This window comes from Cavia porcellus, unplaced genomic scaffold (assembly GCF_034190915.1).
Source record: "Cavia porcellus strain 051 isolate PalLab524CR breed Dunkin Hartley unplaced genomic scaffold, mCavPor4.1 scaffold_9, whole genome shotgun sequence".
Classification (NCBI taxonomy): domain Eukaryota; kingdom Metazoa; phylum Chordata; class Mammalia; order Rodentia; family Caviidae; genus Cavia; species Cavia porcellus.
The window spans coordinates 17348146-17492324 of NW_026947492.1; the positions used below are offsets into that span (position 1 = coordinate 17348146).

At 36.0% G+C, this 144179-nt stretch overlaps 3 protein-coding genes and 5 pseudogenes across 3 annotated transcripts; 4 read left to right on the forward strand and 4 right to left on the reverse strand.

The window, feature by feature from the left end:
- Positions 1 to 3522: 3522 nt before the first annotated feature.
- On the reverse strand, positions 3523 to 4448 carry LOC100728994 (olfactory receptor 8B8-like; annotated as a pseudogene).
- A 6746-nt stretch (positions 4449 to 11194) lies between these two features.
- LOC100718039 (olfactory receptor 8B8-like) lies at positions 11195 to 12136 on the reverse strand. The gene has a single exon (XM_003472595.4). It carries the CDS (start codon positions 12125 to 12127, stop codon positions 11195 to 11197), a length of 933 nt encoding a protein of 310 aa, XP_003472643.3. The 5' UTR covers positions 12128 to 12136.
- A 14060-nt stretch (positions 12137 to 26196) lies between these two features.
- Positions 26197 to 27107, forward strand: LOC100717753 (olfactory receptor 8B3-like; annotated as a pseudogene).
- Positions 27108 to 32188: 5081 nt separating this feature from the next.
- Positions 32189 to 51651, forward strand: LOC100717477 (olfactory receptor 8B3-like; annotated as a pseudogene).
- Positions 51652 to 56225: 4574 nt separating this feature from the next.
- LOC100717201 (olfactory receptor 8B8-like) lies at positions 56226 to 57170 on the reverse strand. Its single transcript, XM_013155414.2, has one exon. It carries the CDS (start codon positions 57168 to 57170, stop codon positions 56226 to 56228), a length of 945 nt encoding a protein of 314 aa, XP_013010868.2.
- A 6885-nt stretch (positions 57171 to 64055) lies between these two features.
- On the reverse strand, positions 64056 to 65041 carry LOC100716927 (olfactory receptor 8B3-like; annotated as a pseudogene).
- Positions 65042 to 87711: 22670 nt separating this feature from the next.
- On the forward strand, positions 87712 to 88665 carry LOC100716652 (olfactory receptor 8B3-like; annotated as a pseudogene).
- A 6924-nt stretch (positions 88666 to 95589) lies between these two features.
- On the forward strand, positions 95590 to 99206 carry LOC100716378 (olfactory receptor 8G50-like). Its single transcript, XM_003472593.4, has 2 exons — positions 95590 to 96519; positions 99171 to 99206. The coding sequence occupies exons 1-2, from the start codon at positions 95590 to 95592 to the stop codon at positions 99204 to 99206; spliced, it is 966 nt and encodes a 321-aa protein (XP_003472641.3).
- Positions 99207 to 144179: the final 44973 nt, after the last annotated feature.

The window sequence follows — 144179 nt, forward strand, 5'->3', positions numbered from 1 at the left end:
CAGAGGGCCTCTAACACCAGCACTCTGACAGCATGAGGCAGGCGATCTCACATCTGATTCTAAGTAAGGCCAGAGCAAATTGTTGACTTAATAAAACCCTATTTAAAAAATAACAAGTCTTAGGTATGGGATGCGCTCAGCGTGAAGGCCCTGGTTCACTTTGTAGCACCAGTAAAAATAAAATGAAAAAGTGTGGTTTATTAAATTTTCAGGCTTTTAACTATTATGATGAATAAAGAAGCAAACTCATTTTTCAAATAACTTTATTAAGACTCCTATCATTCTATTACTAAACTATTTCACTCTAGGAATAAAATTAATTGAGATGATTTTTATTTGGGGCATATTTAGTTTGCTAATATATTAAGCAATTTCATATCTACCATTATAACACTAATATCCTCAAATTTTACTTGTCTGGGTTTATTTTCAAAAAATGTTCATATAATATCATTGTTTGATGGACATAATAAGTTCTATTATTCTATGAAATGGAAGGATAAATATAATTAGAAATAGTACATTACATATCTCACAATACAACAGAGAAATTTTAAAAAATCATAAAATTTTAATTTAATAGATGTATTAATTACACTGAGTTGATCACTATCTTAAAATACATAAATCAAAATTCTACATTTTGTACCTTATAAATGTGTACAAACAGTATGTGGAAACCATAAAATAAAATGTAATAATAAAAAAAAATTAAAGAAAGTTCTTAGTATAAGCAAAAGAAACATTTTGCTCTCAGAAAGTGAAGTACACAGATTCCTCTTTGGGTTTAGTCTCTGGGAAACTGACTAGAGGAAGAATTTTCATCCTTTGACAGCTATGAGGCTCATTCTGTAAAACTATCTGAGTCAAACTGGCTTATGTGGCAAAAGATTTTTTTAACCCTGTGTTTATTTTGTTGAATGGGTGGCATTTAAAAGAAGCCTTAAAGTTCTGCTTCTATTGTAAATTTTATTTTCCCATAAATATTTCCATTATATGTTTGATTTTGGATTTATGCCTTAAAGTCAATCATAACATCCTCCTCACTGTTAATTTCTAGAGTACCTATTGTTATGTATTTACCTAAATTAAAGATTTCTACTTTTATACTATTTATATTCATCTATATTTCTTGTTTGGGCTATTTTTCTAATTCACAAATTTTACACGTTTCTACTTTTGTAATGTAAGCAATTAAGGTTCTTATTGCTATCTAAGCTCCTCTGGTGAATCTTAGATTTCTATATGGAAAATATCAACTATTTTCCATCTTTAGTCCATAATTTATTTATAAACATTCCTATAATTTTAAGTTTCTAAATATAGACCATGGTATTTAAATCTGTAACTTCTAATATAATTCAATTTCTAGTAGAAGATGCATTCTACAGTATTGACCTTGAAATATTTGTGCAATGATTTGGGCCCAGTACATGGACATTAAGATGATGTATTCTTCAGAATAATTTTGTTTTTTTAATAAACAATCCAGAATACTGTACATATTTAGTAATAAAGTTTGTTACCTGTGCCTTTAGGTCTTTAAATTTTTAGTTACATCTTTGGATGTGAAAAAGGTTGATAAAGGAATTTTCAAATCACCCACAAAAGGGTAAATATAAAAATAATAGTTTTAAAATCTACGTAATGTTCGGAATACAAAGCCCTAAATCAGCAGTCACCCAAACAACGAACTTATAATAACTTCTCGTATTTTTGGTTTTTTGGTTTTTTTTGTTTTAAAGGGAAAAAAAGAAAAAAAATCAAACAACAAATAACAAGAATAACAATAACAAAAAATGAAAAATAGGATTTCAAAGCAAGATTATAGGAATTTAACCATAGTTTTATAATAATTTTTAATTTTTTTTTACAGTCTAGACAAGTGATTCCTGTTCACAGGTCATTCTACTGAGTAGAATCTAGATGGAAATTGGGAGGAGGTTTTGACTTAAATATTTCAAGAGTCATTCTGACATGCATGCAGGCTGTGAATTATTGATCCAGAAAAACTTTACCTCTTTACAACTGAAAAACAATTCTCACAAGTTTCAAAAATAGATAAACACCAAGAAGACTCCAGCTCAACCTATTTTACAAGATCTCAGCCTGTGGATCAGTAAGGGATAGGACACAGAAGTAGTGCAAACCCAGGTCAATACTCAGAGCAGATTAAGTCCCAAGAAAGTCAGAGAAAATTTTCCAATTCCCTTTGAAGTAGATAATGCTATGTTTTTCATCCTCAGGATGATGCTGCTGCTCCAAATATGTTCGACAACTTTTATTAATTCACACAATTAGCACATCTTTCATTAGTTTCAAAAGCCAAGCAAGATAGGTTTTCTTTATATAATACATTTCTTGAAATGGATTTCTTCGCATTTTCTTCTAATGAAGCAAACAGGATCAGATTGCAATATAACTGTCACATTTATTAAGCATTTTCTTTGCCAAGGCTTGATATCATGCTATGGATAAGAGAAATAGCACAGCAGAGAAGCACATTCTACCCAGAGACTAGTGCGGGACACATTTGAGGAAGGAATGCTAATGCACTGGGAGCTGTGTCTAATGTGTAAGTGTGGAATGCCATAGGAACGTACCCGGAGTATTCTGAATCTGCCTTTCAGTGTTGAAAGGCTTTCCAGAAGCTGTGATAACTTCATACCTGCAGGATGGACAGGTCAAGCAGGCCAAACAAGCAGAGATGATGGCATGGTCAGCTAAAGAGTTGCTGTGTACACAACGTTGAATGTAGCAGCTGAATCTGAATCTGCTCATACAAGGCAGGTTCACAGGAGGCATAATCACTGCACTGGGTCATACTAGAAGGAACACGGAGAGAGAAAGTTCTAGGGGTTCCCTGTGATCGGGGCACTGGGTGCTAGGGAAAAGTGTGAGTGTTAATAAATAAGAAGAGTAATGAAGGGAGACCCCATCTGAGGATTTAGCAATTAGGTAAGTGATCCTGCTTTCACTGTGATGGTGACCTTGGAAAAGGATGGAATTTCCTGCTATAATAAAGGTTAATTTCACACGTTAAATCCAGGTGCCTATGGAGCATTTAACTGTAGATATAAGCAATGAAATACACAGGTCCAAAGTTCAAATGTGAACTCTGGATCTATCTGAGAAGGAATTCCTTACATAATCAGTATATATTAGTCTACAATAAAATAGTTAATCTATTTTTTAAATGTATGGAAATTGTCTCTAAAATGTAAGTAGAAAAAATTGGAAGAGTTCAGGAGGAAAGTAAGAAAGGAAAGAATGAGGTAATAAATTTTGCAATTATAAGGCCTTTGAGCTACACACTGTAATTTGTGCTGAATTAGTTCATTATAAACCCTATGAAATAATGAGATGTCTTTGTTTTTCAAGGGTTTCAATCCAGGCTTTCTGATCCCAGTGCTCTTTTAGTTACTCCTCTTTTTTTCTCTATGAGAAAATTCCATGTTGAATGTGAGAGAAAGGACTGTTAAAAGGGAAACCTGTATTCCTGCATAATAAGTAATACTGCTTTCAGATGGAAGATATTTTCCTCCTGAAGGATTTTGTCAAGGCCACCTTGACCTCCCTATTCCTGCAGCTGTAGATGAGATTGTACCACAATGGTGTAAAACACAGTTGTCACTTTCCCCTCGTGCATAGACAGGACTGAGGAAGGATGAAGATACATAAATTCCTCCATCCAAAGAAAACAGAAACAATGATTATATGTGAACTACAAGTGCTAAAGGCTTTAAACCTTCCTTCAACAGAATGGACGCGAAGAATGCTGCGGAAGATGAATGTGTAAGAGACAATGACAGTAAGACTGGGCACATCCACATCAAAGCCTACGACAATGAGCACCACCGGTTCATTGGCCTGAGTGCTAGTGCAAGAAAGCTCCAGCAGGGGAAGGATGTCACACATGTAGTGATTGATGGTGTTGGCCTCACAGAAAGTCAACCTAGTCATGCACCCTGTGTGGGCCCAGGCACCAGCAAACACTCCCAAATACACAACCACAGCCAGCAGGGAGCAGACCCGAGGGGACATGGTCACTGAGTATAGCAGGGGCTTGCAAATGGCCACATATCGGTCATAGGCCATGACTGTCAATACATAGCATTCTGCACTGACAAAGAAGCAGTAGAACAAGAGCTGAGTCATGCGTCCTCCACAGGAAATGGTGTTTATCTTCGAAACAAAATTTACCAGTAGTTTTGGGGTAATAACAGAAGAGTACAGAGATTAATAAAGGATAAATTGAAGAGGAAGTGATACATGGGAGTATGAAGGTGGGAATTTCATCTGATCAGAGTGAATAAGGCCAGGTTTCCTGCCACAGTGACCATATAAATTCCTAGGAATAGAAAGAAGAAAGGGAGCTTTGTCCCTGAGTATTCTGTTAAACCCACCAGGATAAACTCAGTGACAACAGTCGTGTTTCCAATGGCCATTCACTTCAGGCAGAATCTGCAGCACAAGAGAGTGGAGTTATATTTGATGCAGAACCCAAATTTGCCATGCAGTGCTCTGCCCATTTCCTTCTGGATCCCAGAAGCCCAGAGACTCCACAAAGTTTTATTTTATTTTCTAGAAAGCTCCATCTGGCTCTGCCTGTATGAGGAAAGCAGGTGCATGGGAGAGAGAAGCACAGCGTAACCACGAGGGGGCGGTGTGTAAAGAGGGGAGACGGTGCAGATACTTGGCCTCAGCTGTGGCTAACCGCTCCTCCAGTTTGTTCTTGTTAATCTTCACTCACTACACTCTGGCTTCCCTGAGCTGGAAATTGGGTGCTATGCAGGCCGCATGCCATGAGCACTATGTCCACTGCAGACTTCAGGAAACAGACGCGATGTTCTTTAACTCCCAAAGATGCATAGCAAGAGTCAGTAAGTCACCGTGGGAACCTGTGTGTCCTTCATAGAAAACTTGCTACAGAGCAGAAAGATTGAAGGCCCTGAAAATTCTGTCTGCTCAGCGGTTTTTCTTACATCTACTTTCTTCCCACACAAACCTTGTTATTATCTGCAACTCGGGGGGTTGAGAAAATCAGAAAAGGTCACAGGGCATAAACACATGAAGACTCAGTGCTCACCCTTCTTATGCCAGCGGCTTCTGAACTGTTCTTGTGGTATCTGTGCTACTTTTTCCCAAAGAGAAATAGCTCTGCGGCTGCAGAACATAATAATTCTGAACTGAAGCCTCCTCCTCTTTGTGTGAGGAACAGCTCACTACACTCATAAATCAGCCTTTGAGTTGCTCTGAGAGTTAAAGACCATGATTTTTAATCAGGAGTTTCCCAGTTGTGATAATTAAACTACAAAACAAAGCCCAAGGAAGATTTTTTTCTCTCAATTAATAGCAAGTGCCATTTTGTAGATCATTTTATTCTAAGCATCAAGTACTCTGGGAATTAATTCTGAATCTTTCTCAGAAATCTCTCCACAATTAAAATCTTCCAGACAAAATGGATTTTAAACAAATGTTTATACAGCAATGAAGATGATTTTACACTGGTATTTGTAGATTCAGATTTCAGCTCAGAAACTGCACATCCTCCAGGGTGCATGAAATAGAAAACTTACTCTATGTTCTTCTTTCTCCATGTGCTTCTTTGATTTGTACAGCCAGTTGCTAACATAGGTAATGTAGTATAAGATATATTTTAAAATGTTACAGATTTGGATATATCCTCAAACATATGCAATTTTATGTTTTAACATCTATCAGTACATGATACATAGGGCTTTACACAGTTGATCACAAGTTTCTTCCTTTTAACTTTTTCAGTAGTATTTCCTTTTCTTAATCAGCTGTACAAACCCATCTCTAGCCAGTATTCATGTGTATATTCTAGAATGTATATGCCCATAGTTTCCTAGTTACTCATATAATCAAGTACATTTCTGAGGCTTCACACTTGATATACAAAGTACACATTTTTATCTCTTTATGTTGTCATTTAAAAATAATTTATTGAGGTATCTCCCACATCCTGGTTTATGGATATATCATAATACATGCAAGTACTCCACATCAATGGAATAACTATTTTCCAGGTTTTTAATCACCAAAAGCAAAACTAAAATTATCATTACTAAATATATATCTTGATATGCCAATTTATTTCCATGTCATCTTTCATTTACTATCACGTAGTTTCTACAAAAACTGTAACCACATCACCACAAGCAGGGTGTGAAATCACCTTTCTCTCTCCCAGCACACCCACCAGTAATCACGGTAGTGCTTTTTAAGTGTGACAGCCCGGTAGTGCTACGCATTGCTCTTCCTTTAAAGCATTTCCCTGTCTAGTACACAGCTGAGGAATCTTGTCATAAATTTGTAAAGCTTTTTAATTGTTTTTCTATAACTGGCTTATCTATGTCTTTTCCTCATTTCTGTAGCATTGTTCTCTCTCCCTTTTTTTTTTTGTTCCATGAGAGGATATGCTGGACACTACTTTTGTGGTTGTCATTTATCGTTAATATTTAAACTACATTTTTCTTTCATTCTCAATCCAATGAAATGTGTAATGTTTCATTTGTTTAGGGAAAAATGTAAAACCTTTTGCAGTGAAAATATCACAGCAATGTGTATACCTCTTCTCTAACATAACTTTGCATAACTACAAAGCCTTCAGGAATAAATTTTGGCATCATCTGTAACCACGTACAGTTTATGGCCACGACAAGGGAGATCCAGGGATCATCTTTTAAGTCTCAAAGTTTGTTTTCAGTCTCCTGCACTCCATTTAACCCAGAGAAGAAGCTCGGGTCACAGAAGTCTGCAGGCATGTTGCATCTTGGCAGTGCTCTGTCCCAGTCCCCACTGCAGCCGACCTGTCCCCTGCATTGCTCCCATTCACCATAGCAGCCTTTACACTTTTCAGACATGCAAGTTACCCATAATATCTGTCACCAAAGATACCTCTCCAGATGTCTGCTGTAAATATCTCCTTCTGATGAATTAGGGACCATGTGTGTTTTATCTTCATATTTCTGATATATAACTAATCCTGACACAAACTTCATTATCTCCTTTCGTTTGCTTCCCAGAGACAGTGGGGCTGGACTGGAACTGCTCTAAGGTTGGTCCTCAAAATACAAATTCAGTGGGGTTGACTATGAAACATTTTATTTGAGGATTTGTCTTCTGAACTAATGTTTCAATATTGTATTCTTGTTTTAATATGAGAACATTCGGCGATGAGAATCATAAATTCATGAACACACACATGCACTGATTCATTCCTAATTCATGACATAGATCTCCTGTATGCTCATAATGGGAGACATCACCTCAAGAGAAGAAAGAGAAGACTAGTGGAGTTGATTTTCTTTCAGGTTTTCTGCTCAGGATGCTCTTCATTTTGACACACTTGTGTATCTGAGGAAAGTCTATCCTTATTAGAAGATTTTAAATGTGGATACTGATTGGCCTTAATAGCACACATTAAAATATTATTTATACTTCTACTTCAAAGCTGATTAGCTCAAAAAGCTGAAATTTAAAAATGACCATGAGAAACATTTTTTGGTAAAGAGTAGATACCGCTAATTTGGGATTTGTTTAAATAAATCTATACTAAGACCTCTGCTTTTCAACTTACTACCTAATTTCTATAGTATTTATGAATATCTGTCCATGTGACTATAATAATTCATATTTTAAAGGGAGGATTCTCTCTTCATACATATATATATGAATATACGTATATTTTATAAACTTTTAATAAACATAGACAGTGAACTGATTACCACAGTAAAGCAAATTAATGTATTCTTCTCTTCACACATTTACTTTTTCTGCATATGTGAAAGCATCTAATTGTCTTTTGTAGTGATTTTTTTGAAAAAAATATTAAGCATAAAATTAATATTAATGAGTTAACCACTTCCTCCTCACGGTATCAAAATATCCAACACTCACAATTTAAAGGTAGAATGATTTAGTTTTCCTTTTTCGGTGATTCAGAAAGGTCTGATGGGGAAAACTTTTTAAAGCACAGCAGCCAGAGAGCAGACAGTGAGGGAGGAGTGCTAGAGAACATACAAGATATCCTCCAAGTCACCCTCCAGTGACCTGTCTCTTCCACATCTTCCATCTAGGGTCACCTCCTTCCTGACACCACACCCGGCTTGGTTTCATGAGTGGATTAATTCATTAGCAAGCATAGCACCTGCATCACCCAATCACCTTCCAGAAACCAACTCCCTGAACACATGAGCATGTTGGGGACATTCTAGATTTTAAACACAGAAAATATACATGACAGCCATAGAATTAGTCAACCTAAACATAACCACAAGCTTGAACCCTGCATCTACTTTTAGATCTGCAGTTCCCTACAACTACCTTCATCAACATCAAAGATATCATTATACACTGTGTCTGTGTGTTTAACGATTCAAATATTCCATATATAAATGAGATTATGAATTATATCTCTTTGTGTGCCGTGCTTATTACCCCTCATATATTTTCCTCCATATGAGTTTCTTTGAAAGGCTAAGAAATATTCCAGTGTTTGCGTGTATACCAACACACTGCTTTATCCATTCACTTGCCAAAGGACACTCAACTGACTCTGTATCTGACTGTGACTAATGAATATGAAAGGGCAGGCACCTAAGAGGAATTAACATCAGTGTTTGTGGAAGAAGTTAAGATTCTTGGTCAAGTGTTAATTCTCAATTAAATTTAGTTAACTTCATGTAATTTTTAAATAATGGTTGCATTAATCGATGTTTTCAACCAAGAGCGTACAAAGCTTCCTTTCCTGTATACCTTTGTTAAAAATGTCTCTGTCTTTTTGATTAATGACCATGCCAGCTGGTGTGTGGTGACGTTTCACCATGATTTTCACTTGAATTTTCCACATGGAACTACAACTAGAATATCCCAGAACCTTTTTTCAGATCTTTACTAAGAAGAACTTTTTTCCCTCAAAATTCCAAACTGTCACATTAACATAGAAATATTCTTTCAGAGTACATTCAGGCAAATCCCATGACTCCCAATTTAACTGTCAGCTATGACAACCCCAGATCTTTTATATGTTCTACATTATTTCTTTAGTGCCAGTCACCTAATAAACAGTAACAACCAAAACCTGTGGATAATTCTGTGTAGTGTATGTAAACAGCCAGACTTAGCTTCCTTTTGAAGCTATCCAAACAGATAACTAGAGCTTAGCTTAGTGGCTAAGTCAGCTATTTATTTTTAAAGTTCTACTGCCTTCAACTTTTTAAAAAGTGCATTTAAAATGACTTAATTTTAAAAGAAATCTACCTTTTATGAAAATAAAATAGGCGTCCTTTGTATTTTGAGATTCTTCAGATGAAAGATCAGGATTCCTGTTTGGTGCAGACCTGACCACATGAGTAGTAAAGAAATGCACGAGGAGTAGCCCAGCTCTGCGATGCCTGCAAAGGCTCCAACTGACACTCGTGCTAATCATAAGTGATGACAAACCTTTTATATATAAACTGTTATATATAAGAATAATTTGCTGAGAATAATCACAGTGTTGATTTTTAAGTCATCAGGGAAGAAATTCTTAAAATAAGAATATAGCAGTCCTGTGCATTTAAATATAAACAAGTCAATAAAGCATATATTCTGAATATAAAAATACCCAAATATGGAATAGAAAACAGAAAAATGTGAAAATGGCATGCATTTTTACAGTTCATTGGAAAATATTTAAATTATCATTTGTGACATCAGGCTAAGAATTTTAGTCACTTTTTTGTTGTTTTCTCATGACGAAAATCATCTACCACTCTGCTTAAAGGCTTAAACTCCATACAGAAATAACATATGAAAGTCAGATGTGATTTACTTATTCCCTGATCCTCCTGCCCTGTAAGATGAACTTTCTTTAAAATAAAATAACACAAACTTGTATCAGAACCAGAAAAAATTATGACTTTATATTGCTAGCTTCTTCCACAGAACAGAGAATAACAGCCTCCATGTTCCTACTTGTTTGCTCTTGTATTCAAAAGATTTATCAAAATTCAATAAATGACTTTATAAATTACAGCACTCTACAAAACACACTCAGAGTAAAATGCTGTTGAAATTTTCATTGGCATTCTCCACACAGAAATATCTTTCTAACTGTCCATTCTTTAAAAACCAGTCTGAGTTCTGTTCTCTTTAAAGTCAGTAATCTCTCAAGTAAAAGACTTTGAAAGTCAATTCTAACTTTTTTCCAGACTACTCTGTTCCAAATTTGAGGTACTTGCCTCTCAGCTACCCTAAGCTGAAAGGTATTCTCTTTCACAACAAAATGATCTATTACATTATTTTCTTGATCAACAACAACAACAACAACAATAATAATAATATAACAGTAACCCTTAGACAATGTTGTGCGTTCTCCTAGAACAGCATCTACTTTCAAAGCATAGTCACTTTCTTATATTTCATATTTAATTAAATAGTCTGAGAACATGAAATTGAAAGTATTCCAGAAAAACTGACAGGCTTGAAATTGGAGGAATAGTGGTCTAGTTCAGGCTTTTTGTTTAAAGAGCTGTAGCACTGCTGAGTACTTTATTGACCTCTTCCAATGTAGGTATCTCACCTACAAAAAATCCATGTGCTGACAATCTAGTATTTGTGATTTCAACTGTATGGAATACACACAAGTCGATGAGTAAAAGCTTTATTGTGTTAATAGCTGTAACATGGTAGAATTGGATAGATTATGCAGTATGCATTGGATAGATTTTGCAGTGATATTTATGTCTGTGAAACATCCCATTAGGAAAACACACATTGCCCAGTGGAGGATGGGAAGCACAGAGTGGAGACAAATCACCTGATTCCTGCTTTGTTGTACGTTGCATAGGAACGGTCCTACACTAATGATGTAATGTCCAGCCAGATTTCCTTTATTAATTCATATGAAGAAACATCCATTATTTTTGAGGTAAAGATCATAGTGACAATGAAAAAAGGAAAGGAAGAAAATTATTTTGCTAACATGATTTGTAAACAGGAAAGATGGCAGAGGAGAAATTGTGGAACTGGCAAGGGAAGAAATAAAACCCACTGTAACAATTTAGAAAATAAAGCAAGGTTCAAATTTCCTCCTACAGATAAAAATGAAATATAAGAAAACTGCCAGTAAATTATTTTAAGTAAGAATAATACATTCACAAATTCACAGACATACTGATTTTGATCAAAACTTTCCCTTCCTCAACGTTTTTATCAGGGCAATTTTAACATCTTTATTCCTTAAACTATAGATTAAAGGGTTCATCATAGGAAACACAATAGTATAGAAAACAGAAGAGATTTTTCCCTCATCCATAGACCCAGCAGAGGATGGTTTGAGATACATGAATGCACCTGATCCAAAGAACAGAGAAACTGCAACTATGTGGGAGCTGCAGGTGCTGAAGGCTTTGGACCTGCCCCCTGTGGACCTTAGCTGAAAGATGTTACAGAGGATGAAACCATAAGAGACAAAGATGGTAACACTGGGCACAATGATGTTGATCCCCACCACAATGAAAGCCTCTAATTCATTGATGTAAGTGCTGGTGCAGGAGAGCTCAAACAGAGGGAAAATATCACAGAGATAGTGGTTGATGCCATTTGCGTCACAGAAGGTCAGCCTCAGCATGCATCCCGTGTGGGCCATGGCACCAGAAAACGCCATCAGGTAAGAGCCAAGCATAAGGCTGAGACACACTCTGGGGGACATGGCCGTGTTATACAGAAGTGGGTTACAGATGGCCGCATAGCGGTCATAGGCCATTGAGGTCAGCATGTAACATTCAGAAATGACAAAGAAACTGAAAAAGAACAACTGAGCCATGCACCCTCTGTAAGAGATAACATTCTTTTCTGATAAGAAGTTCATTAACATTTTGGGTGTAATCACAGAAGAATAACAGAGATCAATAAAGGACAAGTTGAAGAGGAAAAAGTACATGGGCGTGTGCAGATGTGAGTTCAGCCCAATTAGAGTTATCAAACCCAAATTCCCCAACACAGTTACCATGTACATCACTAGGAACAGGAAGAAGAGGGGAAGTTGGAGATCAGCCTCATCTGTCAATCCCATCAGAACAAATTCACTCACCAAAGAGCCATTTTCTGGAGCCATTCTTCTCTGAGACAGCCTGCGAGCAGAGCAAAAGCAGGTTCCATCAGACATCATCTAACTTGTCCAAGGATATGTGAGGAAAGTCTGGAAATAACAAACCTGCCCATAAATGACTCACGTTTAGTGTCACCATGATAGGAGCAACACGGTCTTCTTCTTAGAGCCTAAACATCTAATCATAGTGAAGAGCATTACCAACTTAGCCAGGGAGCTGAGGCCAGCACTGCTACAAGGAAACATGATTGCAGAGAAATCAAGCAAGGTGGGAGAAAAGTACTAGGTCATATAAGTATATAATTGCCTTCCTCTCATATTATCATTTCTTTTCTTGCCTGGAACCTTGCTTTACAAAAAGAATTGGAGGCAGAGGCCTTTCCTCTTCATGTTGATCTTTAAAGCCAGTTAGGTTCTGATGAGGTTGGAATCATGAACAGTTTCTACTCTAAAACAAAAGAATCAGACTCTACAAATCGTTTATTTACTGCCCCCAGTCACAGGGAAACTTCTTGAAAAATGAGAGATATGGTTATGAACAAAGAAGCTATTCGTAAAATTACTGCACCCCTAGGTCCACTAATCCTCTGAACACTCTTTGTTACCCTCAAAGACATTCTTCTACTAGTTTAGCTTGAGTCTTCAGTTGTGTATAATCAAAAAATGACATATTTTAAAGCCTGGGACTTTATCTCAAAGTATGACCTTATTATGCTAAGGATACAAAACAAGACACTGGCAGAAATAATTCTGACTCTTTCCTACATGTAAAAATATAATATTGCTACATTTAAATAAACAAAGAGTAGGATGTTTGTGCCATTGGCTAGTGGAGGAAAAAATCTGGAGAGGTTGACCAAAGAATAAATTACTCAATTATTCAAGATAATAAAGCTTTGGAGATCTATTTTGCAACATGTTTACAGTAGTTAACAGTACTACAAAGGGTGATTACAATTAGAAGAGAAAATCTTAGATCTCCTCTTACTATGGGCATATGCATACAGAGCAGACACACACAAGGGTGAAAGTAGAAACAGTGGATGTGTTAATCATACTCTTTGTCCAGATCATTTTATAATCTTTAGATCAGCACTTTAATTTATATACATCTAAGTATAAGTGCTAGTAATTTCTGAGGGAGGTGTTAAAATGGAAGGCATTAATACCAATAGATTTCAAAACTTACCCTCCTTAAGAGAGGAAAGTTTAATCTTTCTTGATTTTTACCCCTGTGGCATGCAAAGGACAAATCAGGTTCTCAGGCTTTGTTTGCTTCAATTTCAGGAGGATGCAGGACAGACTAATTTTTCATATTTCCTGGAAATCTTCCTGAAAGGATGGCAATAATTAATAATGAGAAGTATTTCTCCTATAAAACATCAGTCTTGAAGAAAAATAAACAGCTTTTCTTATCATATTTTCTACTGCGCACAAAGCCAGAAGGTTTAACATGAATTTAATGACATAATACGACTGGCTCCAAGCAAGGAGGATGCTTCTGAGTCTCGGGAGAACAGACCTCAACATAGGAAAGAAATGAAAGGATTGTGTTTACTCTTAGCCATGGTCTGTTTTAAGTCTTTGGAGACTCAGTTCTTCACTCAGGTTTTCTCTTCTCTTTAGGGATTGTGCATCCTCCATTTCCCAAAAACCTTGATCTCTTAAGGGAACTTTATTGTTTGTGTTCTTCTCTCTTTATTCCCACATCTCTAACAGTAATTATCCCTGGAGTGTATGTCCTAATGCCCATGTTTGTTTATCTGAAAGTTTTCAAGGACTATAGTAATTCCCTGCATTCCATCCCTGTGATAACTCCAATGTACCTTTTAATGCGTGGCATGTGCACTAGAGTTTTAACCTCTAAACACTGACTGGCAGCGTCTACCTGAAAATCCTGCTGAGGAAAATGGTGATGAAGTCAGCGATTTGCAAACTTCTCACAGAAAAAAAGATTTGTGTGTGAATTCTGCTCCAAATTACCTCATTGAAGCATTTGGAAAAATTGCTTAGTAAATCTGTACTATATATTCACATTCATAGAACCATGATGGCTTAAATAACACTGAATTGTTGTTCACTGGATGATTTCATTTTATGAGGGGCTGGGGAATTTATCTCAGCAGCACAAGTACCTGCCTAGCAAGTGCAAGGTCATGAGTTCAATTCTTGGGACGACCCCCCAACCCCTACCCCCCCCCAAAATGAGAAAGAGTCAAAATAATAGGTAAATAGTCCACTGTCAACTGCTATGGCTTGTGTCTAGATGCCTCCACAAAGTCTCATGGCATTTCAGTAGAGTGGAAGAGTTTGGTTGCCCTTTTCCCAGTACTCTGTCCAGAGGATCCCGGCTTTGTTATTGTCACTGTTTACTGATATTCTCCTGTTGCCATTTGTTTCAGCTCTAGATCAGGAACACAAAAGGTAAAAAGAAAATATAAGGATCTCATTGCTGTATCATCTTTTGTTTCTTCAGATTCCTGAGAGATTTACCTTTTATACTTTTTAGAGCCTTTTCATCTTTGTTTTATATATAGGTTCCAGGGTTTTTAGTTGTATGTAAACGAGAAATATTCAATTTACTCTGTATTCTCAGAGGTGAATTTCCTTGCATATTGCTTCTTCTTTTATTTGAAAAAGATAAAATACAGAAATAAAAAGACAACAGTTTCAAATCAGACTAATAGGAAAGTAACTGTAATTAATACGTTGCATATAACTATCTTCACAGTAGTTACTGAGAGTATAAGATGTGGGTATTAAACGTCCAAACAATATTATCACAAACTTTCTTATTAATGAGCTGAGGGAGAGTAGGTGACATTGTTTCTATTTATATCCATTTTTAGAGCGTTACCTTAGAAGTCTGGATATCATTTGGAAAATGGAATCGCATGTTATTGCTTTATTTATGCTAACAGCAACTCTGCAAAGGAGTGTCTTTTAGGCGGGAGATGAATACAAAGAGAAATTAAGCAAATGATTCCACAGTTGTACAACCCAGTATGTGTTAGAATGAACTTAATTAGATTACTCCCTCACCATTTCACTTGAATGTGTCTTCTTCACCAGTCTTTCCAATTTTCAAGATAAGTACAGCTTTGGAATCTGCCCAATCCCTATCTTGTAAAAGACAGTTAGTTTTTAGCATTACTTTAGATGATCTGGTTCAATTGACTGTTCTCTTCAACCTGACTGCCATGTATACTGATAGTGAGTTCCCAAAGACTGAAGGCTATAAGACATGCCAATAGGAACTGTCAGCTGGGAGTCTTAGTTCTTCTTGAACAGAGTGATCTTTGGTGTTGTGTTTAGCTCTTTGATAAGATCATCAGTTCTGTAACTGTTATATGATAAAGCACCTGTTAACAAATATAAAAAATTGCAAGGAAGGAAGAAAAACTTTATTACTTAAGTCAGTAAGTTAAATGTTGTAAGTTGTTTTCAATATTTGGATTGAAAAAGAGCTTCAGAACTGACAGATTCAGTCTTCTGAAATTTGTTTAAGAGTTTTAATGAATTTGTCTCAGGAATGAATGGGGATTCTGGTCCCTAGCTTGTTGACCCTTTCTAAAAATGACCAAATTTAAAGGGAAATATCAGAAGGCACAGGCTCTGTAACCGTGCTTTGTATATAACACTAAGAATAAGCTTTCCCTAAAGAAACTCCTGTTGTAATCTTAAGAAGAAATTCAATAAGGAGGGGAAAAGACCTGCCCTGAATCCATTCTGGGAGGAACAGCTTCCCCATATCTGTGTCTTTAATATGATTTTCAACGAACTGCCTTCATTAACCTCTGGCATCACATCAACTCAACACTGTTAACAATATATCAGTCAGTGTGTTCTTCTTTGCTATGAACTCACAATTAAATCAGAATGCCCAGTAGTTTTAAGAATGATCTTATGAAGCAGAAATAGGTTTTATTAAATCTCAACACTTGCTTATACATCTTTTATTATTATGTATTGTCGTGGAAGTTCACATGATACAATCCTGTGGAGACTGCAGTGTAAAGCATTCATGTAATTGTTTTTTGCAGAGTGAGCTTAACTGACTTCTCTTTTATGATACATCACTATTTTGAAAAATAACTGATGGACAAACTGTGGTGATTCAGGCTAGGGTATTTTCTCAAATGAATTCATGAAGCCTGTCATGTCAAGAAAATAAGTGATAGAAAACACAGCCAATGATAAAATTTTGAACTTTCATGCATAAATTAGAAATTCTTATCTTTCACCACTAGCTATGCAGCTTCTCAGTGGATAAAATTTTCACATGATGTTATTGGTAACATTAACAAATAGGAGCTTTATACATTGTAAATTAAAGGCATAACCATTTTGAAGTTCTGCAAAATTCAAGTGAACCAATATATTTTTTTTTTTTGGTCTTTTTCATTTTTATTGGTACCAGGGATCGAACTCACGACTGCCTGCTTGCAAGGGAAATGCTTATGCTGCAGAGCTAAATCCCCAGCCCCAAGTGAACCAATATTTTACAAATAATCAGTGAATTATTTTTGATCATATTGGTGAAAGATCTGTTCAGATAGTAAGACCTACCAATGGACTTTAAAGTGAGAGGAGGAAAGTTTCATGGCTATATTTCAGATTCTAATCTGTAGGTAATTTTGGTTTTTGGCACTGGGGATTGAGTGAACCATGATGCCTTTGCAATGAACTACATCCTGGACTATGTATGCCTACATCTATATCTGTATCTATATTTATATCTATATATTTTTATTGTTATTTTTAAACAGGTTCTCACTGAATTATCACAGTGTCCAGGCTGGTCTCCAAGGTACAGTGTTGTGCCTGAGCCTTCAGAGTGCCTGTTTAAAAATCATGCACTACCACACCCAGCTTGCAACAGTCTTTGGGTCTCTTATTTTTCATTTAACTATGGAGGCAACTTTTGTGTACATAGTTTAATCAAAATAACATATCACAAACAATGAAATACAAATCCAGGTAAGAAAATACACTTGTCTTCTATTAAACCAGAAACTTTAATTAACACATTTGCAAAGCAAACAAAAGCAACTCTTCTCACTAAAGTTTCAGCATGACTTATAAAATAATTGTTTTTCACAGTATATTATTTGATATTAATGTATTGATATACTATATATTATTTTATGCTTATTTGTTTTATTTTGTATTTTGCTTTTTTTTCCTTTTAGTTTATTTTTGGAAATAGAGTCTTTCTTTGCAGTACAGGCTGGCACCAAACTTGCAGAGATCTTCCTGTCTCAGCCTTCTGAGTCCTAGGATTACAGGTATGCAGGACCATGACTGTCCACTGCTACATTTAAAATAAATATTTTAAAATTTTTATTACAATTTTGGAGAGACAGAAATGTAGCTCAATCAAACCTAGAGAAACTAGCTCTTAGAAGTTTCTCATTTATTTCTTGGACATAAAGGGATCCTGAAACTAAAAGACTGAGTTATTACTTCAGATCATCATTCTACTTATTTTTTCTACTCAATAAAAAAAATGATGAATAGAGCAACAAGCTTTTAGGATTTTTCAATTTCATATTTCTACTTACTTGTGCCAGGGAAGGGATCATTCATTCTAGGACCAAGTGGTATCTGCTTCTGCTGGATGTGATTCCCTCAAAAATTCTGCCTGGAGGCCTACAAAACTAGGCTTGAATCAAACCAAATAGGGGGAGGGTGTTACCATAGATACCTAGACTCATTTTCATCTTTTGGTATGATTTTTCTAGCTTCTTGCTCTGAAATTATTAAGTATCTTAACTCAACAAGAAGTTATTTAGCATCACCAAGTGGATCTGACAGGGTTTCAAATAGGATCAAAGCATATTGCAAAGAAAAACATGCAACAACAAATCTATTCTTGGTCACAGGTATGATTCTAAGTGCTATTCTCCTGATATTTAAAAATTAATATCCTGTGTTAGAATAGTTTCCATTTATCAAAGGAGAACAGGGAGGCTTAGGGAATATATGTGCCTTGAGCATTATCCTCAGTAACTGTAGAGCTGGGAGGAGCACACAGGTGTATTTGATGTAAATCTCTTGCTTCTGAATTGTTCCTTTGAAGGATGAATATTAAAAATGTTTCACAGAGTGAGACTCCCTTGAACAGAGGGTAGGAAAAGATTTTGTAAGAGAGAAATCCTAACACTGAGCTGGACATTAAGGAAAATGAGGTCTTCAGTTTACAGAGGGATCTTAGATGTGTTCAGGAAGCACATTGTGCTGTCTGCATGGGGAAAGGCCACACCTCTAAGCCTTTTGGAATATTGTGATTTGAGATCAGAAAGGTACAGAGAGGAATCCAAGGAAATCCCTAAAGGCATGTTGATGGTTTTGGTCTAACTGGGAGCTCAAGGGCTGTAACTCTTACTCCAAAGGAATTCCTAGTGATTTCATTGGCAGAAGGTCAGAACTTCTGCCAAATTGGCAGCAGAGTGTTTGTTGTGTGGGGTTCTATTTTGACAAATACTGGGCATGACTTCTTAATGTGAAGCCGAATCTGGAGACTGTGATCCTCTACAGAAAGGAGCTCCCTGCCAACTGTCAAAGCAAGTTCTCAGAGACAAGCCTTCTCTCAGCCCCGTCCTCACTCTCTCCCATCTTCCTTCACATGATGGGTTTTAGTCTACTGAAATGTCCTTGAATGTTTGCAGAAAGTTTGGTTTTTAATCAAGTGAAGTCTCCAGCTTCACTGGTACTGACAGAACTGAGAAGCAGTAATTGCTGAGCATCTACCTGCAGACTCTCAGACTTTCTTCTCTACAGTCCTGGAATGTGACAAACTCCTTTGGGAAGTTCTGGCAGATTGTGGAGTGAGAAGTAACTGTTTTTCTAATATGCCGGTGTGCACAAATGACTTTCCCATGATGGAAACCCTGTCCTGTTTCCCACATGTTGTTGAGCTAACTTGTCATAGTAAAATATCTATTATAGCACTCTTAAAAAACAAAATGAATTCTTTAAAAACTAAAAAGCTAGATAAGAAGTTGCATCTGCTAATCTTTGTGGAAGTGAGGTAAGTGTCCTGGTTTGTATCTGGATCACCTCCCCAAAGTCTCAGGCAGTCATGGGTGGGGATTTTTGGAGGTGGCTGGATCCTGGCTGTGTGACACTAGATTGGCCCAGTGATTTGCTTAGCATAGTTCTGAGGGTGGATGATGGATTCACTGAAGAGGGGAGACCCAATCTCGGTGTGGGTTGTAGCTCTCAGTTTGCTTGTGGCCTAAATAGAGTGAAAAGGGAAAGAAGGATCATGGTGACTCATAACAGGGAGAACATCAGCGTCATTTCTGATGGGAGAACAACCCTTGCTTCAACATACATTATTGGCAGTGCAACAGCCCAGGCCACAACCGACTTACGAGAGGCAGGACCAATGGTAGCATTTTACATTACCAGTCATGGGAGGGCAGAACTGTCACACACAATTGCTTACATCCATCACACAGCTTCTACCAGAAAGATATACCACTGTCCCAAACTCAATGCCCAGATTTCAATATTTTTTTAATTAAATTAACTTCAAGACTCACAAGGTAACATCAAAAACCAAAATGCCCATCAACCCCTGAATGAATGAAAAAAGTGGTATTTTTATACAATAGAATATTATTCAGCTATAAAAAGGGATGATCTTGAGTCTTTTATAGGTGAATGGAGGCAAATTGAGATTATCCTCACAAGTGAAATAAATCAAACTCACATTTGTAAATACCATATGGTCCCTCTAGGGTAAAAAATAAATAATAAAAAACTGAACAAGTAATAAGATAAAAAATGTATAATACATATTGTAATTATAAAAGGAAAAGAAAGTATATGAAATGAAAGAACTACTTGTAAGTATAAACATATAATGTTGCCTAATTTTTAAGCCCTGTTGAAATCCTACTGGAGTCTGTGAGTAGTCACCCACCTCACTCTTCTGCTGTCCCTGTTGTTCATATTGTGATGTTTTGTCCTTGTCTCTGCTCTCAAGCTGTGATTACTCACAGTGCCCTCCACTAGCAGACTATGATGCCCCATGATGGGCACCAGTTATCAGTGTCCTGTCCCAGGACCACTGGTCTCCAGTTCAGGGAATAATGACAGAGTAAAACACAGACAAGAGGTGTATTTAAGTTACAAGGGAACCATAGTGGTCACACCTCAATGACAAGCTGAGATCTGGAGGCACGATGCCTTTGTGTCTTATTAGGTGCACTGCTTGATTGGGGGGTGCTGGTGGCTTCAGAGAGCAGTGGAGGTGACCTGCTGTTTCCTTCAAGATTCAGGAATTGAGGGACATTGTGTTTTTGGGAAAGCGCAGAGGAACAGATCACGGTTAACTGGTGTTTGTCTACTAACTGGTACTTAGCTAAAAGGAGTTTGCACAAGTCGAGTCCTCAGCCACCTTGTTGTCCTGCTTTGCTGCACCAGAACTCCACACACTGCTAGTGTCAGCTCTGGTGGAGGCCTGAACATTCATCTGTCCTTAGACCACCCGTGGATCTCACCAGAAGTGAGGCCGGCCTAGGACAGACTCTCAATTTATTTTGGGGTCAGTTTTTTCATATTAATTATTGCCTAACATGTACCATCTCAAGTTGGTCTTCAGTGGGAGTGTTTGAAATCTACCACAACTGGAGAAAAAAAAAGTGAAGGGGGTGCCTAACTTTTTTGCCTTACATATAAGGTACGCATTTCTGTCCAGCTTTATTCTGAAATCTTGGGTGCTCCCAATTTCTTGTAGTTAACCATCTTTAATTCTTAGAAGCATAGTACTTTCTGATTAGAAAGGAAAATAATTACATATTAATATTACACTAAGAAATGCAATGGCATACACTTGTAGTTTCAGCTATAGAGGAGGCTGAAGCAGGAGGATCACTGGGTCCAAGAGTTTGGTATCAACCTGGACAGCACAGAGAGGCTCTGTATCATAAATAACAAGGCTCAGAATAAGATCTTTTATATTTTTCTTCTTTCCTCCCTTTCCTTTTCTCTTTCTCTCTCACCTGGCTCCTTCCCTTATCCCATCTCAGAGCTGGAGACAAATACTGTTACTTGGTGTTCAGTACTGAGTGCACTTTTAAAATTGTGCTCTCCATGCCTGTCCCTAACAATAATCTGTCCAGTTCTATATGCTAAAAATGTTACATAATGTGTTTACATAATGTGTGCATTCCGTGCCTGTGCTTTTACATCTTCATTCTTTACACAAAATATGGGTTTTTAAACGTTCATTCATACCAAAAACTGCAGGTCTTCGTTAATTTTAAGACCCAGAAGCCAAGGCCTGCATAGATAGCTGCCTCTGAGGTCATCTGACACTTAGCTGAGGTTCGATTCCCTGCCTTTTCCACCTGCTTCCTCTACCACTTCTTGTTCATTTGCTAGGGTTTCTTGACTCTTTTAGTTTTTTGAAGCCCAGGCATCTTTATTAAGACCAGACCATATTGATCTGTCTGCTTTACCACAGCCGCACACCTGTGAAATAACTCAGTAAGCTACAGACGCTGGTCCGACCCTTCTCAAGGTGCAGTCACTGGGAGCTGCCTTACATTTACTCAGCAGATGTTTACAAGTGGTGGTTGGGATCCCAGTCCCCAGGCCAGATATATGGAATTGCATTTTCTCTTTCTTTTCATTGTCTGGTACTTGGAGTTTGAATTTTCTCATTTTATCGCAAACACATACATTCAAATTTAAAATACCTGAGCTAGAGTTTTTGGGTATTTGTCGCAGATTAGTTCAGTGTGACATAACCTTTCAGATCTAAATTTCATTTAGTCATGTGTCTGTTTTTATTTTCTGCATCCTTGTGAAAATTTATTGCTCATACAGCTATTTGAGTTAAATTTTCTCTGTCATTGACAAAGTCAAACTCATTGGACCTAGAGATTCCGAATGAGAAAAGATGCTGTTGTGCAGTTGGTGAGAATCATGCTCAGTTCACGTGCTTGGTTATAAATGAATTAGGGCAATGGGATCATCGTGCAAAGAAAACAAGGAAGAATAGGAGGAAGATTTGCAAGGTGAGGACAGCTTGGAGTCCTTCTATGTTGATTCCATATTTGTCCTGCGGACACTGGCAGCATGGGATGTGAAAATGACCTTCATCCTGAGCTGTGGCTTGGGACTTGACATAAATTGCTCTTGCAATGTGATTCAATATAATGGGACCTTCGGGGGAGCACTTCATGCTCTTGCATTACCTAAGCAAAATACTCCGTATTTCATAGAAAATACAGGTATTAATCACCAGAGACTTCACCATTGCTGTGACTGAGGAATTTGGTCTTGTGGGACACGTTTCACATTTATCTTCAGGGACTTTTTGTCCCTTTGCAATTTGGGGAAATTTGAGAATAGAAACTGGAACTAATTTTAGTGGTTGTAGGACTTGTTATTAGCTCAAGTATCAAATCTATATTTTAAGGTTTTCAAAACCATTTTCCTTCGCTTTTTATTTTTCCTGTATCTTCGCTCATGGAGGTTACCAAGCCTATTGATTAAATACCCATGGTAATGATATTTGAATGATTTTCCATCCTCTGTCCTTTCTCCTGAGCTTCACTTAGCATTATGTACACATCTCCCTATTGGCTTAGATGCTTATTCAAAATGGAATGTATAAATTTCACTAATATTTTTAGTTTTCCTGAGTTTTCTCTGAAGTAGCACACAAGGCAGTAATCTGGGCTTTTCATGACCTATTTCTATTTGCTTTGTGATACATTTTCCTGAATCTCCCCTGGATAGACTTTCTGCATATGACTTTCTCAGAGCCACTCACCACACCAATATTAATTCACAGAAGATTCAATTCTCTCCAAAATAATGAATAAAAAACCTTATGTGGCTTCCAATATTCTCCCACAGGGCAGTCCTGGGCATTTGTGTACTTCCTACACTGCACTGATCCAAGCCTATTCCTGGGCCTTGTGTATGCTGCTGATGAGAGACATTAAACGTATCCTAGAGGATGCACACGTTCCCCGTGATTTTAATGATGAGGAAACTTACACTGTATAGTTATTTTTTCAAAGGAGGTCAGTAATTCTCACACAGCTTGCCCTCAGACTGCATCTGAGAGTATAGCAGTGTCCCCTACATGTTTTACTAAGTTCTTTTGTTCCATATTTTTTTTTTACCTAAAAATAGAAGTATTGTCACAGTAAGCTTTCATTAGTGGAACAGAGGGAGTTTGTACTTTCTAGTATACGTTATAGAAAAAAATGAGAAAATGCTCTTCATTCATTCCCCTTTATAACATCATTGAGCATCTGCTCCACATGTCATTTATTGCATATTTTATTTAAAAAAGGAGATAAAGATAAAAGAGGACATAAAACAACACAGATCAGAATCAGACAATTTAGGCAACATAATGTTTGCCACAAGAAAACCTGACGTAACAGTAGTTACCATAGTGACTCTTTCCTTGAAATATTTGAATATATGTTGATATACTATAGCATCAAACATAAAAAGACAGTGTAAAACCATTCAGGGAATGAAAGTAGTACAGTGTATTTAGAACCACCTAACAGAAAACGAACAATGGTTTCTACATTATCCCCTTGTCTATAAAATTTTTTATACTGTCACATACAATAAAATCCAATAAGATAAAACATGATAAAATCAATGGAGATGGAGAAACAAAAGCTTGATGGGACTTCAAAACAAGCTGATGTTAAATTAGCGCTAGCAATAATAATGTCTTGTTTTCTTCAAAATAACTGTTCGTACCATCACAGACAATAAAATCAAAAAATCCAAAATAAAAACATTTCAATTAATGAATGACAACATTATAAGGCATCAAAACAATATGATGGGGAATCATGGTTACCACATACTTTTATATATTCTTACCATTTCTTACACTATGGAAACTATTCAGTATGTATGCATGTGAATTTGATTTATTTCACTTATGAGTATGACCTCAAGGTGTGTCCATTTATTTATAAATATCTCAATGTGATCATTCTTTACAGCTGAATAGTACTCCATTGTACAAAAATACCACAATGTTTTTTATCCTTTCCTCAGTTGATGGACACTTAGGTTGTTTCAAAGATTTGACTATTACAAATTGTGCTGCTATAAACCTGGGTGCAAATATGTCACTGTGTTATGATGTTTTCACTTCTTCTGGGAATACACTTAGAAGTGGAGTAGCTCCAAGAAATGGGAATTCCAATCCGAGCTTTTGAGACATCTCCAGACTAATATACACAATTGTTGCACCAGTCTACACTCCCACCAACACTGCAGGAGAGTTCCTTTTCCCCACAGCCTCTCTAGCATTTTTTATTGGTAGTCTTCTTGATCCTGGCCATTCTTTCAGGAGGGAGATGGAATCTCAGTGTGGTATTAATTTGTATTTCTCTAATCAGTAATGATGATGAACATTTTTTCATGTATTTATTTTGCATTTGTATTTCTTCATCTGAGAAGTGTATATTCATCTCAGGTGCCCATTTTTGGATTGGATCTTTGAATTTTGGGGATCTGACCTTTTTTTTTAATTCTTTGTGTGTTTTAGACAGAAGTCTTTGTTTAAGAGACAGCTCACTAAGATTTTTCCCAGCTTGTGTGTTTTCTTTTCACTAAACTGGAGATTTCCTTGGACATGCAGAAATTGTTTAATAACACCTGATCCCAGTCATTAATTCTGGGAAGTAGCTCCCATGAGGTTTGATTCCTGTTCATTAATTCTCTACCTACCCTTATGACTTCAAGGTTTTTACCCAATTTGTCTTCCAATATATTTAGTGTGTCTGTTATAATATTCAGATCTTTGATCCATTTAGATTTTTAATTTAGTACATGGTGATAGGCATAGGTCTAGTTTTACTTTTTGGCAGTCATTTATTGCTCTTGTAGATACAGAAAAAGTAATGAAGAAAATATACAAACACCTGGTGTCATGGAGCTTAGATTCAAATTAAGTGTACACATCCAGAGAGAAGACACAGATGCAAACAAACAATTGTGTCATATATCAGCTAGTGATGATTAATAATGATGATCTATTATGAATAGAAGACAAGGTTTATTTACTGATTGGAGATGTTCTTATTTGGTAGTTAATCAAAGTATATGTAAAGTGGTATAAATTTGATAAAACAATGTCATTGTCGTTAGTTAGCTGGCCAATACAGCCCAACTAATTTCTTTCAGCTGATCTCTTGAGAAAAAAATCATGAAACATAAGGCTTCCAATATTGAATCATTAATTAGCTGGTGAACACAGCACAGGTAATTTCATTTAGCTGATCTCTTGAGAAAATACCTGGAAATATAAGACTTCCAGTATAGAATCAGGTTCCTAGGTTTTCTTCGCTCATAAAAACCTCTTTGGTCTTGCTAGAAGGTGGCTCTTTTGTGACTGGTACACGCTACTTACCACGCCTTTCACTAAACAGGTTGTTTTGAGCAAATCCATGCCCAGAAATCATGATCAATAACTCATGGCTTCTCACCTCACAGCCTGGGGAACTCAGGGCTGTGTTCTGGCTCTCTCAGTCAAACTATGTCGTGAGCAACAGCAATCATGACAAATTAAATATCTTTATCCTGCACCGTGTAACACTCATTAAAGCTACTTAGCTCTCTGAGAAGAGAGGAGGAGAATGAAGGCCTCCCCTGAAGCCATGGCAGCAAAGGGTGAGTGTTGAATTTTATCTCTTCTTCTATTCTTCTTGCAGACTTTATCTGCTGTGTTCAGTGAACCCATGAACTGCCTCAATCTTGTGTGCTGAGATCGTCACTGACTGGGGTGTAAAAAGGACCACTGAGGCAGAAGTGGTCTAGGGCCAACACTGTTCCTGTTTCCTGAAATGCCTCCTTCCGAAATCGCCTCCTACAGTCTAGCTAATATTCATCTTTACTCACTCCTTCTGTCTAGTTCTACAGTGGAGAAAACGAGGGCATAGAGAAGGATGGGCTCGAGCTCACACTCCTATTCCCTGAATCAGCTCTCATTAAAATGGAATTGGTTTGGGAGCTGCCCCATTTTAGTGTCACTGGGTGCTTCTTCTCTTGTTCTCAAAGAAATATTCCTCAGAAGAATGGCTTCGCACAATGGCTCTTCAGTGACCGGGTTTGTCCTGCTGGGTTTAACACATCAGCCAGAGCTCCAGATGCCTCTCTTCCTCCTCTTCTTGGGAATCTATGTGGTCTCCATGCTGGGGAACCTGGGCTTGACTGTTCTCATAGGTCTGAATCCTCACCTGCACACTCCCATGTACTACTTTCTCTTCCACCTCTCCTTCATCGATCCCTGCTACTCCTCAGTCATAACTCCTAGAATGCTGATGAGTTTCATGAATCAAAAAATTATCCCTTATGCTGAGTGCATGGCTCAGCTCTTTTTCTTTGCTTTCTTTGCAATAGATGAGTGTTATATATTGACATCCATGGCCTCTGACAGGTATGTGGCCATCTGTAAGCCCCTGCTTTATAAGGTCATCATGTCTCATCGGATGTGCCAGTGGGCTTTGTGGGAGCCATGGCCCACCTAGTGTGTATGCTGAGACTCACCTTCTGTGACAGCAATGTCATCAATCATTATGTGTGTGACATCCCTCCTCTCCTGAGGCTCTCCTGCTCGAGTACCTCCATCAATGAGGCAGTGGTGTTCATTGTGGTGGGTGTCAATGTTATAGGCCCCAGTCTTACCATCCTTATTTGTTATAATTTGATTCTATCCAATATTTTCTCTATCCATTCTAGAAAAGGCAGGTCCAAAGCCTTCCACACTTGCGGCTCTCACATCATTGCTGTTTCTCTTTTCTTTGGAGCATCAGCATTCATGTGCCTTATGTCTTCTCCTGCTGAGGCTCTAGGTCAAGATAAAATATCCTCCATTTTTTATACCATTATGGGACCAATGATGAATCCTTTCATCTATAGTTTAACGAACAAGGATGTCCATATTGCACTGAAAAAAGATTTTAAAGAAAAGGTCTAGTACATAAATAGAAACCATTTTTGCTATCTATATCATATTAATTAGCACTGATGTTATATAAAACTATGGTGAGAATGGCAAATAATCAAAATATGAAAATTATTTAAAATATTGAAAATTGAAGACTTACATAAATCCTTTCACAAATCTAAGTAATACAGGTAAGATAATATTTATTCTTTTAAATAGGAGTAAAGTGATGGTTCAGTATGTCATTCTCCTGCTTAGTAAGGTTATTAAGTGGAAATGTGGTACATAATAATAAATCTAGAAATGGTTATTATGAAACTTAAAAGAATTCACATCTGAAATTACTGTGCCACTGTATTTTCTTGTACTTTAGTTTGGTAATTTAATTTTTATTTGGTAAATCTCTGTTGACTGTTTAAATAACATTAGTTTTCAGAGAGTACTTTGATTTTCAACAACACACTCTAATTTTTGTTCATACTTTAGTCTCTAATGTGTAATGTAAAGAGAGGCTGAAGATTTTTCTCTGATTATAGTTCCTAAGGTCAGGAAGGTAAAATATTTAGAGCAGACAGGACAAAGGGAAGCTGCCTTATATGCAGCTTTTAGACTTCAGCCAGGAATGTGGGTGTAAAGTTGGGCTATGTCTTCTTTAGTAAGCAGCTTGCTATAAATGTTAAAGAACTATGCACACTGGAATTTGACTGGTTCTTCAAGCATACTCTATAATCTTAATTCAACACCTTCAGCTCAGTAGCTAGCTCTTTAAATTTTCACTCTCATTTTGTCCTAGAGTTTTGTGTAATACAAATAGTTTGGTTTACCTGGTCACCAAATATAGGCTGAGGATTCTGTTTTAGACATTAAAATATTCAGGTTCTCTTTTCTGTGTAAAACTGTAGTAGTGGTGAAGACAAAATACATGTCTGCTACCTCAAAGCCTTAATTGTCTACACTTAGGTAGTGATAGAGTTTAGGTGGATAGGTGGAAGAAAGAAATAATGAACAAACAATAAAGCATAAATGCACACATCCAAAATTTATGCAGTCTTAATTTAAGGTGATTATACAGAGAGTAACTGTATTTCATAACAGATGATAATGGACTTCCTTGAGATGGTTGGGATGGGAGCTGAGATCTAACCAATGTTAAGAAGTCTGCCTCACTGAGAAGTGAGGCAGAGCAAAGAATTAGCACAGAGCTTAAGAGGAAGTAATGATGTTGATGAAAAAGGACACAGAAGATGTCAGTATTTGTGATGTAGCAAAAGGATGAGAATTGGATTAGTTTGGTTAATAGGAAAAGAATTAGGAAACAAGTGTAAGTATCAGGGCTTTAGAGGGGAAAAGAATGAATGACATTGAAACAACAAACAGCACTGAAAAGTTATCCCTGGAAGCCAGAGTGTTCTTTTCTCTCCTTTATTTTGAAGCTTTGTTTCCATTTCATCTATTAATTGAAATAGGTTAAGGGTTCCACAAGCAATTTGTAATGAAACCTATGCTTCAGCAGGCCTCAAATAAAATCATAATACCTTATCTTGCAAGAAAGATTGTTTTTGTGGTCCTAATTTTGTATGCCTAGAAAAGATGAAACTGTAGAATCTCAACTGAACCAGGTAGAGAAGAATGTGAGTGTCCCCTTGATCTTGACTTTGGAATGTGGAATGACTCCTGAAACTAGAACCATATATTTGGTTTTGATTTTAGACTCTAAAATTCTGTATGTATGTTCTTTCCACATTGGCTTTAGATATCAAATACCAAAATTTCTGTGGTGTACATTAAGTGAAATGATACAGATTTTTCAATTTTTATTTAATTCATTTATCTAAAATTTGTAACAGATTAATTATAAGATATATATTTCTTTCCATGTAACTTTCCTGAACTCAATATTTGCCATTATCTGGTTTTACAAGGAAAGAGATTTAATATAGGGCGTATAATTTATAAGAATATTTTATGATATTCACCTAAAGAGTCAAATACAGAAGACTGAGAGAGATCTGTCCGTGCACTAGAGACCCAAAGACTGCAGCTGACATTCTGGATCCCATGGCAATGTCCTGCAGGAGTCCAGCTGAAGACCTAGACCCATATCAGTGTCCTCGATGATTCCAGCTAAAGACCTAGAGTCCATGACAGTGTCTCACAGAATCCCATATCAAGGACCTGCACTGGAAAGGCACAAGGGTTAGTGGTGGAAGCTGGAAAGTTTGCACTGGTGGGATGAAGACTACATCACCAGGCTGAGATACCCTCACTGGAGCCAGGAAGCAACACTTAGGAAAGGACCAGAGCATACCCCAAAGAATACCACGGTCATCCTCAGCTACAGATAGGACACACGCTCCTCAAAGATGGGAATAGCTGAGTTCATGTCAGGAAGACCAGCATGACTGGCTTCTCCAGGAAAATCAACAGCACACCATCTTCCTTACCAGTTTTCTAGTTATGCTCTTGACAACAATCCTCACACCAAGAACCGTGCTGATTCAGTTCAGGTGTGTTACAAGTTGACAACTGCTTAATCCATCAGAGTGTTTACCTAATATTTAATGTCATCTCACAATTGTTGGCCTGATATTAGTCATGATACATTTGTCATAGCTTATGACTGTTCAAACTGGATCGTGCCTGCTGATATCACTGTGTTTGCAAAGCGGTCAGGAGAATTCATGGCAACATATGAATAGAGTTAATTAGCTTAACGTTATATGTTACTATCCAAGATTCTTTTTTATTAAGATTCTTGTATGTGTGTGTGTCTGTATTTTTATATGTTTAGTCTTTAATTCATATCCAAATAGTTATCTTTAATTCTATAAATCCTTTATCAGTTCAAGTATAATATAGCACTGACATCTATACAGAAAAATATAGAATAAAGAACTGAGGGCATATATTTTTTAAAAATTCAGGAAATGTATTGCTAAAATGATTGCTTTTTTTTGAAATTCTGTATTATTTCTACACTTTTTTATTTTTCTTTTTTCCACTTAATAAAAAAAGATTATAGATAAATTGATTGATTGTTTGTAAAAATACTTTATATTCTATGAAAGAAAGTGCTCTATAAGTTAGTGGAGTTTGGTCATATATCATTCTTGAGATCCATAGAAAGTAATGGCTTACAAATTCAAAGCCACATATCTGAAGGTGGGTAAATTGTTCGATCCTTATGTGATGGTTTGTAGATTTTCTATGAAAATGCACTTATGTATATAATAGAAATTCTAAATATCAAATGACTATCTGATTAACCCATGGTCAGCAGGGATTTTCCTTTTTTGGTAATAAACACTATGTCTTTTCTCACCAGTGATGGCATCAGTATATCTAGGAGATTCACTGTTTTCTTCACCATGTCTGATCAGTAGTAGTTGTTACAATTTAATAGGGTTCCTGTGAACTCATGTATAGGTGCTTAATTTCCTAATGCCTGCTACTGGAGTTTTTAAAATGATGATTACATCATCACTGTTAGGGTGGGCACTAATCCAGCAGAACTGATACTCAATAAGAAGAGGAAATGTGTGCTAATAGCCAGGACACAGATGCACAGAGGAAAGACCTACTACACAGCACAAAGTTAGCCTTAAAGAAGTCCAAGGAGAGAAGCACCGGAAAGCAACCAAGGCTGCTGTCACACACTTCACAGACTTCCAGTTCCAGAGATGTAAGAGGATAAATTTCTCATGTTTATCCCTTCTCATCTGTGGTATTTTGTTATGGGAGGACCATAACAATGGTGAATGAAAACTTTTGGTGTTGCAAACATAGTAACAACAACAAAATGACAAAACAAGCAAAACTGTAATGTAAAAACTCAAATTCTCAAACTTTGGAAGTTTTGAAGGGTTATATGAGGATTATTATTTTCTTAACTGCAGCATAACAGCTCTACATATTTACAAAGAACACTGTGGTGTTTGACAAACTCAAACTAACAGGCAAGTGGAGGGGCACAAACTAAACCTGAGATCAGAGTTTATCTGAGCCCAAAGAAGGAGGAGCTTCAGGGAAAACCACAGATTTATTTTACAGACACAGCCTCTGCTGTTCTGAATCATTCAGACACAAAAGATAAATATTTAAGCAGGACCACAAAAACCACAATAAACAATGATAATTGGTAAAAGAAGAATTCAAAAGTCTGATCTCAAGTCACATGGCCCTGGAAGTCAACCAAGCCAATACTATCCTAGTTAAGTGTAGTAGCTCAAGATGTACTTGCTAAGAGGTGTTTGAAAAAGGATATAAGGCAGAGGGGAAGCACTAATTTCTCTTAGGATTAGGTGCACATTAGTTCCAATGTGAATAAATCTCCTGCCCAAGAGGAGGGGGACACTCTCTTTGTTTCCTTGAAAGAGAAAGTACTCCAACATTTGATCTTTTGAACTTGAATCAGTGGGTTTAGGTTGAAACAAAAGGACATAGAAAAACGTGTTTAGACTCTATGTCTTTCTCCTTCTCTGTGTCTGTCTCTCTCTGTTCCTTCAATGTCATGTTGATTAACTTATGCTTGATTTAAGGTGAGTTCTTTTTTTTAAAAAAATTATTTAAGGAGAAAAAGAAAAAGTGTTTAAATTACACAGAATTTCAAAAAATATATACAGTACAAAATGACCGGTTTATAGATTACATATTGTCATTTTAGAAATAGTTGTTCAAATTACAAAATTAAAGCATACAAAGTCAACATTCAAACAGTGAGACTGCAAACAGTTCTGTTCAATGATCCACAAAAACTCAGGAATATGCATATCTATCTTATACACTTATATATACACGCAGTTATATCTTTAAGAGCACTTTCTTTTCCTCTCTATTTTACAATGACAGTTATACATTTTGGGTTTTATTACTCCCAATGTTCTTATTACTTTTTTTGAATAGAATAAAACCAAATGTGAAATAATAAAACAGAGTCAGTCAAATCAAAACGATGGACATAGTACATAATGTAAAAACAGAATATAAGGGGATGGGGATTTAGCTCAGCACCTGCCTTGCAAGCAGGCGGTCATGAGTTCGATCCCTGGTAACGATAAAAATGAAAAAAGAAAAAAAAAAAAAGAATATAGTAATCAACAGTGGTTACCATAATGCCTCTTGCTACCTTAAAAGGAATTGCCTATATCTTCAGGTATAATGTAATTGAACAAAACAGTAAAGAACAAAACCAATAAAACCAAAACTTTGCAGACATTACAGGACTTCAAAAGAAGATAATAGTCAAACCAGAATGAGCATCATAGTGAATCTTATTGCCTTCAAAGTAGTTGCCTATATCCTCAAACTTGATACTATCAAGCAAAACAGAATAAAGTAATAACAGTCAAAACAAGATGGTGAGAACAATACAGGGCCTCAAATCAAGTTAATAGGAAAACCAACAAGTACTGTAATATACCCTGCTATGTTTTAATTTTTCCCTTAATGAAATAAATAAATAAAATTTTAAAAAGCCACAGATTGAGATAAAAGAGGACATAACAACATTACAATACAGGTCAGAACAGAACAACATATGAATTTCACCACTAGATAACCCAACTTAATAGTAGTTACCATAGTGTCTCTTCCCTTGAAATATTTGAGTATAACTTCATATACTATAGTATCAACCATATCATGACAGTGTGAAACCATTCAAGAGGAAGACAGTATTACAGAGTATTTAAAACCACCTAACAGAAAACAAACAACGGTTTCTGTATTATCTCTTTGCCTATAAAAATTTTTGTTATACTATCACATATAAAATCCAATAAGATACAACATGATAAAACCAATGGAGACAGAAGAACAGTTTGATGGAACTTCAAAACAAGATGACATTAAATAAGTACTAGCTATTATGATGTCTTGTTTTCTTCAAAATAGTTGTTCATATCATCAGAGACAATAAAATCAAACAGCCCAGAACAAAACAATTCCAATTAATGAGTGAAAACTTTATAAGGCTTCAAAACCATATAATGGGGAATAATGATTACCACATACTTTTATGTATTTATATAATTTCTTACACTAGGGAAACTGTTCAGTATTCATACACGTGAGTTTGATTTATTTCACTTATGAGTATGGTCTCAAGCTGCACTCATTTATTTATAAATATCACAATGTGATCATTCTTTATAGCTGAGTAGTACTCCATTGTATAAAAGCACCACAACTTTTTTATGCATTCCTCAGTTGATGGACACTTATGTTGTTTCCAAGATCTGTCTATTACAATTTGTGCTGCTATAAACATGGGTGCAAATATATCACTGTGGTAGGATGCTTTCAGTTCTTCTAGGAATATGCCTACTGGTGGAATAGCTAGAACAAATGGGACATCCAATCCTAGCTTTTTGAGAAATATCCAGACTGACCTCCACAATGGCTACACCAGCCTACACTCCCACCAACAGGGCAGGAGAGTTCCTTTTTCCCCACAGCCTCTCCAGCATTTGTTTTTGATGGTTTTATTGATCCTGGTCATTCTTTCAGGAGTGAGATGAAATCACCATGTGGTTTCAATTTGAATTTATCTAATGAGTAATGATGATGAACATTTTTTCATGCATTTATTGGCCATTTGTATTTCATCATCTGAGAATTGTGTATTCATCTCAGATGCCCATTTTTGGACTGGATCTTTCCTATTTCAGATGGAGTAGAAGAAATGTGTAGAAACACACTGAGCTACGATTAATCATAAATATCAGGGTCCCTTATAAATCACAGAAGTCCCCTATAATTGTCAACTCAATAGCTGAGTTTGTGGATTCTTTCAGTAAGGCATCTAGCAGCTGTGCAGACTACAGGGACCACTTTCTAGGAAGCAGAGTGGCAGAATGTGGTGCAGCTCTGCCATAGGGAATTTTCAAAGGCTGGCTATCTAGAGAAACTGAGGTGTCTGGTAGAATAATGGAAACGTTAATAGGAACCACAAGGGGAAGGTCAGGAGAGTGAGAGGGAGACTTGCTAGCACTATTTGCACTGTATAAGCTCACGAACTAGTTATATCTAAGCCACTTCATCTCTTTATCTTCTAGAGAGGACAGATGGATGTTTATCATATTTAGCTAATTAGAGAAAATAGCCAGAAATTAAAGTGTTAAAGGGGAGGATGTGGTAATATTTACAGATAACATTAACAAAAAAAAAAAAAAAAAAAAAAGAACAGTCTTGTAGATTCTTCCAATTCGTTCACTATGAAGGAGAGTTTGGAGGCACACAGCTGAATCCTCTGTTTAAAATTTCTTTTATCTTCTCAGATTTTTGACAATGAGGAAGATATTGGAAAATAACTCCTTAGAGTGCGGTGGGTCCTGTGCAGGGCTACAACAACCTCCCCATTCCTGGCTGTGCTTGGTGGACTCTCGAGTTCTAAGCAAGCAGGCTGGTACCATCAGTTCCAGAGGCTGGCTTGAGCCAGCCTGCCCCACATCCAGTGACTCTTTCTCAATCCTGGGAACTGGGTGGGCAGAGTCCCAGGATCTGAGGGCCTAGAAGAGGATTTCCAACAGATCCTGGGGAAGCCTTTAAATGGCACTTAAAACACTTAAAATACAGAAATATAGGAAAACAACAAAATGAAAGATCAAATTACAACCTCAAACCTCAGCTCATCCTAAGAAACATTAGGAACAATGTACATAGAAAAAAATATATGCCACATACTTGAAATATTGGATATAAAGCAACTGAAATAACATAGCAACTCCAGGAAGCTTTAAAGAAATTCAACCTAGAAATAATCTCCCAGGTAGAAGAAGAAAAAATAAAAGAAATGCAGGAGATGCTGTACATATCTAAAGAAAACACAGTTAAAAATTTAGAAGAACTAAACAAGAAAAATCCCTGGAAGAGCAATATAAGACACAAAGAGAACACATGAAGCAGATGCAAAGAGATATACAGGAAATCAAAAATTCCACTGAAAACTGTAAAAACTGCCGCAATTAAAGTGAAGATAGAATTTCAGACCTGAAGACAAGATTGCAGATAGTGAACAGGAAAGATAAGATCTTCTAAAATTAAAAGGAAACAGTAAATAACAATTCAACAACTGCAAGATGACACAAAGAAAAAACAACATATGATTGATAGGGAATAATGAAAAAGAAGGGGACAACATAAAAGATGTCAAGTGGATATTTAGAGAAGTAATAGCTGAAAATTTCCTAAACATGAGAATGGAAACTGACCTCAGCATCAGTGAAGCATTTGGAATTCCAAATAGCCATAATCAAAATAAAACTACCCCCAGATATATATTATTCATCATCCCAGAAACCCAACATAAGAATAGAATATTAAAAGTTGTCAAAGAGAAAAGACAGATCACTTATAAAGGAAAACATATCAGAAACACAGCAGACTTCTCAGCACAAGCAATAAAGTCAAGAAGAGCATGGAATGAAGTATTTCAGATCCTAAATGAAAATTATTCCCAACCTAGACTGATGTACCCTGCTGTCCTTCAAAATCAATGGGAACATGAGGTGCTTTCTTGACAAAGAACAGCTGGAGAACTTCATGATCACCAAATGAATCCTGCAAAGCATGCTGAAAGGCAGTTTAGATGCACTTAGGAAAAAACCACTAAGCAAAGCAGACAAACAGAACAGAAGGATAAAGATGCAACAGCAGAAAGATAAATATAACAGTTATAACTTGTTATTGTAACATGGTCACAATGCATGAATTAAAAAAAAAAAGATTGGCAAAATGGATCAAGAAACAAAATCCAAACATATGCTATCTACAAGAAACCCATCTAACCCAAAAGGATGCTCACAGACTGAAAGTCAAAAGATGGAACACAATACTTCATGCAACAGGAACCCAAATAAAAGGGGGGAGGAGTAGCTATTCTGTTTGCAGACAATGTGAACTTTGAACCAATAATGATAAAAACAGATAAAGAAGGTCACTACAAACTGGTTAGGGGAAAATTTCAAGAGGAAGAGATAAATATCTTAAATACATATGCACCAAATTCCAGACACCCAGTTATATAAAACAAGTATTAACAGAAATGAAAAACCAAATTAGCATTAACACAATTATAAATGTAGACATTAACATACCATTGACACCAAGGGACAGTTCAATCAGACAGAAAATCAGCAAAGAAATAACAGAATGGAATCACACCTGTGAACAAATGGACTTAATAGATATATAAAGAGTGTTCCAAGCAACAACATCAGAATGCACATTCTTCTTAGCAGTACATGGGTCACTCTCTAAAATAGATCATATATTAGTTCACAGAACTTGTTTAAATAAATGCAAAAGAGTTCAAATTATCTCTTGCATGTTATCAGATCATAGCGCTATGGAATTAGAAATTAATGATAAAAATACTGCAAAAATCCCACCAGCACATGGAAAGTGAAAACACACTCTTGAGTAATCAGTGAATAACAAGGGAGATTAAAGAAGAAATTAAACAATATCTACAAGCAAACAAAATTACAAATACAACTTACTGGAATCTGTGGAAAGCAATGAAAGCCACCCTTAGAGGAAAATTTATTGCACTGAGTTCTCACAATAGGAAAACAGAATGAATACAAATAAATAACCTCAAACATCTAGAAAAAGAAGAGCAGGTCAAGGCCAAAGCCAATAGAAGACTAAGAAAATAATTCAAAGAATCAATGAATAAAAGAGTTGGTTCTTTGAAAGAATAAATAAAGTTGAAAAACCCCTAGTCAGCCTTATTTTAAAAAGGGGAAGAAAAAGCTCAAATTCATGCAATAGGAAATGAAAAACATGAAGTCACTACATACTCTATAGAAATACAGAAGATCATCAACATCTATTTCTAAAAACCTCTACTCTCAAAGGTTTGATAATACAGAAGAAATAGATAAATTCCTAGAAATGAAGTACCAAAGCTAGGTCAAGAAGATGTAAAACTGCTGAATAACCCAATTTCTATTAATGGAATTGAAAATGTAAGTAAGTCTTTTTTTTTTTTTTTTTTTTGTCTTTTTCCTTTTTATCAGTACTGGGGATCTAACTCGTGACTGCCTGCTTTCAAGGCAGGCACTTATACCGCTGAGCTATACTGTGATTTGAGCAACTATTTCCAAGATGATAATATGTAATCTATTAACAGGTGATTTCTTACTGTTGTTGTTTTTTTTTTTTTTTGTAGTTCTGTATTATATGTAACTTTACACTGCTTTGTTTTGTTTTGTGTTTTTCTCTTTTTCCTCTTAAATAAAAAAAAAAAAGAAAGAAATATAAAAAAAATAAATCCCCAGCCCCGAAAATGTAAGTAAGTCTTTATCTACAAAGAAGAGCCCAGGCCCAGAGGGATTCACTGCAGAACTCTACAAGAAATACAAAAAAGAGTTAAGGCTGACACACCTCAAATACTTCAATGAAACTGAAAAGGAAAAAATCCTTCCTAAATCATATCTGGAAGTAAATATTACTTTAGTACCAAAACCTGAGAACAACCCAACTAAAAAATACAACTGTAGACCAATATCCCTAATGAACACAGATGCAAAAATCCTCAAAAATATTGGCAAATAGGATGCAGCAAATCATCAAGAAGATTATATACCATGACCAACTGGGACTTATCTCAGACATGTAGGGATGCTTCATCATACCTAAGTCAATAAATACAATACCCCATATCAATAAAGCCAAAAGTCAGAATCACATGATCATTTCTGTAAATAGCTAGTACTAATATAATATCATCTTGTTTTGAAGTTCCATCAAACTGTTCTTCTGTCTCCATTTGTTTTATCATGTTGTATCTTATTGGATTTTATTATATGTGATAGTATAAACAAAAATTTTTATAGGCAACAAGATAATACAGAAACCGTTGTCTGTTTTCTGTTAGCTACTTTTAAATACTCTGTAATACTGTCTTCCTCTTGAATGGTTTCACACTGTCATGATATGATTGATACTATAGTATATGAAGTTATACTCAAATATTTCAAGGGAAGAGACACTATGGTAACTACTATTAAGTTGGGTTATCTAGTGGTGAAACATTATATTACTTATATTGTTCTGTTCTGACCTGTATTGTAATGTTGTTATGTCCTCTTTTATCTCAATTTCCCCCTTTTTAAAATTTATTTATTTATTTAAGGGAAAAATTAAAATAGCAGGATATGTTAAAGTTCTTTTTGGTTTTCCTATTAACTTGATTTGAGGCCCTATATTGCTCTCACCATCTTGTTTTGATTAATTTTACTTTATTCTATTTTGTTTGATAGTATCAAGTTTGAGGATATAGGCAACTACTTTAAAGGCAATAAGATTCACTATGATGCCCATTCTGGTTTGACTATTATCTTCTTTTGAAGTTCTGTAATGTCTGCAATGTTTTGGTTTTATTGGTTTTGTTCTTTACTGTTTTATTCAATTGTATTATACCTGATGATATAGGCAACTCTTTTTAAGGTATCAAGAGGCATCATGGTAACCATTGTTGATTACCTTGTATTCTGTTTTTACATCATGTATTACGTCCATCCTTTGTTTTGACTGACTCTGCTTTTTTTTGTCACATTTGGTTTTATTCTCTTCCAAAAAAAACAATAATAAGAACTTTGGGAGTGTTAAAACTCAAAATGTGTAATTTTTATTGTAAAAAAACTGAGGAAAAGAAAGCGCTCTAAATGATACAACTGCAAGTGTGTTTAGGTGTGTAAGATAAATGTCCATACTACTAAGTTTTTTTGGATCATTGAGCACAATTGTTTGCAGTGTCACTGTTTGAATGTCCACATTGTATACTTTAATTTTGTAACTTAAACATGTATTTCTAAGCTGACAATATGTAATCTTATTAACTAGTGATTTCTTACAGAAGAGACCAAGAAAGCTCATTCCATCTGCTGCTTCCCCTCCCCTTCTCCCTTCAAATCTAACTAGGTTAAGTTTTAACTTCCTAAAGACCATAAAACAAAGGCCTAAGGTAATAGCTCCTGACAACCCAGGTCTTCCCTACCCGGTAGCCCCGTCACAAATTGTGTTAATTGCATCAGATTTTATTAGATTGTACATTCTTCACAAAAATAGCTTCGTTTATATCATAGCAATACCTGTCACTTGGCCTTATTGTAAATGTGGGTCTTCCTTTTCCTCTAGGCAAAGGATTGATATGTTAATCAATGCTCTCCTCTGTAAAGAGTTGTAAAATCTTACTTAATTGATATGCTAACCATTGTTGCCCTCTACAAATAGAACAGTTGTGGTGCTAAAGTAAGGTAACTAAGGTTGTTAATTGCTGTTAGACTTTTCTATTCAGGAGGCCTTGTGGGGCCAGTTTCGAAACTATGTGCAGCCCCACCCCCATAGGACCCAGTGTTTCCTGGCCATTTGAGATAAACAGGCTGTTTTCTCAGCCATGGGACAAATGCCCATTCCTAAGAAGTGCCACCCCTTCTCTGAAGACAACCCCCTCGCCCCACAAAGAAATCCAATCCCTTAAGGACAGCTCACAATCAGCCCAGCTCTAATCACTATGATTGGCTTCTGTAACAACGCTTGCTTGCTTTGCGGTTTTAGGCCTTAAAAGACACAGCCCTGCTGGAGTACAGGGATCTCTGTTCCCACCTGTTTGGAGGACCCCGTGCACACGGAAAATAAAACCCCTTTGTTCTTACATGAGAGCTGAGTCCTTAGGGTCTTCTTTGTGACACCGGTCCTACATTACTGTTCATTTTTGTGAAATTCTGTATTACTTGTACCCTTTTATTATTTTTTTTCTTTAAATAAAATTAAAAAAAAAAAAGAAAATGACTCCTTAGTCAGTGAGTTTTTTTTTTTTTTTTTTAATTTTTTTTTGTCTTTTTCTTTTTTATGGGTACCAGGAATCGAACTCAGGACTGCAACACTTGCAAGAAAGGCACTTATGCCGCTGAGCTAAATCCCCAGCCCCAGTGAGTTTCTTCTTCCTGGACTAACAGATCACCCAGAGCTCCAGACACCCCTGTTTTACCTGTTTCTGATGATTTACTTTATCAAGCTGGCAGGCAACTTAGGATTCATTGCTCTGTTTGCTCTCAGGTCTCACCTCCACACCCCCAATTAGTATTTTCTCTTCAACCTCTAATCCATGGATCTCTGTTACTCTTCTGTTTTCATTCCCCAAATGCTGATGAGTTTTGTTTCAAAGAAGAATGGCATCTCCTATGCAGGGTGCATGACTCAGCTGTTTTTCTTTCTCTTCTTCATCATCTCTGAGTGCTACATGTTGACCGCAATGGTCTATGATCGCTATGTGCCCATCTGTCACCCACTGCTATATAAGGTTACCATGTCCCAGATGGTGTGTTTTGGGCTATCTCTTACTGCCTATTGAAAGGGTTTTGGCCTGGCCGGATACTGTAGCTGGTAAAGCCAAGGAGCTCCTATCTCCCCCACCCTTAGGAACTGCCTCTGGTGCCAAAAAAAGACCAATGGGCTACCTGTGTATCCTTAATGCCCCCTTAGGTTCCACCCCAGGCCAAGGCTACTTATGTGCCTCACTCCATGTGTTCCACTGAGAGATTGCTGGCCCTGGGTTGGAGATGCCACGCCCCAGGGGGTCAGGGGTGTCTCTCCCATCATTCCCAAAATAAAGGTTATTTATATTTTAAACTTCTTATCTTTTTAGCCGCTGCCAGACCTCCTCCTCCCCCCCACCCCCCACAGTTCTATCACCTCTGCAATGGGCTTTGCTGGAGCCAATGCTCACACAGGCTGCATGCTTTGCCTGAACTTCTGCAGGGCCAGTGTCATCAACCATTACTTGTGTGACATCCTACCCCTCCTCCAACTCTCTTGCACCAGAACCTAGGTCAATGAGGTAGTAGTGCTCATTGTGGTAGGTGTGAATATCACAGTCCCCAGTGTCGCCATCCTATTGTCTTATATGTTCATCATCACAAACATTCTTCACATCAAATCTATACAGGGAACATTCAAAGTTTTCAGTAACTGCAACTCTCACATCATTGCTATTTCTCTGTTTTTTGGGTCAGGAGCATTTATGGATCTTAAATATTCTTCTCCTGGATCCTACTCTAGAAAAAAAGACCTTCGTTATATTTGTATTTTTCCATAATACCTGTAATGTGGCCTTACTGTATATGTGTTTACCTTCCACCTTCCCCCTCCCCCCTTGTCCCTTGTCACTCTGGGTGACCTAATTGATATGTTAATCAATGCTCTCCTCTGTAAAGAATTGCAAATTCCTGGGACACTCTCTGTCTTCTCCTAAGGGAAACAAAGGTCTTCCTCATTCTTTGGCTGATCAAGGAATTTCTCATTTCCTGATCCACAACCCATGACCTTTACTTTGTGAGCTGTGAGAGGGACTAGAGGGGCTGCAAGTGTGGAGGAAGGATACGCACAACTTTTCCAATCTCCAACTACACTGTGTCGCTGGGCCCAGGGTAAAATAAATCAGCACAACTTTTTAAAATATGTTTTTGCCTCATTTTTAAAACTTGAGCTAGGGTGCTCTTTTGCAGATTACAAGAGATCTATGGATCAGGGAAAATTTTCTACTGTATTCTCCACTGATGTCGTACCCATCCTCAATCCTCTGAATTACACTTTGAGAAACAAAGATATAAACATTGCTTTGAAGAATGCCATGATTAAAATTCAAAGAAGATTCTTATCAAAAGCATTAATAAAGTAAGTAAGTTGAAGGACATTAAAATTTGCTGTGTGTTCCTGAATAGAATTTGTTCATATTAACATGACGTCTACAGATAATATTAATATAGTCTAGTATATTTTTGTTATCTCTGAAAGGGTTGTTGACCCAGACTGGACACTGTAGCCAGAAAAAGCCTCAGCTGGAATTAGGGAGCTCCTGTCTCCCCCGCCCTTTGAGATTTACCTGTAACTCTATAACCCCCCACTCTATGGAATCTGCCCCTGGCGACAAACCTGTGCCAATGAAATACCTGTGCATCTCTAATGGCCTTAGGGCACTGCTGTAAGCTTAGGCTACTTATATTCCCCCATGCCACGTGTCTGCCTGAGACAGATCTCCAGATTTCAGCGGCCAGTATGCCAGTCCTCTCTCTCCGTGTTCCCAGAATAAAGGCCTCTTTTGATTTATACTCCTCATCTTTTGGGAATATTTTTCATCTTTTGGAAATAATCCTATCAATCTCATCTCTAGTAATTATCTTCTCTCAATTATTGATTGTGTATATCAGGAACTTTTCACAATGTTTGTGAATAACAAAAGGAATATTTAAGCCATGTGTACACTGTAGTTTTTAATTTTTCTTTTATACTTTTGCCCTCCTGTATACTCTTAATTTTAAAACTTACAATTTTTGTATATAAAACACTGAAATTTCAGCTTTTGCACATATCTCTCATATCATTGTCCGTATTATTACTGGTGTATGCAGTAGAACTGATGTAAAGCAAAATCATGCCTCTCAAATCCTGTGCATTTTTATGTCTTTTCTACTGATTTGTTCACTATCATTTTGTTCCCTTTGGCTAATGACAAAAAAATTATTGCATGTTTCCTTTTCTGAGAACCTCTAGTCTCTATTATTGAAGAGAATACAATGTAACTTATTTTTCCCAAAGACACTACCAGAGAATAATTCTTAAGAAATCATATGCTTACTCCTACTATGGTGGTTCATATTACAAAACTTGCCTTCATTTCTATCTTGGATGTTGTCAAATATTTTTATAAAATCCCATACTTCTTACTATACTTACTTTTGTCACTAATGCAAAAACCCTGTGTGTTGTCAGTAAAACTATGTTACTCAATCTTTTACTGATATGATGAAGTTTATGAAAAATAAATGCACATGAATAATAACAAGCTTATTCCTAGGAACATTTTGTGAACTTACATAGACTTTATACCATAAAAATCTATAAGCTACCTTAACATAGAGGCTGTTGCATGTAATTTCTATTCCTTTCAATGTGTATATCCCATCTCTATATTCAGAAATTTAGAAATATATGTATGCATATAAGCCTTGTTGAGTAGGACTGTCCTATTTAACATCACTGCCAGTTATTTACTATTATACAAACATTATTAATAAAAAGTATAAATAATAACATCAATAATCCATCAGAAAACTGGGAGGTTAATTTGTGGTTTGAAGGTGGACTATGGCAGACTTGAGGATAATTAGCTGCAAGGAGCCCAGTTATCAAAACCCTTCAGCTGACACTACTTTGGGTGTACTGTAATGTTTACACTGGAGTGCCCAAGTCAGTGACTGAGCTTGCTGGGTGGACCTTAACAGATTGTGCCAGTTTCTGTCTAACAAGGTCTATTCTGATAGGGAATGTTTCCTTAGAGACTTCTCATTGTGATGAAGATGTTTTAAAACTGCACCACACTCAGAGCTTTTCCTAATCATTCTACTTCCCTCTTCAGGTGTCAGACCTTCATCCTGGTCTGAGATCTTCATCATCAGTTCCCACCCCTTCACACTATATTCTGCAAAGGATGTGTCACAATAAACGCTTTACAAGTCTAATCATTTCCTGGATTGTCCTTCTCAGGGAATGTTAAATGAGGTATTAGGTTTATATTAAGTGCTTTTTCAACTAGGATTGTGCAGCAGTAATGAACAATGTGATGCAGAGGAAGAGAAAAGACACTCCAGTCATGCCAAGACAGGCACCCTTGCATCACTGCCCCAAAGACTGGTGATTGCTGTGTCCATGGGTTTATCCTGTTATCCTTTGGATCCACACAGAAATCCTCCCATCTCAAAGTTTAGCAATGGAAGAGAAGCAGAGAGGGATTGCAGAGTGAGAGGGAGTGACCTGGTAGGCTCATCTGAACTGGGATAGAATCAGTGGACACAAGCAACTGCAGGGATTGTCATTTAGGGACAGAGGCAGGGATCAAGAAGATCCCTTTGGTGATTAACCAAAATCTGAGTACATATGAAGTCACACTACCTTGCCAACTCTGATAAAATTGAAAATAGAGGCCAAAAGCCTCCAGCTAGCCACGCACTCAAAACTGCAACTGAAACCAAAAAAGTACATCCAGAAAAGACAGCTTCAGTGATTCCACTCTACCACCCAGGAGAAAAACAAGGCAATAGATGTCTCAGAGAACTATTTACTACCTCAAAGCTGATCCCACAGGCACTGCAGTAGGAAAATTACAACAGCAAATGCTTAAAATATCTGAAGAGATCAAAAAAGAAATAAACAAATGAATCATAAGCTAATTCCTAAACTCATTCAGATGAATGCTTAGCAAGCTCAAAGAGCTGACAAATAAAGCAAGAATTACATAGTAAAGTGTTCAAGGAACTTAAGAAGGACACAAGCAGAAAGGTGACTGAATTAAACAATCTGATGCAAGACAAGAATGATCATTGAAGAACTAGGGATTATGAAGAAAAATGAAGTAGAAATTCACTATATAAAGAATTATCTTGAAAGTGTAGGCACCAGAAATGATCAGTATGAGAAGATAAGCAAGAAAGCAAGATTGAAATTGGAGACCATGGACTCAGTATTATTGACTGGAGCTAGAAAAACTGTCTTTCCACATGCTTCAGACTGTGTCTTCAAAGAGTAACTCAGAGAAAGAACTAGAAGGCTTAGACAGTGTGGTAGACAGTGTGCCAGGTATTTGTGAGGCACTGGGTCCAATTCTCACCACTCTGAAGAAAGGAGGAAAAAAAAAAAGAATTAAAGACGTGGTTCCATTGCAGTAAAGAACTTATAACATTTAGAAGAAATTAAAAGTCCACGACATATAAATAAATTAACACTGTTTAATATGTATACTAATTATGAATAAATTAGTGATAATATATATTATGTATAATGCATAAATTTTATGTGTAAGGAAATGACCTTGTATTTTATATACAGATATAGCATAATACATATATGTATATATGGTCAGCTTAAATTTTAAGATATATGTTTAATGAAATACATAATATGTTTGCTTTATGTGAAAGTATGATTTTGACTAATATTCACTTTCTCAGTGTAATACATATATATAATACATGTGATGTACATACATACACAATTTATCACTTCATGTTCAATTGGAAGGCAAGGCAATATGATGGCTAGTGAATATTTCTGGAACATTTAAGAAATAAATTTGGATATTTGCCTCATCATATAAAATTAATTCAAGTAAAATATAGACCTAAACACAAGGCATATTGACACTGATAACAGAAAGCACAAAACACACCTTTGTGTTTGGCATGGGCAATGCTTTCCCAGGGATGAAACTTAAAGCACAAGTGTCAAAGGAGAAAAGGATTAAATAATGTAGTCTTTACAAAAATTTAGAACTTTGTAGGTTAGAATGGCTTCACAAAAACAGCACAGAGAGACAGCTCAAAGGGGCAGCATGTAGAATTCAGAAACGGGCCAAATGTATTGATTTCAAAAACAAATTAAAGCCACTGACACAATTCTCAACCAAACGATTAAAACTGATTCATCACTGTACTTATCCTAAGGTAACATCACACAGGGTGCACACATATCAAACCACCATGTTTTACCCCATAAATATGCACGATTTTTATGACTTATGTACCTATAAAAATAAAATATTGAAAAAGACATGAAATAAAATAAAATGATCACATCAGAACACAATAACATACAAAATGTATTTTTCATATTAAAGGACAGTTCACCAGGTGAGAATCAAACAACATGGTTTGCATATGGGGCTGGAGACACCAGAAAGAATCCTATGTGGTGTGTGGAGAATGAACTGGAGAGAAGAATTGAGTGAGAGATGACATGGGAAAAAGGTAGAGAAGCCTGACACACTCACTGAATCAGGTACCGGTAAAATATGCCCTAGAGATTATGGGGGGTAGAGTCATGAGTTTCTGTTGAAGTCCCTAAAACTGTCAAGAGAATAAATATATGTTTGAAATTTGTGTTCAGAGTAGTGCTTTTGTGCCAGTCCATGGGCCAAGCAGAACACTTGAGAGACCCATCTGTCAGGATGGAGAGTCAGCAGGGAGAAGAAAGACGCTCGGGGAAAGGTTCACTTCTAACCAGCTTGGAAATGAAAGGTAATTTATTTATACCAGGGACACAGATGTTAAAATCTCTGCAAAGCAAATATGTCATCACCCTGCTTGGCCACTGTGAGGATGGGAACTCTATTCTTACTGTGTTCCTTAAGCAACGTGAAATAAAATAATAACATTAAAATGACCACGGTGCCTAAAGCAAACAAAGGGCAGCACAGGCTGCAGTTGGGCACTGCTGACACCAGCAGCACCGCCTGCACCACAGGGCCCTGGGCATACTGCTCAGGTGCTGCACCAATGCTGTGCCCCAAGTGTGTCCCAGAATCTACTAATGGGTGACTTCAAGGCAGTAAAAATGACTTGATGCCTTTCAACGGGTGAACCACCATGCCAGGAGGCCTGGGAAGTGTGGCCACAGTGGGTTCTTGGGGACTTTGACTCCCGAGCATTTGTAGCACTGTGGTAAGAGCCTTTTTGTAGTGATCTCACACCTTCATACTACCACGTGTGACAACATCTAGAAGAATTCAGTTGTTCCCTTTCTCCTTTTGATGCACGTCACATGGGGTGTTATAGCTCTATTCCTTTTGTTTCATATTCATGATTCATATAAGAACTAGTCTCCTGTAGAAAGCCCTTCTGTTCAGTACACTCTACACACTTGTCTGAGGGGTTTGGATATATTCAGAGACATGATGATCTCAGAAAACAGGAAAGACTTAAAAAGCATTGAGGATTGCACTTGAAGATCACATGGAAATTACCACAGTACTAGTCTGAGGTTGGAGCTTTCGCTTGACCTTAATGTTTCATTACCTTTTTCTATGGAGCCATGGAATTCTTTCTGTATGTCACCAGGCACATTTGACTGTGTGTTGCCTCTCCTGACAATCTGAGTGCAGTTATTAAGAAAGTGCAAACTGTTCCTGACTTCAATCTGCATTCAACTTCCTAATGGCGATTATTTTCTGTAAGGATGAATAGAGAGGAGTGAATATAATCAATGCAGTACTTGAAGGTAGTTGCAAAAAGTAGATACAAACAATCTTCGTCTGTCCTAATTCCTCAGTACGGAAGGCTTTAAATAATATATAGATAGAATTTTAAAAATTTGGTTAAATTTTCATTTTGAATATATTTCAAAATGATGTCTGCATAGAAGCATACAGCAAGTCCTGATCCAAACCAGTGACCTAACACTGCCCACCACCAATCCTTAAGAACCTCAATTAATACTACCTTTGTCGGTAAGGATAGAGAGAGTCCCAAAAATGCAGAAATAGTGCTACTGTATGATCCAGTTATCTCACTTCCAGATACATATCCAAAGGGGACAAAAAGATTTTTAACTGGAAAACTATGAACGAAGCACATTATTTCTCTACAAATGGAAATTTCCCCCTCACTTTAAAAACGACATTGAATACAAAAGAGGACCAGACTCTTCATGATCTCTTTCATTTGGATTCAGAGACAATTTTTGTTGTTCTCAATGAGTTTTTAGTGTAGAATCTATGTGACTTAAAGAACCGTGGTAAGATGTTTTTTGAAATTTGGAATAAACAGAAATATATAAAGAAGCAAAGTGTTACAGAATTTGTTATGGCTCTGGCAAATCCCTGTGAAATTTCTAGATTCCACATGGCTTTTTCTACCCGTAATTGTGAATATCGCACATTCACTAGTGGTACTCATGACTGAAATGTGCCAAAAGCTTCCATTCATGTTGCTTTACTGAACCTTGCAAACAGTTGCTTTTCTGTGTTCCCGTGGGCCACATTGGCAAGGATGGCTGACTCTGACTCGGTGAACAGAAATTACCACTAGGAAGGTAGTTGATGTTCAGAGGCTCCGCACAGTCTCTGGCTCAATAGATCTGGAATTTTGCTTTTCTGACTGGTCCCCAAGTACTGCTGAATATGCAAGCCTGGTCACCCCATTATGAGAAGCAAAGCCTCTGACACACAGAGACAACACTGCAGGCAGTAGGAACCTAAGGAGTGCACAGTACCCACTATTCTACATACTGCGGTGGGGTTCCTGAGTGAATTGAGGAGATGTTTTGCCAGTGTTTTACCCAGCACTGTGAAGCTCAAAAATCACTCCCATGAGCTTGGATTTATTATGTCTCAAAGAGCCTGGGGAGAACCTTAATGACAGGGTTGGCCTAGAGCGTGAAGCTTTGATAGACAGTACCACAAAATTCTGTTCTGTTAAAAATGTTTCACCATATAGTAATTAGATGTTTTGTAATCATAAGGCTGGAAATACTGAAGTACTGTGAGGATGTAGAGAAACTGGGCCTCCCAAACATTACAAGCGTGAAATTTAAAACTGTGTAACTTCATTGGGAAAAAAAGTCTGTCACTTCCTCAAAAACTTAAAAAAATTTAGAATATGATCAAGCAATTCTGTCTCCCCCAACAAAATTTAAAACATTTCCAACAAAAAATATATCTATTTCAAAAAAAGTCTGTTTTGTATAGAAATATTCATTGTGACATCATGTGTAATGGATAATATAAAAAGTAATCCAGTGTTCGTTTATCAATTAACACATAAGCAAAATTTGGTGTATTCATACACTGAAATATTATTCAGTCTTAAAAATGAAGTATTTGTATGTCTTCTAACACAAAAGAAGCTTAAAAACATGCTACATGTTACAAGGCAATCACAAAAAAGTACCTATTTTATGATCCCATTTGTAGTGAATTTCCACAATAGTCAAATCCGTACAAATGGAAGGATTAGTGTCCACCTGGGACTGTAAATGATTGGAGTTGAAATAAAAAATTGGCTGCAATTAAGCACAGATCTTCCTGGGTAATGGTGACAGTGTTATGAAATTATTTAATGGTGATGGCTTAAAAATTCTACAACCATTATAATTGTCATCCTACTGTATAGTCTCAGGATAATGCATCAAATAAGCCAATTTTCTTAATTCAAACAAGGTAAAACAATATATTAATAAAAGAACAAAGTGAGGGAAGAAAAACCATGATCATCTCCATAGACAGAACAATGTGTGCGGCAAAATTCACACATTTCCATGACAAAGCAATGAGAAAAATAAGAATATAAGGAAGTTGGATACATGTAATTAAAACAAATCTTTTGGAGAAGAGCTAGGTCAAATACAATTTCAAGTTTTACTGTTTGAAAGGAGCTCCATGCTGATTTCAACAATGCCTTTACCACTTTACAATCTCACTAAATATACTGAAAGGTTCTCTTCTCTACAGCTTCTCCAACAATTGTTGCTATTTCATTTCTTGATTACAGCCTTTCTTCCTGGAGAAAGGTGAAATCTGAGTATTGTTTTAATTTGTATTTCTGATAAAATAGGCAGAGATGATGAATACTGTCCGTGAATTTATTGGCTATTTCTACTTCTTATTCTTAGAAGTGCCTATTATTTCATTTGCCCATTTTTTATTAGGTCTTTCATTTTAGGAATTTAACTTTGTTCCTTACAAATCCTACACATTAGGTCTCTGTCTGAATAATAGCAGTTAATTTTTTTCCCATTTGGTAAGATATTTCTTGACTCTGTTGGTTGTTTACACTGCTGTGCAGAAATTTTTAATTTCAAATAATCCAGTTCTTAATTCCAACTTGTATTGCTTGTTCAAATGGGATTCTGTCTAGAAAGCCCCTTCAACACTTTTACCTGTTTTCATTTCCAACAGATTGTTTCCATTTTAACAATTAGCTTTAGCTTTTATACCCATTTTGGTTTTATTTCAGTACATGATAAGAACTATAGGTCTACATTTAATCTTGTGCATATGAATAACCAATTTTCCCCTCACTATTTGTGCTACAGTGCTCTTTTTCTTCCATGTATGTTTTTGGCATCTTTATCAATGATCAGGTAACTGAGTTGCTTCTGCATCCTGTATTGTGTAATACTGATGCACACTGGGTTTTTTGGGGGGTGGATAGTCAATTGCTTGCTATTGTTTATTGTTTCTCTCATTTCTTTTGTTGCTTTCTTTTTTCTTTTTTCTTTTGCCAATAACATATTGCTTTATAACTATAGCTTTGTAGTATAATTGAAGTCAGGAATTGTGATCCCAGATCTTGTTCCTCAGGATCATTTTTGCTGTTCTGGTTTCACGTGAATTAGGGATTGTAGAACAGTTTTTTTTGTTGTTGTTGTTCTCTGGGCAATGGTATTTGCATTTTGAAGGCAACTACATTACATCTGTAGATAAATTACATGAATACAGCAATGTGGTCAATATTGCATCTGCCAACTCAGCAACAGGGACTAGCATTGTATTTCCTGATGTCTTCTTTGACCTCTTTTTTGAAGGTACTACAGTTTGGTTAATGGAAGTCCTTCTCTTCTATGGTAACATTAATTGTTAAGTATTTTAATGTTTCTTATACACAGCATTGTACTCTTAATTTCACTTTTAGTGAGTTCATAATTTGTGTACATGAATTCTAATGACTTTTCTGGCTTGATTTTGTATCCCGTTATACTACTAAATTTGGTTATGAATTCTAGGAGTGTTTTGGTGAAATTCTTTGGGTCTTCTAAGTATCATTCTGTGTCATCTGCAAATAATAATTTGACCTCTTTCTTATATATACTACTCTTATTTCTTTCTCCTTCTTGATTTCCTTGGATAACATTTGTAGAATTATGTTGGAAGAGTGATGATAATATGCATCCTTCTCCTCCTGATTTTATCAGAAAAGCTATCAGTTTCCTTTATTTGATATGATATTGGCTATTGGTGTTTATGAAAACATGCAAGGGGAATTTATTAGGTAGATTTATAAGATCAGAGGCAGGATAGTCCACAATAGACAACTGAACACTTGATGGTCTCCTATAGAACTAGGGATGAATTCTATATATATGATGGTAAAGGGCTCTGGTATACCCTGACCCATCTGGATTACTCCATATATTTTTTGTGCTTATATTCTCATAGTTGAGAGTTCACACTGAGGAAATAATCTTAGATGCATGGCTTTATTTTCAGTCTCTGTTTATGGATCAGTATATACCTTACTTAAAGCTGAGCTCCAATAAAAGGTTTGTGAACTTGATACTGAAAAATTCACCATAAAGGCCAATTTAAAGGTTTATAAATTACTCAGAATTCTCTCTATTTTAAAGTGGGCATATAAAAACCACTCTGCTGATCTATGAATAGAATATGCCAGAATCTTCTCTTTGTCCCATTGTGTATGTGACTCTATCCGTATTTCTTTCTCAAACCTGATACAGTTTAAATCAGCAACTGACATCTCTTTGCATCATAGTTTCCCCACCTAAATAGAAGCTCATCGTCATATGCATCCAGCACACAAAAATACAAAGAACATATGCAAAGGGCACACCTCAGGTCTGAAATGTAACCTTTGTTTCTGGAACTGTCCTGTGCCACGTTACAGGGAGAAAGACGGGGACAGTGCGTGTTCTGGAGGAGGAATTGTGTAGCAACAACCTCTGCCTCAGTGAGCTGCTCGTATGGGTGCCTCTCAAATGTGGCTTATATGGGATTCAGTAAGAAGTTGAATGTAAGAATTTACTGCTGACCATGAGACTGAAGATAGGAATCATGATGATACAGGCCACTCCTATCTGTTTCCACTTATTATATAGGCCATTACAATTATGAATACATTCACACATCCTGAATAAGGTAATAGAGCTATGAAATGTGATCTACAAAGGATACATTCTTAATGTTTTACTTATGTGAGTATTTGACTCTTATTTATGCTTTTAGGCACTGTTTCTTCACAAAAGTCATTGTTCACATCACACTAGTTTTTTAAAAATACCTAATTTTTTCACAATAAAGAAAGGGTAGATTTAGAGCCAAAATGCCTAGTCACAGTGTCCACTCAACCACTTCCAACTGTGATCTGGAGTAGACCAAAGACATCTGTGAGCATCAGACCCATCGTCTACAACATGAGGGTGATGATTCCCTCCACTGCTGCCCTTCCAGTTCTTCCTGAGGAGCACGGAGACTGATGGAGGGGCAGTGCACAAAGCACTGCTGCTCTGAGCAAGTGTGACCCTGTGAACGTCTGTGCCTTGATGTCTGGGGTAGATTTTCTGATTTGTGCCTGAGAGAGACATTGAACCTTGCAGGTGATTCCAGCAGCCTCCCACACCCTGAGAAATGTAGAATTTCTGCCTCAGAAGTAGTATTTCCCAACAATGAGATTTTAATGTAGAAAGATAACTATTTGGTACAACATGGACCTAATAATAAACTTCATCTTATGCTCACCTGAACTAAGCAAGAAATGTATCACCTGTGCTAGAATATAGAAAAATTCCTCATCAGCTCTTGTAATCAAATCTTACGAGTCAGACAAGACATTTTCAGAATTCTTTCAAAGAGTGTGCAATTCTATGGGAGCAGTGTGAAGAGAGGTGCAAAGTGAAGACCAATGAAAACTGGAGCTTAAGGAAGTGCAGGGACATAGAAACCCAGCCCTGCTGCTGAGGGCTTCTGTCAGCTTTAACCAGGGTACACTCTGATTATGTTCACTGCTAGCTGACCCTGAACCAACCATCACAACCTGCTTAGGGAAAGTTTACATTAAGCTAATTCAACTGCAATGAACAATGTTCATTCTGGAAAATTTATTTTCAAATTTCTCTCAGAAAATGAATATCTCCCTAATGAATTAGAAATATTTATTTTGAAGTATGCAGACTTCGGTGAATCCTAAAGCTTGCATTTTAAATGTAAAATTTTAATATCATTATACTTTCTTTTTGTTTTCACTTCATTTGAAACATAAACCTTTAAACATTGTATATAAAGCTGCTGTCTGTTATTTTTCTCTTATTGTTATGTCAACATACCTGAAGCCCAAAATTAAGGAAGCAAAAAATTACTTCATTTACAGTAGTTAGAGGTTTTTGTCCATAATCAGCTGGCTCCAAGGCAGGCTGGAAGATGGCAGAGGAGCAACAGTTCATGGTGGCAGAAGGCACAAATTGCATGAAAGGAAAAGCCAACCTGTCTCCCTCCCTTCTGGTGTATGCAGGCGAGGCGTCTAGGGCTGGTGTAGCGGTAACACCACCACTGCAGCAATACACAATGAATCGCTCACACACTCTAGACTCAGCTGACTCTGAAAAGCCCTTCCCTTGTTCTCATGAGGCTTTGAGAGCACGTCCAGACACAAACAATAACAGCTTTTGCTGAGCAAAAACTATCAATGAAATTGTTTCTTTTCCACCTTTAATTGCAATGTTTTTATGTCTTTTTGAACATTATTTGTCTCCACAAAAAGTGTTAAAGACTTTTGGTTTTGGAAATGGAAAAAATTTTTGTTGTACTTTGAGGCTTTTCAAATGAATGTTAAGTGATCCAGTTTATTCTATTCCTTGGACTACTTCAACTAGTGATACAACACATGACAAAATGAATGAATCTCAAGACATCTAAAGAGGATTATAAATAACAAAGAACTTCTTATTTAGAAGGATTTCTCATTCAATAAGAGAATTGTTTTTTTTTTTTAAAGAAGAAATAAATTAAAAACATCAAAAGCAAACTAGATCAACTCTTTTACATAAGTAGAACTCTAGTGATTGACAATCAAGCAAATTGATACTGGGGTGAGAGGGTGCAACATGAGTGTATGAGACAGACCATAAGTCAGTGATTTAAAAAGGCTCAACATCTATGGATGTAACTCAGCAGCACAAGTACCTACCTGGCAAGCGTGAGGTCACGAGTTCAATATCTAGTACTCCCAAAGCATAGATATATAGATATACATACCTATATATCTACGTATCGATATATCTATATATCCATATATCCATATATCTATATCTATATCTATATCTATATCTGTATCTATATCTATATCTGCATGTATTTGTGGCTGCACATGTAGCTCAGTGGCTCAGCAGCTCAGCACTTGCCTAAAGTGAGAGACTGTTGTAATTAATTAATAAATAGAAGAGTTCAGCATCTGAAAATAAATGAGCAATGAAACATTTATGATGAATTTCACAATAGGTACATATGAAGTTAAGACTGGCAAAATAGTGCACAGTATAGTTATTTTAGAAAACAAAGTGTCCTTTGGTTAAGAGTTAAGATTTAAGTAGTTTTTTTACAATCATCAATATTATCTGCTTTCTCAGGGGGTAAATAATATATTGTATATTAGAAATCAAGTAATTATTTGATTTAGTCACAAAAATTTTCTTTCAAATTATCATTGCTCTCCTGTCATGTTATATTTCACAGTCTAAAAGTCAATATGAGAATATCATGAAGAAGGAATAAAATTGGCATTATTTAATTCTTCTCAGAAATTTTCACATTCTGATTTAACATCTTTTGTTTAAAAAAATTATACATAATTATTAAAAATAGTAGGATATTAACACTAGTTAATGTATTGCACATTGTTAACTAAGAAATAGGTTACACTATTTAGGCATAAAAATGATCAAACAAACAGTGAAAACACAACTGTTTTAAAAATTTACATTAAATATACTACTGATTTAACATTTTTAATAACACATAATTTAAGCCTCCACCTACAAAGACAAACTTGTGACCCCCATCAGTTTTGTAATTCCTCAACTTGGAGAAAACTGTCATAGCTATTGTACAAGCTTTAATTTTCCATCTTTTTTCTTTCCGAATCCCCACCTTCTGTTTGTTACCACACTCAGTTTCTCCTCTGAGCTTGCCCTTCTTTCTCTTCCCCATTTCCCATAGAAGTGCTCATGTGTTTTTCACATGCATTCCTCCAAATTTACTAATGTACAGCCATTGTAGATTACACGACTCACCATAGCATTCTCATAGGTAAGTGTATTGTAGTAATCTGCAGGACAAATAGGTATTCACACAGAAATTCAGCTTTTACATCCTGAATTACCATCCCTTCATACAACCTTCTACTAAAAAACTGTGGGTCTTTTGGGGGCTGGATTAAGAATATGTTGCTGGGAACCTTTTTCGTACACATTCTTAAATTTAAAATTCTTGAAAAGATTTCAAATTCTTCTTTAAGATTTTATACCACACTGAGTTCTCCACTTGAGCAATTGTCGGATTCTCTCCTCAATAGACTTTTGCTCTCCCAGCAAATATAAACAAAATTGTTTTCTGTAACAACAGCAAGAATACACTTGGCACAAATTTATGTAACATTTTAAAACAAAGCACAGCCAACTTTAAAAACAGAAATATTTTTCATGTTTAACGAAATGTATTTCATAAAATGAGAAAAGTGCATCAAAGCATCAGGAGACTTAAAATAAGCAGAATGCTTGCTTGTTTTATGCCTTTCATTAAAAATTAGCAAGTATTTGCATAAATCATTCAACTTTCTGAGCTTCAGTATATGGTCAATGCACTGCATACGTATCGGTCCCTACTAAAAGGTAGGTTTTGAAGAAAGTATACCTGAACGTTATGAGGAAAGAAGACGAATGCATAGGGTTTGCAGCTGCTGAATGTGCTGGTGTGACTGTTCCTCAGGCCCAATATGTGTGCAGCACTGGCATGTGAAGGAGGTGATGTTTCCTGCCCCATGCAGGATGGGAAGACAGGAGTAGAGCAGACACAACTCATTTGTTTCCAAAAAATAAAAGAAGAGAAAGAAAAGAAACATATCCCCAGAATGGTACAATAATATCCCAGCATTTATTTGGTAATTTGAAGAAATTTTTAGTTTTCCCTAATAAAAAATTTCATGATCACAATGAGAAAAACCTAGATGAAGGTTTTCTAAACTTATTATTAAATAGGAAAAATGATGGCAAGATTTAAAAAATGTATCTGATGAGAAAAATCACTATTCATAAAAATTAGGAAAAATAGGACATTCAACTGTTATCACAGTAAGAAACAATAGGAAAAGATACTCCCCCTTCTTTTATTAAAATAGACTCCATTTCTTCCTGTTTCACAGCATTATACATTGCATGCTTTATTTACACTTTTGGTTTCTAACACAAAGGAAACAATGTGATACTTACACACATGATAGATGTGATCATTCTATATATCCACATTGCATGAACAAACAATAAACTTTTAAAAAGACTCCATGGCATATAATCAAATGCATATATTATTTAAATTACTGAACAAAACTTTCTTTTGCTCAAGGATTTCCTCAGTGCCAGTTTCACATCTTTGTTCCTCAAGCTATAGACTAAGGGGTTCATCATGGGAACCACGTTGGTGTAAAAGACAGAAGAGATTTTCCCCTGATCCATAGATCCTGTGGAAGATGGCTTCAGATACATGAATGCACCTGACCCAAAGAACAGAGCAACAGCGATTATGTGGGAGCTGCAGGTGCTGAGGGCCTTGGACCTGCCCTCGGCAGAGCTGATATGGAAGACGCTGTGGAGGATGAAACCATAAGAGATGAAGATGGTGACACTGGGCACAATGATGTTGATCCCCACCACAATGAGAACTTCCAACTCATTGATGTAGGTGCTGGTGCAGGAGAGCTGCATCACAGGGAGGATTTCACAGAAATAATGGTTAATGGTTTTTGCGTCGCAGAAGGTCAGCCTCAGCATGCATCCCGTGTTGGCCATGGCACCAGAAAACGCCATCAGGTAGGAGCCAAGCATAAGGCTGAGACACACTCTGGGGGACATGGCCATGTTGTACAGAAGTGGATTACAGATGGCCACATAACGGTCATAAGCCATTACCATCAACACATAGCACTCAGAAATAACAAAAAAGCTGTAAAAATAGAGCTGGGTCATGCACCCTATATAGGAAATAACATTCTTCTCTAATGTGAAGCTCATGAGCATTTTGGGTGTAAACACAGAAGCATAACAGAGATCAATGAAGGACAAGTTGAAGAGGAAAAAGTACATAGGAGTGTGAAGATGTGAGTCCAGCCTAATTAGAGTTACCAGTCCCAAATTTCCGAGAGCAGTGGTCACATACATTAGTAAAAACAGAAAGAACAGTGGGAGCTGGAGATCTGGCCGGTTTGTCAATCCCATCAGAATGAAATCAGTCACAAAAGAGACATTTTCCAGAGCCATTCTTTTGTAGCAGAATCTGTGGACACAGGCAATTGGGGTTACATTAAAGGGCAGACAACTTTGTTTCTACTGCATTATTTCTTCCCACTAGAATAGAATACACCAACAAAGTCTACGTTTCCCCAAACTAGAAACTTGGAATTGATATTTATCATGACCAGATTCTCACAGAAGCATCCACTTACCAGTGTTTCTGAGCTATAAAAAAACTGAGTTTTATCACTCAGTGACAAAGTAAAGGTCAGTGATGCTGTATTCAAACGGGACTGCTAAAAATGAAGCGTTTATAAAAAAGACTGCAGAACATTAGACTTCTCTTCTTTTCATACTGTCTTCTCTCAGCTGTCCACTCTCTAACCCTTAAACTGCAAGCAGAAGTCTTAGCAACCAGGTCCTGGTCTTTAAGGCAGGTTAGACTCCCTTGTAGTGTAAAATGAAGCATCAAGTCTAAGCAGAAGTGAGGAACCAGAGCCCAGGAGTGGCGAGTCACTAATCAAGTCCTAAAATGAAAGCCCTAAATCTCTCAGAGCAGAGAGAGTTCTGTCCTTGAATACTGAACACTCTGCCCAATACCATGTGCATATTGTCAACTCTGCAAAGTTTCTGAGCAGTTTCTGCTCCTTCTCTGAACGAATTCCTCTACTAACTCTACTTGAGTCTCAGAAATGCTCACAATGGGAAGAAAACCACACTAACTTAGATCCCTGAGCTGCCTTCTAAAAGGAAGACATTAATAATCACAGAAATTACAAACTCACCCTCCTTAGACCTGAAAAATTGGTTTTTGTTTATCCTTGCTTCCTTGTTCCACAGGTCTGAAATGAAAATTTTGTACTTTTAGGATTTGGTTCCTTAGATACTGAGAAGAGGCAGCGTAGACTGAATTTCCATATTGGCCTGGAAGTTTTTGATAACTATGGATCATGTTTACTGATTCTGACTGTGAGTCCTTTCATAGCACTGAGAAAATCAGTCTTCAATATTGTCATATTTGCAGTTAAAATGATGCAAATGATTTAATGTGGAATCAGTGACATAATCTGCTTGGTAACAAACAGAAGAAGAGCTTGCCATGTTTCTTCCCTTGAGAACAGATTCAACCTTTTAAAGGGGAAATAAAGGAATTATATTTATGCCCTGGACTGTGAGCTGCCTTTAGTTCCCAAGGGACCCATGAAGGTGTTTAAATTTTTCTTTACCCTTGGGCTTATAGATCCACAAGGCAGAGCCAAAAAATGTTTCCTTCTCGCTGTCTTCTGGTATCCAGTGGGAAATACACTGCATTATTTCTTTCCTCCCTCATTCTAAAGGAGTTTCTTACCTGCCTTGCCCCCTGGTTCTTAGTTTCTTTATCTAAAATTTACAAGAATTGTAATACCTCCATTTGGTTGCTTTTTGTGGAGTATCTTCTTTTTAAAATCCCTTTCTCCAGTGTAAGTTTGTGTGTGTGTGATACCGGAGATTGAACCTCTGGCATTCTCAGTGAGTTACAACCCAGGCCCTTTTCATTCGTTAGCTAATTGATTGATTAATTAATTTTTTTTTAAATTTTGAAGCAAGAACTTGCTAAATTACCAAGTGACACAGAATAGGCTCAAGTTTATTATCCTCCCTCCTGAGATCTGAGAGTGCTGAGATTATGAGCATGTACAGCCAACACCCAATTCTTCCTTGTTAAATGGTTAATTCTGAACAACTACTAGAAATCTGTCCTTGACTATACAGCTGGAAATAAATCTATGTTAACGTTTCTTATGAATCAACATGTATAGTTGTGTGATCTATTTAGATTCTTATCAAAAGTTGAAATTTTGCCTGATGAAAATTAATGTTTACATTTTAATTCAAATAATCTCTCTCCTCTGAAATGAAGTTTATCTTACACAATAATAGAATAAATTTTAAAAATTCCTCCAAGAAATACACCAAATGAAAGCCTTAAATGAACATTTAAAATCAAATTATGATCTTTTATATTCACTCATCTAATTCTTAAGCTTGCAGAAAAATATCCTACTTATTTCATAATCTTTTTGTTTTAACTATGAAAAATATTTGCATTCGTTTTTATTTTGTTATATTCTTATTTTATTAGTATATTTGCAGCATAATGATCACATTTTTCTTAGGTAGTTTGTGCGTGTACATAACCCATCTTTATTCTTTTTCATCCTTTTCCTGCTTCACCCATCTTACCGTCACCTCTAGACTCCTTCTCATCTGCAAAAGTTCTCTATCTCAGCTTCCTATTAGCTGTACTTTAGTTTGCTCCTTTTCCAAGGAGGCAATTATTTCAAGCAGTGCTTCTATGAAAAAAGAATGTTGAAAGACTTTTCCTCTTTCCATTACACGTTTCCTGGCCCTGGGAGGTCACAAACAATGGAATAGGACCTTGAAGGCCTTCTTACACCATCATCCTTTCACTTTTGTTTCTTAAACCATGGGATTTTAAAACCATAGAAATTTGATGTAAAGAACTCATGAACATAGCCTGTGAAAGAAACAAAAGAAGCAATGCATAGAGCAAACTGAGTGCTGTCAGACTCTGAGAGCCACATGGATGGAGCAGGAATTTCAAATGGAATGAAACTGAGACTCAAAAATAAACCTTTAAATCTGATCATTTATTTTCCACAGGAGCGTCAGGATAATTCATGACAAAAAATTGTCTTTTCAAGAAACGCATGCTGGAATAACGCTGTATCCAAGTGCATAAAGTTATCTGGGTACTTAATTTATAATACAAAATTAACTCAAAATGAATCTTACATTTAAATTGAAGAAATAACCTGATAAAACTATTAGAAGAAAAATAAGAGTAAAAATTTTTGATCTTGACATAAAATAATTTCTTAGATATATTTTAAGGACAGAGAACAAAAAGACAAATTGAATTTGATCAAATTAAATTTCTGAGATTGAATGAATGTCATTGAGTGTAGGAAAGAACGACCTACAGAAGAAAACATTTCCAAATCATATAGAATCAGAATTAGTATCACAAGTTCATTAATATCTCCTTTAAATGTAAAATTTCAAAAATATAAGTCTTTTAAAATAGACACAGTATTGGAAAACACACATGTTTCTCATAAGAAAATATACAAGGCACTAAAATAAATGCTTAGTAACATCCTTAATAACAAAAGAAGTATAAATCAATCAACCATAGAAACCCCCTCAGACTCATTATCATGGTTTCACTAAAAATTACAACAAATGCCAAAGGTTAGAGAAGGTGTGAAAACTTGGAATTTTCTTATATTGTGGATGAGAGGCTTTAATGGTTGCAGCCACTTTTAGAATATTTTCTGAGAAGACCATTATCACAGTTAAAATTGGAGCTGATGGGTGACCACCACGGTGTGATATGTCTGTTCAACCTCAGAGAATGTGAGATACCAAGTGTGAATGCCAATGTCTATTATGCAGCGTGGGTTCCTATAATACATCAAAATGAGTTCATCCATTGTAAAATGCTTGTTATTCTGATTGCAAATGCTGGTAACAGAGAAGTCTCTGCATGTGTACAAGCACGATGTTATATGGCAAATCTGTGCCCCCTCTCATCAAATTCACTGTAAGTCTAAAGCAGCTCTAACATACAGTGTAAAAATAAAAATGTCTTCAAATCATTCATCATTAGAGAAATGAAAATTTGAAACATGAAGAGCTAAAACTATGATTCTTTTAAGAGCATTAACTGCATTTGTTTTTTCTGAGGCAATTTTATTGAAAGACATACATGGAGAGACTCATGGGGCGAGCTGTGGGAGGGTCTTGAAGCAGAGCTCCTGTGTCTCTTTCTAGTGGAATCATGGTGCTGCCCACTGCTCACAGGTTTCCACCAGGAGCCCCACTGAGCTCCAGTGTCCACGGTATTTTTTGCATTAGCACACATTTGCAGTACCCGGTTATCTCATTCATGGTGGGGAGTTCGTGCACGTGTACAGCACATCATGGTTCTCTGTACTTCTCCTTTTCCTTTCCTCATTTCCCTCTCCCTCTGTCTCTAACTCCCATTCCTGTTTGTAAAAGACCTATATCCCTGTTTCCTGTTGTCTCTCTTTAAATTTGCTCTTTAAATAAATTACATTATGTGTTTCTTATATAAGAGAAAGCATGTGTATGATTTGTTTCCCTTAATATTACGGTTTCAAGGTGCATATATTTTTTTACAAATGACTCAAATTTATTCTTCTGCATGAGGACAATCCTCTATTGTGTATATAAAATACATCTTCATTATGCAGTCATCTATCAGTGGACATACAGAAAACTTCCAAGATTAGGGTACCCAGAGTTGTGCTGCCATAAACTTGGGTATGCATATATAACTAATCTGAATTTTTTGGAAATGATGCCTAGAGTAGGAATCCAGGTCAAACTGAACTTCCATTTATAGGATTTTTCTGAGACTTTATGTACTTTATCAAATTTACAAGTTATTTAAAGTTTTGAAATTAATTTTACAGAAAATAAAAAGAAGGGGCTTAATTTTAAAGGATTTTAACTTTTAAAACATGGAAGAGAATTTTTGTTTTGAGGTACTTCAAATGAAAGACCAATGATCTGATTTAATACAGGTTTGGTCGGTTCAAGTGCTAATGAAACATATGAGATGCATAGACAATCTCTGCAATGCCTTCAAAGGATACCAGGTGACAAAAATATCATCTTCTTATTTAAACATGCTTTTATTACCCAGGGAAATTAATTATAACAAAAGGAGATGCAAGTGAAGTTGAAACAAATCTTTCAAATTCAACAATTATAGATATTTAAAACGTGGAAAAATGACAAATATGTTGGTAATCGTTGATGGGGAAGGAGTGGTTACTTCAAGCCTTTAATGAAGAATTGAGCAAATCTATGCATATAAAGCATACAAGCCAGCAAATCACTAATGTTAAATTTTGCAGCACACAAACACTGAGTTGACAGCTTTTGTTTTTAAAGGAAAAATACTATATCTTATTACAATTATCTTATAAATTATGTAAATTGTCATATCATGCATGAGCGTAGGAATTGTTGAATAGTCATTGAATTTAGATTCAAGGGGATATTATCCATCAACCTACACTTAAAAATAATTTATTACAACTTATTTCTTCACCCAATGGACTGCACCAGTTCTCACTGCTCTCTCAGCTGAGATATCAGGTTTTCATTCACTATATTACAGAAGGTAACAGCATATGAAAATCAACAATAACAAGAGAGATTTAGTTGTTCCCAAGTCCTCCTGCCCAGCTGGTTAATCTTTCTTTAAAATCAAAAGGCCGAAGCCTGTGTTGCATCCAGAGAAATCTGTAATTTTCATGTTTCCATGGCCTTCCAAAAAAAAAAAAAAAGAAAGAAAGAAAGAAAGAAAGAATAGTAAGCTTTATTTTCCCATTATTTGACTTTTTAAATTTCTTCTTCCAACTAGAATTTTGATTGACATTCACTATTTTATTTCTTAAAATTATCATTTCTCTTTGTGATTTCCCACAGATATTGCCATGTTCATTCCTCAGTGCAATATTAACGCACAATTCTGTGTTAAATGAGTGTCCAAACTTTTATGAATAATGAAGGATAATTAGAGCACTCTACAGAACAAGACAGGGGCCAGTCTAAAATGGTTTTTAATTTTCACTGATCATTCTTCAAACAGAAGTCTCTTATTAACTAACAGTGTATTTCTTTAGTACTTGGTCTGTCCCTACCATTCTATCCCAAGCTCTACTGTTCTCAAATAAAAGGTTCTGGAAACTAATTCTCCTTCTCAAGAAAATTCTGTTGTGAACTTGTGCTAAGCATCTCCAGTTTATACCAGCCACACAAAAGTGGCATCCAAGTGTCCATCTGAGCAAAACTTTAACCCAAGAACTCTTAGAAAACTCCTATATATTTTTTCTTCTTTCTTTTTCTTTTCTTTTCATTTCATTTCTTTTCATTCTTTCTCCCTTCTTTCCTTTCTTTCTTTCCTCCTTCTCCGTTTTTTTCTCTTTTTTCTCTTCATTATCCATATGGATTCCTTCCTCAAGAATAATACATGATGAAATAAAATGACACTAAGCTGACATTGTTTTTTGTCAGTTTGTAATGAAACCTGAGTCCTACATGCTCACTCTATTTTATATTCTGTCTTACACTCAGCAGGAATATATATCTTCTATTGCTAGCCATTAACAAAAAAAAAATCTTTCTACAATATCTACCATACATTAACTATATCACAGGACTAAACTCTTTGCATTATACGCTTTAGTCAGCTGTATTCACAGTATCTTGTGAAGTACAACTAATATTCATTACATGATTGATATATATTCATTGCATAGAAGAGCCAGTGAAACCATGAAAGATCAATAATTTAAAATTGCGTAGTGGGCCAAGGATTTAGGTCCATGGCTCAAGGGCCTGCCTGATAAGTGCAAGGTTGTCAGCTAGATCCCTGGTACAAAAAAGAAAGAAAGAAAGAAAGAAAGAAAGAAAGAAAGAAAGAAAGAAAGAAAGAAAGAAAGAGAGAAAGAAAGACAGAAAGAAAGAAAGAAAGGAAGGAAGGAAGGAAGGAAGGAAGAAAGAAAGAAAGAAAGAAAAAAAGAAGAAAGGAAGAAAGAAAGGAAGAAATCCCATAACTACATAAAGAAGAAAAAAACCTAAAGATAATTGTTAGTCTTCTGCAATCAGTTCTGCTTCTCTTTCTAGATTGCATTATTAACCTTGTTCGTTTGGTCATTTTCATTTCATGTTACCATAACAGGAAAGATAGTGAAAGGTACAAATAATAAGGAACCATAATGAAAAAAAAAAGTTTTAGCAAACAAGGCATTGCTCCCCAAACTTAAATAAAATATGATGATAAAGTTTTGAAGAGATACATTTTATATAAACTTAGAATTTATCTGTGCTGTAAGCACATGCACAGACAGAGTATGATTCTAATCGAAGATATCTTCTGCCCAAAGATTTTCTCACAGCAACTCTCACATCTTTGTTCCTCAAGCTATAGATTACAGGGTTCATCATAGGAACCACGTTGGTGTAAAAGACAGAGGAGATTTTTCCCTGATTCATAGACCCAGCAGAGGATAGCTTCAAATACATAAATGCACATGATCCAAAAAACAGGGAAACTACAATTATGTGAGAACCACAGGTGCTGAAAGCTTTTGACCTGCCTTCCATTGAGCGTATTTTTAATATACTAGAGAGGATGAACACATAAGACAAAAAGATGGTGACACTGGGCACAATGATGTTAATACCCCCCACAACGAATATCATCAACTCATTGACATAGGTGCTGGTGCAGGAGAGCTCAAGCAAAGGGAGGATGTCACAGAAATAGTGGTTGATGGTGTTTGATGACAAGGTCAGCCTCAGCATGCATCCCGTGTGGGCCATGGTACCAGAAAATGCCATCAGGTAAGAGCCAAGCATAAGGCTGAAACACACTCTGGGGGACATGGCCGTGTTATACAAAAGTGGATTAAGGATGGCCGCATAGCGGTCATAAGTGACGTAAGCATATAAATTTCACAAATAATGAAAAAGCAATAAAAGTAGTACTGGGTCATACACCCCCTATAGGATATAACGTTTTTTGGTGACAAGAAGTTCATTAGCGTTTTAGGTGTAAATACAGAAGAATAATGAAGGTCAATGAAGGACAAGTTAAAGAGGAGAAAGTACATGGGAGTGTGAAGATATGAATTCAACACAATCAAAGTTATTAAGCCTAAATTTCTGAACACAGTGACCACGTACATTCCTAGAAACAGGAAGAACAGTGGGACCTGGAGGTCTGGTCTGTCTATTAACCCCATCAGAACGAATTCAGTTACAAAAGAGCCATTTCCAGGAGCCATTCTTCTCTGTAGAATCTATGGACACAGGAAAGCAGAATTACACTCAACCACACACAAGTGCTCTTATAATCCCTTCTCTCACAAATGTGAGACACAAGCCAGAAATGTCAGACATAACCAGCCTAAAGCCACAGAGCTTGACTCTAAAGTTATCTGGTGCTGAATGACATTGTCATCGCCTAATTGAAGTCTGAAAATCTAAATATAGTAAAAACAAAAACAATATAAACCTGCACCTACAATTTAGCCAATAGAGCCAGAGCCAGTGCTACCATATGAAAACAATGCTGCTATAGAAAAATGAAAAACACAAGGCTGGACATTATTTACTGGACAGCATTATTGTCTCCATTGTTTGCTTATTTCCCCCACTAACAAAATTGGAGGCAGAAGTCTTTCATCTTGGCATTAAATTTTAATTCAGATTACTCTCTGGTGTTTTGGAACCTTGGAAACTGTTCTTTTCTAAACACAGCAACCAGGAACCAATGATTCAGTGACTGTCCCATAGCACAGAAATCTCATGTCCAGAAGAAGGAGAGATCTGTCCACGCAAAGTATACTACAGATGAAAACACTGTGCCCTCTGTGTCCAACACTGCTACAAACCATATCTACTTGTCTTTCAAAGGCGTTCTTTTACTAGGTTTACCTGAGTTTTACAATAGAAGACGAAGTGGGAAAATTACCTTTATCAGATTCCCGGACTTCACCTCAAAACGAGAGACCAATGGTAACTAAAGTAAGCAAGAGACAAAAAGAGAAATAATGTAATATCTCACATGTATGTGTAAATCTAAAACAGTACACTCACATAATCAGACAGAAGGATGTTAATTGTTATTAGCCAGTGAGAAATTTAGGCTATTTTGGCCAAAGTTACTACATTCAATTATGTAACCTAATTCAGATTTGGAGAGCTAATACAAAACATGTTATTAAGAGTTAATAGTACTGGTTCATATACTCACTATATGATAACAAAACAGATTTTCAAAAATTTCTACTCTTGGTCTAGGGATTTAGCTCATGGCATAAGTGGTTTGATCGCCAGAAACAAACAATTTTTGAAAAATTTTCTCCTTTTTACATATGTGCATATAACACACTTAAATGGTAACTATGTAAAGACCAGTATATTAACTACTTTCACTTTTCAAATTATTTTACAATGCATATGCCACAATAATAGTTGGAATATTTCATATATCCCATTTTGAATGTTTTCAATATCTCAGTAAAGGTGTTATGTAAGTTGAAATAAATTAATAGGAATGGATTTCCAAACTTAACCTTCTTGGAAGAGGAAACTTTAGTGATTGCTTATCATATTTTACTCAAAACATCTGAAGGAGAATATAGGATTTTGTCATTGATTCTAATAAGGTACAACACAAGCTTAATTTCTCATACTTCCTTCTGAAGTAGCAGTCATAATTTATAAAGATAATGTTATCTCCTCTGAAGCATCAGATTTGGAGAAAAATAAATATCCCTTCTTCCTACAATTGTCATTAAATGAAACATCAGAAGATTTAACATGATTATAAGGACATAATGAGCTTATGTATGAACAAGAAAGTAGCTTCTCCGGGCTCTTCCTAGAACACAGATTCTAGATATGAAAAAGAAATGAGGGGATTGTGTTTGCTTCTTACGCACAACCTGTATTAATTCCCTAGACACTCAATATTTCACTCAGGCTTTCCTTTCTCTACAGGGACTGTGCATCTCCCACTGCAGAGACAATCTTAACTCTCATCTCCCCATCGCCATCATCTTAAAAGGAAATTCATCATTTTAGTTCACTGTTGCTTGTTCTCGTGTCTTTGTTAGTGATCTTCCATGGAGTGTACATATAGGCTTGCTTATTCTTTTATGTGAAGTTGTGAAGGACTGCAGTAGTTCACCTTAGGTTTTGTTTCTCCAGAGGTAGTTCCAAAATGACTTTTAATGTGTTGCATCCATACTAAAGTTGTGACCTTTATACACTTAGTGGAAATGGCTGCCAAGTGTGCTGCTGAGATCTTAAGTGGAATACTTCAGTGGTGTAGTTAGAAATTTGTAAATTCCTCACAGTCAAACTCGAAATATAGAGATAGAAGTTCCATGTTGGAATCCTGCGCCACATTTTCAAATTACAATATCTTGGACGAGTAGCAACATGTCTGTGCCACAGATTCTCATTTGTATGATAGCGATGTAAAAAGTAACACATATCTCATGGATTGTTGGGACTGTTACATAAGAAGATAAAGAAATAATAAAAATAAATGCATACATATGTAAAATAATGAATATCAATTTGAGTACAGATACCCTTCATGTATCACAAATTGAAAATATCCTAAGATTAAAATACATTAAATATTGTTCTGCTATCAAACAACATAGTTTGGGTGGGTTCACCTTAACTGTTATCAGATTGCTTATATTAGTGTAAAGCATCACAGTAGTATGACACCAAAAAAAAAGGTCCAAATTTGAGAATCAAAATGCAGTTCCCTAGAATGATCCCAAAAACTCAGTACCCAAGAATTGGGTGGAAATTTAGGAATCACTGTGCAGCACCTACACACTTTGCTTCTTTCACACTATTGTGCAGTCAGAGCTTCTAAGCAGAACCACTGACCTGGAGACCATCTGGCGTTATGTTCTCTTCCTTTCTGGCTCACCTTCTGTCAAATTACTCTTTCAAATTTTAATTACCAAGTCTAACTCAACAATATACTTTAGGCCTCGCATCTTTTTGTGGAAGTAATGTATGGATTCATGAATGTAGAGTAGTATCAATTATGATTCCATGAAGGAAAATTTTGATAAATGTTTTATATTTTCCTTTCAGTCTCTCTTCTGCCACTTTGCAAATCACGTGAGTTCCTGAGTGCTGAGAAGCAAGAGAAATAAATTTTAAGGTATTTTAAGGTGAGAAAGTACATAAAGATTTGGAGACACCAAGAAATGTGTGATCTTCCCCGCACAGTGAGAAAAGAAGACACGGTTTTCCATGTTGTAATTCCTTCATGGTTAGAGGTGATATGACAAGAAGAAAATAAATGACAGCTATGGTGCAAAGGAAGAAACAAGATAACTTTTTCAGTAAATGAGATGACTGCTCACATAAAACTGGAGATACGCTGAAGAACTGATTCCACTACAGTTACAAAAAAATTTATAATGCCACAGCACATCAGGGCTGCCTCAGTCCCTTTCTTGTTGGAAAAACCGAATCCTACAGGTGAGGTGACTTTTTCTGTGAGGGAGAGGAATGATTTTTAAGAAATAGAAATCCAGTGTTTCTCTGTTCTGGAGCTTTAGGTAGCCACGGACAAGGCACCAGCACCTGGCCAGGCCTTCCTGAAGCATAATAGAGTGCTATCTGGCATCTCATGGCAGAAAAGACAAAAGAGTCTGAGAGCAAAAGTAAAGATGGCAAAGAGACAAGAATGAAGCAAGAGAGTGGAAAATGCGTCACCTTACAAGGACCCCACTCCTGCATTAACTGCTTGGATCAGTTCTTACAGGTTAGCTAACTCTTCATGCCTTTCAAAGACAAATTCCTCCATGAGTTTGGGGAAGACAGAAAACCACAAGAAGCTCAATATTATTTCTTTGTACGAACAATGAGCAACTGAAAAGTTGAAATTCTATAAAGCACTACTATTAGAATAGTACCAAAACAATGAAGTTTTAGACTTGTTGGAGCTGTTGAAGCTGAATATCCATGCAGGGCTGTGACATGGCCCTGGCATGGCTGAACTGAAAACAAGGAGACACCTCAGGGGGCAAGATAGGCCACAGCTGAGGCCACCTGGAGACCTTCTCATAGGATAGTTCTTCTTAATTAGCATCGTCTGTTGCTTGGAGAGGCCCTAAACTCCTCCCAAAGTCCTGCTCAGGTTTCCTATGTTTTTCACTCTGACCCCTTCCTTGTTTGAATACTAAATAAATACGGGCCTCCCAGAGACACTGTTGCGGCCACCAGATTTAAGCACTCTACAGAGGGTTTTGGTCCTTATGGAGCCCTAAAGACCCTACATCTTGCCTCATTTGTCTCTGCCTTCTCCGTGCACTTGTTTCATAGATTGGTGTTCTAGGTACAGACTCATATAGGTACAAATCCATAATGTAGTACATGCAAGATATGTACGCCATGAAACAATGACACTACTTAAATATATTAAACACTGTAATCTTCTATTATTGTGTTTTGAAATTCTGTATCATTTTCATTCTTTTTTGCTCTTAAAATAACCTTTACAAAAAGAAAGATTTACTCACAGAAGAGGGATTCCAGAACTGCATCAAGAAACTTCCAAGAATGAGGACACAGTTGTGTTTGCACTAATGGGAAGTATTTTCAGGGAGATTAATGGCCATCCATTCTTTACTGGAGTACATTTTCTGATGTAAACCTTAATTTATTTTACCACACGTCCTAGAGACTGAAAAACACCTCATTTTCATAGGTTAAAAGATTGAATCTTGTCAAGGTGTCTATTACCATTTTCTTTTCTTTAACCTCAGGCTTAGCAGGCAGGCACTATGCTGCTGGGCTGTAACCAGGCCTGTCATCTTTAAACTGATCCATAAAATTACATTAAATTCCAAGCATGGCATTTTATAGGAGAAAAATGACTCTCAAATTTGTATCAATAGTCAAAGGATCAGTGATATTCAGAGTAATTTTCCAAAACAATAGATCAGTAACAACAAGTGTTTTAAAATTTAGTATAATGATATAATTTTCAGGAGTATGCAGGGTTGGTTAATGCTCAGAGAGGTCAATGGAGCAGTATATAGAATTCAGGAACAGCATATATTTTGGATTTTGATGAAGCTACAAGTCATTTATGCTACAATTCTCAACAAAAAGAAAATCAAGCTGATTCAGCAGGGTAAAAAACTGACTTAAAATACGATATTACATATAATTTTTCATAATCATGAACAATTTTACATTTTCAAACATTCATTAGAAATAAATTTGAATTTTAAAATAGGTGAAAAGTAAAAAATAATATGCATATATATTTTAATGACTCTGGAACTCAAAAACTGATCAACATGTAAAAATCAAATAATGGTGTGGTATATTGTAGGGACTGGGCACCAAAATTTGATCCTAATTACATAATGGATGATTAATAGGAAAAGAGAAGGTAGAGACCATACTGGAAAATGCTAAAGAGGCCTAGAATATTTTCTAAAATTCAGGTGCGAGTGAAGATGTCAAGAGACCATGAAGTAAACCATGAATGTAAAAGTCATTAGAGTTTCTGTTGAAGTCCCTGAAAGTGACAAAGTGGACCTGGCAACTGTGCAGAACACCGTTTACACCCCAGGTTCTGGTGTCTATCAAGACATTAAGCAAGCCAGGTGTCTGTGTGGATGCCTGACTGGGAGCAGGAGGACCTATGTGGAAGGTGTCTTGTGGCTCACCAAAGTAGAGTGAAAGATGAGATCTCTACAAAGCAAGCATGGTGTCCCCTGGTTCGCTATGATAAGGATGGCAACACTATTCTTTCTGAATATCATGGCTTAGATCCCTTGACAAGCAGAAAGAATGAGAAAAGCTTTCCAAATGCCAACATGGGAACAGATGGCAGCACAGAATGCAGCTGAGTATGGATAATATCAGCCGCTGGTGACTGTGCTTCAGTCTGTCAGGTGTACTTGCCATTGCTGCTGATGTGCCTGAAATGCTGTCCCAGCATCTGAAGATGAGTAAGCCTAGCTCAGCTCTCCCAGCTCCAGGATGACCAATAGTGTGGTCACAGTAAGTTTCATGGGGATTTTGTGGCTCCACAGTACATATGATCTTTTGTCAAATATTCTTCATGATGATCACATAGCTTCATAGACTGGAAGGAGAACTTGTGGATGATTACAGAAGTTTCTGATTTCTGTTTGAGGCACTTCAAAGTGAGTGATAAGGTTCAGTTCCTTTTGTTTGATATTCCTGAGGCATGTAAGAACCTGAAGAAAGACTTTTGATACTGGAGACACTTTGAACAATGATCTATGGATTTTTAATTTACTCAGAGACAACATGATTTCAGACAAGAGAAATGGCATAAAAACCAATTTATTTGTTGAAGTGTGGGATTCAAGGATCAAATGAAAATTAGACCAGTTGGATTAGGATGATGGAAATTTTGTTTCAGATTCTTTACTTCTCTCCTTTTACCCATGTATTTCCTTCTGTACATGTATATGCACATTGGAGGGTGTTTCCCTCTCCTGACAATCTGAGTGGAACTTATTAAGAAGAATCAAAGATGGCCTCATTTAAAACTGGATTCATAGTTCTAATGCCATTTGTGGTCATTCAGTTATCACTGTTTATTGTTGATTGTTGTACTGTAAATGCAGGGCATTTGCAACGAGTTACAGCCCTAGAAGTTTTAGAGTTCTTTTATTTGTTTTCAGCAGGGTCACTAACTCACTAGCTTGCTCAGGTTGAGCTTGAATTTGCAATCCTCCTGCCTATGTTCCCAGAGTATGGAATGGCAAACATGTGACCTGTCAGCTGGCTCAAAGACTGCTTTAAAGGATTATTTTGGAGCAAGAGATAAAGGCTAGGAGGAAAGGAAGGGGGAAAAGATCCTAAAAAGAAATTAAATGCTGGAAATAGGGCTTTTTCAAAAGGGAAAGTGAAATAGGGCATGGTGGTGCAGTCCTGTAGTTGCAGCCTCTGGAGGCAGGAGTGTTGCAGCAAGTTTGAGGCTAACTTGTGCTCCAGAATGAGTTAAGCCCACCCTGAGCTGCATGAGACATTGTCTCAAGAAAGCAAAAACTAAAAATCAGAAATTAATTAAGAACTGGGCAGAAGGCTGATGAATGAAGGAAGTAGCCGCAAAAGTATTTAAAATGTGCTATGTACAGATACAGATTTCCCTGATAAATGTAACCATTATATGCTGGAAACATACTAATATGAAACACTTTCATAAAAAATGAACAAAATGTGAATTTGTGAAGTCTGTGTCACTTTCTTCCCAGTGAGTTAACGAATAAGACGTTCTTTAAATTTTAAATGTACAGCAACAAAAGAACAATTCTGAGAGAAAATACATTATTTTATAAAATCCTTTTAAAATCCCTGCAGCTTCCTGATGAATTTCTACACCCAGTATTGAGGAAATTTTGCATCAATAAATGCACTCATTAGTTGGAAGTGTTGATCCATTTTAGTCAAATTGTTCTGTTGACTCCTTCATAGAGACCTTTCTTGAGATTCTAACACACTTTGTTTTTAAATCTAGACAAAAGTAATAAAATGTCAATACTGACATATTAAGACAGTATTGGAAAGAATTCATATAACTGAAATATATATTAAACAAAAATGTTCATGGGGATGCACTGACTGCATTTAAAAACATATTAGATGTATATATATATATATATATATATATATATATATATATACTCATATACATACACTCATATATATAAATACATGCATATTTGACCATGTTCTCTCTAAATCACATATATAAAATACATACACATGTATATGTATATACATATATGATAGGATAATTCCTGAAAAGATATCTTTTAAACAAACATTACTGGAACAACTAAATGTTAAAGAGGCAGCTTCAAAAATAATATGGATATTTTTCTTATAGTGTAAGATAAATTCATCCAAATAAATCATAATTCTAAAAGTACAAAGTAACAAAACTTCTAGAAGAAACATAAGGGAAATATGTGTGGTCTTCTGGCAGGTAAGGATTTCTTAAATATTAAACCTGTGGACAGAGGACTAATATCCAAAATATATAAAGAACCCAAAATATCAAAAACCAAAATAAAATATTTCAACAATAAGTGAGTTGAGTACACACTTCTCAGAAGAAGTATCAATATCCAATAAATATGTGAAAAACTAATCAATATTTTTAGCCATTACGAACACATAAATCAAAACTACATGGAGATTCCATATTACCCAGCCAGAATGGTTCTTATCAAGAAAGAAAGCATATCAAATTCTGGTAGTAACATAGGGAAAAAATAACCCTTGTAGACTATTGATGGGAATGGAAATTACCACAGCCAACTATGAGACAAGTACAGGAGGTTAAAATAAACTACAATTAGAACTACCAGAAGAAGCAGCTGCAGCAGTCCTGGGTAAACCCTACCCAAAGGGTTCCGAGTTGGCATTGCTCTGTAGTGATTCCTGCATGCTCGTGTTTATCTCAGCACTGTTCACCTTGGCCAAGTTATAGAAACTGCTTAGGGGCCCATCACTGGATGAAAAGTAAAGCAAATGTGGTTCGCACACACAGTGGAGTATTACTAAATCATAAAGAAGAACAAAAGCAGGTCATTTACAAGAAATCGGCTAGAACTTCATATGATCATGTTAAACAAAATCAGCCACACTAAGCAAGACAAATTTCACATTTCCCTTGATCTTTAGCATTTTTAGGGGAAAGATAACATGAACAGAGAAGGGAAACTGTTAAGGGAAAAAAAAGAGATGTGGTTCAGGAGAAGAACTGGTAATAAGCAGGGTATGTACAGTTTAAACACACCGCCATTCTCAGTGAAGATGTATCTGCCCTATTTAGAATGATGAAAGATTGTGGGCTTATTTTACACTTTGTCTTTTATTTTACAATTTATTAGTGTGTATATCTTATGAGAAATAAACTTTTACGGCACATCCATACTTGCTTATAACATGCATTATGTAATTATTTACCCCCTTCCCTCTCTTCTCCATAGTCCCCTTGATTCTTTGCCACTTCTCCAGGAGTCTTGTTGAGTTCTTTTTGCCTTTTGTTACCCAGAAGAGAACATGTGGAGTTGAAATATTAGTTGTTTGATTTTAATAGGTATTCTCAGGTGCTGTATGTAAAAAGGAATGCTCGTTTTTGAGGAAACCGAAACAATTCATAGTGGCAATTTATTCAGATTGAGAAAAACATTTAAAAATACAATGCAATGTCAAATAGGAGAAATCATCAAGGAAAAAAATCACTAAAATGGAAACCAGACAACAGAAACCCTGCCCACGCGAAGTAAACAAAAGTGCTTCCAGGCACAGCACACTGGCAGGAAATAGGAGAGGGGAAAACAAGGAGGTTATGTGTATAGAAACATAGGGAATAAAGGTTAACACTGTACCAACCACCAAACAAATGTTCAGAGGTGTTGCAGACAATATTGCATTCTGCTGTTTTATCCACAGCCTTCTATTGGCACACTCGATTACTTTACACATTATACTTTTTATAATTATGTAAATTACATTCATTTTTTTTAAAACGCTAGGATCCATTATTCATTGATGCAAAGTCTCATGAATGAAGTGTTTGTTGGAGAATAAGAATTGTTTTAGAAATGTGTGGACTCTATGCTTTGTCTTACTCAAATTAGAGATACTAGGTAGTATGTAAGCTTGGGTGACTGATTTATTTCACTCAAAATTGTATTTTCCAGCCACTCATTTTCTCACAGATGTCTCTAATTTGTTCTTCTTTACAATCAAGTACTATATCACAGTTTTCTTTATCCAAACATTTTAGTTCTTTATCCAGTCGTCTGTTTTTGGATACACAGCTGCTTCCGGGATTTATCTATGATGACGTGTGCAACTCTAAACATTTGTATACATGAATCTCTGTAGTACAATGTTTTTAGCTCTTTGGAGAAGAGATCACAATAAATTAAATAAGTGGAGACAAAAGGACACATTTCAGGCCAATGGAAATAGGGCTAGAAGATCAAAGCAGAAGTAAAGGAGAAATAAAGAAAATAAGCATATTCCAGGTGTAGGAACCTGAAGACTCAATGAATGCAAACATTATATGTCATAAACATGAACCAAGATTAATAGCAACAAGAATGGAAATAGAGAAAGGAGATTTCGAGTAGGAGGAAGAAAGTCTTTTTGGAGGACAGACCTCAACATAAGGAGGAAATGAAGGGATTGTTTACTCCTTAAATCGTGATCTGTCTTAATTCCTTACAGACTCAGTTCTTCACTCGGGTTTTCTCTTCTCTTTAGAGATCGTGCATCCTCCATTTCACTAATACCTTGATCTCTTAAGGGAATTTTATTGTTTGTGTTCTTCTCTCTTTATTCCCACATCTCTAACAGTAATTATCCCTGGGGTGTATGTCCAAATGTCCATGTTTGCTTATCTGAAAACTTTCAAGGACCATAGTAATTCCCCACATTGTCATAATTGTGATAACTCCAAACTACCTTATAATGTGTGGCATGTACGCTAGAGTTTTAACCTCTAAATACTGACTGGAAATGTCTACCTGAGAATCCTGCTGAGCAAAATGGTGATGAAGTCTGCAATTTCTAAATTTCTCACAGAAAAAAGGTGGATAGAGACTCAAAAGACTGGTGTGTGTATTCTGCTCCAAATTTCCTCATTGCAATGTTTAAAAGAATTATTTAGCATCTCTGTACAACATATTCACATTCATAGAATAGTGATACGTTAAATAACACTGGATTGTTGTTCACTAGGTGATAGCTTTTAAAAAAGTTATGCGAGGCTCAGGATTTAGCTTAGAGACACAAACACCAGCCTCACAAGCATGAGGTTGTGAGTTCGATCCCCGGTAAAACCCGTACCAACACCCCCCCACAAAAGATACGAGAAACAATCAAAATAATAGGTAAATAATCCACAATCAACTGCTATGGCTTGTGTCTAGATGTCTCCACAATTCTCATGGCATTTCAGTAGAGTGGAAGAGTTGTGGTTCCTCTTTTCCCGGTGCTCCACTCAGAAGAAGCGAGATTTTATTATGGTCCCTGTTTACTGATATTCTCCTGCTGCCATTTTCTTCAGCTCCGGAGCTAAAACACAAAAAGTAAAAAGAAAATACTAGGGGGCTGGGGATTTAGTTGGGGGCTGGGGATTTAGCTCAGCGGCATAAGTGCCTGCCTTGCAAGCAGCGGGTCGTGAGTTCGATCCCCGGTACCGATAAAAAAGAAAAAGACAAAAAAAAAAAAAAAGAAAAAAAGAAAATACTAGCACTCATTGCTGTGTCTCTTTTGATTCTTCAGATTCCTAAGAGATTTGCCTTTCATACGTTTTAAAGCCTTTTCATCTTTGTTTCATATATAGGTTCCAGAGTTTTTGCCTGAATTTAATAGGAGAAATATATAATTTACTCTGCATTTCAGAAGTGAACTTCCTCAGATATTACATCCTTTTTCACTTGAAAGTGATAAGCAAGAAAAAGAAAACAGTTGCAAAAACAATAATTAATACACTGCACACTCTCGTCTCCATAGTAGTTTCTCAAGAGTATAAGATACAAGCATGAATGTACAAACAGTATTAACACAGCCTTACTTTTCAATGATCTGACAGAAAGTAGGTTATGGTGTTTCTATTTAAATCCATTTTTAGAGGATTACCTTAGAAGGCTGGATATCTTTTGGAAAATTGAATTGCTCATTATTGCTTTATTTACACTTACAGCAATTCTGCAATGGAGTGTCTATTAGGAGGGAGATGAAGACAGAGAAATTAAGCAAATGATTCCAGAGTTGTACAACCCAGTATGTGTTAAAATGAATTTATTTGTATTACTCTCTCACCATTTCATTTGAATATGTCTTCTTAACTAGTCTTCCCAATTTTCAAGGTTAAGTACAGCTTTGGAATCTGTCCAATTTCTATCTTGTAAAAGCAAGTTAGCTTTTTAAATTTTCAGATGATCTGGCTCAATGAACATTTCCCTTGAAACAGACTCCCATGTAAACTGACACTGAGTTCCCACAGACTGAGGCTAAAAGACTTGCCAAAGGGAACCCTCAGCTGCGGAGCTTAGTTCTTGAGTAAAGTGATCTTTGGTGTTGTGTTTAGCTCTTTGATAAGATCATCAGTTCTGTCACTGTCATATGATAAAGCACTTGTTAATAAATTTAAAAAATTGTAAGGAAACAAGAAATACTTTATTACTTAAATCAGTAAGTTAAACTTTGTAAGTTGTTTTCAATATTTTTTGATTGAAAAAGAGCTTCAGAGCTGACATATACAGTCTTCAGAAATTTGTTTAAGAATTTTAATGAATTCATCTCAGGAATGAATAAGCATTCTGGTTCTTGGCTTGTTGGCCCTTTTTAAAAATGATTCAATTTAAGGGGAATTATCAGAAGGCACAATCTTTGTGCTTCTGTATACAACCCTCAAAACAAGCTTTCCCTGAAGAGACGGCTGTTATACTCAAGAAGAAATTCAAGCAAGAGGGGAAAAGACCTGCACTGGGTCCATTCTGGGAGGGAAAGATTCCCCATATCTGTGTATCTTTAATATAATTTTTAAATAAACTGCCTTCCTTAGTTTCTGGGCTCACATCAACTCAACACTGTTAAACAGTATACCAGTCAGTATATACTTCTTTGCTATAAACTCACAGTTAAATCAGAATGGCCATTAGTTTTAAAAATGATCTTATGAAACAGAAAGAAGTATTTTATTAAATCTCAACACTTGCTTATACATCTTTTATTTTTATGTATTGCCATTGAATTGCACATGATACAATCCTGTGTAGACTGCAGTATAAAGCACGCATGTGATTGTTTTTTGCAAAATGAGCTGAACCCTTGTTTTATATAACATCATTACTTAGAAAAATAACCGATAAGGCAAACTGTGGTGATGCAGGCTGGAGTATATTCTCAAATGAATTCATGAAGCCTGTCTTGTCACGGAAATAATTGATAGAACACATTGCCAATGATAAAGTTTTGAACTTTCATGCAAAAATTGGAAATTCTTATCTTTCATAACTAGCTATGCAGCTTCTCAGTAGTTAGATATGTCAGATGATGTTATTGGTAACATAAACAAATGTGAGCTTTATATATTGTAAATTGAAGGCATAGCCACTTTGAAGTTCTGCAAAATTCAAGTGAACCAATATTTTACAAATGATCAATGAATTATTCTTTTAATCATGTTGGTAAAAGATCTGTTCAGATAGTAAGACCTTCCAAAGTATTTTAAACTGAGAATAGGAAAGTTACATTGTTATGTTTTTAATTCTAATTTGTAAGTAATATTTTTGATACTGATATTCAATGAACCATGATGCCTTTGACTGAACTACATCTTGGTCTATGTATGTCTATATCTATATCTATATCTATATCTATATCTATATCTGTATCTATAACTATATCTATATTTTATTGTTATTTTTAAACAGGTTCTCACTGAATCATCACAATGTCAAGGCTGGACTCTAAGGTACAGTCCTGCGCCTGAGCCTTCAGAGTGCTTGTTTAAAAATCATGCATTACCACACTCACCTTGCAACAGTATTTGTGTCTCCTGTTTTCCACTTAACTGTGTAGGCAACTTTTGTTTACATATTTTAATCAAAATAACATCGCAAACAATGAAATACAAATCCAAGTAGGAAAATACATTTGTCTTCTGTAAAACCAGTCACTTTAATTAACAGATTTTCAAAGCAAACAAATGCAACTTTTCTCACTAAATTTTTAGCATGCTTTATAAAATGATTGCTTTTCACAATATATTATTTTATATAATGTATTTATATATTATTTTATACTGTTTTATTAAACTTTATATTTTGCTTTTTTACATTTAGTTTGTTTATTTTAGGAGACAGAGTCTTACATTTCAGTACAGGCTGGCCACAAACTTGCAGAGATCTTTCTGTCTGAGCCCTCTGAGTCCTAAGATTACAGGTATGCATGACCATGACTGTCCACTGATACTTCTAAAATACATATTTTAAAACTTTTTGTTACAATTTTGGATACAGAGAAATGTAGCTCAATAAAACCCACAGGAACTAGCTCTTAGAAGGTTCTCATTTATTTCTAGGAAATAAAGGGATCCTGAAACTAAAAGAGGAACGCTATTACTCCAGATCATAATTCTAATTATTTTTTCTACTCAGTAAAAAATAAATGAATAGAGCAAGAGACTATTGAGGATTTGTCAATGCTGTATTTCTGCTTATTTGTGCCAGGGAAGGGATCGTTCATTCTAGGACCAAGTGGTATCTGCTTCTGCTCTATGTGATTTCCTTGGAAATTCTTTATGAGGCCTACAAAACTGGGCTTGAACCAAACCAAATAGGACTGGGAGGTGTTAGCATAGATACCTTGACTCATTTTCATCTTTTGGTGTAATCTTTCTGAGTTCTTGCTGAGAAATTATTCACTAGGTATCTTAATTTAACAAGAAGTTATTTAACACAACCAAGTGGAACTCACAGGGTTGTTAAGTAGGATCACAGCATATTGCAAAGAAAAACATGCAACAAGAAATCTATCCTTGGTCACAGGTATGATTCTAAGTGCTATTCTCCTGATATTTAAAAATTAATTTTCTGTGTTAGAATAATTTCCATTTATCAAAGGAGAACAGGGAGGCTTAGCGAAGGTGAGTGTCTTGAACATCATCCTCAGTAACTGTAGAACTGGGAGGAGCACACAGGTGTATTTGATGTAGATGTCTTGATTCTGAATTGTCCCTGAGCAGGATGAATATTAAAAATGTTTCACAGAGTGAGACTCCCTTGAACACAGGGGAGGAAAAGATTTTGTAAGAAAGAACGCCGGACACTGAGCTGGATATCAGGGAAAACATAGGTCTTCCATTTACAGAGGCATCTTAGATGGGCACAGAAAGCACATTGCGCTGTCTGTATGGGGAAAGGCCACACCGGTAAGCCTTTTGCAATACTGTGATTTGAGATCAGAAAAGTGCACAGTAAACCTGGGAAAACCCTGAAGGCGTGTTGAAGGTGTTGGACTAACTGGGAGCTCAAGGGCTGTAACTCTTACTCCAAAGTAATTCCTGGTGATTTCATTGGCAGAAAGTCAGAGCTTCTGCCCACTTGGAACTAGGGTGTGTGGTGCATGTGATTTCATTTTGACAAATACTGGCAATGACTTTTAATGTGAAGCAGAACTTGGAGACGGTGACCCTCACAGTAAGGATCTCCCTGCCAACTGTCAAGCCAAGTTCTCAGAGACAAGCCTTCTCTCAGCCACGTCCTCACTCTCCCACCTTCCTTCACGTGATGGGTTTTAGTCTACTGAAATGTCCTTGAATGTTTGCAGAAAGTTTGGTTTTTAATCAAGTGAGGTCTCCAGTATACTGACAGAATTGAGAAAGCAGTAAGTCTTGTGCATCCACCTGCAGCCTGTCAGGCTGTCTCCTCCACAGTCCTGGAGAGCGACAGACTCCTTTGGGAAATTTCTCAGCAGATTGTGGAGTGAGAGCTCACTGCTTTTCAACATGCTGTTGCGCGCAAAAGACTTTTCCATGATTCAGAACCCTCTCCCTGCTTCCTACATGTTGTTGAGGTGACTTGTCATAATAAAATTTCCATTATAGCACTCAGAAAACACAAATGAATTCTTTAAAAACTAAAAAAGTTGCATCTGCTAAGCTTTGGGGAGGTGAAGGAAGTGTGGTGGTTTGTATCTGGATCTCCTCCCCAAAGCCTCATGCACTCATAGGTGGCTGGGAACTCACCGTGTGACACTGGATTGATCCACTGCTTTGCTTAGCATAGTTCTGAGGGTGGATGATGCATTCACTGAGGAGGGGAAACCCGTCTGGGTGTGGGTGGCACCGCCCAGTAGGCTTGTGGACTGAATGGAGTGAAAAGGGAAAGAAGGATCATGGTGACTCATAACAGGAAACACTTCAGCATATTTTCTGATGGGAGAACAATGCCTGCTTTAACATACATTATTGGTAGTGCAACCCCCTGGCCAGAATCCACCTATGAGATGCAGGACCAGAGTAGCATTTTACATTATCAGCCACAGGAGGGTGGAACTGCGACACAAAATTGCCCGCATTCATCACCCAGTCTTTCCAAAAAAGATACACCCCTGTCCCAAACTCAATGTCCAGACTTTGCTAATTTTTTAAATTAAAATAACTTCAAGACTTATAAGTTCATACCAAACAAACAAAATGCCCACCAACCACATGATGGATGAAAAAGATGTGGTATTTTCATACAATGAAATATTACTCAGCTATAAAAAAGGATTATCTTGATGCTTTTATAGGTAAATGGAGGCAACTTGAGATTATCCTAAGTGAAATAAATTGGACTTACATTTGTAAATACCATATTGTCTCTCTGGTGTAAAAAATAAATAATAAAAAACTGAAAGGGTAGTAAGATCTAAAATGTATAATAGACATTGTAATAAAAAAAGGGAAAGTGCTCAAAAGGAAAGAACAACTTGTAGGTATACACATATAATGTTCTCAAATTTTAATCCCTGTTGAAAACCTACTGGAGTCTGTGAGTAGTCACTTACCTCACTCCTCTGGTGTGCCTGTGGTTCATCTGGTGATGTTTTGTCCTTGTCTATGCTTTCCAGCAGTGATCACTCCAAGTGGCCTCCCCCAGCAGCTATGATGCCCGATAATGGGCACCAGTTATCCATCTCTTCATCTAGGATCATTGGTCTCCTGTTCAGGGAATAATGACAGAGTAAAACAAACAAGAGGTGAATTTAAGCTATGAGGGGAACCACAGTGGTCACACCTCAATGACAGGCTGAGACCTGGATGCACGATGCCTTTGTCTCTTATTAGGTGCACAGCTTAATTGGGGGTGTGCTGGTGGCTGCAGGAAGCAGTGGAGGTGACCTGCTGTTTCCCTCAAGATTCAGGAATTGAGGGACACTGTGTTTTTGGAAAAGCACCTAGGAACAGATCAGGGTTAACCGGTGCTTATCTACTGACTTGACTACCTAGCTAGAAGGAGTTTGCCCAAGTCCAGTCCTCAGCTGCTGTGTTGTCCTGCTTTGCTGTGCCAGAACTCCACACACTGCTAGTGTCAGCTCTGGTGGAGGCCTGATGATCCATCTATCCTTAGAACACCCGTGGATCTCACCGAAAGTGAGGTCGGCCTAGGACAGGCTGTCAATTTATATTTGTGTGAATTTGTTAATATTAATTATTGCCTACTGTGTATGCCTGCAAGTTGGTCTTCAGCGGGAGTGTCTGAAATCTACTGAGACTGGGAAAAAAAGTGAGGGGGGGGGCTAATTGTTGCCTTACATTTAATGTCTACATTTCTGTAAAGCTATTCTGAAATCTTGGGTGATCCCCAATTTCTAGTAGTTAACCATCTTTAATCCTTAGTGGCAATTATTTAGGGATTAGAAATGAAAACAAATTACAGGAGCATAGTATTTAGGGATTAGAATTGAAAACAAATTACATACTAATATTACATGCAGAAATGCAACAGCATACATTTGTAGTTTCAGCTATAAGAGGAAGCTGACGCAGGAGAATCACTGGGTCCAGGAGTTTAGGACCAACCTGGACAGCACAGAGAGGCTCTGTATGAAAAATAACAAAGCTCATAATAAGATCTTTCATTTCTGTTCTTCTTTCCTTCCTTTCCTTTTCTCATTCCCCTTTGCCTGTCTCTTTCCCTTATCCCATCTCAGAGCTGGAGACACTGTTAGTTTGTGTGCAGTGCTGAGTTCACTTTTAAAATTCTGATCTTCCTGCACGTCCATAATAATGATCAGTCCAGTTCCATATGCTGAAAATTTTACATAACGTATAATGCTTGCATGTCATGCCTGCGCTTTTACATCTTCATTACTTACTCAGAAGCATGTGTTTTTAAATGTCCATTCATATCACCACCAACAGGTTTTTCATTAATTTTAAAACCCGGAAGCCAAGGCCTGCATAGGTAGCTTTTGCTGAGGTTTGATTACCTATGTTTTCCACCTGCTTCCTCTCTCACTGCCTTTGTGGTTTTGTTTTGTTTTGTCTTTTATCGGTACCAGGGATCGAACTCACGACTGCCTGCTTGCAAGGCAGGCGCTTATGCCGCTGAGCTAAATCTCCAGCTCCTCTTACTGCCTTTTCATTTGCTAGGGGTTTCTTAGCTCTTTTAGCTTTTCTGAAGCCCAGACATTTTTATTAAGGCCAGACTGTACTGCTCTGTCCACATTCCCACAGCCACACACCTGTGAAATAACTCAATAAGCCACAGACACTGGTCTGACCCTCCTTCTCATTGTGCAGTCACTGGGAGCTGCCTTACATTTACTCAGCAGATGTTTACAAGTGGTGGTTGGGATCCCAGTCCCCAGGCCAGATATATGGAATTGCATTTTCTCTTTCTTTTCATTGTCTGGTACTTGGAGTTTGAATATTCTCATTTTATCTCAATCACATACATTCAAATTTAAAAACACATGAGCTAGAGTTTCTGGGTGTCTGTCGTAGATTCAGTGTGACATAACCTTTCAGATAAAAATTTCATTTAGTTATAAGTGTCTGTTTTTATTTTGTGCATCCTTGTAAGAATATATTTTTAATACACTTTTTGAGATAAATTTTTTCTGACATTGACAAGGTCAAACTCATTGGACCTAAAAGATTCAGAATGAGAAAAGATGCTGTTGTACAGATGGTGACAATCATGCTCAGTTAACGTGTTTTTTTAGTAAATGAATTAGGCCAATGAGATTATCATGCAAAGGAAACAAGGAATAATAGTAGGGAGTTTTGCAGTGTGAGGACAGCTTGGAGTCCTTCTATGTCCATTCCATATTTGTCCTGTGGGCACTGGCAGGATGGGATGTGAAAATGACCTTCATCCTGAGCTCTGGCTTGGGACTTGACATAAATTGCTCTTGCAATGTGATTAGATATAATGGGACCTTCGAAGGAGCATTTCATGTTCTTGTACCACCTAAGTAAAAATACACTATATTTCATAGAAAACACAGGTTTAATCACCAGAGAATTCACCATTGTTGTGACTGACGAATTTGGTCTTGGGGGACACCTTTCACATTTATCTTCAGGGACTTTTGGTCCCTTAGTAATTTGGGGAAATTTGAGAATAGAAACTAGAATGAATTTTAGTGGTTGTAGGATTTTTTTTTATTAGCTAAAGTATCAAAACTATAATTTAAGGTTTTTAAAAGTGTTTTCCTTGGCTTTTTAGTTTTCCTTTATCTTCTGTCATGGAGTTTGCCACCCCAATTTGTTATCCATGGAAATGATCTTTGAATGTTTTTCCATCCTCTGTCCTTCCGCCCAAGTCTTACTTAGCATTATGTACACATTTTCCTGTTGCATACTTTGCTTAGATGCTTATTTGAAACTCAATATATAACTTTTATTAATATTTTTATTTTTTTGAGTTTTCTCTGATGCAGCATACAGTGCAGTAACCTGGGCTATTTTATTGGCTATTTCTATCACCTTTGTGACACACTGTCCTGAATCTCTCCTGGAGAGACTCTCCGCATATGACTGTTTCTCAGAGCCACTCACCACATCGATATTAATTCAAAGAAGTTTCTATTGTCTCCAAAATAATGAATAAAATCCTTGTGTGGCTTCCAATATTCTCCCACAAGGGCAGGCCTGGGGATTTGTGGACTTCCTACACTGCACTGATCCAAGCCTATCTCTAGGCCTTGTCTATGCTGCTGTCCTGTGGTGAGAGACACTAGACCTAGATGATGTACAAGTTCCCTGTGATTCTAATGATGAGGAAACTTACACTGTATAGTTATTTTTTTAAAGGAGGTCATTAATTCTGACACAGGTTGCTCTCAGACTGCCTCTGAGAGTATAGCAGTGCCTCCTGCATGTTTTACTAAGTTCTTTTGTTCCACATTTTTTACCTAAAAATAGAAGTATTGTCACAATAAACTTTCCCTAGTGGAATGCAGGGAGTTTGTACTTTCTAGTATATGTTATAGAAAAATATGAGAAAATGGTCTCCATTCATTCCCCTTTAAAACACCACTGAGCACCTGCTCCACATGTCATTTGTTGCTTTTTTTATTAAAAAAAGGAGATTAAGATAAAAGAGGACATAAAACAACACAGGCCAGAACAGGACAATTTAAGCAACATAGTGTTTCACCACAAAATAATCTGACATAACAATAGTTGCCATTGAGTCTCTTTCCTTGAAATATTTGAGTATACTTTCATATACTGTAGCATCAAACATGAAATGACAGTGTAAAACCATTCAAGAGAATGAAAGTATTTCAGGGCATTTAGAACCAACTAACAGAAGATGAACACTGGTTTCTATATTATCTCCTTGCCTATAAAATTTTTGTTTACACTATCACATATAATAAAATCAAATAAGATACAACATGATAAAACTGATGGAGACAAAAGAACAAAAGCTTGATCAGACTTCAAATCAAGCTGATATTAAATCAGCACTAGCTATTATAATGTCCTGTTTTCTTCAAAATAACTGTTCATACCATCACAGATAATAAAATCCAACAACCCAGAACAAAACCATTCCAACTAATGAATGGAACATTATAAGGTTTCTAAGCAATATAATGGGGAATCGTGTTTATCACATACTGTTATGTATTCTTACCACTTCTTACACTAGGGAAACTATTCAGTATTTATACTGAACATATGAGTTTGATTTATTTCACTTATGAGTATGGTCTCAAGCTGCATCTATTTACTTATAAATATCTCAATGTGATCATTCTTTATAGCTGAGTAGTACTCCATTGAATAAAAATACCATGACTTATTTATCCAGTCCTCAATTGATGGACACTTAGGTTTTTTCCAAGATCTGGCTATTACAAATTGTGCTCCTATAAACATGGGTGCACATATATCACTCTGATATGATGTTTTCAGTTCTTCTGGGAAATATGCCTATTAGTGGAATAGCTCAAACAAATGGGACTTCCTATCCCAGGCTTTTGAAAAATCTCCAAACTCAACTCCACAATGGTTACACCAGTTTACACTCCCACCAATAGTGCAGGAGAGTTCCTCTTTCCCCACAGCCTCTCCAGCATTTGTTGTTGGTAGTTTTCTTGATCCTGGCCATTTTTTCAGGAGTGAGATGAAATCTCAGTGTGGTTTTAATCTTCATTTCTCTATTGAGTAATGATGATAAACATTTTTCATGCATTTATTTGCTATTTGTATTTCATCATCTGAGAATTATGTATTCATCTCAGATGCCTGTTTTTGGACTGGATCCTTGAATTTTGGGGGTCTGATTTTTTTTATTCTTTATATGTTTTAGACAGAATTTCTTTGTCTGAGGGACAGTGCATGGAGATTGCTTCCCAGTTTGTGTGTTTTATTTTCACTATGCTAGACATGAGGTGATCCCAGTTATTGATTCTAGGAAGTATTTCCTGTGCAGTTTGATTCTGTTCGTGAATTCTCTACCTACCCCTATGCCTTCAAGGTTTTTACTCAGTTTGCCTTCCAATAGATTTAGTTTTTTTTCTGTTTTAATATTCAGATCTATGATCCATTTAGATTTTAATTGAGTACATGGTGATAGGCATGGGTCAAGTTTTAGTTTTTGGCAGTCATTTATTGCTCTTGCAGATACAGAAAAAGTAATAAAAATATACAACACCTGGTGACATTGAGCTTAGATTCAAATTAAGTGTACAAATCCAGAGAGAACACACAGTTGCAAACAAACAATTGTGTCATATCCAAGCTAGTGACATTTAATAAGGATAATCCATTATGAATAGAAGATAAGGTTTCTTTCTGTTTGGAGAGGTCCTTACTTAGGAGTTAATCAAAATATATGTAAAGTGGTATAGCTTTAATAAGATAATGTCACTGTCATTAGTTAGCTGGTCAATACAGCACAGGTAATTCTTTTAGCTGAATTCTTGAGAAAATAGCAGGAAATACAAGTCTTCCAATATTTAATCATTAGTTCACTGGTGAATACTGCACAGGTAATTTATTTTAAATGATCTCTTGAGAAAAAACCAGGAAACATAAAGCTTCCAATATTGAATCATTGTTAGCTGGTGAACACAGAATAGCTAATTTCTTTTGGCTGATCTCTTGGCAAAATACCTGGAAATGTAAGTCTTCCAATATAGAATCAGGATCCTAGGTTTTCTTCACTCATAAAAACCTCTTTGGTCTTGCTAGAAGGTGGCTCTTTTGTGATTGGTACATGCTACTTACCATTCCTTTCACTAGAGAGGATGTTTTGAGCAAATCCATCCCCAGAAATCATGATCAATAACTCATGGCTTCTCACAGCCTGGGGAACTCAGGGCTGTGTTCTGAATCTCTCACTTAAAATGTGTCCCGAGCAACAGTAATCATGACAAATTAAATATCTTTATTCTGCACCATGTAACACTCATCAAAGCCACTTAGCTCTTTGAGAAGAGAGGAGGGGAATTAAGCCCTCCACTAAAGCCATGGCACCAAAGGGTGAGTGTTGAATTTTAGCTCTTCTGCTATTCTTCTTTCAGACTTCATCTGTGGTGTTTGGTGAACCCTTGAAATGTCTCATCTCCTGTCTGCTGAGGTCATCACTGACTGGGGTGTAAAAAGGACAATGGAGGAAGAAGTGGTCTAGGGCCAACACTGTTCCTGCTTCCTGAAATCCCTCCTTATGGAATCGCCTCCTACATTCTACCTAATATTCATCTTCATACATTCCCTCTGCCTGATTCTAAAGTGGAGAAAATGAGGGCATAGGGAAGCATGGGCTCGAGCTCACACTCCTATTCCCCGAATCAACTCTCATTACAATGGATTTGGTTAGGGAGCTGCCCCATTTTAGTGTCACTGGGTGCTTCTTCTCTTGTTCTCAAAGAAATGTTCCTTAGAAGAATGGCTTCACACAATGGCTCTTCAGTGACCGAATTTGTCCTGCTGGGTTTAGCACAACAGCCAGAGCTCCAGATGCCTCTCTTCCTCCTCTTCTTGGGAATCTATGTGGTCTCCGTGCTGGGGAACCTGGGCTTGACTGTTCTCATAGGTCTGAATCCTCACCTGCACACTCCCATGTACTACTTTCTCTTCCACCTCTCCTTCATCGATCTCTGCTACTCCTCAGTCATAACTCCTAGAATGCTGATGAGTTTCATGAATCAAAAAATTATCCCTTATGCTGAGTGCATGGCTCAGCTCTTTTTCTTTGCTTTCTTGGTAATTGATGAGTGTTATATTTTGACATCCATGGCCTATGACAGGTATGTCGCCATCTGTAAGCTCCTGCTTTACAGAGTCATCATGTCCTAGCAGGTCTGCTTCGTGATGGCAGTGTGTGTGTGTGTGTGTGTGTGTGTGTGTGTGTGTGTGTGTGTGTATGCAATGGGCTTTATGGGTGCCATGGCCCACACAGGTTGTATGCTGAGACTCATGTTCTGTGCCAGCAGTATCATCAATCACTACATGTGTGACATCTCTCCTCTCCTGAGGCTGCCCTGTTCGAGTATCTCCATCAATGAGGTCGTGGTGTTCCTTGTGGTGGGTATCAATGTCACAGGTGCCTGTATTATCCTTTTCATTACTTATACTTTGATTTTCTCCAATATTTTCTGTATCCATTTTAGAAAAGGTAAGGTCTAAAGCCTTCCACACCTGCAGCTCTCACATCATTGCTGTTTTTATTTTCTTTGGAGCAGCAGCATTCATGTACCTTAAGCTTTCTCCTGCTGAGAATCTTGATCAACATAAAATATCCTGTTTTTTTATATCATTATGGAGCCAATGATGAATCCTTTAATCTACAGTTTGAGGAACAAGGATGTCCATATTGCACTGAAAAAGACTTTGAAGTAAAAAAAGATTAGCACATAAATAGAAGCCATTTTTGGTATATGTGATATGAATTAGTGTAGGTATTATATAAAGCTATGGTGAGAATGGCAAGTAATCATATATGCAAATATTTTAAAATATAGGAAATTGAAGACTTACAGAAATCAGTTCACAAAGCAAAGTAATACAGGTAAAAAGATCATATTTCTTCTTTTAAATAGGATTAGTGTTATTGGTTTAGTCTGTCATTCTCCTGCTTAGTAAGGTTTTAAGTGGAAATGTGATACAGGAAAATAAATCTACAAATGCTTATTTTGAAACTTAAATGCATTCATATCTGAAATTCCTGTTCCACTGTATCATGTAGGTAATGATTTTCTTGCACTTTAGTTTGGCAATTTAATTTTTATTTGGTAAATCTCTGTTGAATGTTTCCAGAACATTAGTTTCTGGAGAGTACTTTGCTTTCCAACAACACAAATACTCAAATTTTTGTTCATATGTTAGTCTCTAATATGTGAGGTAAAGAGATGCTGAAGATTTTCCTCTGATTATAGTTCCTAAATACAGGAAGGTAGAATATTTAGAGCAGACAGGACAAAGGGAAGGTGCATTACCTGCAGCTTTTAGATACAGCTAGGAATGTGGGTGTAAAGTTGGGCTGTGTCTTCTTCAGAAAGCAGCTTACTACAAATGTTAAGCAGCTATCTATAGTGGAATTTGATTGGTTCTTCAAGCATACTATATAATCCTAATTCAACTCCTTCAGGTCAGTAGCAAGCTTTTTGCATTTTCACTCTGATTTTGTTTTAGAGTTTACATAACACAAATGGTGTGGTTTACCAGGTCTCCAAATGTATCCTGAGCATCTTATTTTAGATGTTAAAATATGCAGGCACTGTCTTCATTGTAAAATTGTAATAGTGGGGAGTCAAAATAAATGTCTGTTACCTCAAAGTCTTAATTGTCTGCATTTAGCTAGTGATGGAGTTTAGGTGGCTAGGAGGAAGAAAGAAATATAAACAAATAATAAAACATAAATGCACACATCCAAAATTTGTGCAGTCTTAATTTAAAGTGATGATACAGAGAGTAATTGTATTTCGTAACAGATGATAATGGACTTCGCTGAAATGGGGAGCTGAGACCTAATCAATGACCTGAAGTCTGTTGCATTGAGATGTGAGGCAGAGCTAAGGGTTAGCACAGAGCTAAGAGCTCAAGAGGAAGCAATGGTCTTGATGTAAAAAGATACAAAGAAGTCAGTATTTATGATGTAGCATAAGGATGAGATATTAGTGTGGTTCATAGAAACATATTTAGGAAACAATTGTAAGTATCAGGCTCTTAGAGGGGAAAAGAATGAATGACATTAAAACAACAAATATCACTGTTACATTATCCCTAGGAGCGAGAGCTTACTCTTCTCTCCTTTGTTTTAAAGCTTTGTTTTTATTTCATATGGTCATCGAAATAGGATAAGATTTCCACAAGTAATTTGTAATGAAACCTATAATTCAACAGATATCAAATAAAACCATAATACCATATCTTGCAAGAAAGGTTGTGTTTGTGGTGCTAATTTTCTATGCCTAGAAAAGGCGAGTCAGAGTTTGTAGATCTGAACCAAACCAGGTACAGAAGAATGTGAGCGTTCCCTTGATCTTAAGTTTGGAAATGTGTAATGACTACTGAATTTGGAATCATGTGTTAGCTTTTGATTTTAGACTCTAAAACTGTGTGTGTGTTCTTTTCATGTTGGCTATAGATACCAAATATTAAAATTTCTGTGGTGCACATTAAATGAAATGATATAGGTTTTTAAAGTTTATTTTAACTCATTTTTCTAAATGTTGTAACATATTAATAATAAGAAGCATATTTTTTCCATGTAACTTGCCTGAACTCAGTATTTGTCATAGTCTGGTTTTACAGGGAAATAGATTTAATGAACGACATATAATTTATAGGATTATTTTATGATATTCTCCTAAAGAGTCCAATATGGAAGAGCGAGAGAGATCTATTCATGCACTAAAGATCCAAAGAATGCAGCTGACATTCTGGATCCCATGACAATGTCCTGCAGGAGTCCACCTGAAGACCTAAGGCCTATAGCAATTTCCTCCAAGCTTCCAGCTGAACACCTAGAGTCTATGACAATATCTCACACAAGACCATATCAAGGATCTGCACTGGGAAGGCACAAAGGTTAAGGATGGAAGTTGGAAAGTTTCCACTGGTGGGATGAAGAATCCGTCACCAGGCTGAGCTACCCTTACTGGAGACGGGGAGCAAAACTTAGGAAAGGGCCAGAAAAATACCCAATAGAACCACAGTCACCCTCAGATACAGACAGGACATATGCTGCTTCAAAGATGGGAATAGTTGAGTTCATATCAGGAAAACCAGCATGACAGGCTTCTCCAGGAAAATCAACAGCACACCATCTTCCCCAGCTGCTTTATTTTAATGCTGTTGGCAGCAATCCTCATACCCAGAACTGCACTGATTCAGTTCAGGTGTGTTACAAGTTGACCATTACTTTCTCCACCAGAGTATTCATCTAATATTCAATGTTATTTCGCAGTTGTTGATCTGATGTCAGTCATTTGGCATAGCTTGTGACTGTTCAAACTGGATCATGGTTGCTTATATCTTTGTCTTTGCAATGCACTCAGGAGAATTCATGGCAACACATGCATAGTGTTAATTAGCTTAGAGTTACATGTTACCTTTAAGATTCTTTTTTACTGATTCTTTTATGTATGTATATATTAAAAAACTTCATATATATATATATATATATATATATATATATAATATATTTAGTCCTCAATGTATATCCAAATATGTGACTTTAAATTTATAATTCCTCTATTGGTAGCTTAATTATAATATAGCACTGACATCCATACAGAAAAATTTAGAAAAAAGAGCTGTGGGTATGTATTTTAAAATAATTCTTAAAATTCATTGGTAAAATGATTACTATTATATTTTGAAATTTTGCATTATTTCTACCCGTTTTCTGTTTTGCTTTTCTTCTCTAAAAATATAGATTTATTTATTCATTTATTTACTTATTGTAAAATAACCATTTATTCATTTATTTACTGTAAAAGAAATATTTCAGATTCTAAGAAAGAAAGAGCTCTACAAGTTGATGAAGTTGAGCTGTATTTCATTGCTGAGACCCAAACAAAATAACGGCTTACAAAAACAAAGCCATGTACCTGAAGGGAGGATAAAGTGTTGGATCATTGGTTATGTGATTGTTTCTAGATACATCAAGGAATGTGCATTTATTATGGATACAATAGATATTCTAAATATCAAATGACTGTCAGAGTCTTATATAGTCAGCAGTGATTTTTCATTCTGGGTAATAAAAAATGCTATGTTTTATTTCACAAGTAAAGGCATCAATCTCTCTGGGCGATTCAGTTTCCTTCACATGTTTGATCAGCAGCGGTTGTTACAGCTTAATAGGGTTCCTGTGAACTCATGTATAGGTCCTTAATTTCTTAATGCCTGCTACTGGGTTCTTTAAGATGATGATTACATCATCAGTGTTAGGGTGGGTACTAATCCAGCACAACTGATGCTCAACAAGAAGAGAAAATGTGAGCTAATAGACAGCCAGGACACAGATGCACAGAGGAAAGACCTACTACACAGCACAAAGTTAGCCATCTGGAAGTCAAGTAGAGAAGCACCGAAAAGAAACCAAGGATGATCTCACACACTTCACAGGCTTCCAGATCCAGAGATGTAAGAGAATAAATTTCTCATGTTTATCCCTTCTCATCTGTGGTATTTTGTTATGAGAGGACCATAACGGTGGTGAAATGAAATATTTGGTTTTGCAAAAATCATTTAGTAACAAAAATAAAATGACAAAATAAAATGACAAAATAAGCAAAACTGTAATGTAAAAGCTCAAATTCTCATACTTTGGAATAATTGAAGGTTTGTATAAGGAGTATTATTTTCTTAACTGCAGCATAATAGCTGTAGCTATTTAGGAAGAACACTCCGGTATTTGAAACAAACTCTAACAGTCAAATGGAGGGGCACAAACTAAGCATGAGAACAGAATTTATCTGAGCTCAAAGAAGGAGAAGCTCCAGGAAAAAACACAGTTCCATTTGTCCGCGAGAAGTGCTCTTGAAATATGTCCAAGTGTGCAGGTTCTCACAGATAAAGAAAAAACAAGAGAGAAGTTACAGCAAACCGGTCACCACGGGGAGCAAGGGTGCCAATCTCCAGCAGTCACTTACCCTCTACACTTCAGGTAAGAAGTGGGATAAACATGCCAAGACTTTTACCGTTTCTGTTCATTTTGTGTGATCTCTGGGTGAACCCAGAAACCCACGGTGCTAGCTCACAAGGACCAGGCTACTACAGTCCTGTGCCTCATGCTCCCCTGGAATAAAGAGCTTTGTGATTTTGTTCTTGCAGCGGTTGTACAGTCTGTATTTGCTTTAATCCCACAGCCTGTACTCATTTACAAAGTTCTTTAGGTCAACACCCTTCATGCTCAGTCCTTTCAGTGAGGTTATGCCATAAGGCATCCTGAAAACTCCAAAGAGCAATTTCCACTAATTGCAAATAATCAATTAGTTCTCCAAGGCTTGCATAAAAATTGGATTTAAATATTTCAGAAATAATTTTGTATAAGAAATTACTGTCATGAAAGCGTACTAGAATCATGTCTGCTAAGTCTTCACTTTCTAGCCCTCAGCCAAATGGCTGCTAACAGCTCAAAAACATGCAGACAATTATACATGAGTGAGCTAATGAGAATGTCACACACAGGGTGGAAAAACAAAATCTCTGGTGAGAGGAACTCTTGAGGGAGCATGCGTCTTTGTATTTTTAGGATCACTCCAATGTGAAAACTCTTCATAAAGGTGGCATCATGTTATCCCCAACCCCTTGGGAAGTATTACTAAGGAACTGTGAGAGACCCTGTGGTACTTAACTCACAGTATGTATATCAGCTATTCAGAGCTTGGGATCTGCCTTTTGATCCACTAAAAAAAAGTGTGCTCAGGAGTCTCTGGAATTCACACCAGCGACATCATCCAAAGTTCTCTCCCTTAGAAAGAAGTTATTCTAAACCACATATGTGACCCGATCTCAGGTCTCTGAGCAACAAAAACAGTGAGTATCTGAACTGTGTCTTGCAACCTCAAGGCACTGACAATGTTTCACGATACCAGTGCAAGATGTCCTAGAGTTCCCTGAAAAGCACTGCTTACACATTGCCATAACATAGCTGTTGACACAATATTCTTTTTCATAATTTAACATGTGTGACTTTCAGAAATACTTAATGGTCCAGGGGTTGTGTTAATGCGTCAGAATGCACCTCACCAACTGTAGCTTCACTCTCATAGAAAGCACATAGCAAATTCAGTCTTCATTTGTATTATTAGTCAGGTTGAAAGTAGGTGTAAATTAGTTTTATCTAAATCTGCATCTTCCTGGGTAATTGTAATTTATAATCCACCATGCTGACCTATAATCCACTCTCCTCCAGGTATCCAAATTTGGCACAACTGGTCAGATGTAGTTAATTATGTCCAGCTGGAACTTCTATAATTTTGGACACTCTTTTAATGAGTACTTTGAAATTATTTGTGTGTTTTGATGCTTTTTTTTTTGGACCCATATTTTCTGAACATGAAAAGCTGATTTCATTGCTTCATAATTTGAATATTGTGAAAACTTGCTTTGTTCCTACTTATTCTTCCAGACTCAAGCTTTTCTGAAAAATCTTCATAATCTTCTTTCTAAACTAGCACCATAACAGCTGTGTTCCTATGTGACCTCCCAAGCAAGGCATTCATCACACTGTCCAGTGTGTGTCTCTTTCCCCTATAGACTGTACTACTTTGGAAAGCATAGATTCTGTAATATTTATCTCTCCCTCCTCAACACCCATAGCAAACCATTAGCCTTAAACTTTTAAATGGATTTTAATATCAGTCCACTTGAACAAACAAGCACTACTTTCATAGATCAGTATCTTTGTATACACATTCACTACAGTTTTCTGTAAATGTCATGCTTTCTTTTTCCTTGACACGATGTAAATTTTTGAGTGTGTGCCTTTTTCTCAATACAAAAACTAAATATAAACTATTACGGAAATATAATTCAATATTTCTCAGTTAGTGATTGGTCTTCAGATATTCTGAGTTCACCTAACTACGTTTACCTACAGCTTATAACTCTGTCACATCCACAAGGGACTTCATGACCATGAGCAAATCCTTCACTAAAATTAGTGTAACTAAGGATTGTTAAATTCCTTTATTCCGTAAGTCTAATGGAAACAAAAATTCTGGACTTAGTATAACAATTTCACAGTTGTTTCGAGTCATCACTGCTTACTTTCAAAACTGTTTATCTTCCCAGAAGGAAACCTAAAGATATGAAGTAATGGGTGGATCCAGAGGGCAGTGTACTATGTGAGATGAGCCAGTTTCAGATGCACAAATGGTGCATGACTGTTTTTATCTGAGTTATCTGTAGCAGTTAACATTGTATTACTGTGTGTTTTATTTTGAATGTTACTCCACTGTTAACTCACTTTAACAATGAGTCGTATTTTCTCTGCAGAACAAAGAGGATTACACATAAGGCAGAGAAGGCTCCTAGGTCATTCCATCAAAGTTGTCCCAAAAGCTCTTTGGGTGTTCGTGGTCTAGAATACAACTAATAACCATGCAGACAGCATGAGGCACAGCTAGGACTGGACTCTATCTGGTGCTTACTGACATGTCCCATATGCCTGGGATTCCAGGGTCATTGGCAGTCAACACAAAGAGAAGCTGGAACAGATCTGGAAATACCTGGTTGAAAAGATCAGAGTTGCATAGTTGATTGTTTCATGGGCTAGTAAATGCCTGCATCAAGAATTCCTGAAGAAAAATGGGAGATTTAAATCATTCCACAGTGACTGAGTTTATCCTTGCTGGGTTAACAGAGAAACCAGAGCTCCAGCTGCTTCTCTTCCTCTTCTTTCTAGGAATTTATGTGGTCACAGTGGTAGGGAACCTGGGCATGATCACACTGATCTGGCTCAGTTCTCCCCTGCATACCCCAATGTACTATCTCCTCAGCAGTCTGTCCTTTATTGACCTCTGCAATTCCACTGTCATCACCCCCAAAATGTTGATGAACTTTGTGACAGAGAAGAATATCATCTCCTTCCCTGAATGTATGACTCAGTTCTACTTATTCTGTGTATTTACAATTTCAGAGTGTCACATGTTGGCTGCAATGGCGTATGACCGCTATGTTGCCATCTGTAACCCCTTGCTTTACCATGTCATCATGTCTCCTCAAGTCTGCAGCTGGATGGTAGCTGGGGTGTACGGTGTGGGTTTCGTTGGTGCCACAGCTCACACAGTCTGCTTGCTGAGGGTGCTTTTCTGTAAGGCAAACTTAATAAATCATTACTTCTGTGACCTTTTCCCACTACTGGAGCTCTCCTGCTCGAATACTTTCATCAATGAAGTAGTAGGTATGAGTTTCAGTGTGTTTAACGTCTTCATACCTACCCTGGCCATCTTTACCTCCTACATCCTCATCATAGCCAGCATCCTCCGCATTCGGTCCACCTCAGGCAGATCCAAAGCCTTCAGCACTTGCAGCTCCCACCTCTCAGCTGTTGCTGTCTTCTTTGTTTCTCTAGCATTCATGTACCTACAGCCCTCATCAGTCAGCTCCATGGACCAAGGGAAAGTGTCCTCTGTGTTTTACACCATTTTTGTCCCCATGCTGAACCCTCTGATCTACAGCCTGAGGAATAAGGATGTAAAAATTGCCCTAATTAAGATCCTTGAGAAAAACTTTCTTGTGAAATAAATTATTGCTTTAGCAAAAATTTATAATTTCTGTAATTTTAAACAGAAATAGTCTAAGGTTATCCATCTGTGGCATACATGATAAAATTATCAGTGTTGTGTGGTTATTTAGAAGAAAGATGTCAAAGTTGGGGTTGGATTCACAAGATTAGAAATATGTGACCTGTATCACCTCTAGACATTTAAAAAATTCTTCATAACAGTTGTTGACACTTTTTATGTTGGGAACACGGGTCTTTTTAAAGTCAAACTTGTTTATCTGAATTCTTGTTATATGCATGGTAGCATGTGGTCATGTTCTCTTACACACCTAAAATGTCAAATTAAATGACTTGGCAAATATATAAGGAATTATGATTTCTAACATAAATGTACCCATTTGGAATACATCAAAGATGACCCCTGCGTCTTACCAAGTGTGCACAACTATAAGAAGGAACACGGAGTCCTACAGGTGTGTTAAGGTGGCTCCTAATCACCAAGAATTACTAATAGGGTTGATGATATTCACAATAGTAAACACATGAGTATATTAAGCATATTTTGACACATATTTTGTAACTAGTTTTTTCCACTGTTTTGGGATTTTGCTACCTCCTCTATTTCCTGATAGTTGTCTAACTATTTTCCTTGTTCCACATATATCATGCCTTTTCCCTATCCACATTATAGTATTTCAAATGTAAAAGTGACATCTTTATATTGCCATTATTTATTACATGTTAAAATTAAAACTGGCAAAAAGTTTGCTGACTAATGAAAAGAAACATTATTACTACAAAATTCACTATTTTAGAAAAAAAATAGATATCTTTTCTGAAGGGGTAAAGAGAACTTCCCATTCATAAATGTATTTTACTCTCTCTTGAAAATAACAGCTCCTCCCGAGAGGCTGTTGTTCCCATCATTCAGACTCAGTGTCTCTGTGGCATCTGTGTGTTCCTCAGCTTCTATGCCTTCCCTTTCTGCAGAGCAGAATCAAAGATGCTTCTCATCCCTGCCTAGAACAGCTTCTCAGACTCTTGGATGTCAAATATTTCTGTGTTGTGTTAAAGCCACTTCTACATGATGTATCCTATCATGTTTGTCTACTTTCTGATATAAGTCATAGCATTGCAGAGAGATGAATTAAGAGCACCCTGGAGAGTATCTCCAAAGACCAGGGTACCACCTTTCTCCGCTGTGTTGTGTGTTGTGATCTGATGTACAGCAAAGTACATCGGTTTTCCTGTCTCCCTCTCTTCTTACCTCTCTCTTTCTCTCCCTCCTTCCTTCCCTCCTTTTTCTCTGACTTCTCCCGTTTCCTCCTTTGCTTCCTTTTTCCTTCATTCTTACACTCCTCACTCTTTTCCTTATTTCCTCCTCCTTGCTCCTCTCCTTATTTTCCTTCTACTCTTCTTTTGCTGTTTTTCTTTTGGCTTTTTATAGCACTGGGGATCAAATGAGCATGTCGCCCCTGCTAGGCAAATGCTCCCCTACCCTGCTACTTCCCCAGCCCTGTTTATTGACTGATTTTATTTTAATGCAGGATCTTGGTAAGTGCCCATGCTTGCCTTGAACTTGAATTCTCCTCTTTTCCACTACCAGTTAGATGAGAATGCAGGCTTGTACCTCCCCACCGAGCTTCTTCTTCCCCTCCTCTCCCTCGCCTTTTCTTCTCCTCTACTTTCTCCCCTTTCTTATTCTTTATCCACTTTTTAATCTTCTATCCTTTTTCCTCTTCATTTCTCTTCTTCTTCTTTCTCTCCCATTTCCTTTTCCTCTTCTTCTCCTTCTCCTTCTTCCCTTTTCTCCTCCTGACTCCCCTCTTTCTCATCATTTTTGTGGTACTGCAGATATAACCCAGAGTCTCACTCTGCCATTAAGGCAAGTGCTCTACCACTAAGCCACATCCTCAGCACCTTTATTCCTCTTTAAGCCAACATGAGACTTTCAAATGGAGTTCCATTTTAAAATAATCTGTCTCATCAGACAAACATGTAACAGTTTTTGCTTAGGTCTACATTTTTATCAAATATGTTGTCATTGTCTTACCCTATAAATCTAGAATATATATTTAAAGACAGAGAGAGCAAGCTTTTGGTTCATTGAAATCTAGAATTCTTGGGTTCTTATATATTAATTAATGAGTTTATATTTTCATTGCCTGTTTCTTTATTCTACAAAAATCTATATGTGTTTATCCATACATGGGTAAAAATGTAAGACATTCATGAAACTTATAATGCAGAAAACACATAATACAGGTCATGTGAATACTGAACTAACATTGCTTAGATACGTTTCACAAGGTTTTTGCGTATGCAAATTTTAGTTTTTCGCTCTAAGCATTAAACATTAAAAATTTATTAAATATTGAAAATGTTCATGTTGCTTGATGACTGAAATGAGTATAAGTGATCTTTTTCAAATATTTATGTATCACTAAACTTGCTTAAAATACTTAGAAGGGTAAAATATATGAAACATCTCTTGTATCTTGAGAACTGCTGAAATATATATTAAATTACTAGTGTAGATGTCAGATAGATTAAAAAGAACATAAGGGTCTCTAGCAGAAAAGTAAAGATAAAATAATTTAAAGAACATAGCTATTATGCTAGTCTACAAAGGACAAATATATAGGTTATATATCACCATTAGACAAGGTCACATATCATTAAAAGTTTCTGTAATTGAATACAAAGATCAAATATATTTTATCACTATGCACTGTGATAAACTAAAATAGTGTTTTCACATGGATTTGTCTTTTATTTCTCTGACATGACTAAGCATTAATTTGCAACCAAACAGAGTTCCTCATTATCAGATACCATGAGGATAACAGAGGCTGGACATTTTTATCTTCTGTATTCATTAGAATTTGTTTTGGCAGTGCAAACCATGAGTATAAATAAACACACACACAATGAAATGTACATATATTTTTAAAATTGTTGATCTAGTGCACTACATGTATCTTCAATGTTTATTCTCAAGAAAGGACTCCAGATTCTTTCTTCATCTCTAACACTTGGAAAGCAGCCAAAAATATAAGGATGAAGACTGACATGTCCCTTGACTAGAGATAGTTCTATTTGTGTCTCTTTTAGAATAACTTTGTCACTTAGATAAATTTAACCACAAAATAATTTGAGAAACTGCATAGTGACCCTATATGCCTGCATATCAAACTTTAACACAAGACAAATTTTACTCAGGAAGAAAAGGAAAATGAATGAAATTCATAAATACCTAATAGTTTCTTCTACATTTTCCAATATTCTATTGGCATCAGTGAATATGTTATCATCTCCAGAATTCAACATTTGGATCTAGTGTTATATCTAACAATAATAGTATTACATGTGATTAAGATAAAGCTTGTATAAAGGAAATATGTGATACTTTAGTAACTGTTAAGAGCTGCTACAAAGGTACATGCCATACTGGGTGGAGCTGTCTTTAAAATTTCTTCAAAATGTTACATTCATATTTATTGTCTTCATTCTCAATGGTTCCTTATCTGAAGTAACCTTCTGTCATCATACTACTTTCCCAAGTTCTATAAAATTTTCAATAACAAACAGAAATGTTTCATTTTTATGCACTTCTCACCACTCCAAGTTCTAATCAGTCATACCTTTGATTCATCACAAATATAATATTTGTGTCTCCTTTGGTACTGTTTACTAATGATGAATGTTGGGGATCCCACTCTTACAAAACTTTAAAAATTTGAGAACAAAAATCGCATCTTCACTTGTAACATATTTCTAGTTGTGTGGTTTAATCATGGGGTTCATTAGTTATTCTGCTATGTGCTTCATCCTTTAAAAAGTAAATTGCAGGGAGAGAGGCAGGTTGATGATTAGAGTGTAGAGATGCACAGCATAGGTTTGTCCCTTCAGACAATGGAAACCAAGCGACATGTGTGTAACTGCTGGAGAATTTAACTGCCTGTCATCCTGGAGGATGACAGAGCAGAAAACACAATGGTGAATATTAGAGACAAGGAACGAAGCAGAATAGTGCAGAGTGTGGTGCTGAGCACGTTGGTTGGATCAAAAAGATTCTACAGTATGGTAGAAGAGAAAGAGTCACAGTATAGTACTGAAGGCTGTAGGCTGTGAACTTCAGACCTACAACATAAATGTGGAGGGATCTGGAGTCTGTGCAGGAACTCAATCTAGAGACATCATTCATTGCTTCTCTCAGCACACTCTAAGGAACATGGTCAGGAACCATCTTGAGAAGTGTTCTGATTAAGAGCCAAAACTGTTTTCAGTGTCAGAAAGCCTAGAATAACCACATGTATCAGGGTTTCTGGGGCTACTCTGCAGTGTTGATTTCTAGCTACAAGGCTTGGGGGAGTGTCTGATGCAAAACTTCAGGAGTTTGTATTGTAAGCTGCAGGTGCTGTGATGAGGAGAGTAGAAGATATGTTTAGCTCAGTGATCCTTAACTTCACGGCATGAAGACTCAGAGAAAACTGTCTCTGGCCACCTCTGCTAGCAGAAAACTTGAGTTCTTTTTTCTGAACTCTATATTATTATTTTATTGTATTTTTTAATCTTCCCACTATTCTGCTTTTATTCCTTCCTCTCATATTTCCTTTTCATATATTATTTTCAAATTTTATCATTTTTTCTTTAAAACTTAGCCATTAGTAATTGTAGAAACTATTTCACTCTCAATTTTTTTTTTTTTCTTCTAGTGCCGAACTTCATCCACATTTTGTGGATACTCTGTCGCTGAGATACCCTCCAAGCATAGCAGGAAAGACTTAAGCACAATTCTAATCTCGACTTCACCACATTCAAATCCTGGCAGGCACTTCTACTTAATTAAAAGAAAGAACATAAGTCCTGGATTTTCAGCCATCTGCAAATATGTACAGGGAAGCTGAAATATGGGTCCTGAGTAGATATTTCCACAAAACAAACCAAGTAGAAAAGCATAACAATGAATGGTAGCATGTCTTTGCAGGTCATCTTCCTTGGTTGAAGTTTCATCTGGGTGGACTGCACAGAGCTGATACATGTGAAGGTGAATGATGCAGAAGTTACCATGTTATTTCAGGCCTCCCCTCTCCAGTTTTAGCACTAACCAGAGAAGGAGAGCTGTTGTCCCCTGAGCATGACTGGAGCAGCCATGCACAGATCTTTCAAATCATAGAAATGTACCCTGCAGAGCAGTAGAGAGCCTTAATTTTTACTAGGAGGGAGATTTGCATTTGAGAAATATTTGCATAATAGAAATAGCTACTGAGAATACATCTTAAATACATTGATACCTGCACCACACTGGCCAGATATACTAGAATGTCTTCACTTTTCTAACTCTTGCAGGATAGAGGATCTCTCAACCCCCATTAGCTCTATACTCACCTCATGAATCACAACCAAAGAAGCTATAAGAGATTACGCTAGCTTCCAGTAGGAAATAAATTCATTATACAACAAATCAATATCCCAAATCACACTGACCAAAATTAAACACATGGTAAAGACATATGAAAGTGAAGCAACCAGATATTAGATATGAAAATATCAACATATCAACTGCAGATAAATGTAAAGCAAGATAATATGTGATCACCTAAAGCTACCTGCCTAGTAACAGATTCCAAAGATATTAAAATGCAGTACCAAATAAAGAATTCAACAATTATTTTTAACAGTGCAATGAAATTTAAGAGAATTCAAGTAAGTATTGAGGAAATTAAAGAGCAAAATACAGAATATGAATGATAAATTTAATAAAAATTCAGAAAAAAAGCCAAATATAGACCTTGAAAATATAAAACTCAGTAAGTTAGATAAAAACCTCAGTTAAAAACCCTGGTGACAGTTTCTCTGTCAAGCACATAAAGGAATACTGGGACTTGAAGACAATTGTAGCAAAATATTACACTCAGATAGCAATAACAAAAATAATAAAAAAGACCGAAGTGAATGTTCCAGATCTCTGATACATCTTTAAAATGTCAATGAGACATATAATCAGCATGTCAGAGGGAAAAGAGCTACATGCTAAGTTCATAGAAAATGTAGTCAGTGAAATCATAGCAAAATATCTTAAATATTTGGAGGTATACTATCATGCATATACAACATACATTTAGAAATAAAAATGACATGACTCTTCAAGAGCCTCTTCAAGAGGTACTGTGCTAAATTTCCAAAAATACAGAGAAAAGAAAACACTTTACAAGCTGCAAGAGAGATGCATCAACTAGCATGTAAATGTAAACCAATCTGACTCACAGCAGATTTGTTGTCAGAAATTCTGGTGACTGGAATGACATAGAATCTTAAGAGTAAATATTTACCAATTAAAAATACTATGCCCAGCAAGCTTATTCTTAATAATTAAAGGAACAATGAACACTTCTGAAAATAAGCATAAATTAAAGAAACTTACGACTACTAAAAAAGTATTATATAAGTCATTTGAGAAAATTCTATGCCCAGAATAAAAAAGAAATACAAACAAAATGAAACAAATTTGAAGATAGAACCCATTGGATAAAAGGTATTTAAATGACAAGTAGGAATCAAACATCATTGCAAACATCAAACATTTTAATAAATAAGAAAGGAAAATGAGCATAGAAAAAACAAGCCAAAGATAACCAATACAATGATTCCAATAATAAATTCCAATAACACCTCCCAATAGTAACTCTGGACATGAATAGTTTTAACTACCCAGTTTAAAAACACAGAATGGTATTTTGATTAATGAAAAATGAAAAAAAAAAAAAAAAAAAAAAAAAGCTCCAGTACCATCTTGCAGTAAGAAACTTAGTTCAGCTACAAGGATGAAAAAAGTGAAAGTGAAAGAATTGCAAAAGATTATCTCAAGCAAAAGGAATCTAAAAGCAAACAAGAGTAGCTAAATTCATTTCAAAAAAGTTTACTTTAAGACAAAATTAGTAGAGACAAAGAAAGTCACAATATATTGACTAAAGTCACAATATATCAAGAACTCAAAAATTACAAGGTTATGCCTATCAGAGATGATAGAAATAAATTTCATAAATTGGATGCCACTAGACATTAAAAAGCGATTTACATCGAAATAAAAAAAAAATGGTGGGTAAGTTCAAAAAATCTCCAGTGAATAGATCAGACAAAATCATCATCAACAACAAAATACAGTTAAATTATACTGCGGGAACAAAGAACTTTAGAGACATCTAGAGAATATCCTATCCAACAGCTGTAGAATACTTTCTCTTTTCTTCAGTACACGGAACATTTCCCAAAATAGACTGCATCATAAATTCAAAAGCAAAGTTAGTGAATTAAAAGGGTTGAAAAAATTCTTGCATCTTCTCAGACCACAATATAATAAAACTAGAAATCAACAAGTAGCAGAACATGCACAAACATTTGGAAATTGGACAACACAGTATTCAGCAAGCAATGTGTCCCTGTAGAAATCAGAGGAGAAATTTAAAATTCATTAAATTAAATAGATATACTGTAACACAAAATACCAAAGACTTTGAGGTACATCAAGAGTGATATTAAGAGGAATGTTTGTATCGTTGTCATTGCATGCCTAAAATACAAGTAGGTTTCAAATAAATTGCCTGATGATGCAACTCATGTCTTAGAGAAACAAAATCAACCTTAATGCTAAAATCACTATAAGAAAATAAATGGTAAATATCAGAACAGAAAGATAAGAAATGGAGACTAAAAATTCCATATAAATTACCAAGCAAACTGAGTTGGTTCTTTGAAAAAAAAAATAATAAAAAAAAACTAATTGACAAAATTAGCCAGACTATTTAAGAGTGAAGGAGCACTGAAGTAAAGTCAGAGGTTGAAAAGGAAACATTAATATTTAATTTTAAAGGATCACCATGGATTACATTGAAAAGCTATATACGAGTAAAATGGAAATTCTAGAGGAAATAAAAATATTTCTGGTCATATATTCCTTGCTGAAATTAAGCAAGAATCATAAGAAATCTAAATAAATCAATAATAAATAGTGAGGCTGAAAAACTGAATGAAACAAAGCTTAGGACTAAATGGATTCATTGTTGAGTGTTACTTTTTTTTGGTTTTTTTTTTTTTTTTTTTTTTTTTTTTTGGTCTTTTTAGTTTTTATTGGTACCAGGGTTAGAACTCACGACTGCCTGCTTGCAAGGTAGGCACTTATGCCGCTGAGCTAAATTCACAGCCCCTGTTAATACATTTTTTAAAGTATCAATGTCCTCATATTTTAATGAATTGGAAGACTTAAAACTGTTAAAATAGGCATAATACACGAACAATGTACAGATTCAAATAACCATGATAGAAATACTAATTCCAGAACTAGAAATATAGTCTGAAACTTTATGGAAGAAGGAATTAACTTGAATAAGCAAAGAAATTCTCAGCAAAAAAGTTGTACTGTAACTTCAAAACATTACACAAATCCATTCTAACCAAAAAAGCAAGGAATTACCATATTATCCTAAAATTACAACACTAGAGCAAAATATAAGACTAACAAATAAATCCGTGAATCTTCACCCAACTGACTCTAAAGAGAGTGTCACTGGAGGAAGATCTGTCCCTTGAACAACTGTGCTGAGAAAATTGCATTTTCACGTACAAATTGAAACTAGATCACTACCTCTCTCTTCGTATACAGAAAACAAAATTTACACATTTTTGCCACATATGGAAACCTAGAACAGAAAAGATGAGTCTAAAATGCAACACACAGTATTGTGACTTGGAACAGTAGTAAGGAAGAGGGCTGAGGCGGGGGGCAGAAGAGCGCAGAGTGGTGGAGGGAAGAGATGGAACCACATATGCTGTCTGAAAACACCACAGTCAAACTCATGAATGTGTACCATTGTTTTAGTAAGTGCGCATATTTATATATAATAAAACTAAAAAAAGACTTTAGCAAATTACAAAATAACTTTATAAGACAGATGAACTCTCCGTGTCTAACAAAAATTTAAACTATGCCAAAGTAAACTTATAATTTATTGTGACTATTGTCTCAAAAGTTTTATATTTAATAATTACTTAATAAACACATTAAAAGCCTACTGATGACTTGCTCAGTATGAAAATAATTTCTATCACAGATGCATTTTCATGTCCAAAGAAATATCCATCAACATTTCTTTCTTTTTTTTCCTAGAAGAAAAGCACACTTCATCTTTCTCCTTAGTCTTCCTAGGCACTCCTCACAAGTCTTTAGTAGTAAATAAGAGAGATTCATTCTGGAACTCAAGAAAAACTGATTTAATTCAGTGCCCAAATTACAATGTTTTGGGAAGAACTGTTTAATGAGTCTAGTATATCATATTAATCTAAATAAATAGACAATCAATTAGGATGGAAGTTAAATTTTAAGTCTGCTTTCTCTTCTCCCTGATTTGGTGTTTTTCTCATTTAAGAAATCACTTTAGTCAGTTCATTTGGCTCATGTCATAAAAATTTCCTGAAATATTGGACTTTTAAATTTCTGAGAATGAAGCTCATTGCAGTTCCAACAATATGCCTCACAAATTGCATTTTTAATTGATATTTTAATAAGAACCCTAAAACACATATGTGAGAATATTGAACACTTGAGAACCAGTAAGGATTAAAGAAAATTCTAATTGTTTCTTTCCCTAGAGGTTATACTTGTGAGGTAAGATTCTAGTGGGAGGTCATTATCATTGCTTGCTCCTAGTAAGGCTGTAGTTCTCAGTATAGGAAACTGTCATGGCAGTCACCCTTTGCAGAAGGCCAGAGATTTGGGGCATCAGCTTCATCAGATGCCAAGATTAGTGACTAAGAAGGTGCCCCACATGATCAAAGTCTGCTTTCCTTTTACAGAAGTAAATGAGAAAAATACAGAACACTGAACTCTCTGGGAGGAAGGGGTAGTTTGTATCCCTGTCTTTGGCTGTTATAATTCCAGATTCTTTACCTGAAATATCTTTCCTGGTTTTAGCAGGGATGCAGATGGCAATTGATCTGTGTCTACAGGTTCTTATCCTAAGAACAACAATCCTTGATGTGCAAACATGTCCTTATCATCTCTTTGTCTCATAAAATGATGGCAAATATTTTGTTTTGTTTACTTGTCTCATCTCAGACCGCATTAAGTTTTTATGTAGTTACTTTGAGCCTGTATGAACTTTTGTGAAATATAGTTTTGAGAACTGTTCTGTGCAAAACAGTGTCCAGCACTATCCCGAGTTTACAAATTAGTGTAGAAGAAATGCTCACCAAATATAAGATTAAGTATGTGCCGCACATACACTTCAGGAACACTTTCATGTACAGATAAACAATGGTTCTCTTAAGTGGAATTTCACTGTTAAAGATCTTAACTGAGGTGATTTTATTACATAGGATTATATACAATAATCCAAGAAAAAAAAGAGAGAAACTGCAATAATGTGAGTTAAAACTCAGCATTTTACAAATGTGCTGTCAATTAACAGCCACACTGTGTGATACATGTTCTAACATAAAGGGAAAAATCATTCAGCTGCATCTCAGCACGCCTCATTGACACCGTTCTGCACTGGCAACTTGACAGCTTTGTTTATTCAGGACCTGCCTCACCGTGGTGTTTATCTCATTGCCTACTCTGTCTCCTTGCTGCCTTCCAGATTGTCACTTTCTAAAGAATACAGGTTTGTATTCCTCACTCCTATATCCTAAATGTGCATAGCAAATGTTTTACTTATGTTGTCACTGTTAAATTTGCTGTAGTGTATTTACATTTATAGGCATAATTTCATATATTTGTATACACATTGAAATACTGGTTTTTTTTTTTTTTTTTTTTTTTTTTTTTTTTTTTTTAGTTAGTACATAGCACAGCCTGGGAATATATTCTTCCTAACATTCTTCAGGTATTATTCGTATTTTACATATCTGAAAAATGAGAATGTTTATTTAGATATTCTGAAATTTTAAAAATAGGATATCCATTTTTAAACTTTTAAGATGTAAGTGTTTTTAAAATTTTTATGTTGGCTTTTAAGTATTGTCTTAATTTTCTGGATAGTGTTTTTTTAAACAGAATTTTTAAAAACCCTCATATTGCATAATTTACTATTTTTCCTATGGAACATTCTGGTTTTAGTGTCTTATCCAAAAAATATATCATCATCTCCAAAGTCACCAACATTTAGGTTTCTACTTTGTTTGCTGTTATTTTTTTAATAGCATTAGCTCTTTAATTTAGTCTATTGATTAATTTTGAGGAAACTCTTGTAGATGGTTTGAGAAAGAGCTCCAAATTCACTCTTTAATATGTACCTCCCTAATGGTCTAGTAAATGTTTGTGATGAATAATGTCAATCTTTCATTATTGAATTGTCCTAAAATCACCATAATGGGGCTGGGGATTTAGGTCAGTGGCATAAGCACCTACCTTGCAAGCAAATGATCAGGAGTTCAATCCCTGGCATTAATTAAAAAAAGAAAAAGCGCACTAAATTCACCATAACAACTCAGTTCATCATAGATGTGTGTTTACTTCTGCACTGTTAATTCTATTTAATTGATCTGCAAGTATATATTTATAACAATACCACACCAAATTGGTTACTGCAAATTTGTAGTATGTTTTCAAATAAGGAAATGTGATGCCTCGTGCTTTATATTTCTTTCTTTTGTTTTTTAAAGAGAAAACAAAACAGTAAAAGGGCACAAGTAATACAGAAATTAAAAATTTAAACAATAAGAAATCACTAGTTAATATATCACATATTGTCTTCGTAGAAATAGTTGATCATGTTACAAAATTAAGCATACAAAGTAGACATTCAAACAGTGAAACTGCAAACAATTGTGTTCAATGATCCAACAAAAACTGATTAATATGGTCATCTACCTTACACACCTAAACATACTTGCAATTGTGTCCTTTAGAGCACTTTCTTTTCCTCTCTTTTTTTTATAACATTTAAACATTTTGGGTTTTATTACTCCTACAGTTCTTACTAGATTTTTTAGAAGAGAATAAAACTAAACGGACACAGAGTAGGAAAAAAAAAAAGGATGGACATAGTACTTCATGTAAAAACAGAATACAAGGTAATCAACAATGGTTACCATAATGCCTCTTGCTACCTTAAAAAGAATGGCCTATGCCATCAGGTATAATAAAATTGAACATAATAGTACAGAACAAAACCAATAAAATCTAACCATTGGAGACATTGCTGAACTTCACAAGAAGATAAAGCAAAATGGGCATCATAGTGAATCTTATTGTCTTCAAACTAGCTGCCTACACCCTCAAACTTGATACTATGAAACAGAATAGAATAGAGTAAAATCACTCAAAACAAGTTGGTGAGAGCAGTACGGGGATTCACGTCAAGTTAACAGGAAATCAAAAAATTTACTATAATATATCCTGCCAATTTTTAAAAATTTTTCCTATACTTAAAAAATAACAATATTAAAATTTAAAAAAAATTAAAAAGGGGGAGATTGAGATAAAACAGAATATGACAGCATAACAATACAGGTCAGAACAGAACAATATAAGCAACATAGTGTTTCACCCCAAGATAACCCGGCTTAATAGTAGTTATCATAGTGTCTCTTTCCTTGAAATATTTGAGTATAACTTCGTATTATAGCATCAAACATATCAAGAGAGTGTGAAACCATTCAAGAGGATGAAAGCATTACAAGATATTTATAAGCAGCTAGCAGAAAATGAACAATGGTTTCTATATTACCTCTTTGCCTATAAATTTTTTGCTTATGCTATCATATATAATAGAATGCAATAAGATACAACATACTAAAAGCAATGGAGACAAAAGAACAAAATTTGATGGGACCTCAAAACAAGATGATACTAAATCATCGCTACCTATTATGATGTCTTGTTTTCTTCAAAATAGCTGTTCATATCATCACAGACAATATAAAACATCCAATATCACAGACAATATCAAATAAAACATTACAATCAGTGAGTGAAAATTTATAAGGCTTCAAAACCATATAATGGGGAATTATGATTACCATATACTTTTATGTATTTGTATCATTTCTTACTCTAGGGAAACTATTCGGTATTCATACATATGAGTTTTATTTATTACACTTATGAGCATGGTTTCAAGCTCCTCCCATTTATCTATAAATATCTCAATGTGATCTTTCTTTATAGCTGAGTAGTACTCCATTGTATAAAAATACAACAACTTTTTTATCCATTCTACAGTCGATGGACAATTAGGTTGTTTCCAAGATCTGGGTACTACAAATTGTGCTGCTATAAACATGGGTGCACATATGTCACTGTGTTATGATGTTTTCAGTTCTTCTGGGAATATGCCTAGAAGTGGAATAGCTGGAACAAATAGGACTTCCAATCCCAGATTTTTGAGAAATTTTCAGACTGACCTCCACAATGGCTGCACCAGTCTACACTCCTGCCAACATTGCAGGAGAGTTCCTTTTTCACCACAGCCTCTCCAGCTTTTGTTGTTGTTGAGTTTCTTGATCCTGGCCATTCTTTCAGGATTGAAATGAAATCTGCCTGTGGTTTTAATTTGCAATTCTCTAATGAGTAATGATGATGAACATATTTTCATGTATTTATTTGCCATATGTATTTCTTCATATGAGAATTGTGTATTCATCTCAGATGCCCATTTTTGGATTGAATCTTTGAATTTTGTGGGTCTGATTTTTTTTTTAATTCTTTATATGTTTTAGACAATTGTCCTTTGTCCGAGGGACAGTTCACTGAGATTTTTTCCCAATTTGTGGGTTTTCTTTTCACTGTGCTGGAGATTTCTTTTGACATGCAGAGACTTCTTAATAAGACCTGATCCCAGTTATTGATTCTTGGAATTGTTTCCCATGCGGTTTGAGTCTTGTTAGTGAATTCTCTACCTACTCCTACATCTTCAAGGTTTTTACCCAATGTGTCTTCCAATAGATTTAGGGTTTATGTTTTAATATTCAGATCTTTGATCCATTTAGATTTCAATTTAGTACATGGTGATAGGCATGGGTCTAGTTTTAGTTTTGGGCATATGGAGAGCCAGGTTTTCCAACACCATTTATTAAAGAGACTGTCATTCTTCCAGTGAACATGTTTGGCCCATTTATCCAAGATAAGTTGGTTGAGTGTGTTTGTAATTGTGGTTGTATCTTCTAATCTATTCCCTTGATCTTCAGTTCCATTTTGATTCCAGTACCATTTTGATTTTACTACAGTTGCTTTGTAGGATAACTTCAAATCAGGGATTGTGATGCCTCCTGCCTTGCCTTTGTTGCTTAGAAGTGTCTTTGCTATTCTAGGTCTCTTCTCACTCCAGATGTATTTTAGGATTGATTTCTCAAGATCTATGAGTTATCTTGATGCTATTTTTATTGGGATTGCATTGACTCTGTATAACAGTTTTGGGAGAATGGCCATTTTCACAATATTTTTGCATCCTATCCATGAGCAAGGGATATCTTTCCATTTTCTGAGACTGTCTTCAATTTCTTTTTTCAGTGTATTTTTTATTTTCCCTATATGGGTCTTTCACTTCTTTCATGAGTGTAATTACTAAATATTTCATTTTTTGGTTGCTAGTGTGAAGGGTGTGGCTTCTCTTATTTCTCTATCTGTGATCTTTTTGTTAGTGTAAATGAATGCTATTGATTTTTGAGTATTGATTGTGTATCCAGCTACATTACTGAATTTATTTATTATTTCTATGAGTCTTTCAATGGAGTTTGGGGTTCTTCTATATAGAGTATCATGTCATCTGCAAACAATGATAATTTAACTTCTTCTTTTCCTATTTTTACCCCTTTTATTTCTCTCACTTGTCTAATTGCTCTGGCTAGTATTTCCAGTACTATATTAAATAGGAGCAGTGAAAAAGGACATCCTTTTCTTGTACCTGATTTTAAAGTAAAGGCCTTCAATTTTTAGCCATTTGGTATGTGACTGGCTGTTGGTTTGTCATAGATGGCCTTTATTATATTGAGGTAAAGGCCATCTATTACAATTTTCTGTAAAGTTCTTATCGTTAATGAATGTTGGACCTTATCAAAGGCTTTTTCTGCATCTGTAGAAATGAACATGTGATTCTTACTTTTGGCTTTATTGATATGGTGGATTACATTTATTGATTGACATATGTTGAAACATTCCTGCATGCCTGGGATGAATCCAACTTGGTCATGGTGTATAACCTTCTTCATGATTTGTTGCATCATATTTGCCGGTATTTTATTGAGGATTTTTGCATCTGTGTTCATTAGGGAGATTGGTCTGTAGCTTTCTTTTTTAGTTGTGTGATTTGCAGGTTTTGGTACTAGAGTAATATTTGCTTCCAGGAATCTCAGGAAGGACTGCTTCTTTTTCAATTTCTTTGAAGAGTCTGAGGAGTGCCGGCTTGGCTTTTAGTCTTCTTTGTATTTCTTGTAGAATTCTGCAGTGATTCCATCTGGGCCTGGGCTCTGCTTTGTATTTAAGGACTTAATTACATTTTCAATTTTATTAATAGAGATTGGGTTATTCAGCAGTTTTACATCTTCTTGACCTAGCTTTGCTACTTCATATGTTTCTAGGAAACTGTCTATTTCTTCTGTGTTATCAAAACTTTGAAAGTAGAGGTTTTCAAAATAGGTGTTAATCATCTTCTGTATTTCTATAGAGTCTGTAGTGATTTCACCTTTTTCATTTCTTATTGCATGAATTTGAGCTTTTTCTTCCCTTTTTTCAATAAGGCTGGCTATGGGCTTATCAATTTTATTTATTCTTTCAAAGAACTAACTCTTAGATTCATTGATTCTTTGGATTGTTTTCTTAATCTTTATTGCATTGATTTCTGCTCTAATTTTTATCATTTTCTGTCTTCTTTTGGCTTTGGGCTTGAGTTGCTCTTCTTTTTCTGGATGTTTGACGTGTAAATTCAGTTTATTTATTTGTATTCGTTCAGTTTTCCTGATGTGTGAACTCAGTGCAATAATTTTTTTTCTCTGAGGAAGGCTTTCATTGCATCCCACAGATTCTGGTAAGTTGTATTTGCACTTTCGTTTGCTTGTCGGTATTGCTTGAGTTCTTCTTTAAATTCCTTTGTGACCCACTAACTACTTAAGAGTGTGCTATTCAGTTTCCATATGTTTGTGGGATTTTTGCGGATTCTTTTATCACTAATTTCTAATTTCATAGCACTATTATCTGATAATATCCAAGGGGTAATTTCATCTCTTTTGCATTTATTTAAATATGTTCTGTGAGCTAATATATGGTCTGTGTTAGAGAATGACCCATGTAAGGCTGACAATAATACGTATTCTTACAGTGTTGGATGGAACATTCTGTATATGTCTATCAAGTCCATTTGTTCACAGGTGTGATTCAGTTCTGTTATTTCTTTGCTGATTTTCTGTCTAGTTGATCTGTCCCTTGGTGTTATGATGTGTTAAGTTCTCCTCTTATAATTGTGTTACTGATAATTTGTTCTTTCATTTCTGTTAATACTTATTTTATATAACTGGTATATTTAAGATATTTATCCCTTCCTCTTGAAGTTTTCCCTTAACCAATATGTAGTGATCTCCTTTATGCCCTCTGATTATTATTGGTTTGAAGTTCACATTGTCTGCAAACAGAATAGCTACACCTGCTTTTTGCGGGGGTTCCTGTTGCATGAAGTATTGTTTTCCATCCTTTAACTTCAGTCTGTTAGTATCCTTTTGGGTTAGGTTGGTTTCTTGTAGACAGCATATGGTGGAATTTGTTTCTTGATTCATTCTCCCAGTCTGTTTCTTTTAACTGGTGCATTGAGACCATTTACATTAATGGTTATAACTGTTATACATTAGTTTATTTTTGACATCTTATCTTTCTGTTGCTGCATTTTTATCTTGCTATTCTGTTTAATTGTCTGCTTTACTTACTGTTTTTTTCCTTAGTGTACCTAAACTGTCTTTCAATAGTCTTTGCAGGGTTGGCTTGGTGATCATGAAGTTCTTCAGCTTTTTTTTTGTCATGGAAGTATCTTATTTCTCCATCGATTTTGATATAATAAGGAAATGTGATGCCTTATGTTTTATATTTATTTTCAATTTGATTTGATTTTTCTGGGTTTATTTCATTTTTATAAGGATCTTAGGATCAACATGCCAGTATCTACAGTGACAGAGGAGGTATTCTCAGGAGATTATACTGCATTTGGGGATCAGTTGAAAAGTGTTGTCTTCTTCACAATCCAGGGTCTCTTGATTCAACAACAAGCAGTGCAATTCCAGGACTGAAGGGTGTTCGTGCCATTTGAGGACACTTCCGCATTGTCCTCATATATTTCTTTAATATATTCTCCAGCATTTCATGCTTGCAGATTATTGCTAAAGGATGTTTTATACATTTTAACCCATAGAAAAAAATTGAGTTTATATGTGATTCTATCAGCCTGCTAACCTTTAATTCTAACAGTCTTTTAGAGTCATTCAGAATTTGTCTATGTAAAAACATGCCATTTACCAACAGAATCAAAGATAAAGTGACTCTTATTTGTCAATCTGAATGCTTGGAATTTCATTTTGTCTTTGCCTGATAGCCATAGCTGGATGCTCCACTTAAGTTTTAAGTATTACATTCAGGGAGTGGGTAGCTTACATAATTAGTTTTGTAACGGGAAATGTTTAGTGTTTCACAATTAAGTATGGTATTAAGGGAGATTTATTTTTAAAGCTGTATATGCTTTAACATGAAAAAAAAATTTTTTTTCTCTACAGAAAAGTTGAGAGGTGTGACAGGTGACTGCAATATGTCAAGTTGATTTGAGTAAGAACCTCCTAGGAGTTAATGAAGTAATCAGTATGTCTTTGCCTCATTAACATGTAAATCACTTCCTGAGGGAGGAAGAGGACAATGGGATATAAGTAGAGCCAATCACTAGGCTTCCAGTCTTGATAAAATAAAAGAAAAAAAAAAAAAAAAAGAAAGAAGCGTTTGCTTTTGCAGAACTCTCGTCTTTGCCATGGTTTTAGGATTCTGTCTCAGGGTTCTTCAGGTTCCTAGCATGGACTCTTCAGCCTCTGTCACATACTCACATATGTGAGCAGAGTGAACTCATAGGATTCAACCTTGGACTGCTCCTAAATCCTCCTGCTGTTCACCATTGTTCAGATCAACATTTTTAATTCTTGTGCTTTTTATTTTATGCACCTAGCTTTGCAAAAATGACTCTGTATAATTGCATATATGTGTATGTTGTTGATTCTGTTCCTTTAGGAGATCCCTTCTATGAAAAGACTGCGAATAGAAATATGTGGTTCATGAAACACTCAACTGTTATCAGAATTGTTCACTAAGTGTTAATGGGCTGCATATTACTAACAGCAAAATGTGTAACAAGGTCAAAAAATAGAGAGATTTCTACACAGTATTCATTTATATGTTTATTTATGGAATCTCAAGGTCATGGCAGTAAAATAAATGAAAATCTGACAGGATAAGAAGTGCAAGGATGAAAAAGATAGGCTTCTGCTTCTCACTCAATCATTGGAACAGAAAGGGCATATTTAAAGTTTGGTTTTTCTTCCTATATGGATTCCAAGAAGGAAATGACAGAAGGAAACCCTTCCACGCTGAAGAAGTTTATTCTTTCTGGGATAACACAGAAACCAAAACTCCAGATTCCTCTCTTCCTTCTGCTAGCAATATATGTGTTCACAGTGGTGAGAAACCTGGGCTTAGTTCTCTCCTGAAAATCCCCATGTAGTATCTCCTTAGCAGTCTGTCCTTCATTGACCTGTCCTCTTCCACAGTCATTACTCCCTAAATGCTGGTCAACTTTGTGACAGAGAAGAACATCATCTCCTACCCTGAGTGCATGACACAACACTACTTCTTCTTAGTTTTTTTTTTTTTTTTTTTTTTTCCTCTCCCAGTGTCACATATTGGCTACAGTGGCATATGACTGCTATGTTGCCATCTGTAGCCCCCTTCTTTACAGTGTAACCATGTCTCTTAAAGTTGGCTGCTGGAAGGTAGCTGGGGGATACAGTGTGGGTTTGGTTGGTGCCATGACTCACACGGTCTGCATGCTGAGGGAGCTTTTCTGCAAGGCAAATGTAATAAACCATTACTTCTGTGAACTTTTCTGACTATTGGAGATCTCCTACTCCAATATTTTTATCAGTGAGGCAGTAATATTGTGATCCAGTGCTTTTAATATTTTTATCTCAACTATCACCGTGTTTAGCTCCTATATCTTCCCCTTAGCCAGCATCACTTCTATTTGTTCCACTGTGGGCAGCTCCAAGCCTTCAGCACTTGCAGCTCCCAAATCTCAGATTCTTTGGTTCTCTATCAATCGCATATCTGTGCCTCATCACGCAGCTCCATGGATCAATTGAAAGTTTCCTCTGTGTTTTATACCACTGTTGTACCTATGCTGAACCCTCTGATCTACAGCCTGAAGCATAAGGATGTGAAAATTTCCTTCAAGAATTTCTTTGAAAAAAGAAAGATCTCATGAAAAATAGTTTTAGGTTTAATAAAAATTTACTATGTCTGTATTTTTAGTAAGGAAACAATCCAGTGAGTGCCCCCAAATCATGAGATTATGGCAGGTACTTATTTAGACAAAGCAAAGTAGCACTGACTTGATGTGTTCAGACACAGAAGACAACATCACTCTGAGAATTCCCAGAATTGCCTCCCAGAATTACCCAGTGTCACCTGCATCATTTCTACATAGTTTTGTTGTCTTTAATTGCTTCTATATGATTGATTATGATTCATTTGTATTAAACACAGATCTTTTAATTCAAAAATTGTCTATCATAATTTAGGAAATAAATATGTTTGATTACTTTCTTATCTTCTAAATTATTTTATCCCAGCCTTTTAACTAATTGTACCAAAAAACACTTCTGAAATTGTGATTTGTGCAACAAATGATTTTTACCTTTTAATATATAAAATATAAACCCTTAGTAGGTAGTGTAATGAGTCATATAGCAGCTTTAACACATAAGATGGTAGAAGTATATTGAAATATACTGAAATCATAGTCTCGTTAGATGTATATTTATATCGATGCAGTGTTCTTTGCTCCACAATTCTGGGTTGACATCACCACCTCTGTTTCCAGACAGCTGTGCACCCATCTTCCTCTTTGCCCAAAGAGAAAATGCTTCCTCTTATTTATTCTAACCAAAGATATAGACTCTCAGATTGAGAACTGGAGTTTTTTCACTACTCCATTCTTGGTTTACGCAGAAAAATTTAAGCCAATAAATTGTGTTGTGATTAATGACAAGCACATCTTCCATATAAAACTAACTGTCTTATCTGAAAAACCATTATTTTTGTTAACAGCAGAAGAAGCAGGTTTCTAATCATAACTTTTCTTCTCTACCTTTTATCCAATTAAAATCCTAATGGTACCCTTGGAAAGAGCCACTGGATGTTTGAGGTATCCTCCTGGGAGACACTGGCCCTTCTCAGGATTAAATTTTAAGAGGCTGTGGTGGCCTGTGCCAAGTGCTCAGCTGTCAGAGCACTTTGCAGTAGGAACAGCACTTAGAGTATTTTCCGCATCTCTCCGTATAACACCCCTTTGAACTCTCTGCATTTGGATATGTCCATTTCATTTTAAGGTCACTTCTAGATGGCAGGGAATGGTTATGTTCATTTGTTACCTCTAAGTTTTTAAACATTAATGAAGAGTTTAATTAAGAAGATAAACGTGGGCATCTCTGAATTGTGTCATGCTCTTGACTTTGTATCTCTGTTTTACTGGGCCCAGAGGTACAATATGGACCTACTTATTTTATTTTATTTTACTTACTTTCGCTTTATTTTACTTTATTGTCTTTTTTGAGACAGAGTCTCACTATGCATTTCAGGTTGGCCTTGAGCTCACTATGTTAAACAGGCTGATCTTGAACTTGCATCAATCATCCAGTCCCAGCCTCCCAAGTGCTGGGATCCCAGAAGTGTGCCATGATGCCCTGCTGATTTATTCTTCTTTAACCAGGATAAGTACTTAAATTTGGCTCAGATGCATTTACAATTCCTCTTTCCCAACTAAAAATCAAAATAATGCCGATTTTTCCTATTTTGACTTTAAATATGTGACACGAACATTTTTCAAGCTGTGTCACCTTTCTCTCATTCTATATAATCAAGACTGGTACAGAGGAGCCTGTTTCTTTTATGGGTAATTAGAAGAAAGCTTTATTTTCTACATCAGAACCTGTTGTCATCTTCTCATCCATTTTATTACCCTGAAAAAAAAATATTTGTGTGTGTGTATATCTATCCATTTATTAGCATATATTGACATTATATTCACATATGTGTGTATATTTATACATATATATACATATATATATATATATATGTTAATATGTCACATCTATGTGTATGTGGATATTGAAATTGTATTGCTTGGATCTGTTTTACAGGTTTTTCAATATAACTCTATACTTATTTCTTTTGGTATTAAACAACATTCATAAAACATTTCAACAATAATGGGAACTACATGTAAATGACTGTAATTTTTTTTGTCATTTTCTATGACTTATGTATGTAAGAAAACCACTCAGAAGCATTTATTAGCACATAAATGTGTGAACTCCTAATCATTCTGAGAACTGTAGAAAGAAATAACCTTAGAACGTGAGCATACATATTAAATAGACTACAAAACAGATCTTGGACTCTACCACACAAAAAAGAGCTAAAAGACGTTGAAAAATTAAAATTGGGTGCTTCCCTTGCTTTTCTATTTCACTATCCTTTGGCTAAATTATTTTAAATAATCCTTTACTATGGTAAATCTATTTAGATTATTCCTTTAGCCAAAATTCTAAAATTTTGAATGTTTTAATATATTGGCATGAAATGCACCAACAATATCTCTTATCCATATAATCCATAATCCTACAAAGTACTAGATCATAAAGTTGCTCCCGGCTGCTTTTCTGTCTCTTTTGACCTTGTCATTGTGAGTAAACTTCGAGGTATACCAAATGTCATTTTGTGTGATAATAATGTCCTGGGATACTTGTTGGGAGAAAAAAGAAGAAAAAATTTCTCTTTTTTTCTCGTCAAATACCTTCAACAGCCTCATTCTGCTCTCGCATCATAGTAGCTATGTTCCTGTCAAACCAGCATCACTGAGATAGCCCATCTGTCTGGTCTGTCTTCTTGATCTTTCTGGATTGGAAAACTTCAAAGAACAAGAATTCACTGTCACTTATCTAATATCAAATGCCCTCATTGGCCATGATTTTAACTTCTCAGCTTCTACCAGTAGAGTCAACATGCACAGCCTAGCATAATTTTATAGATGTATTTTCATCACCTATTACTATTCTATACAAATTTCACAAAGATTATTTGTATGGCATTTGAGGTCTTTGATAGGATTCTTTTTAAAGACAAGATTAAGTGTATAAAATTGTACAATGACAGCACAAACTTCTTTTGGATGAACTAAGAGAGGATTAACAGTATAGCTATCTATCTTGCACGCACACACATACTTACAGTTATATGTGTGTACCTACATACATATAGTTACTGTTTGATTGTTTAATCATTTTTCTGGCTAAATTTTGTAACATGAACAACTACTTCTAAGATAACAATAATCAATATATTAACTAGTGTTGATTTCTTATTGTTTTTTAAAATTCTGTATTATTTCTATCCTTTTCCTGTTTTGCTTTCTCAAAAAAATAAAAATAATTAAAGATATACTATGACGCCCATTATGGTTTGACTATTATCTTTTTTTGAAGTCATGTAAGGTCTCCAGTGTTGCTTTTATTGGTCTTTTTCTGTACTGTTTTGATCAATTCTATTATATCTGATGATATAGGCAACTCAATTTAAAAATAGCAAGAGGCACAATGGTAACCACCTTTGATCACCTGGTATTCTTCTTTTGCATCATGTACTATGCCCATCCTTCTGTTCTAACTGACTCTGTTTTGCTTATTCACATTTGGTTTTATTCTCTTCCAAAAAAAAAAAAAAAAGTAATAAGAACTGTGGGAGTAATAAAACCCCAAAAGTCTAATTGTTATTATAAAAAAGAGAGGAAAGGAAGGTGGAATAAGGGATATAACTGCAGGTATGTTTGAGTGTGTAGGATGGTAAACCATATTACTGAGCTTTTGTTGAATCATTGAATGGAACTGTCTCCAATATCACTGTATTAATGTCCACTTTATATGCTTTAATTTTATAATTTGGACAACTGTTTCTAAGAAAACAATATGTAACTTATTAACTAGTGATTACTTACTGTATATTTTTTCTTGAAATTCTGTATTATTGTACCCTTTTACTGCTTTGTTTTTTATGTCCTTTCTTTTTTCTCTTTAAATAAATATATAAAATAGAATCTTATGAAGCCAAGAATTAAGACTTTACAATTTTAGTAGTTTTAATTTCTCCCTCAGATCATCTGATTATAAGGTATTTATTTTTAGTTCCAGCTACAACACATAATGGTGTCTGTTATTTCCACAAGACTACAAAAGATTTATGAAATACTTTGTTAACTGAGGATAATCCAATTATTATCCATTATTAATTGTACTAATCTACTGAAGCAACACTCTGGGTATACATTAGCAATCTTAATATGGTTCTGAGCTCTCAGTTCTTTTTTCATTTTTCCTTCCCAAGGTCAATCTTCCATTTGAAGCAACATGAGGAACCGGAGGCAGTCCTGAGGGACAGATGCTGCATGTCACTTGCATGGGATTACCTGTAACAACAATCTCAGAAATGTGGACTGGATTCCAGTGGCTGGGAGCTGAGGGGATAAGGTGGGAGTTGTTCCATGGTTTACAATTTTAGTTAGGTTAGGCAAATAATTTTTTAAGACATTGTACAGAGCAGTACAATTTCTACAGTGAACAATGCAGTACTGTGTACTTCAAAGTTTGAAACAGCAGATCTCATATTAGATATCATTACTGCAAGAAACAAAAACTAAAGTGTACAAACTAAAAACACTAAAGACCAAAATGGCACTTTGGGAGGTGATGGATAAGCTGATTGTGGAGGGGTATTATGAATGCTTACATAGCTTATAGGTACAGTTTTTATGTGTTGTTTCTACCTAAATGGAACAAGTAATGAAAAAAGCAGACATTGCTTTCCTTTGGGGGAAAAAAAAATGTTGGAAATGCGCTCTTGCTTCTTTTTACATGAGCATGATTTCTTGCAAAATTTATGTAGCTACACCCTCAAGTGTAACATGGAATGAAAGGTACTGTTTGTATTATTAACTATCTTAACACAAACTCTTTCAGCCTTTTCACATTAACTAATTTAGTAGCTGTGGGCATTTTTTCCAATATTTTTTGGAATGCTGTCAGTTTTTTAATATTAAATTTTGCTTTTCCTCTACAGAGTTGAGAGAATCAAAGAATAACAACTAAGACAGAGAGTTCTAGTGATACTCAATGAAAGTTATCATAACATTTCTTTGGGTGTTCATGGATTGGGTGATCTAACAACCATGTAAATAGCATGAAACACAAACAAAATAAGTTTTATCTGCTGTTGACACATCACATTGAGTTGGCATCCCAAGACCTTTGCCAGCTCAATATCAAAGAAAAACTGGCAGAGAACTGGAACTACCTGGTAGAAAAAATAGAGTTCACACTTAATTGTTTGATAGAGAAGTAAATGTTTTAAAGAAAATCTGTTGCACACTTTATACATAATTCCTAGAACAAAATGGCAGAGGTAAATCATTCAGCAGTGACTTATTTTATCTTTGATGAGTTAACAGAGAAATCAGAGTACAGTCTCCCCTCTTCATTATGGAAACTTGTGTGATCAGATTGGTGGGTAAATGGGGCATGATCACTCTGGTAGGGTTCAGTTCTCACCTGCATACCCCATGTACCATCTCATCCGTCTGTCCTTCATCATCCCCTGCTATTACAATGTCATTATCCCCAAAATGCCTGTGAACTTCATGACACAAAGGAGCCTCACCTAGTATTCTGGAATGAATGGCTCACCTGTATTCCTTGATGCTTGTTAATATCAGTATCATGTGGTGGCTGCAATGGCATCTGCCTGCTGTTTTGCCCCCTGTCGCCCGCCCCTTGCTTTGCAGTGATACTAAGTCTTCCAAGTCTGTCTCTGGATGGCAGTTGGCCTGTGCAGCACTGATGCAGCTGACGCTATGACACACAGCCTCCATGGAGAGAGCATTTTTGTAAATTGCCACTACAAAAGGTTGATGTAATTAACCATTACTTTCGTGACCTTTTCTCACTAAGGGAGGCCCCCCCCGCCAGTACTTCCATCAGAGAAGCAGCATTTCTGAGCGTTAGTGTGTTCAATGGTCTACTCCCAGCCCTGTCTGTGCTAACCTCGCACACCTTCATCACAGCCAGCCTCCTCTGCTTTGCTTCACCACAGGCCTCCCAAAGCCTTCAGCACCTGCAGCTCCCACATCTCAGCTGCTGCTGCCTTTAGTTCTCTGTCATTCACCTACCTGTAACTCTCATTAGTCAGCTCTGTGGACCAATGGAAAATGTCCTCCGTGTTTTATAATACGACTGCTGTGTTTTTGCTGAATCCACAATCTACAGTCCAAAGAACAAAAACATTAAAATCAACTAAATAAGATCCTTGAAAAAAGAAGTTCCCCAAATAATACTGTTATAGGCACCTGAGTTAGATGGAAATATTATAGGCAATCAGACAGGGCTGGGCCCTGGAAGGAGCCAGTGTGTAAGACCAGATGTCTTGCAACTCTTTGGGAGACAGATACCTCCTGCTGTGGGCCAACCTCAAGACAAAAGATCAAGCAAATCCACCCACATTCTAAAGACTGATAGTCTAAAACCTCTCTGTCACCCTGAGGGAGCCAGGAGTCACTATCCTGACCTGCTGTAAGAAGAGTCCCTGCTCTGTGTGCCTAACCACTTGCTGTATGACACACTTCCGTGCTCGTCCCGGGTAGGTCAGTGTTTCCTGAGCAGTTCATCTTACTGGTTCACCCTATTCCTGTACCACCTAATGCCTGCCCTGTAAGTTCCCAGTTTTCCCCACATTAGACTCGCCTCACCTTATGGTTTTAATCTATGAAACCCCTAGAAAACACAAAATCTTTGGCAACCCACTCAGGATCCCTCTGTCTCTCTCAGACAGAAGCTTTCTTTCTCTTAATAAATATATTTGGCTCTTAATCTCCATTGTTCCTAAATTTCTTCTTTGATTTTACAGAACACGAACTTGTCAGGGACATATAGAAAATTGGGAGTCTCATTTCCCTATAGCAATATCAGCATATTTTGCTTTTACAAAAATTTATAATTGTTGAATTTTATAAATAAATAGTCTAACACAGAAATGTTGTCCATAAGTAATGAGGTTAGTTCCATTCCTTGATTATTTGTAAGATATCAAGGTAAGACTGGATTCGTAGGACTAAATATGTAGAGAACAGCATCTCTCTGGGATGTTGGGAACAACCTGTGTCTCCTTTAAGCATCTTAAAAATTCCCCATCAGATTGTTTACACTTCAAATGTGTGGAACTTGAATCTTTTTAGATCATATTCATTTACTTTAATTCAGGAAATAAATATACATGGAAGCATGCTTTCATATTCTGAACATTTTATGTTCTGTGCTCTTAAAACTAAATTGATAGGGAAGTATTTCTGAGAAGGTGATGTCTCAAATCAATAAATCTAAAAATTTGAAATCATAAGTTACAACCTCTACTTATTACTAAGTTTTTAGAAGGGGATTAGGGAATATCCAGGCATATGTTGCATGATAACATATTTCCTATCTACAAGGAATTATAAAGAAGTGCAAAATAGTGACAAAAGAAAGTGTATGAGGATATTACGCCCATTTTGACATATGTAAAGATCTTTGCTATGTAAAGACATTTGCACTCTAGTTTTGCAATAATTCTACCACTTCCACTTCTTACAGATTCACTAACATTATTCCACAGAAATTGTACCTTTTTTCCTAACTACAATACAGCATTTCTAAATAAGTGAAATTTTGGTATTATATTTATAAAAGTTACTTATTCACGTGGTAAATGTAAAATTGGCAAAATTTTTTCCAATGACAAGTGTGCATTTTACCCCAAAATGCACACTTCATTCTCAGAAAAATTTTGAGGGCACCAAATAAGACCTGTAATCAGTATATGTTTTTCTGTCCCTTACCCAAATAAGCTTGGTTTACTTGAAAACAATGCCTCCTCCTAAGTGGTCATTGTCCCCATCAGTGAGTCCCACAATCTCTGGGTAGCATCTGTGGGTTGCTCAGCTCCTAAACCTTCTCTGGGAAAATCTAATAGAAGTAGAGTTTTCTCATTTATTCCTACAATAACTTCTCTAATTCCGCAACCCCAGTACTTCTGCTTTATTCTAGAATGATGTGTAGAAGATGGGTCACACTTCTGTTGCTTGTGATGCGTCCACAGAGACCTGCATCCAGAACACAAGAATAGACTTCTTCAAAGAGCACTGTTATGAGCTGTATCTCAGTGTCGCCCAAGGACTCATGTGATTATGGGTAGTGAGTGTGAATAGTGGCAGGGTTAGGGTGTATGAATGTGGAGTAAGGGTGTGATATTGGAATTAAGGCTGTGATCTTTGGATTAAGGGTGTGGATCACAGAAATTCCCTAACTCAGTATGAGGGCCTGAACTCAGTAGGCCTACAGCCTACATGGAACTCAAGGGAAAGAGGGAAGGCAGGCTTGCTGGAGCTGGTGTTGGTGCTGCTGGTGCTGGTGCTGCTGGTACTGATGCTACTGTTCCTTCTTGCCTACTGTCTACTTTGCCAGGACAAATACTGTTTCTTCTCTGTGGTGGCTAAAGCGATACAATACAATCAGCAATAACAATTGCATCGAATCCATCCCAAAATCTGAAAAAAAATCCTTCCCAAAATTTGACCCTAGGCACAAAATCGACAGTTATATAACTAAATTCAACATTTTTCAGGAACTTGTATACAAAGAAATACCCCTTAGTAGAGTGGAGGACAAATGATGATCACTTGGGCTTTGATAAACAGGAGAAAGGCACAGAAGAGAGAGAGACAGAGAGAGAGAGAGAGAGAGAGAGAGAGAGAGAGAGAGAGAGAGAGAGAGAGAGAGAGAGAGAGAGAGAGAGAGAGAGAGTGAAGGAGAAAGAAAAGATTATCAAAGTAGAGCAGAAATGGTAGAGAGAATGTTCACTCACATGTGGATATCATTAAACCTAGAGAGACAGTTGAGGAAAGATAAACAAGATGAGTATACCAGAATACAAATACATATAAAGGCTTTATAACTTGAAAAACCCAAACAAACCTTTAGTTTCTATGTTTGTCCCAGATGCTGCCACACCTGCAGACAGAAACAGCCAGCCACTGCTCCCAGTGTGTATTGCTGGCTCCTGATGACCATGCCAGACTGCTCTACCTCCATTGGCACTGCTCAGTCCACTCATGCTACTTTTGAGATGGCTGGAGTGGGATGTGGTTCTGTGGGCTGTCTTTCTGCTCCTGCCATTGCTGCAGTGGTAGCCAGTCCCATTTTGATCTCTTCTGGCCAGGAGGGAGTGGGGAGTGCCAATCTCACTGGTCGCATAGCAGGAGGATTGTGCTGTTCCACTGGCTGATCCTCATTGGGGCCCACTGCTGTGCTGCCACACTGCCTTGTTCCCAGCCTTACTGACTCCCTGCTTCTGACATCATCTCTGAGGCAGCCCAAAAGTGCACAATCTGCTTCAGGGTCCTCTCACTTATGAGGAATGCCATGACTGTTTAAATCCCACACATATGCATTCCTCTCACTTTTTGCAGGGCAGATTCCTAATGGTGAATGACCTTGGGGGTTTAAGTTAGTACACACACACATACACACACGCCCACGCACACACACGCATACACACACATACACACACACACACACAAACTGACAGTCCAATGGGGAGAGAGCTCTGCTGGCAGAATATGCCACCAAGCTGCCATATCCTCTGTCTAGAAGAAAGCACAAGAGACAAGAGGTGTTATATCCCAAATTTATCCTATTTAGCTTGAGTTAGTCATGCATATACAGTGCATCCATTTGGAGGCTTCAGATTATTTTGAATCTTGCTCAGCATATAGGCAACGCTGTGGGCTACGTGGCCACTTTATAAAATTCTATGTCTATGTTCTGTTTGACTACAAGTCTCTTATTTCAGATTGATTTAGACATTGGAATATTTGTGCATCTCTTTCATTCTGTTACCTTTTTGTTGATTTTCTCCAAGTAGCTCCAATGTGGAACTCCCTCTATTCATATTGATAGCTTCCTTTTTATTTACTTTTATTAGTACATCTCTGGAGTACATAATAATTTTATTCACTTGGGAGATTGGAACATGTGAATATATTTCAATTCCCATCTTTTTCTTTCTTGTGTCTGTTTGTCCCCTGTAAAGCTTCATGTAGTCATGGAGGTTGGGCTTTTCAGAGATCACTGAATCCAGAGACTGTAACAGATTCATTATCCAATTCTAGGAATAAGGGGATGAGTGCTATACTTCCCTATGCCAGGTCATCTGCACACAATATAAGGAACAGAAAGATTTTTCTCTTTTCTCTTTCTGCTTGTTGCTTTTGCTGTCTCCACCACCATCAACTGTTTCCCATCTGCCCTGTGCCACTTTGCCTTGGAACCAACTGATTATAGACTGAAACCTCTACAAACTGTGAGCAAAATAACTTTTTCATTCCTTAACTTGTGGGTGTTGGATATTTTGCCTCAGCAATGAGAAAAGTAAGACACTTTCCTGCATCATGTTACTTTTCTGAAAAAGAAAGTGAAAATGAATGAATTATAGAAATAACTAATAATTTTTCTTCACACTTGCCAAAGTATTAGGTCTTAGATATCTCTATCTCCTTATCTTTAGATTTTAACTTTTTGATTTATTGTTTTATCTAAAAGTAATGACAGTGTTTCCTTAAAATAAAATGTGTAGAGTATAAAAGGAATAACTAATAGGTTAGTAACTGTTCAGAGCTACTAGAAATGCACATGTCTAGGGGGTGAAGGATTCCCTGTAATATATCAACAATATTGGGTCCATTGCCCTTGTCTTATCTTAAATCCCATTGTCTCCATATCTGAAATACTTTGAGTTCATCCTACATTTCCAAATTCTATAAAATTCTAATGTTTCCATTTTCTCACATGGTCACATTTATAGATGCAGAAAACATCTTTGATAAAACTTAACACTGCTCCATAGTAAGCACCTGCGTAAATCAGCTATGGAAGGATCACACCTCGCCACAACATAGACTGCTTAATGACAAACCTATAGCCCATATGGTGAGCCCAGAAGACTAACAGCCTCTCCGACAGGTTAGAGAAAAGAACAAGTATTTCTGTTCTTATCAATCACATTTGATATGATACTGAAATTATAGCCAGAGTGAAGGGTGATCAGGAAATTATAAGAAAAAATGCCCACCAATACCAATGTAGGAAGTCATGTGACTCTGTTTGCAGATACTATGTTTGCTCTATGCCTATAAAATCCTGCAAACTCCACTGAAAGACAGTCATAATTGAATTCACCTAAGTAGAAGGATACAAAATCAACGTAAAATTTAATAGCTTTTTAAAATACAACCATAATTAACTGGAAAAGACATCAAAATACAAAAATATAAACATAAGATACAGAGGAATATGCCTAAATAAATGTATAAAAGATACTTACAATGAAACTGCAGTACACAAATACAAACTGCAAAACAACATAAAGAAGACACTTGAAAACAGAAAGTCTTGCAGTTGTCATGGCTTGGAAGAATTAAGGCCGTTAAAATTGCCACACTACACAATCCAATCTATAGATTCAGTACAATCACTATCTGTAATATTTATTCCAAATATTCCCTTGAAAATTATACAATTTTTTATGAATACTGAATAAAATATTTTACTCATAAGTCAGTTGTATGACAATATTTTTATAACATGTATAGTTTTAATGTACTTTGATGTTTCTTTTATTTCTAGTAGAAAATCAACCCCATCTTTCTTCCTTAAATATATTCGACACTCTCCCCAGTCTTTGGTAATATATAAAGGAGATACATTTGAGAGCTTCTTGAATGTTTATTTGAAGTTCTGCTTTATGAGGATATTATATTAATCTAAATACAATTAGTAAAATCAGTGCAAATACATTCTTTGAAATTTTAAATATTTTTAATATTTCCCCTGGTATATTAATTTTCCATGTTGAGAAATATGTCTAATTATTCCTCTACTGCATGTTTTAAATTTTTTCTGAAATTTTGAACTTTTAAATTTCAAGGCGTGAAACTCATTAGAACTCTGACAATATTTGTCTCAACTTCCCCTTAACCTTGAATCTAAAAGCAACAAAGAGTTACACATATGTGACAATACTAAACACTTGAGAAGCAGTGGGGATAAGGGGAAGTTGTTACTGTTTCTTTTCTTGAGTTGATATCTGTGGAATGAGTCTCCTGGGAGGTCATTACTACTACTGACTAAATTCTTGTCCCAGTATATAAAGATTCATATCCACCAACCTTTATAGAAGGCTAGAAGACTTAGGGCATCAGCTTCATTAGATGTTAGATTAGTGACTTAAAACATATCTTAAGGCTGTCACAAGTTTATATTATCAAGTCTCTGTCTCTCTCTGTCTCTGTCTCTCTGTCTCTCTCTGTCTCTCTCTCTCTGTCTCTCTCTCTCTGTCTCTCTCTCTCTCTCTCTCTCTCTCTGTCTCTCTCTCTCTCTCTCTCTCTCTCTCTCTCTCTGTCTCTCTCTCTCTCTCTCCTTTCAGAGGAGTAAATAAGAAAAATACAGAGCACGGACTCTAGGAAGTCTGTGTCTCGGTCCTAAAATCCTGATTTCTTGACATGTAGTATGTTTCCCAGTGTTAATAGAGATGCAGACAACAAATGATCAGTCTGTGCTGCTTCTGATTCTGAGTCTCATGCCCTGATGGTGACAGATTCTCTTATCACCCTTGGCCCCTATAATATACAATTACTGCAAAAAATTATTTGTTTATCTGTTTCATCTCAGGGTATATGAGGTCTTCATTTGGTTACTTCGAATCCATAATAACTTATCTGTAAGTTTCTTGTGCAAGTTTTGTCAAATGAAATTTTGAGAAGTGTTGTATGCAAGGCACTGTGCCCAGTGCTGCATTGACTTTACAAATTAGTGCAGTATGAAAGCTGGTAAAAGACTCATTAAATGCAGAATGAAGTGTGTGTCACATGTGAATTTAAAGACATTTTCATGTGCAGATAGAAAATGACTCTAGTAACTGTAATTTCATCATTAAAAATCTTAGCTGAGGGGAATTTATTACATAGAATCTTATACAATAAGATAAAAAGAAAATAATAGAAAAGGAGAGACTCTACAGGACTATTATGTGTTAAAATTCAGTGTCCAAGAAATGTGCCTTTGTGGAACATCCATACTGTGATATTCTTGCTGCAGTGTAAAGAAAAAATCATTTTGTTGCACTCCAGAAGCCTCCACTGACCTCCAGTCTGCACCAGCACCGTAATATCTTTGTTCCTTCACAGCCACGCCACCTGGGAATTTATCTTATTGTCTAGTCTGTCTCCCTGTTCCCTTCTAGCCTGCAACTTTCTAAAGAGTAGGGATTTTGTATTATTCACTCCTGTATCCAGAAAGCACAAGGAAATGGTTTGCCTATTTCATCACTATTAATTTTGCCTTAATATATTTGCATATAGTTGCATAATTTAGTGTATGTTATACATTGAAATATTGTTTTCTTATTCAGTACATATGCCTAGCCTGAGAGAATGTTCCTGATTAATGTTTTTTTTTTTTTTTCAGGTGTTATTGGTAACATATGCAGGACAAACATGAGAATGTTTATTTAGATTTTCTCATTCTTTAGAATATCTGTTCTTTAAACTGCTCAGATGTAAGAGTTTTTAAAATGTGTTCTGAGTACAACTTTTTTGTTGGATAACATACTTGAAAACCCTTTTTTGATTTCTCATTGTTATCTCTTATTTTTTGGATAGTGTTATTTGAAGGACACTTTTTAAAATTGTTTTTATGTTACACGGTTTGTTGTGATTTTCTATAGTAGCTTCTCAGGTTGATATCTTATCTAAGAAGCCATCATCACATACAAGGTTGCAAATACTTAGGCTGTGTTTTATTTTCTATTTTTTAAGGTGTTAGCTTTTTAATTTATTCTTATGACCCATATGGACAAAATTATCATGCCCAGCATGAGAAAGAGTTCTATCATAACTCATTTACCTGTATCTACCTGATGACCCAATACTGTTTGTTATGAAAATTAATGTTTCTGCATTGAATTGTCAAAGAACAGTTACGATGATTCAATTCATCACAGATGTGAGTTTACAGTGTCCATTGTGTTTCACTGAGCTGTCAGCCAGTATTTATAACAGTACCATGTCTTCTTGGCCACTGTAACTTTGTAGTGTTTTCAAATAAGGAAATATAACACAGTAAAGCTGGTATTTATCTTTTCATGTTGCTTTGATTACTTTAGATATATTGCATTTTTATAGACATTTTTAGGATGTCTGTTAATTTCTAGTAATACCAAAGATGAATTTCTACTGGGATGTTACTGAATTTGTAGGTCAATGTGAAAACATTTCCTTTTTCACAGAATCTTCTGATTCAACGACAAGCAATGTATTTCTATGTCTAAAGAGCTTTAGTGTTATTCTACAACACTTTCTTATTTTAAGTTTTGTCTCATGCATTTGTTTAATGTACTCTTCAGAATTTTATCCTTGGAGAATCTTGCTAACAGATTTGTATTATTCATGGCATGTAAATAAAATTTAGTTTAAACGTATATCTTTAATTCTATGCTTAGATTCTTGCTAATCTTTAGCTCTAATAATCTTTTTCATAGATTCCTTCAGATTTTGTTTATGTACGTATATGCCATTTACCGAAAGAATCAAAGAAAAAAAATCTTTTTTACCTTTTAATCTCATGGTTTGTAATTTTCTTTTCTTGCCTGATTGCCCAAACTTTTCAATAAAAGTCAGAAAGTGAATGACTTGTGTTGTTTGTTTTATAAGGGCAAATTTCTAGTGCTTTACAATTAATTAACTGTGGTATTAAGTGTTTAAGTGTGGACTTTTTTGGATGTTGTTCTTATTTTAATTTTTAAAAAAAGTATTTTCCCATAAGCAAAATTGAGAGATGTGATCGTTAACTGTGACATGTCCCATTGACTTGAGTGAGAACTATCTCGTTGATTAATAAAGTTCAGGGTGTATCTGTGGTCATTGCTATGTAGTTCAATTTTCTGAGAGAGGAATCCCCACCTGGGATTTGGGTAGAGCTAACAACTAGGTCGTCAGTCTGGATAGAATAAAAGAAAAAGAAGAACATAGTGCTCCCAGTTGTGGGGAGCTCTGGTCTTTGCGATCACCTTTGGGCATTTGTCTTCAGTTTCTTCAGGTTCCTAGTGCAGACTCACTGGCCTTCTGACACAGAATCACAAGAGAGGCCAGGGTTCTCTTGCGGGACTCAACCTTGAGCTCCTATTAGATTCTCTGGCTCTTCAGTGTGCAGAACATCATTTTCACATCTTCTATTTCTCACCTCCTAAGTCATACTTTGCAAAAACTTTCTTTGTACAATAATATATTTACACACACACACACACACACACACACACACACACACACACACAGTGTCTTAAACCAGGTGGTTTTGGGGTGGTCTCTGACTATTCATATATATATATATATATATATATATATATATATATATATATGTTTCTTTGAAATTATAGATCTAAGTCTTCCTATGCTCACTGTAAAATAATGGCTCAAGATGCATCATTCATCTCACACACTTTGCAATTAGTCAGAGTTACATGGGAGGAAAAGGGATATTCCGTAACTTGAAGAACTCTGCATGGCAGTAAGAGACCTCACCTGCACTTTATTCCTTTGTCAAGGACCAAGCTACATACACAGACTCATAGGCAAGAGGGATTGACCAGTTCTGTGGTGATCCAGATGACATTTGGTTAAACAAAGTAAAACTCAGAAAATTTTTAATATTTATGTATTTATTTACTTACTTATTGAAGATTGAAGAGAGAGTAAATACTGAGATTAACTCCTGGTTTCTTACATATTTTACAACATTTAAATATTTTCTAGTTTTAAAATTTAAGTTATGGAGTTTAATATTTCCAATATTTTTATGGATGGCTATATTTCTAGAGTTTAACATTTGAATCTAGCATTGCATCCATGAAGTTTAACTCTGCTCAATGAAATTAAAGTTAAATGTATCAATGCATAAAGTATGTAATATTAAACCTTAAGGTGCACCAGGAAGTGGCATGTAATTTAGATACCACAGTTCTGCAATACCTTAATTCTTCTCATCTCATTGCTGGGTCATTTTTAAAAAAAAATATTTGCCATCATTCTTGATGCTTCCTTATACTGAAATGACTTTTAACTCCATTATAACTTTCTAAATTTTAAACAAATTTCAGGGACATAAAAATTCATTCTTCCACATTTATACTCATTCTGGGTTCTTATAAAGTATAGCTCTGCTTCATTAAACATATTGGTATGAGAGACATTGATCGCTGTTTTCTTTTCTACTTATTTCTCTTGCAATTAGTCACATTAAATAATTCCTTCAGTGTATGTCTTAAGAGGTTACTCAATTTTTGAATATTTGAATGTATTGGTTGGAAATTCACTACAGCTCTAACATCATCTCTCACATTCTTCTTGTGGTTCATAATCAGTCAAGAACACTGAATCCCAAAACACATCATGGAACAAATCAATGGGGAAAAAGGAGAAAATTCAGTTGTTAATTTTCTCTAGAATTAGAAGTGGAGAGAAAGACTCTCCTTGGAGGTCAATGTCATTGTATGTTCCTATTTATTCCCTTGTTGCCTTTACCCAAAGTATAAAATCCATCATTCAGCAAACCTTTACAGTGGGCACTGCATTAGCTTCATCAAGGATGTGCACTAGTTAGGTATGCATTATGTCACCCACTCACATCTTCATTTTTCATTCCAGAAGAATTGAAAAGAAAGTATGTAACACTCAACTTTTGGGTGTAGGAGGATTATATCACATAGGGTGAGTATTAACGTCTCAGGATCATTAACTATCGGCTTTCTAAAGAGTTAATAGAATCATACATGACTATTTTTCCATTTATCTCATCCTATTTGTAAAACACACACTGTCTTATGGGCATGGCTTGTCTTATTATCTTTGTGGCACAGTAATATAAAATTATCACACTTTATGTCTTTTCTTGGCTTAACTCAGCCAGTACAAAGGCTTTATTCAGTTGATTTGAAATAACTTATATTGAAACTTCTCTAAACATGATTTTGTTAATATCTAATATCTAATATCTAAAATAAAACAGGTATTATACTCCACACTTTATGGAGTTCACAGTGTAGCATGGAATAAAAGCTGGTAATATACTCACAACAATTAATTCAGAATTATTTATGTGTCTGGTGAACGTAATGTGTACATTTATGGGTTGATAGAAAGTGAAACTGAGAATTTTCTTTGAAAGAACATGCAAATTTACAATTCTTTAGTAAAGGAATCATGAGAAGTACAGAGAGCACTCAAAATTAGAGGTGAAAAAAGGCATTACAAGTGCAAATCAACTTTAAATACTCATTAGGTAATGCTTTGAAAAGTCATAAGACAATAAAATGGAAAATGCAGAAAAATGGACATACTGAAATTAACCAGGAATATGTTAACAAACTCGGTAAGTAAAAAATAACTAATGTGTTTAAAAAGTAATAAATATTTTTCAACAAAGTACAGCTTATGACTGAGCAGATTAATAGCTGAGATTTACCAGATTTAAAGATGAATTTGTATCAGTGCGCCTCAAAACATTGCATAAAAGAGAGGTGGAAGGAACCCTTTCAAAACCTTTCTATAAAGCCAGCATGACCATGAAATGGAAACCCGATAAGAAATATGCACACACACACACACACACACACACACACACACACACACACACACACTAACGACGCATACAATTGTGGAGCATAGATGCAGATTTCACGCAAATACCATCACAAAGACTTGCAGATGAAATTCAGCAACACAGTACAAAGACCCTACATATGATCAAGTTGATTTCATTTCAGCACTGCAAGGATGGCTCATTGTACACAAATCAATAAATGTAATATAGCACATAAATAGAATCAAGCATGAATAGCACATGATCATCTTAATAGATGCAGGAAAAAAGGTCTTTAACAAAATTTAACATTCCTTGTGATGAATCTCTGAGTAAACGTGTACGGAAAGTTTACACTGCATCCCGATAAAGACTACATATGATAAACCTGTAGCCAATACACTGACTGGGGAAAAGCTAAAAGCATTTCTTCTAAATTCAGAAATAAGACAAATGTGTCTGCTCTTATCAATCATGTTTAATATGATACCAGAAATTCTACTTGGAGTGGTCAGGTAATAAAAAAGAAACAGAATCCATAAAAATAACCATGGAGAAAGTCATATTTTCCTATTTACAGATGATATGATTCTAAACCTAGCAAATCTAAGAGATTTTATACCACTAACAGTTATTTACAACCAATAAAGTAGTAGTTATTTACAACCAATACAATAAAGTAGCAAGATATAAGAATAACTTTTTATACAGCCAGGATGAGTTCACTGAAAAAAGACACCAAGATTGCAACTCCATTCATTATAATCATAAATAAAATACCAAGAAATAATTTTAAATATACATTTAAAATGCAAGTAAAATAACAAACAAGCATTGAAGGAAACACTAGAATGTGAGAAGACTTACCATTTTCGGGGATTGGAAAAATTAAGACTGTTAAAATGGACACACCACACAAACTAATTTACAGATTCAGTGCAATCAGTACCAAAATACCAAATTGCAAGTATTCTCTCAAAAATTATGCAACACTTTATGAATATCGAGCAAAAATTTTACTCACCAGTTTGATATGAAAATAATTTTTAGGGTGTATATGTTTTAATTCTTCAACATTTCTCTTTTATTTATAGTAAGCATTGAATCCTCTTTTTTTCCTCCCTTAGTTCTTTTAGGTACTGTTCTCAGGTCTTTGATAATATCTAAATTCATTTAAGAGCTTAGTGATGTTCCTTTTATTCAGTGCCCAAATTTAAATGTTCTCATTAATACTGCTTCATGAGTATATTGTATTAATCTAAAAAATTAGAAATTATAAAATATAAACATTTAAAAATTTAAATATTTTGGCTATTCCTCTCATTTGTTATATTTTTCTTTTGGAGAAATAACTTTAAGTATTCCTGTAGTGCCTGTCCTAATCTTTTTCTGAAATTTTGAGTTTTCAAATTTCTGAGCATGAAACTCATTCGATTTCCAACAATATTTCTCACAACTGCCTGTTAGCCCTGATTCTTAGTGAGAACATGGAGTTACACATGTGTGGCAATATTAACCACTTGGGAAGCACTGGGGATAAGGGAAAGTGTAATTATTTCTTTCCCCAGAGCTGATAGTTGTGGAATAAGAGTCTGGTGGGAGGTCATTATCATTGTCTGCTCCTAACTAGACTCTCACACCCAGTGTATAAAGTTGTCATCTGAGCCAGCCTTTGTAGAAAGCTGGACAGCCTTGGGCATGGGCTTCATCAAATGTTAGATTAGTGACTCAAACGTACCTTGAGACTATCACAGCCTCACACTGTCGGTTCTTCTCCTTTTTCCTTCTTTAAGAGTGGTAAAAAAGAAAAACACAGAGCACTGAACTCTTGGGAAAGCAGAAGGGGTATGTCTAGATTTCTGTCCCTGACTCTTTGATTTCTAGATTCTTTACATGCAGAAGGCAATTGATCTGTCTCTGCTGCTTCTCATTCTAAGAACCATACTCACTGATGAGGACAGGTCCATCTTTCTGTACCCTACAGTGTGAAATTATAGCAAACACCTCTTTGTTTACCTGTTTCATCTCAGAACTTCTGAAGGTTTCAGCTACTTGGAATCTGCATTCATTTACTTGTAAATGTCTTGCAAAATTTTTGTCAAATGTACTTTTGAGTCTTGCTATATGCACAGTACTGTGTTGAGCATTGCATTGAGTTCACAGATCAGTGCAGGAGAAAACCTAGTGACTCATAAGTTACAGAGTAAAGTACATGCCACATATGACTCATAAATTATAGGATTAAGTAAGCTCTGCATGTGAATTTAAGGAACATGTTTATAAGCAAATAGAAATGGTCTCAAAAGAGAATTTTACTGTCTGAGAAATCTTAACTAAATAGGCTTTGTTGCAGAGGAATTTTAAAATAATAGAAAAGAGAATTTAAAGGAATGTCATGAGTTAAAAGTGAATGTCTAGAGCCGGGGATTTACCGCAGTGCCCTAAGCACCAGCCTGGCAAGCAAGAGTGAGTTCATAAATTCAATCAAAAAAAAAAAAAAAAAAGACTAATACTTTTGTGGCACATGCATGTCATATGATGTGTGTTATAAAATAAATTTAAAAATACATGTTAACATTTATTTTTAATGTTCTGCATTAAATTTAATGCTCGGCAACAAGTTTTATTGACTCCCATTCCTCACTAGTATCTTGGAGGCGTTTCTTTCATGTAGGATTTGCATCACCTTGGTGTTTATCTGCCCTTTCACAATCTGCCTCCTAATCCTCTCTGCATGGTAACCCTCTAAAGAGTAGGGATTCTGTATTAATGCTTCTCTATACACAGTGCTCATAGTTAATGTATTTGCTAATGTTATCACTCTTAAATTTATTGTATTATATTGTCTACATATATTTTAATCTATTATATACATTTAAATATTGTTTTATTATGCAATGAACAAGCATAGCACTAGAGTGCTTTTGTATGAATATATTATCAGGTGTAATGATAATTTATGTATGTCAAACATGCAGATGTTTATTTCAGTTTTCTGACCATATTTAAATAGCGATATTCTTTAAACTTTTAAGATTCTAGTCAATACAAATTTTTCTCACATATATGACTTAAAATGTTTTTGGCATTGTGCATGCTGTATTTTAACTTTTGGGATTGTGCTCTTTAAAACTTAACTGAAAAAGTTATGATGTACAGTTTATTATTTTTTCTATAGTAACTTTAGTTTTGGTATCTCATGAACACTTATGAAAATTCAAGGTCAACAATTCAAGGAACACTTATGAAATTCAAGGTCACCAACATTTAGGGCATGGTAGTTTTTCCTGCTGTTATTATAGCAGTAGCTCTTTCATTTGGTGTTCTGATACATTTTGAGGAAATTATTGTGGATGGTACTAGAAAGTCCCAAATCAGTTCTTTTATGAGGACATATCTAATGGTCCTAGAACATTTGTTTAAAAGATAGTTTTCTCTCTGAACTATTGTAAATTCCTTCTAAAAATGCAGTTTATCATAAACGTGAATTTATTTATAGCCTGATATCTGTATGTCTATATTTAATACTGTCACAGTGTTTTGGTCACTACTGTAAAGTTTTCAAATGAGGAAATATGACCCCTCAAATGTGAGATTTATCTTTCAGTATTTCTCCAAATGCTCTAGCTGTCCTATTTTTTTAGGGATTTTGGCAGTTACTTGAGTGTATCTCTAACTAAGAGATATTTTGATAGAAATCATTGAATAGACAAATTTGGAACATCTTGCCATTTTCACAATGCTAAGTCTAGTGATTTGTCAACACAGGATGCCTTTCCTTGTATGCAGGACTGTAGCACCATTCCACAGTGTTTGCCATTTTAAGTGTGATGCTATGCATTTCTTAGTGAGCGCACATGTGTAGTACTTAATGTGTACATTTATGGTGTGGAGTAGACACATGTCCTAACACATCTCATGTTCTTTTCCCATGCCCTTTCCTCACTGCTCCTCCTTTTGCACCCCTGATGCACTTTCCATTTGAGAAATACCTGTCTTTATACATCTTACTGCCCAACTTTAGTTTTGCTCTTTACTTATGTTCTGAATCTCTCACATAAGTGACGTCAAGCTACATTTGAGCTTGTATGTATGATGTATTTCAATGAATACTGTGTCACAAAGTACATTCATTTTCCTACAAGTGACTCATATTTGGTGGAATACTACTCTCCTTTGTTGGAGCATAATATGTCACTGTGTGTAAGTGCCACATTTTCTTTATTCATTTGCTGATAGGTACATGAGCTGCTTCCAGGATTAGGTGTTATGATTTGTACTTCTATAAATATGTCTATGCATGTACTTCTGTAATATGGTGTCTTTAACCCTTTGGATAAGGCACTTTGAAGAGAAATAGCTGGGTCAAATGGAATTTCTAGTTAGGATTTTTGAGAAATTTCCTTACAGATTTCAGTAGTGATTGTCTTAGATTATATTCCAACCGATTGTGTAGGAGTTCCCCCCCCCCAACATCACCAGTGCTTATTATTTGATTTCTGCAACAGAAATTTTCTTTATAAAATAGGATGAAATCTCCTTCCTGCTTTAATTTGCATTTCTCTAATGGGCAGTAATCTATCACCTTGCTTAACTTTAATTTGAACAGTTTTTTTTTCATAATTTTTTTTCAGAAACAAATATGCATTTGCCAATAGATGAAAGATGCTTGATTGCCCTAGCTAACCCTTCTAGTTCTGAGTGAAAGTTGGGAAGTTGAGAGCTTGTGTTGTTCAGCATTACAGAGGAAAAACTTTAGTCCCCCATTAAGTGTGGTATTGACAGTGGGGACTTTTTGAATCCTGTTGTTATTTTATTATAAAAAAGAAATTTCTCTTCAGAGAAGTTGAGAGGAATGATTTTATTTTTAAAATCATTATAACATAATTAACAAAAAATTATTATAAGATAAATGATTATTTTTTGAGAGCAGGTCCCACTATGCAGTTCAAGCAGGCCTTGAACTCACTTTGTAGCTCAGGCTAATGTTGAACTTCCAGTGATTCTCCTGCCTCAGCCTATTAAGTGCTGGGATTACAACACGTGCAACTACACCTGGCAAGGGGGGAGTGATTTTAATTGTGGCATTGGCTTGAAAAAAAAAAAAAACACTCAGCAGAGTAAGAAAGTTCTGTGTGCATCTGAGGACCATGGACATGTAAGCCAGAAAACTGAGTGTGGCGTGAGGGAGAGAGCCACCCAGGATGTGGGTGGTAGTGGTGTGGTCTGCACAGAATGAAGCGCTCCAATCTTTTCTGCTGCCTCTCTACCTTTGTCTCCTTTCTTCAGCCTTCCATCAGGGCTCTCACAGATGACTCCAGAGCACTTCCTGGACTGCATTTTCAAATCCCACTAGACCTTCAGGCCCTCTGGTAGTCAGATAAACATTTTGAGCTCTTCTGCTATTGATCCTGAAAGAGGAATGAATACCTTTGTATAATTATATGCAATTTTTATATCATTTACCTTGTTTTAGAAAACTAATAATAAAAGGGTTACAATTAGTCAGAAATAGCACATGAAGCATAAAATAAATGACCCAAATTCTTTTTTGGATGTACATGGACTGAATGCTACTATTTATCACACTTATAGCATGACACAACACAGACAGATAGCTCTATATGGTATTTACTTGCAAGTTTCATATATCTGACATCTCAAGTTCAGTGATACAAAGTAGATGAAGAGCTGGGACAAAACTGGACATACAAGGATGAAATGTTAGAATTTTATTTTCTTCTCCATTATTGGAACAGAAAATACTCATAACAAATGCTTTCCTCTTTTTCTTGGTAGCAGTTTCAGAAGAAAATGTTAGAAGGAAATCATTCTAGAGTGACTGAATTTATCCTCGCTGGGTTAACAGAGAAACCAGAGCTTCAGCTGCCCCTCTTCCTCCTCTTCCTGGGAATCTAAGGGTTCACAGTGGTGGGGAACCTGCATGATCACCCTGATCGGGCTCAGTGCTCCCCTGCACATACCCATGTACTATCTCCTCAGTGGTCTATCCTTCATTGACCTTTGCCATTCCACAGTCATCACTCCTAAAATGCTCACAATTTTTTGTGATGAGAAGAATGTTATACTCCAAGTATGACTCAACTCTACTTCTTTTCAGGTTTGCTCTCTCTGAGTGTCACATGTTGAGTGTGATGGCATATGACCACTATGCTACCATCTGTAACCCCTTGTTTTATAGTGTCACCAGGTCTCCTCAAGTCTGCTGCTAGATGTTAGCTGAGGTGTACAGTGTGGGTTTATTTGGTGTCATTGCTCAAACAGTCTGAATTCTGAGGGTGTTTTTTGCAAGGCAAATGTAATAAACCATTTCTTCTGTGACCCTTTCCCTCTACTGGAGCTCTCTTGCTCCAGCATTTTAACATTGAGGTATGGTTCTGTGTTTCAGTGCATTTAACATTCTTCTCCCTGCCTTGACCATTCTTAGCTAGTATGTCTTCATCATAACGAGCATCTTCCACATTTGCTGCCCTGAGGGTAGATCTAAAGCCTTTAGCACTTGGAGTTCCCACATCTTGACAGTTGCTCTGTTCTTTGGTTCTGCCACTTTCATGTATCTGTAGCCCTCATCAGTCAGCTCCATGGACCAAGCAAAACTGTCCTCAGTGTTTTATACTGTTCTAGTGCCTATGCTGAATCCCCTGATCTACAGCCTGAGGAACAAGGATATGAAAGTTTCCCCAAATAATACCTTCAAAAAAAGAAAATTCTTATGAAAAAGTTTTAAGTTTAGCAAAACTGCAGTATTTCTGTAGTTTTGGTAAGAAAACAGTGATATAGCACTGTATGGCCACAAGTGTTGGGTCTGCTGCTGTTACTCATTTAGACAAAAGTTACAAAATTACAAAGGTAGGATGGGGTTGAGAGGAACATATAAAAGGCAGTTGTGAGATGGCCCACAGTCTTTCTGCCCAAAGTTATTTCTATTACCACTAGGTAATTGTATTTATTATTTCTTTCTTTTACATTATTAGAGACAGGGTCTCACTGTATCTTTCAGGCTGGCTTGGACTCACCAGGCACACAGGCTGGCCTTGAAGTTGCAATAGTTCTCCTACCATAGCCTCCTCTATACTACGATTATAGTCACGTGGTATCACACCTGGTACCCATCATGTTTTAAAAATAATCATAGTGTATTATTGTCTTTTAATCATCCCAAGTTTTCAACATATATTTAAAATCATGTTATAACCCATTCTTTAATTGTGTGTATCGCTTCTGTTTTAGTTTTTTTAATTATTAATACATATCTACCGAATCATAAGCCCTTTAAATGTCTCCATATGACTGATTATGCTTTTTTCTTATTGAACATTCTTGTTTTAATGGAAACCTTTTCTATCTTTATTCATTAATAAATATACTTGTTCCGCATCCTATTTTCTCAATTTTTATATACCTAGGTCTTATACTAAGTATACTTCCAAGCATTTCTGAAATTGTGGTTCGTAAAACAAATAACTTTTGCCTTTTGAATATATAAAATATAATGCTAACATTACTAAATGCATAAAGCTGTGTTAGGTAATATATTATTCTGTGATATGTGATAAAGCAGTGCTTACCCACAAGGCAATAGTAGTGCATTGGCGGATACTAAGTATGATAAAGACATACAGATATGTTTGATAGAGTTATAAAGCACTTATGAAACTTTCTTTTATCTGCAGCTTTCTTCTTAGTGTTCCAAAAGAACAATACTAGAAACATCACAAGAGCTGATATCCATTCATACTGCAAAGCCATGTAACAAAAATCTCAGGTGTTAGCATAAAATTTGTCCTATGGATCACTGGAACTGAATACAAGACCTAGAAATGAATTCATACATTTTCAGTTGGTGGAAGATTGTGCTGTTGATGAAATAGCGTTGGGAAAACTAGATATTCACATGAAGAAGATACAAACTTGGTCAAGGTTCTTACCTGATGTAAGGAAGACAAATATTACATAATTTCTGTCATATATGGAAAAAAAACACTACCTGAATAGTAGAGGGACTACTATTGACTAAAAGCTAGTAAGGCAGAGGGAGGTGATTTGTTGAGAAGTGGAACCTGAAAAATATACAAAAATGTTTGAGACAAGTAACCAAAGCTACCCAATTGCTAGTATAAAATGCCACAGTGAAACTCATTAAGCAGTACAGTTAACATGTTGGTCTTTAAGATCTAAGCAAAACTTAAAGGATGTCTTTAGCTAATTGCTAAAGTGAATTTATAAGCTGGGGGTTTATCTCAGCAGGGTAAGTGCCTGCATGACAAGTGTGAGGTCGTGAATTCGATCCCCAGTACCAAAAAACAAAACAAAACAAAAAAAGAACAGAAAAGAAAAAAGAAAGTAAATTTATATATCAGATTAAATGTTCACATTCAACAAAAATTTAAACTATTCCAGAGGAAAATTAGCTAAGAAAATGCATTGCAATATCTCAAGATTATGTAACAATTACACTGAAAATAAAAATTTTTAAAATTGCAAACATTTTGGTATGAAATAATTTCCATTATATGCTTTCACTGTTATTCAAATTTTCTCTTCATTTTTAGAAGGGAGACACTCCTTCTCTTTCTGTATTTTTGGCAGACCCCATGAGTCTCTAGTAATATCCAAGGGTTTCATTTGTGAACACAAAGAAAGCGGCTTCTCTACAGCATGCAAATTAAAATGTTCAGAGAAGGACCACTTTAAGAGAGTATATTAATGTAAGAACAATCAGTAGAAAGAATGCAAATATAAACTTCAATGACCCTGGTTGATTTTCCTCAGTATTTTTCCCTTTTAGACACTGTCTTACTTGTCGCTGAGACAAAATACGTGAAGCCCAAAGTTGGGAAAGGAAAGGTTTATTTCTTACAGTTTTTGGAGGTTTCAGTCCGCACTTAGTTGACACACCTTCTTCCTGCCATTACATCACATCCTGGCTCCACGCCTATGTGGGTGGAGCACTGACATCATCAATCCATACACTAGACAATGAATGAGTAACAAATGCACAATTCAAACTCCTGAGGCCTGGGGGCCACAGATATAAACCATGACAGATACCATCATAGAAAATTCCTTTAAATTCTTAAAATTTTTATGAAATTTTGAATTTTTATAGTCTGGGTAAGAAATTCACTGGTGTACTGATTTTGCTTACATCCATTTCTTAACTGTATTTTAACAAGTACTGAATTACACATATGTGACAATGTTAAACACTTGAGAACCAAATGGGGATAAAGAGAAAGTCTTAATTGTTTCTTTCCCCAGAGTTGATACTCATGGGAGAACCTTCTGGTGAGAGCTCATTATCATCATTTACTCCTAAATTGACTCTTGTACCCAGGAGATGAAACTGTCACACCAAGACACCTCTGCAGATCAAATGGCCTTGGACAGCACTTTTGGAAGGTGTCAGGATTAGCGACTCAAAGACAATTTTGGGCTATCACTGGCTCACATTATCAAAATTATTTTTCTTTTCAGAGCAATGAAGAAAAATCTAAAATGCTGAGCTCTGGGAAGCAGAAGGAGTATGTCTGGATCTCTGTCCTTGATTTTTAAAATTCCAGATTCTTTTCCCATATTTCTTTCACAGTGTTAGCAAAGTTACAGATGGTGACTGATCTGTCCCTCCTGGCCTCATTCTGAGAGTCACACTTTCTGATGAGGACAAATTCCATTATCATTCTCTGTCTTTTACAGCACGGAATTATAGTAAACACTTCTTTTAGTTAACATTACTCAAGGAGGTAAGAGCTTCACTCAGTCTGTATTAATTTATCTCTATGCTTCTTTCAACAATTTTATCAAATGCATTGTTGAGACTTGCATTGTGCAAAACACTGTGCCAGCATTGCATTGAGTTTGCAAATCACAGTGGAAGAAAAACTAGTAAGTGATGCACAGCACACCAATCTAGCTGTGTGCCACATGTTATCATAAGGAATATGTCTGTGTGCAGAGAGAAAATTGTCCTGTTAACTGGAATTTCAGTATCACAGATTTCAGTGAAAAGAACCTTAGCACATAGGATTTTATTGGACAGGCCACTAGGAGAAGGAAGGAACTGCAGGAGTATTATGAGCTAAAATTCAGTGTCTATCAAGTGTGTTTTTGGCGACCAGTTGTGTCACATGATACTTGTTGCTACATAATGAAGGAAACTTCATTTTGTTTCTCTTCAGCAGGCTGCATTGGCCTCCCACTCCACAGCAGCACCACAATGGCGTTGCTCCTGTAGGACCTACCAGTCTCTTTATCTACTCTGTCTCCCTGTGCCCTTCTAGATTGTAAAATTATAAGAACTGGGGGTTCAACGTTAGCAATTTCTTTATTTTGAACCCCTTCATTAAACAGTTTGCCTATGTTGTCACAGTAAAATTTCTTGTAACTGTGTGTTCATATACAGTTCAATGTTATGTGTTTAGTGTCCTGACACAGCCAAAACGTTTATCCTTGGTGAAAATATTTTCATTTATTATTGATAACACATATCTGAAATGTAACAATGTTTATTAAAATCCTGAGTCCGCTTTAAAGTGTTAAGGTAAAAGAATCTTTAAAATACATTCTGAATTCAGTCAAATTATTGGATTTT

What these genes read in the sequence shown, in the direction of transcription:
- LOC100717201 (XM_013155414.2), bottom strand. Translation starts at nt 57,170, where the DNA reads ATGGCTCTGGAAAATGTCTCTTTTGTGACTGATTTCATTCTGATGGGA.
- LOC100718039 (XM_003472595.4), bottom strand. Translation starts at nt 12,127, where the DNA reads ATGGCTCCAGAAAATGGCTCTTTGGTGAGTGAATTTGTTCTGATGGGA.
- LOC100716378 (XM_003472593.4), top strand. Translation starts at nt 95,590, where the DNA reads ATGGGAGATTTAAATCATTCCACAGTGACTGAGTTTATCCTTGCTGGG. An exon ending in TCCTTGAGAAAAACTTTCTT is followed by an intron (nt 96,520 to 99,170) that starts GTGAAATAAATT and finishes TATCACCATTAG; the next exon opens with ACAAGGTCACATATCATTAA.